Raw genomic sequence first — 144,179 nt, 5'->3', positions numbered from 1 at the left:
ACCATGACCAGACCACATAACCAATGACCGAATAATATCACATACAAGGAACAAATACCACCGCACCATGACCAGACACCATATTACCACCACATAGTGACCAAATAGCACATACAAGGAACAAATACCACCGCACCATGACTAGACCACATATTACCACCAGTGATCGAATAATATCACATACAAGGAACAAATACCACCACACCATGACCAGACCACATATTACCACCACAAAGTGACCAAATAGCACATTCAAGGGACAAATACAGCAACACCATGTCCAGACCACATATTACCACCACATAGTGACTGAATACTACATTACTGATCAGTAATAAAAAAAAATACAATACTATCACCATAAGTGCCATTATACACAGGAGATCTGTACTTAGTATGCAATGTCTGTGTACAGGTAATACAGTGATCACCGGTGGTATTATACACAGGAGCTCTGTATATAATGTATAGGTAATACAGTGATCACTGGTGACATTATACACAGGAGCTCTGTATATAGTATACAGTGTATAGATAACACACTGACTCACCAGTGACGTCTCTAGGTGAAGTCCTTCATCTTTCATCCAGCACAGACCGCCATCACTTCTTCCAGCCAGGACTTGTCTCTACAGGAAGTAACACAGTTATTTCGAGCTCCACTTGCAGAACACATTGCTTAATTTTTCCCAATTTCTACATTACACCACATGAAGAAAAAAAGGAGACATAGTGTCACTCTACACAGTAACAGGACCGCCCCCATTTAAAACAGTATCCTCAAAAAATAAAATAAATACATGACTGCAGTAATGTCCCTTAATTAGCCCCTATGGTAATAATATTCCTCATCCTGGCCCCCGTGTGTCTCATTCCTGGCATCAGCCATATGTTCTCCCATCCTGCAATCATGAGTATCCATCCTGCCCCATATGATCTCCCCATCCTGACCCATCTGTCTCCATTGTATCCATCCTGCTCCATGATCCAATCCTGCCCCCATGTCTTTCATTCTGCCCCGTGTTTCCAATCATGCCCCGTATCTCCATTCTTGCCCCACCTGTCTCCAGTCTTGCCCCCAGTGTGCCAGCATTCTGCCCCCAGTGTCTCCAGTCCTGCCCCCAGTGTGTCCAGCATTCTGCCTCAGTGTGTCCAGCATTCTGCCCCAGTGTCTCCAGCATTCTGCCCCCAGTGTATCCAGCATTCTGCCCCCAGTGTCTCCAGCATTCTGCCCCCAGTGTGTCCAGCATTGTGCCCCCAGTGTGTCCAGCATTCTGCCTCCAGTGCTCCAGCATTCTGCCCCCAGTGTGTCCAGCATTCTGCCCCAAGTGCTCCAGCATTCTGCCCCCAGTGTGTCCAGCATTCTGCCCCCGGTGCTCCAGCATTCTACCCCCAGTGTGTCCAGCATTCTGCCCCGAGCCCCCCGGATCACCGAAACTGAGGCGAAGACGAAGCTCCCTCCACTCAGCTGAAGTGCGCACTTGCCGGCAACTGACACTGACGTCAGACGCCGGCAACGTGCGCGCTGCTGCTGACGTCAGCTGCCAGCCTCCGGCTGTTAACTATTGACGTGCGGGCGCGGACCCGCACGTTTAAAACAACCTCTGTGTTTATTTCATTAAAATACTTTTTAATAATGTGTGTGTTTTTTTAACCCTTTCATACAATTGGATTAATAATGGATAGGTGTCAGAATTGACGCCTCTCCATTATTAATCTGGCTTAATGTCACCTTCCAATAGCAAGGTGACATTAACCCTTCATTACCCCATATCCCACCGCTACACGGGAATGGGAAGAGAGTGGCCAAGTGCCAGAATAGGCGCATCTTCCAGATGTGCCTTTTCTGGGGTGGCTGGGGGCAGATTTTTTTAGCCAGGGGGGGTGGGGCAATAACCATGGACCCTCTCCAGGCTATTAATATCTGCCCTCAGTCACTGGCTTTACTACTCTGGCGGAGAAAATTGCGCGGGAGCCCACGCCAATTTTTTCCGCCATTTAACCCTTTAATTTAATAGAGCGCCCAAATTTTGCACATACACACTACTAACATTAGTAGTGTGGAATATGAAAAAAAAAATGAGGATATGAGATGGTTTACTGTATGTACAGTCATGGCCAAAAGTATTGACACCCCTGCAATTCTGTCAGATAATACTCATTTTCTTCCTGAAAATGATTCCAAACACAAATTATTTGGTATTATTATCTTCATTTAATTTGTCTTAAATGAAAAAAAAAAAACCACAAAAAGAATTGCCCTAAAGCCAATTTGGATATAATTCCACACCAAACATAAAAAAGGGGGTGGACAAAAGTATTGGCACTGTTCGAAAAATCATGTGATGCTTCTCTAATTTGTGTAATTAACAGCACCTGTAACTTACCTGTGGCACCTAACAGGTGTTGGCAATAACTAATTCACACTTGCAGCCAGTTGACATGGATTAAAGTTGACTCAACCTCCGTCTTGTGTGTACCACACTGAGCATGGAGAAAAGAAAGAAGACCAAAGAACTGTCTGAGGACTTGAGAAACCAAATTGTGAGGAAGCATGAGCAATCTCAAGGCTACAAGTCCATCTCCAAAGACCTGAATGTTCCTGTGTCTACCGTGTGCAGTGTCATCAAGAAGTTTAAAGCCCATGGCACTGTGGCTAACCTCCCTAGATGTGGATGGAAAAGAAAAATTGACAAGAGATTTCAACGCAAGATTGTGCGGATGTTGGATAAAGAACCTCGACTAACATCCAAACAAGTTCAAGCTGCCCTGCAGTCCGAGGGTACAACAGTGTCAACCCGTACTATCCGTCGGCGTCTGAATGAAAAGTGACTGTATGGTAGGAGACCCAGGAAGACCCCACTTCTTACCCCGAGACATAAAAAAGCCAGGCTGGAGTTTGCTAAAACCTACCTGAAAAAGCCTAAAACGTTTTGGAAGAATGTTCTCTGGTCAGATGAGACAAAAGTAGAGCTTTTTGGGCAAAGGCATCAACATAGAGTTTACAGGAGAAAAAAAGAGGCATTCAAAGAAAAGAACACGGTCCCTACAGTCAAACATGGCGGAGGTTCCCTGATGTTTTGGGGTTGCTTTGCTGTCTCTGGCACTGGACTGCTTTACCGTGTGCATGGCATTATGAAGTCTGAAGACTACCAACAAATTTTGCAGCAAAATGTAGGGCCCAGTGTGAGAAAGCTGGGTCTCCCTCAGAGGTCATGGGTCTTCCAGCAGGACAATGACCCAAAATACATTTCAAAAAGCACTAGAAATGGTTTGAGAGAAAGCACTGGAGACTTCTAAGGTGGCCAGCAATGAGTCCAGACCTGAATCCCATAGAACACCTGTGGAGAGATCTAAAAATGGCAGTTTGGAGAAGGCACCCTTCAAATATCAGGGACCTGGAGCAGTTTGCCAAAGAAGATTGGTCTAAAATTCCAGCGGAGCATTGTAAGAAACTCATTGATGGTTACCGGAAGCGCTTGGTCGCAGTTATTTTGGCTAAAGGTTGTGCAACCAAGTATTAGGCTGAGGGTGCCAATACTTTTGTCTGGCCCATTTTTGGAGTTTTGTATGAAATGATCAATGTTTTGCTTTTTGCTTTATTCTCTTTTGTGTTTTTTCATTTAAGACAAATTAAATGAAGATAATAATACAAAATAATTTGTGTTTGCAATCATTTTCAGGAAGAAAATGAGTATTATCTGACAGAATTGCAGGGGTGTCAATACTTTCGGTCAGGACTGTAAACCATGTCTCATATCATGTCGGGTTTAGGAAGGAGATAGCAAAAGCCGGCGATTGAATTACCGGCTTTAAAGCTATCTCGCGCGGGATGAAATATTAATATATACATACAGTGGGGCAAAAAAGTATTTAGTCAGTCAGCAATAGTGCAAGTTCCACCACTTAAAAAGATGAGAGGCGTCTGTAATTTACATCATAGGTAGACCTCAACTATGGGAGACAAACTGAGAAAAAAAAATCCAGAAAATCACATTGTCTGTTTTTTTTTACATTTTATTTGCATATTATGGTGGAAAATAAGTATTTGGTCAGACACAAAATTTCATCTCAATACTTTGTAATATATCCTTTGTTGGCAATGACAGAGGTCAAACGTTTTCTGTAAGTCTTCACAAGGTTGCCACACACTGTTGTTGGTATGTTGGCCCATTCCTCCATGCAGATCTCCTCTAGAGCAGTGATGTATTTGGCTTTTCGCTTGGCAACACGGACTTTCAACTCCCTCCAAAGGTTTTCTATAGGGTTGAGATCTGGAGACTGGCTAGGCCACTCCAGGACCTTGAAATGCTTCTTACGAAGCCACTCCTTCGTTGCCCTGGCGGTGTGCTTTGGATCATTGTCATGTTGAAAGACCCAGCCACGTTTCATCTTCAATGCCCTTGCTGATGGAAGGAGGTTTGCACTCAAAATCTCACGATACATGGCCCCATTCATTCTTTCATGTACCCGGATCAGTCGTCCTGGCCCCTTTGCAGAGAAACAGCCCCAAAGCATGATGTTTCCACCACCATGCTTTACAGTAGGTATGGTGTTTGATGGATGCAACTCAGTATTCTTTTTCCTCCAAACACGACAAGTTGTGTTTCTACCAAACAGTTCCAGTTTGGTTTCATCAGACCATAGGACATTCTCCCAAAACTCCTCTGGATCATCCAAATGCTCTCTAGCAAACTTCAGACGGGCCCGGACATGTACTGGCTTAAGCAGTGGGACACGTCTGGCACTGAAGGATCTGAGTCCATGGTGGCGTAGTGTGTTACTTATGGTAGGCCTTGTTACATTGGTCCCAGCTCTCTGCAGTTCATTCACTAGGTTCCCCCGCGTGGTTCTGGGATTTTTGCTCACCGTTCTTGTGATCATTCTGACCCCACGGGGTGGGATTTTGCGTGGAGCCCCAGATCGAGGGAGATTATCAGTGGTCTTGTATGTCTTCCATTTTCTAATTATTGCTCCCACTGTTGATTTCTTCACTCCAAGCTGGTTGGCTATTGCAGATTCAGTCTTCCCAGCCTGGTGCAGGGCTACAATTTTGTTTCTGGTGTCCTTTGACAGCTCTTTGGTCTTCACCATAGTGGAGTTTGGAGTCAGACTGTTTGAGGGTGTGCACAGGTGTCTTTTTATACTGATAACAAGTTTAAACAGGTGCCATTACTACAGGTAATGAGTGGAGGAAAGAGGAGACTCTTAAAGAAGAAGTTACAGGTCTGTGAGAGCCAGAAATCTTGATTGTTTGTTTCTGACCAAATACTTATTTTCCACCATAATATGCAAATAAATTGTTAAAAAAACAGACAATGTGATTTTCTGGATTTTTTTTTTCTCAGTTTGTCTCCCATAATTGAAGTCTACCTATGATGTAAATTACAGACGCCTCTCATCTTTTTAAGTGGTGGAACTTGCACTATTGCTGACTGACTAAATACTTTTTTGCCCCACTGTATATGTGTTTCAATGACATTATATATATATATATATATATATACCTATTCTATGTGTACACATTTATTCTACCTATTCTACTGTAAGCTGTCAGTGTGATTTTACTGTACACCGCACTGAATTGCCGGCTTTTCTCTCTAACACCGCTGCGTATTTCTCGCAAGTCACACTGCTGGTCCGTGTATAATCCGTATTTTTCTGGCCCCCATAGACTTTCATTGGCGTATTTTTTGCGCAATACAGTGACAAACGCAGCATGCTGCGATTTTCTACGGCCGTAGAAGACCGTATAATACGGATCAGTAAAATACGGCTGATAGGAGCTTGGCCATAGAGAAGCATTGTACCGTATGCAATCCGTATTTTCAGCACCTCTCTTATGTCCGTAAAACACGCTAGTGTGAGGCCGGCCTAAAAGGCAAAATTTACATTAGTCTGCACCTGCAATATTGGAGGAGCTTTTGCTGAACCAAACAGATTTGGGTTTTGTTGCAAACTTTGACTATCCTATTGACCTCAATGGGGACCAGTTGCAGCAAATTTACAATAGTAATCGACATGCTGTGCTCTCCAAAATCCAAAACACAGGTCAGATCTTCGAGGTAAAATTTGCGCAGAGCGTGAATGGGTCTAAAAACCCATGGTCTTGAAAAAATAACTTTTAGGCTATGGTCTATGTGGCATAAACGCTGCCTTCTTTACAACAATGTAGTTTTTGAGTGGAAAACCCACAGGTTAGGGCAGTCCCACACGTCCAGATAATTCCCGTACCGGAAAAATCGGTACTGGAATTATCCGTGTCCGTGTGCCCGTGAGTTTCTGTGGCACATCAGTGTGGCACACGAGCGGCACACGTGTGCCGCCCGTGTGCCCACTGGGTACCACATGCACCGTGCAGGAGACATCGCTAAAGTTTAGCGCTGTCCCCTGCATCTGGTGCTGAAGCCGCGATTCATATGTTCTCTGCAGCAGCGTTTGCTGTAAAGAAGATATGAATAATCCTTTTTTTTTTGTTTCTCGTGTTTAAAATAAATATCCATGTCCCCGAGCCCCCTTCCACCTCCTGTGCGCACGCCCGCTGTTTTTAAAATACTCACCCGGCTCCCTCGCTGGCTGGCGCTGCTTCCTGTCCTGGCCGCACCTTCTACTGTATGAGCGGTCACGTGGGGCCGCTCATTTACAGTAATGAATATGCGGCTCCACCCTGTGGGAGGTGGAGCCGCATATTCATGACTGTAATCGGCGGCCCCACGTGACCGCTCATACTTTTCCCAGCCGCCAGAGCATTTAATTCTGGTATGCGTAACGATTTTTAGGGTTGATGTCAGCTGCGTAATGTCAGCTGCTATCAATTCCTGGTGTAAGTAATGGAGAGGTGTCTATCAGACACCCCCACTACTAGCCCAGACCTGGACTCTGAAGAGCGGTGACGGTAGTAACAATACCGCTCCTCACAGTCGCCGAGCTCAGCGCAAGACCCGGAATATCTGAGGAGCGGTGACGTTACTGATGTCACCACTCTTCAGAGTCACCGGGTCTTGTGCTGAGCGGATCCAAAAGTGGCTGTAGGCAAAGTTTATGGAGCATCAGAATGAGGTATATAACGAGATCCAGTTATATAGGTAAAGTAGCGGCTTTTCTTGGTACTGCAACTAAAAGCAATAAATAGGACAAAGCTGTAATGCTGGATACAGCTGTGATTATATGTTATATAGTCGTGTTACACTCCCCTCACTTCTTGTAACCTACAAGTGTACAAAGATATTATACAGTCACCATGTGACAAGTGGGCCTGTGTAACTTCAAATACCAGGGCTGAATTTTAGTCCCCGTCCGGCCCTGACTGTAATGTACAGGAGAAGCTACAGTGGGGAAAAAAAGTATTTAGTCAGTCAGCAATAGTGCAAGTTCCACCACTTAAAAAGATGAGAGGCGTCTGTAATTTACATCATAGGTAGACCTCAACTATGGGAGACAAACTGAGAAAAAAAATCCAGAAAATCACATTGTCTGTTTTTTTAACATTTTATTTGCATATTATGGTGGAAAATAAGTATTTGGTCAGAAACAAACAATCAAGATTTCTGGCTCTCACAGACCTGTAACTTCTTCTTTAAGAGTCTCCTCTTTCCTCCACTCATTACCTGTAGTAATGGCACCTGTTTAAACTTGTTATCAGTATAAAAAGACACCTGTGCACACCCTCAAACAGTCTGACTCCAAACTCCACTATGATGAAGACCAAAGAGCTGTCAAAGGACACCAGAAACAAAATTGTAGCCCTGCACCAGGCTGGGAAGACTGAATCTGCAATAGCCAACCAGCTTGGAATGAAGAAATCAACAGTGGGAGCAATAATTAGAAAATGGAAGACATACAAGACCACTGATAATCTCCCTCGATCTGGGGCTCCACGCAAAATCCCACCCCGTGGGGTCAGAATGATCACAAGAACGGTGAGCAAAAATCCCAGAACCACACGGGGGGACCCAGTGAATGAACTGCAGAGAGCTGGGACCAATGTAACAAGGCCTACCATAAGTAACACACTACGCCACCATGGACTCAGATCCTGCAGTGCCAGACGTGTCCCACTGCTTAAGCCAGTACATGTCCGAGCCCGTCTGAAGTTTGCTAGAGAGCATTTGGATGATCCAGAGGAGTTTTGGGAGAATGTCCTATGGTCTGATGAAACCAAACTGGAACTGTTTGGTAGAAACACAACTTGTCATGTTTGGAGGAAAAAGAATACTGAGTTGCATCCATCAAACACCATACCTACTGTAAAGCATGGTGGTGGAAACATCATGCTTTGGGGCTGTTTCTCTGCAAAGGGGCTAGGACGACTGATCCGGGTACATGAAAGAATGAATGGGGCCATGTATCGTGAGATTTTGAGTGCAAACCTCCTTCCATCAGCAAGGGCATTAAAGATGAAACGTGGCTGGGTCTTTCAACATGACAATGATCCAAAGCACACCGCCAGGGCAACGAAGGAGTGGCTTCGTAAGAAGCATTTCAAGGTCCTGGAGTGGCCTAGCCAGTCTCCAGATCTCAACCCTATAGAAAACCTTTGGAGGGAGTTGAAAGTCCGTGTTGCCAAGCGAAAAGCCAAAAACATCACTGCTCTAGAGGAGATCTGCATGGAGGAATGGGCCAACATACCAACAACAGTGTGTGGCAACCTTGTGAAGACTTGCAGAAAACGTTTGACCTCTGTCATTGCCAACAAAGGATATATTACAAAGTATTGAGATGAAATTTTGTTTCTGACCAAATACTTATTTTCCACCATAATATGCAAATAAAATGTTAAAAAAAAAACAGACAATGTGATTTTCTGGATTTTTTTTTCTCAGTGTGTCTCCCATAGTTGAGGTCTACCTATGATGTAAATTACAGACACCTCTCATCTTTTTAAGTGGTGGAACTTGCACTATTGCTGACTGACTAAATACTTTTTTGCCCCACTGTATGTACTGATGGTAAAAACTGGCCAAAACAGTGATGAAGCTCAGATCCAAAACACTAATAACACTCGGACTGTTTCTTTTGTGTACATGAAAAATCACGGCCGTCTGAATGAGGCCTAAGGCCACGTTCAGTATTTGGTGAGATTTTTTACCTCAGGATTCGTAAGCGAAAACCAGGAGTGGGTGAAAAATACAGAAGTGTTGACATGCTGCTATTATACTTTTCCTCTGATTGTTCCTCTACTGATTTTGGCAAATACTGAGGTAAAATACTGACCAAATACTGAACCTGTGACCATGCCCTTAAAGGAGCTGTACTGGAAAACAAATGAATAAGGAGCTGATCGGTGGGGATGCCAGTTGTTGGATTCCAACCAATCACATATTGATGATCTTTATTAATCCTGGACAAATCCATTAACTTATGTAAAAAAGAAAAAAAGGGTTTCTCATACCTTGCACCACATTTACTATGTGTTTAAGACAATTTTTTCTTATTAGGCCGGGATCACACACAGCGAGATACGGCCGAGTCTCGCAGGTGAAAACCCAGCTCTGGCGCCGACACTCCGGAACAGAGCGTGCAGCCGCACAGCAATACATGGAGCCGCACGCTCCGTTCCGGAGTGCCGGCGCCAGAGCTGGGTTTTCACCTGCGAGACTCGGCAGTATCTCGCGTATGTGTGATCCCGGCCTTATAATGCCCAACAAAGGGGCGTTGTCCATTTAGTCAATGGCTGAAGGAAGGGTGCAGACTAAACTACAATCCCGCGCACAACCATTTGAGCCAAAGAGGGACACAATTTGGTGAAGCTTAGTTGACCAAAGTAAGCCAATAGGTGGTGTGAAGTACAACTAGACCATGCATCAAAAAAATGAGCTACTCTAATAAATAAGGTGCATTTTAGTAATGTCTAGTCCGAGTTTCTATAATGTAAAAGTCAGTGATAAGAAATCTGCCCCACTGAGTGTATGATAAGAAAACAGATCACTAAGAAAATTAGCAAAGAAAATAAAAAGGTTTATAAAAAAAAATATCATTCAGTTACTGGATTTAGATATTAAATTTAAAAAAAAATTTCTCTGCCATCGATTTCAGAAAACAAGCCTATTGTCATCATATCTTATACACATCACTGAAATCTGGAGTGAAGGGTTAAGCCCTCTGGTACTATGGACAATTCTTCCGAATACTGAAGAGTAACTATATATTTGGCACATACAGTCACGCTGTCCGGTGTGCTCAGTTTGCCTCCTGCTGCCTCCTCCACAAGATGAGTGTTTCATTTCTCCAGCACCAAAATGGCCACTATGGTGACATGGGCTGCACAGATCTAAATCTGAACCATGTCTCCAGTCTTTTCTGTGCTGTGGAGAAGTGGTTTAGATTTATCACTGAAGCTGCCAGGATGAATGAGGCCCAAAAATGGTGTCAAACAGAGAAAACAGCAGAAGCAAACAACGGGCACCAGGTAGGGTGCATGAGTAACACAAGGTATCTTCAGGTGGATGCTCGTGCGGCGCCCCAGGGTCCTGGTCGTCGCAGTGGTATTGCTTTCCTCTCGGGCAGAGTGATGCTACCTTGGAGGCAAGAAAGGATAACTGCATCCAGGTATCACAAACATGCAACACATTCACACTCCAGGCCACCAGGGGGAGCTTCTGCTCCTATTTATTAGGTCACTTCCCATATATATATATAACTGGTAGTCTGTAGGGAAAGTTAGTTGCTGGCTGAGCTCAGCTCAGTTCACTTCCAGACCGGAGTCTGAGGAGGACAGAGGGTCAAAGGAGCTGTGCATGCCCTCAGAGCTGCAGCTCCCAGAAAGAGACATTAAAAGGCAGAATTGTGTTGCAGCGAGCGTGAAGGAAGTCGAAGCAAAGGAAAGGATACCAGAAGGGGACCAGCCCCGCTCAGGCTGCCTCTTTCTGGGGCGCAAAATCCCGGTAGCCGGAACACCAAGGGAGTAAGGACCTCTACGCCTTATTTCAGAGACCAGCAGGACAGCAAATTGCAGGTTACCTGTCAGCACTTACACCCAGGAGGCACGGTGACACCCACAGAGCCGGGTTATCTAAGAGACCCTATAAACAGGCTCAAGTCACCAGTCATACGGGTTTTGTCCTATCCTATATGGGACAGAGAGAACGAAACACCACATCTGTGAGACCCTTATGTGAAGTCATAGGCAGTAAGGCACTACACCACCGCAGCGCAAGGGAAGGCTACTGATTTCCACCTGGACAAGGGGACTCTGGACTTGCCTCCAAACCGGCCAGACTCTGCCTGCCCTGTGATCTGGTGCCCTGGACTGTGGATGCTGAAGTCTTCAGTAAAGGTAAAGAGACTGCAACCTTGTGTCCTCGTTCTTCTCTGCGCCTCTCACCATACCACCATCTACACACCGGGAAGCCCTAGGGACATACTTCACCTGTGGGAAGGTATACCATCTAGCTGCTATCACATCACCCTAGCGGACCCCTTAAAGCAGCGTTGGTCACCCTGACTGAATACCACAGGTGGCGTCACGAACATAAACTCTATCCCATTAAAGACCTTTCCCCTTTTACATGGGCGCCCTGGGCCCTGGACCAGGTCGTAGCCACTGTGACATCCCCTTGTGAACCGCAGGACCCGGTACCGAGTACCCCTAGCCTGCGGGGCGACTCACTCGCTTTAAGTGATCACTTTAGGAACAGATACAGAGTCTTATTCTGTGGATAGCAAACTTTAACCCAAACCTGACAAGCAAACCGCAGTACTAGTATGGCGCTGCTATTTCCGGTCACCACGCTGCATCGTGCGGTGACTGGGTGAGGATGGCTGCTGTTTCAGACAGCAGACCATCCTGGCACATCACTACGAGGGGCTAATCCGCGCCCCCGCGTCGGTGATTGCTGTGATTGGCTGGTGAATTGTCACCAGCCAATCACAGCAAAGCTGGCAATAAAGCTGTAGAAAAAAAAAGCATGTGACAGGCTGCGATTGGTGCTGTGTGACGTAGCACCAATCACAACAGTCACAGTAGGTGGGGTGATCACCACGTCACCTCACCTGATTAACCCCTATGGCGCTGATTGGCTGAACAATAGCTTCTAGTCAATCAGCGCCAAAGGGGTTAATTTAAAAAAGCGATCACCGCCCTGCACGCCATCTTTTCCTCAGATTTGGCATGCAGAGCGGTGGTCTAAGCCCCTCTGTGTCACCTGAGCAAAGGATTCCATTGGTGGCCAGTGCGATTGTCCCTGCGATCTCCTGCGATCTGTGCTGTGCTGTGTGCTGTGATCTGCCTGCTGTGTGACTCCTGTGATCACAGCAGCAGCCCCTTCCCCACCCCTTTGCCATCCCCCATCCTTGTTCCAGTACCCCCTCCACCTCCCTCCAATTGATTTTTTGCGCACTTTTTTGCGCTTTTTTCCCTGTGCGTGGCGTCCCGCGCAGAGCATTCGTGCTCTTCCTGTGTCCGCAGCGCTTTGATCAGTATCGCTGCTGATCAGAGACTGCGCCACGGGACTTTTTCTTTTTTTAGGTAGTTAGCGTAGCAGACTTCGCAGTCTAAGCGAAGTCCGATGTTTTTTTTTTTTAGAAAAAATAATAATTGTAGTTAGTACAGTGTAGTTTCAGGCTCAGCAAAGTACCGTAGCCAGCGTCAGTGTTTGACGTCTCCTTTCCCATCCCCCCTCCCTGTTCCAGTACCCCCTCTCTTCCCTCCAATTGATTTTTTGCCCACTTTTTGCACTTTTTTCCTGTGCGCGTCGTCCCACGCAGAGCATTCGTGCTCTTTCTGTGTCCGCAGCGCTTTGATCAGTATCGCTGCTGATCAGAGACTGCGCCACGGGAATTTTTCTTTTTTAGCTAGTTAGTGTAGCGGACTTCGCAGTCTAAACAACATCCAAGTTTTTTAGAAAAAATAATAATAGTTAGTAGTAGCGTGTTAGTACAGCCGGCATCACAGCGTTAGTGACGACAGATCTTGTTTTAGAAAAAAAGTACAGAGTAGTTGTATGGGTAGGGAAGTAGCTTATTTTTTTCTTGCATAAAAAGTGCATTAGGGGAGCGTAAGTCACATTGTTGGTGACGTCCGTTTTTCTTTTGTAGGAAAAAAGAATTAGTTGCGTTGATTAACTTTTTAGCGAGTGCGTTAGGGGAGCGTACGTCACATTGTTAGTGACATCCGTTTTTCTTTTGTAATAAAGAATTTGCGTCGGATAAATTTATAAGGAGGGCATTAGTGGAGTGCACGTCTGTTTTTTTTATACAAACCTTTTTTAAATCTGATTTTTCTTTACATTTTTTCTTCTACATTTTACCTTTCTACTTTTTTTTTCTCTGTTTTGTTATAATAAAGAGTACCCTTACACAAGCCCCACACATTACACGTGTAATAGCACCACTTCCATACACATCCCGGGGTTTGGGAAAAAAATATAAAAATGGCCCATTCGTCAACAAGGCGCTATTCACCAGAGGAGGCTTACGCCATCCTTGCGTCCGACATGGATTCAGCAAGAGAGGAAGATCCCACATTCCTCTATCCCTTCTCATCTGGTGAAGAAGGACCCCCAACAAGGCGCCCTAGGACCCAGGCAACTCCTTCAGCAATCGATCCCGTATGGATTGCACCCCCCGAAAATTTTCAGCCCGTCATTCCGGATTTCAGCAGCAGCTCAGGAATCCAGTTTGACACCACTGGCCTCACTGAAATTGACTTCTTCAAATTCTATTTCAGTGAGTGAATAATAAATCTTATGGTGGCCCAGACAAACTTGTATGCCCAGCAATTTTTCACCCAAAATCTCACGTCATCATGCGCCAGATGGACCCCCGTAAATGCAGCAGAGATGATGATGACATTTTGGGGAGTTGTGCTGCATATGGGCATAATAAAAAAAAACAGAGATTCGTCAGTACTAGAGTACTGATATTCTCTACAGTACACCAGTATTCCGCAAGAGATCCAAAGATTTTTGCATTATAGTGATAATGCGCAGTGTCCTCCCCGAGACAATCCTAACTTTGATCGTCTATCTAAAATTCGGCCAGTGGTTGAACACTTGAGCAGAAAATTTGCTGAGGCGTACATACCCCAGAGGGACATCGCTATTGATGAATCTCTCGTTCACTTCAAAGGGAGGCTAAAATTCTGACAATACCTGCCCAGTAAGAGGTCCAGGTACGGAATAAAGCTGTACAAACTGTGCGAGAGTTCCTCAGGGTACACCCACAGATTTAGGGTCTACGAGGGGAAGGAAACCCAAATTAACCCCCCCTGAATTCCCCCCCGTCCTGGGGGTGAGTGCGAAAATTGTGTGGGAATTGCTGAACCCACTGCTGGATAAAGGTTATCACCTCTACATTGATAACTTTTACACCAGCATCCCACTCTTCAAGGCCCTCTCTGCCAGAGGTACGGCTGCATATGGCACGGTGCGAAAAAATCAGCGAGGCCTCCCTAAGCTGTTAATTGGGCAAATGCTAAGAAAAGGGGAAAGCAGAGCCCAATGCAGCGACAACATGCTTGTGGTCAAGTATAAGGACAAAAGGGATGTCCTTATCCTGACCACCATACACCGTGACAACAGCACCCTTGTCACTGTTCGTGGGACCACAACACAAGTCACAAAGCCAGATTGTATCTTGGATTACAATCGGTACATGGGGGGTGTGGATCTTTCAGATCAGGTCCTCCAACCATACAGTGCCATGCGAAAAGCCAAAGTATGGTACAAAAAATTGGCCGTGCACATTGTACAGATGGCACTGTACAATGATATTGTGCTGTCCCGATCTGCAGGCAATATGGGGACCTTCCTTCAGTTTCAGGAGGAAGTCATGAAGGCCCTAATGTTTGCAACTCGGGGAGGTGAGGGCCCCAGTACTTCTGAATCTGATAGTGCCCGTATTGTCCCAGGTCAACATTTCCCAGGACAGGTTCCCCAAGCAGCGAGGACAGGTCGATCACAAAAACGGTGCAGAGTATGCTCCAAGAGGGGAATACGAAAGGACACAACTTACCATTGTGAAACCTGCCCTGAGAAACCTGGCCTTTGCATTAAGGATTGTTTCAAAGCGTACCACACGTCCACAAATTATCTATAATCTGATCTACCGAGCACATCTTACACATACCACCATATTATAAATTCATACACTAAAACCAAAAGCATTATAGTTATTACTATAAAACTATGCCTCTAGATAAATTCCTTCAGAGGTGTAGTTTCCAAAATGGGGTCAATTGTGGAGGATTTCCACTGTTAAGGCACAACAGGGGCTCTGCAAACGCAACATGATGTCCGCAGACCATTCCATCAAAGTCTGCAATCCAAAACGGCACTCCTTCCATTCTGAGCCCTGCCGTGCGCACAAACAGTAGTTTTACCCCACATATGGGGTATCGGCGTACTCAGGAGAAAATGTGCAACAACTTTAGTGGTATATTTTCTCCTATGACCTCTGTGAAAATAAAAAAAATTGAGGCTAAAAGATCATTTTTGTGGAAAAAATGTGATTTTTTTTATTTTCATGACTCAACGTTATAATTTTCTGTGAGGCACTTGGAGGTTTACAGTGCTCACCACATATCTAAATAAATTCCTTGGGAAGTCTAGTTTCCAAAATGGTGTCACTTTTGGGAGAATTCCACTGTTTAGGCACATCAGGGGCTCTGCAAATGCAAAATGATGCCCGCAGACCATTCCATCAAAGTCTGCAATCCAAAACGGCACTCCTTCCATTCTGAGCCCCGCCGTGCGCACAAACAGTGCTATCGGCGTATTCAGGAGAAAATGTGCAACTTTAGTGGTTTATTTTCTCTTTGTGAAAACAAAAAAATTGGGGCTAAAAGATCATCTTCGTGGAAAAAAATTAGATTTTTTTTTTCACGGCTTGACGTTGTAAATTTCTGTGAAGCACCTGGGGGTTCAAAGTGCTCACCACACAGCTACATAAGTTCGTTAAAGGGTCTAGTTTCCAAAATGGAGTCACTTGTGGGGGTTTTCCAATGTTTAGGCACATCAGAGTCTCTTCAAACGCGACATGGCGTCCACTCTCATTTCCAGCCAATTTTGCGTTCAAAAAGTCAAAAGGTGCTCCGTCCCTTCCGTGCCCTGCTGTGCGCCCAAACAGTGGTTTTCCCCCATATATGGGGTATTGGCGTATTCAGGAGAAATTGCTCACCAACTTTAGTGGATCATTTTCTTCTTTTACCCTTGTGAAAATAAACAAATTGTTGCCGAATGATCATTTTTGTGACTAAAAAGTTAAATGTTCATTTTTTCCTTCCACATTGCTTCAGCTCCTCTGAAGCACCCCAAGGGTTAATAAACTTCTTGAATGTGGTTTTGAGCACCTTGAGGGGTGCAGTTTTTGGAATGGTGTCACTTTTGGGTATTTTCTGCTATATAGACCCCTCAAAGTGACTTCAAGTGTGAGGTGGTCCCTAAAAAAATGGTTTCCTAAATTTTATTTAAAAAAATGAAAAATCGCAGGTCAACTTTTCACCCTTATAACTTCCTGACCCAAAAATATTTTGGTTCCAAAATTGTGCTGATGTATAGTAAACAAGTGGGAAATGTTATTTATTTATTTTTGTGACATACTGTATCTCTCTGATTTAAGGGCATAAAAATTCAAAGTTAAAAAATTGCTAAATTTTCAAAATTGTCTCCAAATTTCCATTTTTTTCACAAATAACCACAAGTCATATCGAAGAAATTTTACCACTATCATAAAGTACAATATGTCACAAGAAAACAACCTCAGAATCACTAGGATCTGTTGAAGCGTTTCAGAGTTATGACCTCATAAAGTGACAGTGGTTAGAATTGAAAAAAATGGCCTCGTCAGGAAGTCGAAAACAGGCTTCGGGGTGAAGGGGTTAAAGGACTTGTCCAAGAAACTAATTAACGTACCTGCAGGAAGTGACAAAGTAACATATCAACTATTACTCGCTTCTCAAATCTAGCACCGACGCTCTAGTGGTTCCCATCGGGATTCTTACTTTCTACAGCAGAGCCATGCCACGCATCCACGTGCTGTCTGCAGCCAAAATCCGGTCTCAGCGGTGGTGTTTGCAAGGATGGTATGAGGCACTGGGACCAGTGACCGGCTGTGATGTCACGTGGAAGCCTCTGACATCATTTATGTAGGAAAAATATAGAGAATGAGAACCACCAAAACTTCAACGCTGGATCTTGGGAAGTGAACAGATTAGTTATGGTTCAAACACTTTAATATCATTTTTTCCCCATTTCCTGTGCTCTCAGACAGCCCCATTAATGGTTTGGGTCACAACTCTATTTCTACTGAAGGAACCTAGTGCTCCGATGCAGATGATGACATTTAGAGAGAATTGAGGCATCCATTCAGCAATGATCCTCAGAGAACGGAGGTGACGACATCCTTCTCAGGACTCCATAATAAAGACCATGGGTGGTCAGGAGAGACACACAGATGTAATGGGCAAGACGAGAGATTGTAGAATCCTGGATGTCACTCATTAATGTAAAGTATATCCAACTTTGTGATAGAAATCTTACCCGTATCCATCCTGATAAGTGAAACAGGCCGGCCATCCCGGACATCCTGCAAAGGACAGAGTCCACATTACCACATTACAGACGTCCATAAAGGCACGGATGATTGACCTCGTGGAGGCCAAAACATCCAACACCGCGGAGACACCATCAAGTGTTTCTCAACGCAGTGATCCAGAACACTGCCCCCAATATGCAAATGCATGTAGAGGAGCTGTCTCCGCAGCTCCTCTACATGCATTTGCATATTTGGGGGCAGTGTTCTGGATCACTGCGTTGAGAAACACGTGATGGTGTCTCCGCGGTGTTGGATGTTTTGGTCTCCAAGAGGTCAATCATCCGTGCCTTTATTGACTTTCTACTAGGCACTGCTCCTGATAGCCAGTTTCCTACTCCACACTGATGAGGGGCAAAAACCCCGAAACAGCTGTCTGTGGATGGATACCATGCTTGGCATAGGTGGTTTTCCTTTATTGGATGTTTTCCTTTATTGGATGCTGCCCTTCCCTTGGTTGTTCCTTCCAGGGGAAAGGTCTGGCTATTCATTGCCTGCGTTGAGAAACACGTGATGGTGTCTCCGCAGCTCCTGTACATGCATTTGCATATTTGGGGGCAGTGTTCTGGATCACTGCGTTGAGAAACACGTGATGGTGTCTCCGCGGTGTTGGATATTTTGGTCTCCACGAGGTCAATCATCCGTGCCTTTATAGACTTTCTACTAGGCACTGCTCCTGATAGCCAGTTTCCTACTCCACACTGATGAGGGGCAAAAACCCTGAAACAGCTGTCTGTGGATGGATGCCATGCTTGGCATAGGTGGTTTTCCTTTATTGGATGTTTTCCTTTATTGGATGCTGCCCTTCCCTTGGTTGTTCCTTCCCGGGGAAAGGCCTGGCTATTCACTGCCTGCATTGAGAAACACGTGATGGTGTCTCCGCAGCTCCTCTACATGCATTTGCATATTTGGGGGCAGTGTTCTGGATCACTGCGTTGAGAAACACGTGATGTTGTCTGTTATGATACGGTGGTCCAGGAGCAACATGGGACGAGCTTTGAAGGAAGTTGTAACTGTACTGACCGCAGTCCCTAAGCTCAACACAACACTAGAAGTAGCCGTGGGATACTCCTAACTCTCCCTATGCACCTCGGCACAGCCTAAGAGCTAACTACCCCTAAAGATAGAAGCAGGAAAGCTATCTTGCCTCAGAGAAAATCCCCAAAGGATAGATTAGCTCCCACAAATAATGACTGTGAGTGGAGAGGGAAAAGAAATAAACAGAATGAAACCAGGATGAGCACAGGAGGCCAGTCTAGCTAAATAGATAGGACAGGATGGAATACTGTGCGGTCAGTATGAAACACTACAAAAAATCCATGCAGAGTTTACAAAAATCTCCACACCTGACTAAAGGTGTGGAGGGTAAATCTGCTTCCCAGAGCTTCCAGCAAGACAGAATTAATTCATACTGATAAGCTGGACAAACATAGAAAGCACAGAACGGATAAGTCCACAATCTATGGACAGAAAAGAGCAAGCAAAAACTTAGCTTAGCTGAACTGGTCAGGATAACAGGGAAATCCAAAGAGATGTGAATCCAACCAGGAACCATTTACAAGTGGCACTGGCTAAGGAAAGAGCCAGGCCTAAATAGCCGAGCAGAAGAGACGATAAGTGGAGGCAGCTGAAGACAGCTAACTCCAAGGAGCAGCCATACCACTTGAAACCACAAGAGGGAGCCCAAGAGCAGAACTCACAAAAGTGCCACTTACAACCACCGGAGGGAGCCCAAGAGCGGAATTCACAACAGTATCCCCCCCTTGAGGAGGGGTCACCGAACCCTCACCAGAGCCCCCAGGCCGATCAGGACGAGCCAAATGAAAAGCACGAACCAAATCGGTGGCATGGACATCGGAGGCAACAACCCAAGAATTATCCTCCTGGCCATAACCCTTCCACTTGACAAGATACTGAAGCCTCAGCCTCGAAAAACGAGAATCCAAAATCTTCTCAACCTCATATTCGAACTCTCCCTCAACCAACACCGGGGCAGGAGGGTCAACCGAGGGAACAACGGGCAACACATATCTCCGCAACAAAGATCTATGGAAAACATTATGAATGGCAAAAGAGGCTGGAAGAGCCAAACGAAAAGACACCGGATTAATAATTTCAGAAATTTTATAAGGACCAATAAACCGAGGCTTAAACTTAGGGGAAGAAACCTTCATAGGAACATGACGAGAAGACAACGAAACCAAATCCCCCACACGAAGCCGGGGACCAACACACCGACGGCGGTTAGCAAAACGTTGAGCCCTTTCCTGAGACAACGTCAAATTGTCCACCACATGAGTCCAAATCTGCTGCAGCCTGTCCACCACAGAATCAACACCAGAACAATCAGAAGGCTCAAACTGCCCAGAAGAAAAACGAGGATGAAAACCAAAATTACAAAAGAAAGGTGAAACCAAAGTAGCCGAACTAGCCCGATTATTAAGGGCAAACTCGGCCAACGGCAAGAAAGACACCCAATCATCCTGATCAGCAGAACAAAGCATCTCAAATAGGTCTCCAAGGTCTGATTAGTTCGCTCAGTTTGGCCATTAGTCTGAGGATGAAACGCCGAAGAAAAAGACAAATCAATGCCCATCCTAGCACAAAAGGCCCGCCAAAATCTAGAGACAAACTGAGAACCTCTGTCAGACACAATATTCTCCGGAATGCCATGCAAACGAACCACATGCTGAAAAAATAATGGAACCAGATCTGAGGAGGAAGGCAACTTAGGCAAAGGTACCAGATGGACCATTTTAGAGAACCGGTCACAAACAACCCAGATAACAGACATCTTCTGAGAAACAGGAAGATCCGAAATAAAATCCATGGAAATATGCGTCCAGGGCCTCTCAGGGACCGGCAAAGGCAAAAGCAACCCACTAGCGCGGGAACAGCAAGGCTTGGCCTGGGCGCAAGTCCCACAGAACTGCACAAAAGCACGCACATCGCGCGACAAGGAAGGCCACCAAAAGGACCTAGCAACCAAATCTCTGGTACCAAAAATCCCAGGATGACCAGCCAACACTGAACAATGAACCTCAGAAATTACCTTACTTATCCATCTATCAGGAACAAACAGCTTCCCCACTGGACAGCGGTCAGGCCTATCAGCCTGAAATTCCTGAAGCACCCGCCGCAAATCAGGGGAGATAGCAGAAAGAATCACCCCCTCCTTAAGAATGCCAACCGGCTCAAGGACTCCAGGAGAATCAGGCGAAAAACTCCTAGAGAGGGCATCAGCCTTAACATTCTTAGATCCCGGAAGATACGAGACCACAAAATCAAAACGGGAGAAAAACAGGGACCATCGAGCCTGTCTAGGATTCAGCCACTTGGCCGACTCGAGGTAAATCAGATTCTTATGATCGGTCAGGATCACAACGCGGTGTTTAGCTCCCTCAAGCCAATGTCGCCACTCCTCAAACGCCCACTTCATAGCCAACAACTCCCGATTGCCGACATCATAATTGCGTTCCGCAAGCGAAAACTTTCTGGAAAAAAAGCACACGGTTTCATCAAAGAACCATCAGACTCCCTCTGAGACAAAACGGCCCCTGCCCCAATCTCAGAAGCGTCGACCTCAACCTGAAAAGGAAGAGAAACATCCGGCTGACGCAACACAGGGGCAGAAGTAAATCGGCGTTTAAGCTCCTGAAAGGCCTCAACAGCCGCAGAGGACCAATTCGTCACATCAGCGCCTTTCTTTGTCAAATCAGTAAGGGGCTTAACCGCACTGGAAAAGTTGGCAATGAAACGGCGATAGAAATTAGCAAAGCCCAAAAATGTTTGAAGGCCCTTCACAGATGTGGGTTGGATCCAGTCATGAATAGCTTGGACCTTAACAGGATCCATTTCTATAGACGAGGGAGAAAAAATAAAACCCAAAAAAGAGACCTTCTGAACTCCGAATAGGCACTTAGACCCCTTCACAAACAAAGCATTATCACGAAGGATCTGGAACACCATCCTGACCTGCTTCACATGAGACTCCCAATCATCGGAAAAAATCAAAATATCATCCAAATATACGACCATGAATTTATCAAGATAATTGCGGAAAATATCATGCATGAAAGACTGGAACACAGATGGAGCATTAGAGAGCCCAAATGGCATCACAAGGTATTCAAAATGGCCTTGGGGCGTATTAAATGCAGTTTTCCATTCGTCACCCTGTTTAATACGAACAAGATTATATGCCCCTCGGAGGTCAATCTTAGTAAACCAACTAGCCCCCTTAATCTGAGCAAACAAATCAGTAAGCAAAGGCAAGGGGTATTGGAATTTGACCGTGATCTTATTAAGAAGACGATAATTAATACAGGGTCTCAAGGAGCCTAGCAACAAAAAAGAAACCCGCTCCCAATGGTGACGAAGAGGGCCGAATATGCCCCTTCTCCAAAGACTCCTTAACATAACTCCGCATGGCGGCATGCTGTGGCACAGACAGATTGAAAAGTCAGCCCTTAGGGAACTTGCAACCAGGAATCAAGTTAATAGCACAATCACAGTCCCTGTGCGGAGGAAGGGAACTGGACCTGGGCTCATCAAATACATCCTGGAAATCCGACAAAAACTCAGGGACCTCAGAAGAGGGGAAGAGGAAATTGACATCAAAGGAACTTCACTATGTACCCCTTGACAACCCCAACTAGTCACCGACATAGTTTTCCAATCCAGCACCGGATTATGTTCCTGTAACCATGGAAAACCCAGTACAACAACATCATGCAGGTTATGCAACACCAGAAAACGTCAATCTTCCTGATGTGCTGGAGCCATGTACATAGTCATCTGTGTCCAGTACTTAGGTTTATCCTTGGCCAAGGGTGTAGCATCAATACCCCTCAAAGGAATAGGGCTCTGCAAAGGCTGCAAGGTAAAACCACAGCGCCTGGCGAATTCTAAGTCCATTAAGTTCAGGGCAGCGCCTGAATCCACAAATGACATGACAGAAAAGGACGACAATGAGCAAATCAGGGTCACAGATAAGAGAAATTTAGGCTGTATAGTACTAATGGTAACAGACCTAGCGACTCTCTTAGTATGCTTAGGGCAATCAGAGATAACATGAGCAGAATCACCACAGTAAAAACACAGCCTATTCTGACGTCTGAATTCCTGCCGTTCTGTTCCAGTCAAAATCCTATCACATTGCATAGGTTCAGGACTCTGCTCAGAGGATACTGCCATATGGTGCACAGCTTTGCGCTCGCGCAGACGCCGATCGATCTGAATGGCTAAAGACATAGATTCGCTCAAACCGGCAGGCGTAGGAAAGCCCACCATAACATCTTTAAGGGCTTCAGAAAGACCATTTCTGAAAATAGCAGCCAGAGCCTCTTCATTCCACTTAGTGAGCACAGACCATTTTCTAAATTTCTGGCAGTATAACTCTGCCGCTTCCTGACCTTGACACAAGGCCAACAGGGTTTTTTCTGCATAATCCACAGAATTAGGTTCGTCATACAATAATCCGAGCGCTTGAAAAAATGCATCTACATTCAATAATGCCGGATCCCCTGTTTCAAGAGAAAAAGCCCAGTCTTGAGGGTCACCACGCAGCAAGGATATGATGATTTTTACTTGCTGAATGGGATCACCAGAAGAACGGGGTTTCAAAGCAAAAAACAATTTGCAGTTATTTTTAAAGTTCAAAAACTTGGATCTGTCCCCAAAAAACAAATCAGGAGTAGGAATTCTAGGCTCTAAAGCCGGAGTCTGGACAACATAGTCCTGGATACTCTGTACTCTTGCAGCAAGTTGATCCACACGAGAAAACAAACCCTGAACATCCATGCCAAAGCATATATCCTGCACCACCCAGATATCAAGAGGAAAAAAAAGACAAACCAGAGCACAGAAAAAAAAATGGTTCAGAACTTTATTTTCCTTCTTTTGAGATGCATTTAATTCATTTTTGGCCACTTGTACTGTTATGATACGGTTGTCCAGGAGCAACATGGGACGAGCTCTGAAGGAAGTGGTAACTGTACTGACCGCAGTCCCTAAGCTCAACACAACACTAGAAGTAGCCGTGGGATGCTCCTAACTCTCCCTATGCACCTCATCACAGCCTAAGAGCTAACTACCCCTAAAGATAGAAGCAGGAAAGCTATCTTGCCTCAGAGAAAATCCCCAAAGGATAGATTAGCCCCCCACAAATAATGACTGTGAGTGGAGAGGGAAAAGACATACACAGAATGAAACCAGGATGAGCACAGGAGGCCAGTCTAGCTAAATAGATAGGACAGGATGGAATACTGTGCGGTCAGTATAAAACACTACAAAAAATCCACGCAGAGTTTACAAAAATCTCCACACCTGACTAAAGGTGTGGAGGGTAAATCTGCTTCCCAGAGCTTCCAGCAAGACAGAATTAATTCATACTGATAAGCTGGACAAACATAGAAAGCACAGAACGGATAAGTCCACAATCTATGGACAGAAAAGAGCAAGCAAAAACTTAGCTTAGCTGAACTGGTCAGGATAACAGGGAAATCCAAAGAGATGTGAATCCAACCAGGAACCATTTACAAGTGGCACTGGCTAAGGAAAGAGCCAGGCCTAAATAGCCGAGCAGAAGAGACGATAAGTGGAGGCAGCTGAAGACAGCTAACTCCAAGGAGCAGCCATACCACTTGAAACCACAAGAGGGAGCCCAAGAGCAGAACTCACAAAAGTGCCACTTACAACCACCGGAGGGAGCCCAAGAGCGGAATTCACAACAGGTGTCTCCGCGGTGTTGGATGTTTTGGTCTCCACGAAGTCAATCATCCGTGCCTTTATTGACTTTCTACTAGGCACTGCTCCTAATAGCCAGTTTCCTACTCCACACTGATGAGGGGCAAAACCCCCGAAACAGCTGTCTGTGGATGGATACCATGCTTGGCATAGGTGGTTTTCCTTTATTGGATGTTTTCCTTTATTGGATGCTGCCCTTCCCTTGGTTGTTCCTTCCCGGGGAAAGGCCTGGCTATTCACTGCCTGCGTTGAGAAACACGTGATGGTGTCTCCGCAGCTCCTCTACATGCATGTGCATATTTGGGGGCAGTGTTCTGGATCACTGTGTTGAGAAACACGTGATGGTGTCTCCGCGGTGTTGGATGTTTTGGTCTCCACGAGGTCAATCATCCGTGCCTTTATAGACTTTCTACTAGGCACTGCTCCTGATAGCCAGTTTCCTACTCCACACTGATGAGGGGCAAAAACCCCGAAACAGCTGTCTGTGGATGGATACCATGCTTGGCATAGGTGGTTTTCCTTTATTGGATGTTTTCCTTTATTGGATGCTGCCCTTCCCTTGGTTGTTCCTTCCCGGGGAAAGGCCTGGCTATTCACTGCCTGCATTGAGAAACACGTGATGGTGTCTCCGCAGCTCCTCTACATGCATTTGCACATCACAGACGTGACACACAATCAATAGCCACAATTTACAGCTAGTCTGGATGTGGCCGGGGGCAGGGGCTAATGTGACGTCCTGGGCCCAGCAGACATGGATGACAACAACTCCCACAGCTGCCATCTGACTTAGAAACACACAGTATGGGCGTCTTCGTTAATTCACAGGACTGGACATGAAGGGAAGTTCCATCAGGATATAACCTAATGTTTAATTTCTGGCATTTATGTTACAAGGATTTTCTCTAACATTTTATCTAAAGCTTGCTTGGCCCAAAAGGGCATTTTCAAAGAATAAGGCCTGCACTCCCTGAGGATCACCGCTTCTCTGCTCTTACAGGTTAGGGTCACTTGAGCGGTTGCAGCCTTTTCATCCTGTCAATCTTGGCTCAGATGGAATGAGAAGACAGCAGGTGCTGATTGTCTGCAGCCACCTCGTACCGCCCGTATTGGGTGTTGATGCCAGCAGATCAACAGGGGACACGGTTGCGAGTTAGAGCACAAGAGCAGCGATAGAGAGAGAGGTCATTTCACATGTCAGTTTCATCCGTTTATTGCTGGGACTGTCGCTTGGCGTTTTCACCGGACAGAAAAAAGGTTCCTATGACCGTTTTCTCCGGCCACCGGAAAACTAATTTTAGATGGATCCGGCAAACAACGGATGAAACGTGTGGCCATCAGGCACAATCCGGTGCTAATACAACTCTATGACAAAAAAACAGATCCGGCGGGAAAAAAACAGATCCGTTTTTTCAAAACTCGCTGGATTGTGCCTGATGGCAAAAACCTGATGTGTGAAAGTAGCCTAACTTCATTACACCCCTTAGCCCAATGATATTTAGACAAAATGTAATGGAGAACCCTTTAAAAATGTTTCTTTTCAGTTTTCACATCTGTCACCAGTAGACTTCATGCGAATTGATTCTCTGGACACGACTCATCAGCCACGACAGTTACCAGAGGCCACTGGATGTGAACCCTGCGAACCACTTATGTTGAACAGAGCGCCAAGCAGGCTACCAAAAAAGAGCCGCAGATGCGGTCAGCTAGACGGAGGCTCTCGGGGTCCAGTCCAGATTAGTGACGTGGCTGATGAACCAGGTCCGGCACATCAGTAGGCACTAGGACTAATACCAGACTTATACTTCCTGTTCTGTAAAGAAGACTTTTCAGCAGTCTTAATATCATCACAGACAGGATTACAATGAATGGTAACATCTCTATATAAAGCGCATAACACAGGATCCACTATTCACAGTAGGGGACGTGACAGATCACCTACACCCCCTGCTTGTATGATGACTTCTGCCTAGATTAGATCATGCTCAGATAATGCATGTATACAAACAAATAGGGTCTCTCATCCTATTGCTGCTAATGCTCACATTAAAAAGAAAAAAAAAACAAGATGTAGGAGTCTAATATTATACCTAGTGTCAGTGGGAATATTGCAAGATTTTTCTTTATAAAAAAAAACCATAAAAACCTTTACCCCCAAGGGTGGTTTGCACGTTAATGACCGGGCCAATTTTTACAATTCTGACCACTGTCCCTTTATGAGGTTATAACTCTGAAACGCTTCAACGGATCCTGATGATTCTGACATTATTTTCTGGTGACATATTGTACTTCATGATAGTGGTAAAATTTATTTGATATTACCTGCGTTTATTTGTGGAAAAAACGTAAATTTGGCGAAAATTTCGCAATTTTCCAACTTAGAATTTTTATGCCCTTAAATCACAGACATATGTCACACAAAATACTTAATAAGTAACAATTCCCACACGTCTACTTTACATCAGCACAATTTTGGAACAAAATTTTTTTTTGTTAGGGAGTTATAAGGGTTAAAAGTTGACCAGCAATTTCTCATTTTTACAACACCATTTTTTTAAGGGACCACATCACATTTGAAGTTACTTTGAGGGGTCTATATGATAGAAAATACCCAAGTGTGACACTGTTCTAAAAACTGCACCCCTCAAGGTGCTCCAAACCACATTAAAGAAGTTTATTAACCCTTCAGGTGTTTCACAGGAATTTTTGGAATGTTTAAAAAAATGAACATTTAACTTTTTTTCACAAAAAATTTACTTCAGCTCCAATTTGTTTTACCAAGGGTAACAGGAGAAAATGGACCCCAAAAATTGTTGTCCAATTTGTCCTGAGTACACTGATACCCCATATGTTGGGGTAAACCCCTGTTTGGGCGCACGGGAGAGCTCGGAAGGGAAGGAGCACTGTTTTACTTTTTCAAAGCAGAATTGGCTGGAATTGAGATCGGACGACATGTCGCGTTTGGAGAGCCCCTGATGTGCCTAAACAGTGGAAACCCCACAATTATAACTGAAACCCTAATCCAAACACACCCCTAACCCTAATCCCAACAGTAACCCTAACCACACCTCTAACCCTGACACACCCCTAATCCTAATCCCAACCGCAAATGTAATCCAAACCCTAACCGTAACTTTAGCCCCACCCCTAACTGTAGCCTTAACCCTAACCCTAGCCCTAACCCTAATGGGAAAATGGAAATAAATACATTTTTTTAATTTTTCCCTAACTAAGGGGGTGATGAAGGGGGGTTTGATTTACTTTTATAGCGGGTTTTTTAGCGGATTTTTATGATTGGCAGCCGTCACACACTGAAAGACGCTTTTTATTGCAAAAAATATTTTTTGCGTTACCACATTTTGAGAGCCATAATTTTTCCATATTTGAGTCTACAGAGTCATGTGAGGTCTTGTTTTTTGCGGGACAAGTTGACGTTTTTATTGGTAACATTTTCGGGCACGTGACATGTTTTGATCGCTTTTTATTCCGATTTTTGTGAGGCAGAGTGACCAAAAACCAGCTATTCATGAATTTCTTTTGGGTGAGGCGTTGATACCGTTCTGTGTTTGGTAAAATTGATAAAGCAGTTTTATTCTTCAGGTCAGTACGATTACAGCGATACCTCATTTATATCATTTTTTTATGTTTTGGAGCTTTTATGCGATGAAAACTTTTATAGAAAAAATAATTATTTTTGCATCACTTTATTCTGAGGACTATAACTTTTTATTTTTTTGCTGATGATGCTGTATGGTGGCTCGTTTTTTGCGGGACAAGATGACGTTTTCAGCGGTACCATGGTTATGTATATCTGTCTTTTTGATCGCGTGTTATTCCACTTCTTGTTCGGCGGTATGATAATAAAGTGTTGTTTTTAGCCTCGTTTTTTTCTTTTCTTACGGTGTTTACCGAAGGGGTTAACTAATGGGACAGTTTTATAGGTTGGGTCGTTACGGACGTGGCGATACTACATATGTCTACTTTTATTGTTTCGTTTTTTTTTATTTAAAGAAATATATTTATGGGAATAATATATATATATATTTTTCTTTATTTAGGAATTTTTTTTTTTTTTTACACATGTGGACATTTTTTTAAAAACTTTTTTACTTTGTCCCAGGGGGGGACATCACAGATCGCTGATCTGTCAGTTTGCACAGCATTCTGTCAGATCAGCAATCTGACTTAGAGCACTGCAGGCTTACCAAGCGCCTGCTCTGAGCAGGCGCTTGGTAAGCCACCTCCCTCCCTGCAGGACCCGGATGCCGTGGCCATCTTGGATCCGGGGCCTGCAGCAAGGAATGAGGTAGGAGACCCTCGGAGCAATACGATCACATCGCGTTGCTCCGGTGGTCTCAGGGAAGCCCGCAGGGAGCCCCCTCCCTGCGCGATGCTTCCCTATACCGCCGGCACACCGCGATCATGTTTGATCGCGGTGTGCCGGGGGTTAATGTGTCGGGGGCGGTCCGTGACCGCTCCTGGCACATAGTGCCGGATGTCAGCTGCGATAGGCAGCTGACACCCGGCTGCGATTGGCCGCGCTCCCCCCGTGAGCACGGCCGATCGCGTTGGATGTACTATTCCATCCTTGGGAAGTAAGGCCCACCCCACATGGACGAAATAGTACGTCCAATGGCAGAAAGGGGTTAAAGAGATGGAAACAAGATACCAGGGAGGATGGAGCATTATAATGATGGCAGACTACTGTTGGACGCTTCAGAGAGACATTCCAGATGCTACTCACAAGCGTAAATGTACCAAGAGCAGCCTCACAGGGAAGAATCGATTTTAGTGTGTGTTAGTGAGCTCATTGCAGTTAAAAAACGATTTTCATGAAACATTTGTAATAAAAAATAAATTTTATGAGTCTATTTTCATTTATTTTTAGGTATTGTCTTATTTAACATAGTTACTTAAATTGTCAGAAAACGTGATGTCCTATGACAAAACAGAGGTCATTTTCGGATTCAGCGCGCTTAAAAACATAAAGATTACATGGAATAACCAAAGCAGCTCTTGAAACATTTTTTTTTTGCAGACCTGTGTTATACATGTCTGGAGTGCAGACCCTATATATATATATATATATATATATATATATATTTGTCCAAGGGTCACTTCCTTCTTTCTGTCACGGACATTCATTGGTCGCGGCCTCTGTCTGTCATGGAAATCCAAGTCGCTGATTGGTCATGGCAAAACGCCCATGACCATTGCCACGACCAATCAGCGACGGGCACAGTCCGGCAGCAACATGGCCGATCCTTCCTCCCCGCAGTCAGTGCCCGCTCCGTAGTCCCCTCCAGTCAGCCCTCACACAGGGTTAATGGCAGCGCTAATGGACCGTGTTATGCCGTGGTGTAACGCACTCCATTAATGCTATTAACCCTGTGTGACCAACTTTTTTACTATTGAGGCTGCCTATGCAGCCTCAATAGTAAAAAGATCTAATGTTAAAAATAATAAAATAATAATAATAAAAATTAAAAATCATCATATACTCACATTGCGGCGCCTTTCCCGCTCCTCGCGACGCTCCGGTGACCACTCCATACAAGCGGCAGGTTCCGGTGGCAAGGATGGTATGCGACAAGAACCTGCCATGACGTCACGATCATGTGACCGCGACGTCATCACAGGTCCTGCGAGAAAGACCTGCCATGCGCCCATACCAACCCTGGGACCGGAAGCTACTGCGTGCACCTCACACAGGGCCAGGACTTCAATGGAGGGTGAGTATATGTTTATTTTTTATTTTAAGTCTGTATACTACATGGCTCTGCGCTGTATACTCCGTCGCTGTGCAATATACTACATGGCTGGGCAATATACTACGTGGCTGGGCAATATACTACAGAGCAGGACAATATACTACGTGGCTGGGCAATATACTATAGAGCTGGGCAATATACTACGTGACTGGGCAATATACTACGTGGACATGCATATTCTAGAATACCCGATGCGTCAGAATCGGGCCACCATCTAGTGTATATATATATTTATATATATGTATATATATATAAATATATACTGCTCAAAAAACTAAAGGGAATACCAAAATCCCACATCCTAGATATCACTGAATGAAATATTCCAGTTGTAAATCCTTAGGCTATGTGCACACGTTGCAGATTTGACTGTGGAATTTTCTGTGGAGATTCTGCAGAAAACACAGGTCAGAATCTGCTCCTTTTTTTGGTCTGTGCACACGTTGTATATATTTGTGCAGATTTCTTCCTTTTTTTTACCCCTGCAGATTTCTATTATGGAATGGGTGCAGAAATGCAGCAGATCTGCAAAAAGAAGTGACATGATCCTTTTTTGAATCTGCTGAATTTTCTGTGCCATTAGCACATTATTATTTTTTTTGCCATTGATTTACATTGTACTGTAAGTTACTTGCAGATCTGCAGCGTTTCTGCATCGAAAAAAAAGCTGCAGATCTGCAGGAAATCTGCAATGTGTGCACATACCCTATAGTAGAATGCGTTGAGAACAGTAAAACCTAAAAATGAACAATGTAAACCACAATTAATATCCCACGGAGGTCTGGAGTTGTAATGATGCTCAAAATCAAAGTGGAAAATCAAATTGCAGGCTGATCCAACTTCAGTGGAAATGCCTCAAGACAAGGAAATGATGCTCAGTAGTGTGTGTGCCCCCCATGTGCCTGTATGACCTCCCTACAACGCCTGGGCATGCTCCTGATGAGGCGGCAGATGGTCTCCCGAGGGATCTCCTCCCAGATCTGGACTAAAGCATCCGCCAACTCCTGGACAGTCTGTGGTGCAACGTGATGTTGGTGGATGGAGCGAGACATGATGTCCCAGATGTGTTCAATCGGATTCAGGTCTGGGGAACGGGCGGGCCAATCCATTGCTTCAATGCCTTCATCTTGCAGGAACTGCTGACACACTCCAGCCACATGAGGTCTGACATTGTCCTGCATTAGGAGGAACTCCGTGCCAACAGCACCAGCATTTGGTGTCACAAGGGGTCTGAGGATCTTATCTCGGTACCTAATGGCAGTCAGGCTACCTCTAGCGAGCACATGGAGGGCTGTGTGGCCCTCCAAAATGCCACCCTACACCATTACTGACCAACTGCCAAACCAGTGATGCCGAAGAGCACAGGGGGCCAGTGGCGAATTTGACAAGCGTAGTGCATGATGTTGTGCTGTGAGCACAACCCCCATCTGTGGAATTCGGGCAGTCAGACCATCCTCATGGAGTCGGTTTCTGACAGTTTGTGCAAACATGCACAATTGTGGCCTGCTGGAGGTCATTTTGCAGGGCTCTGGCAGTGCTCCTCCTTGCACAAAGGCAGAGGTAGCGGTCCTGCTGCTGGGTTGTTGCCCACTCCACATCTCCTGGCCTGTCTCCTGGTAGCACCTCCAGCCTCTGGACACTACGCTGACAAGACACACTTCTTGCCACAACTCGCATTGATGTGCCATCCTGGATGAGCTGCACTACCTGAGCCACTTGTGTGGGTTGCAGAGTCCGTCTCATGCTACAAGTGTGAAAGCACAACCAACTTTCAAAAGTGACCAAAACATCAGGCAGAAAGCATTGGTACAGAGATGTGGCCTGTGGTCCCCACCTTCAGAACCACTCCTTTATTGAGTGTCTTGATAATTGCCGATAATTTCCATCTGTTGTCTATTCCATTTGAACAACAACATGTGAAATTGATTGTCAAACAGTGTTGCTTCCTAAGTGGACAGTTTTATTTCACAGAAGTTTGATTTACTTGGAGTTATATTCTGATGTTTAAGTGTTCCCTTTATTTTATTGAGCAGTGTATATTGCATACACTCCTCAACACCAAAGTTACAACACTAAGAAGGAAAAGTCATGCAAATGAAGGATGGAAACAAAATATCTTGATTTATTCAGTATTGTTTAAGAACGTCAAGTACAGAAATACACGTTACCATGTAATCAGTAAGATTATTAAATGTCTGACTGAGGAATGTTCTGCCCCGCTGAATGCACTAGGTCACAGAAATCATCAAGATCCACCACTGCTGGCAGAGCCCTTTGCAATTGTTGACTAAAGACATCAAGATGTGCTAGATGGTAGACAAGTTCAGAGACACTGCTGGCCATGGTAGCACATTTAGGCTGCGCAGAATAAAGTAGCAAGAACATGCGGCCTGACGTTGTGTTAAACAATTGCTACTGGAACACATTTACATTCCCTCGTTCCTGAAGACCTCTTCGTAGCATTGCCGACGTGGTCTCCATACCAATCTTCAGCTATCAATGCATTAAATTCAGTAGTGGTACGCATCGCTGAAGAGAATAGACCAGGGGTGTCAAACTGCATTCCTCGAGGGCCGCAAACCATGCGTGTTTTCAAGATTTCCTTAGCTTTGCACAAGGTGCTGTAATCATTATGTGTTTAGGTGATTAAATTATCACCTGTGCAGTACAAGGAAATCCTGAAAACATGACCTGTTTGCAGCCCTTGAGGAATGCAGTTTGACACCCCTGGAATAGACCTCCACGCCAAGCTACATCTCAGTCTTGCTCTGCACCATGATAACCTTTGTAAGTGTTGACATGATGCCAGTGGAACATCTGGAGCTGGATGACTGGCTCGTAAATCAATGCTCTGCAAACACCTAATGGTTCATGTAGATACTGTTTGAGGTCTTAGGCCTGGTATGTCCAATTTCACTTACAGCGGATAATGGCTCACCATGTGCCATTGCTTGAATCTCCCATCGAGCACATCATAAATCAGCAATTGCAACAAAAGCAGCAGATCTTGAAGATTTGCGTGCCCAAGTGAATTCAGTATATTAGAATATTCATCAAACAACCATGAAATGGGGTTGTCCAGCCTCGGCGTGACTGCAGACTTCTGAATCCTCACATCACACACACTGCTTGCTGTGAGGAGTGGGCAGGCATGTGAGCACAAGTATAGGATATGAACACTTCCAACTAGATTTGTCTGGCCTACCCCAATATGCACTGTGTGAGGCTGCATATATCTGGTCGGCACGTGACTGCATGTATGCAAATCGTATACTTAATGTCATGCACCCTGCAACGCAGAATCCTCAGTGTGCGCAATGTGAGGATTCACAACTCTGCAGTCATATAGAGTGACTTCCGATTTCCAGCCTAAGGCCAGACAATTATAGCCTAAATGGTAGCATGCCAAGGCGTGTAAGTATTTGCGTGCTCATTCAATAATGATTAAATAGAGATGTTTTTTGAAATTTTGATTCAAATTTGTTATGATTTGCATATCATTAACATGTCTATCAATCAAGCTTTTTTCACAATTCCATAACTTTTCCTTCATGTTGTTGCAATTTCCATGTTGGAGGAGTGTGTGTGTGTGTGTGATAATGTAATATATATTTAACAAGCCACTACCTCCCCAGATTGTTTCCCTGCTCATCAGCAGCCTCTTTACCTTGACTGATAGCTCATTGTCTGTGTGAGGTTAGGCACCAGGCAAGGAAATCAGACTGGGATAATAAAACTAGAAACTGGTGCTAGACGGGTTAAGAAGTTGGGGAGGCAGTGGCTAATTAAGTGCTCTGACACACCTAGAGTGCCTAAAACCTCTTTTGCATATGAGATTGCTAATTATTTGGGAATGCAGCAACAGATAGATGTAAAGATGTTGAATGAACTATTAAGACAAGTCCTGCAATGCCCACTTATGCGGCTTGGAGGACGAGGTTCATCTTATATTAGTCAACTAATGTGTATGGCAGCTTATATTCTGCCATATCTTAAATATATACATATATTGTGTTACGGATACTTTATTCCTCCTTCAGTGTTTCTGAAACTTCTTTTCTTAAGGTCCACCAACAAATCAGGATTTCTGGATTTACTTTGCGTTGCAACACTTGCGCAATACTAAGTAAATCCCAAAAACATGATTTGTTGGTGGGCCTCGAGGACTGGTGCTGTCCTACATGCTTGAACTTTAGAAACATAATGCCAGTACTCATTTCATGTTGCTTTACATGGCAAACATTCAAAACAAAAGGTGTATAAAGTGACATTATTCATATTAAAAATCTTTATTTTGGTTTGGTCAGAACAGGCAAGGTAATATCGGAGTCACAGGATCATATGCATAAACAAGGTACAACGATCTGGTAACTGAATAACTAGTGTCAAACATTCAGCCATCTAAAAGGAGGAAAAGTTGTATGTACAGTTTTGCAGAAGGAGAAAATAAGATGGATTTCAACAAAAACTACCAAAGAACTTTTTGTGATAAATCTATGTTACTGGGCATAATTTGGCAGTCATACCCACACAGTACTATGAAAACATGGTAAGGAAAAGACTAGATATCCCACTACACGGCAAAGGTTTAAGATATTAGCAATTGTACAGACATCATTAATGTGAAGATTTTACAAAGTTATTTTTTCCAATGTATAATTATCTTACATAAAAATAACTGTCCACATAAATGTCAAATTTTAATTTGCAACTCTCAATGCAAATAACCAAGTTGGCAGAGGTACTGTATTAAACAAAGAAAAACAAAACCTGGAAAGGCAAAGTTATGACAAAATATACACTATTCTTGGACAGTTTGAACTGTGAAATTATATGACTTGGGATTTATAGAAAACAAAAATTAACACTTTATTTCTTTTACAAAACTGATCCCTGTACATTTGCTCCAGAGTCCAAGCCGTTCTGAATGTGGCGGGAGCTCACAGTTCTGTTGCCTTTCACACTCCTGGGTTTCTCCTCCTGAGAGTCGTGATTGGAGTCTGTATCATTGGAGTGGTGAGTGAGAGAGTTCTCACTTCCAGTAGGAGAGTCTACACTTTCGTACCCAGTACTAAGCTGGTTTAGGTAGCTGGACCCCCCCCTACCAGTTCTCTCCTCTGAGTGGTTGGACAGCTTGCCCTCATTTACAGGTGACCCAGGGAAGTCTTCATCTGCACTACTACCCTCCCTATAAAGCGCTGCAGAGCTGTGGCTTCTCTGATGGGCAGAACCACCGTTGCTTGGTCCATTGACCACACGACTGCAGTCTTTGCTTAGGGCCTCTCCATCATCTTTGGTATCTGCTGGGGTCCTGTTAGCAGAAGCTTGAGACTGTTGCTGAAGTGTAGAGAGTTGTTGGCGGGATTCTTTGAGTTGCTGTTGAAGAACTAGGATAGTACTTTGCATGCCTTCCACCTCCTCATCCAACTGAATGATGAAATCGTTTAACTCTGTTGAATGAAATAACCAACACAAGACAAATTGAACATAAAAGTATCATGGAAACATCAAAGACCCTACTGATTCCTGATTGTTATATTTTGCTCAAAGTAAAAATAAGCATTATATAAGCAACCATTGGAGGGGTGCTCTCAACCCAAAAATTATTATAGTCCCTATGTAGACTATTCTTTCCAATACATAGTTATGTGAAAACAGTTTACATTCGTAATTTTTCACTATACTCTCAGTGGTCCAATTAACTTTTCTAATTGCAGTGTTTCTACCCCATTAGATTATAATTTAAAGATACATATAAAGAGCAACTGTGGAAATTTCACAGACATCAACAATTAAATCAACTGTGCAATATTTTAAAAAAAAAAATCCGGAATACATGACCTGTTTTGAGTACCTGGAACAGAGATGAGAATGACAAACACCAAACAGCACTAATATATATAATATATGAATTATGGCTTCCTGCTGGTCCTCTGCCTTTACTTTAGCGCATGCACAGACCAGACAAACTATGGCCATGCAGGGTGCTATAAAAGCTACTGAGAACACGACGTAGACAAAAAAGAATAACTGGTCTCTGCACTTTTCACCCAATATCTTACCCTCAGCTGTCTCACTGGCCTAGTCAATCTTTTGCTGAGGCTAATAACTACCAGAAGAAAGTTATTACAGGCATACCAAGCATTGGAAATCCATGCACAGCCTTGCACTCGTAAACATAACAAAATTGTTCCACTTACATAAAAACTAGTACAAGCTTCAAGTGGTTAGCCACTATTGTTTTGGAGATGGCCTAATCCATAGAACAGGCCATGAATCACGATTATGGCCCCCTGCTTACTTGTTACCGATGCTGGTCAGGAGGTTTTGGATGTTGCTGCCAGAACACAGCAGCTGCGTCAAAGCTTTAATGGCCAGGTACGGCAAATTCTTCCCAATAAAAGGAAAGATCTGCAGTATCCGGCCATGGCCACTATAGAAAGGACGGAACGCTGTGTTTCAGCAGCATCTCAGAACGTCCAGACAGCGCTGGGAACAGCTGATTGACATGGGGCTGAGGGTGTCACATCCCCACTGATCAGATATTGATAAGGATAAGACATCAATACACTAATGACCAACCTCAATAACAGATACAGGAGTGGTGTAAAAGTATATAAGACGAGAAACCAGAACAATATTTGGTGGGAATAGACAAGTTAGCTATCAAAGAAATATAAAAGTGACCAATTACCGTACCTTCGAAAATGGCACCAGACCATGCCTTAAAGTACCCTCTAAAGAGTCATTTGAAACCTTTAGGCTGTATGAACATGTTGCAGATTTGGTGCATTTGTCGTTATGATAAACCCTGATGCCAGCAAAGTGAATGAGAAACCTGACGTGTCATGCACATGTTGAGCATTTTTGACTTGCAGATTTGGTGCAGAAAATAATGTGCAGCATATCAATTCTCTGTGCTTTTTTCTCATTGACTTCACTGAAACCAATCAAAAACACACAAAAAAGCAGCAAAAACGTGCGTTTTTGCAGCTGCAGTTTTCCTGCTAAGAGATGCAGAAATTTTCCTCCACGTGGTCACATCCCCTTAATGTGCAGCCAGTGAGAGCAGCTACAAAGGGCATTTCTATGTGAAGGACACTTGGAGCATGTCTGTACATTACATGGTAACACACTGATCACAATGTGCACTGTGTTTTATCGCCCCCCCCACTGACTCTGGCAGGGAATTAGCCCGTTGATTATAGCAAATCTGTAGTTAGATTTATTTTTGGTGTAGACCGTTAGGCCCCCAAGACTATGGATCATGGTTCCCCAACTATAATCACAACTCGCCAACAGATCATGTTTTCTGGATTTCCTTAGCATTGCCCAGGAGATAATACCAAGAAAATCGTGAAACTTGAGTTTATCAATGCTTGTTCATGATTTTCTTGCAGTGCAAATGCAGCCTAAGGCAGTTCCCAGGTATTTATTTTTTCATATCAGCAGAGTTAAACAGATAAAATATTAGTTATATATCCCCTACTTGTGGCCAAACCCTTACCATCCTGACTGCTCTTAAGTTCCTCACTATACTTCTTCTGCAAAGCCAGCTCTGCCTCCAGCTGAGCAATACGACCCTGGGACAGCTGTCTTCCCAGCTCTTGATTCTCCTGGATAAGCATTCGACACTTCGCCATTAGTTTTTTGCCTGTTTGGCTGAAAATGCAAAAAGGGTTTTATTTCATCAAAAGAATATATTAACATTACAAATGAGATTTTAAAACGAGTCAAGATTCGCCCCAACAATACGAAAACCTGGGAGAACGTTTGCTGCTTATAATTACCCAAGTGCTTCACTAGAGTTTGGAGGTCTTCTTGTTTACTGGCACATTAGAAAAACAAATGGGTCGCACTGGCACCTCCCAACTAAAAGAACCAACTGGTCACATGTGTACAAGCATGGAAGTAATAAAGTGGAAATGTGCAGTTAACGACAAAACATTCCTTGTGATGGAGAATAGAGAAGGCCAAGGAGATAAATGCCACATCATTACCATAATAAAATATTAGCAACCCGCTTTATTGTTGTTTAGGCAACACTGATCTTCCGCCATCCAATCCAAAAAATTTTTTAATTTTATTATTCAATATCTACAGTTTCTCTGTAAATACCTGGGTATATAAACACGTAAAATGGAATCTATCGCTCTTTAAAAGACAAATCCAGAAATCCCTTCACCTAGGCAGTCCGTCCCTGAGGGTTCAGCATTTGAATGGATATGTAAATAAGGCTGAAGTGCTATTTGGGTGTGGAAGCTCTTTACTAAGCGGGCCACTCTGGCTCTTCTCCCCGCCCTTCGCTGCCGCCTTCTGCTTTACTGACCACTAGTGATGAGCGAGTGTGCTCGTTACTCGAGTTTTCCAAGCATGCTCGGGTGGTCTCAAAGTATCTTGGGTGTGCTCGGAGATTATGTTTGAGTCCCTGCGGCTGTTAGACAGCCTGAACACATGTGGGGGTTCCCTAATAGACAGGCAATCCCTGCTTGTGTTCGGGTTGTCTAAGAGTCGCAAATTATGCAGCTGCAGAGACAAAAACCATCTACGAGCACGCCCAAGATACTCGGAGAACACCCGAGCATGCTTGGAAAACTTGAGTAACGAGCACACTCACTCATCACTACTGACAACCTCTATTCTGTCTGACTTCCAGCAAAGGAGCTTCTGCCTGAGTGACGGAGGCTTGGGAAGAGCTTCCACTTGCCAAAAGCACTTCAACCTTATTTGCTTATTAGTGATGAACGAGCGTGCTTGGATGTTATCAGGGCATGCTCAGGTGCTAACCAAATCAAAGGACTGAAAAACATGTCCAAGTCTCCGTGCATGCATACCTTACGGCTTTTCAACAGCCGCAACACATGCAGGGATTGCCTAACTAAGAAGCAATCCCTTTCATGTGTTGCAGCTGTCAAACAGCCAGAAGACATACAGGCAGCGGTACTTGGACATGAGAGCACGCCGAAGACACTCAGCACATGTCAGCCGAGCACGTTCGCTCACCACTATTGCTTATCCTGGTAAATGCTGAAGTCTCAATAACGGAGTGGCGCACTAGCCATGTAAAGGCCTTGTAGCTTTCTCAAAGCCAAACGCAGCATGTGCATCGTATATAGCTTGAGGGGTGAAATCCTGCAGCCAAATTCCCCTAACACCCTGGTGGCCAATGTGCCAGAAGCTCTTTTAAATCAATTGTCACACCCCAATTCAACCCATTTTGGCGAAGCCAAGCAAAGCTAATGTGAAAATGCCAATAGTTGGAAAATGGTTGCACAGCCGTAATTTGCACAAAACAATTGCAACTTAAAGTTTTTTTTACAGAAGAATCCAAGTGTTTAAAGGGGATCGGGCACCGTGTTTTGTTACCCCATCTGAGAGCAGCATGATACAGGGCAGAGACAATTGATTCCAGCGATGTATCGCTTATTGGACTGCATGTTTTACCTACTGCAGATGTACCAGTTCTCTAAATACGGAGCTCTGTACAGCCTCGCCCACAGCACAGATTGGCAGATTTCTGCCTATGCATAGTGTACACAGAAAGCTGTCACAGTGGGGGAGAGGTTATACAGAGCTCATGAATATGTAGGACTACATGAGCAGGTTTAATAGTCATCCATAGATAATCCGCTGCTGATACAAGTATGATTTTACCAAAACTACAGTAAGCAGCCCAGTATGACATCACAAACCATGGTCGCCATTTGTACATTATACTGCCTACAATTAGACCACAAAAACCTGTTGAAAGATTTTCCTTTAAGGGTTTTTAAACTTTCTTTAGAACAAGAGTCTAAATATTTGTAATAAAAGTAAAACCAGAATAAATACAGCGAGTACTTTCCTTCCCCGACCAGCGCAGGCGCTCGGTCCATGCTCCGGTCTGTTCACATTGTGAGTATAGATAAGCACTGCAGCCAATCACTAAGCCTGGCCGATGTAGATGGCGCTCAGGGATTGGCGACATTGGTAGGGTGTACTGTAGTGACAACTTCACTGCTGCAGACAGAAACAGGGGTCGGGGATCATTTAAGTTTTTTGACCAGAAATAATTGAAAAGTAGCAACAATTTTACACAGCACAAAGTTATGCAAAGGATTTGCAACTTTAATCTGCGCAGAGCATGGGCAGGACAGTGCAGCACCTGACAGCCAGATTCCCAAATGTCAGGTTATTAATTACACCAGAAATATTACTCTAATGTTCAGGAATCGGCCCCATAAACTGAAGCGACAGGGAAAGACAGTACCAGCCGTGCTTATTATTCCACACGTATTCAAGTGTGCGAAAACATAGAAGTGTGAAAAACACTTTCAAAAGATCAAAGGCGGATTGACAAGCAACTGGCCAAGAAAATTACTGCTTTATCATAATTTTGGGCTGCTTAAATGTTGCCATGAAAAAAATAATTAAAAAAAACGCATCCTTTCTGTGCAGTTTCTGTGCAGTACAATGTAAATCAATGTGGAAAAAAAAAAGCTGTGCACATGGTGCAGAAAAATCTGCGCAGAAACGCTGCAGAACTGCACAAAAGAAGCGATGTGCACTTTGAAATCTGCGTTTCTGCGCAGATTTTTCTGCACCATGTGCACAGCTTTTTTTTTTTCACATTGATTTACATTGTACTGTAATCACAGTGCAGTTCTGCACTAAATCTGCATTGCGTGCACATACCCTAAAGGTACCGTCACATTTAGCGACGCTGCAGCAATATAGACAACGATGCCGATCGCTGCAGTGTCGCTGTTTAGTCGTTGTGTGGTAGCTGGAGAGCTGTCACACAGACAGCTCTCCAGCGACCAACGATGCCGAAGTCCCCGGGTAACCAGGGTAAACATCGGGTTACTAAGCGCGGCCCTTTAAAAAAAACAAACACTACATACTTACATTCCGGTGTCTGTCACGTCCCCCGGCGTCAGCTTCCCTGCACTGTGTAAGCGCCGGCCGTAAAGCAGAGCGGTGACGTCACCGCTGTGCTCTGCTTTACGGCCGGCCGGCGCTGACAGTGCAGGGAAGCTGACACCGGAATGCAAGTATGTACTGTTTGTTTTTTTTAAACTTTTACAACGGTAACCAGGGTAAACATCGGGTTACTAAGCGCGGCCCTGCGCTTAGTAACCGGATGTTTACCTTGGTTACCAGTGAACACATCGCTGGATCGGCGTCACACATGCCGATTCAGCGATGACAGCGGGTGATCAGCAACCAAATAAAGGTCCTGATCATTCCCCAACGACCAACGATCTCCCAGCAGGGGCCTGATCGTTGGTCGCTGTCATGCATAACGATTTCGTTAACGATATCGTTGCTACGTCACAAAAAAGTAACGATATCGTTAACGAAATCGTTATGTGTGACGGTACCTTAAGAGTCTCTTTTAGGCCTCCTTCAGTCTCACACAGGTCAGAGGCATCCTGGGTGTGGGGGAGGGTGGTAAGGCAAAATTCTCCATTTATGCATCTGATAGAACAGCTCAAGCAGCAACCGGAGAAAACCATCAGATTGTTTTCAAGTTCTTCATTCACAGAAGATTTCTTCACCTGGGTAAATGCCGTCTAACATTAGTAAGAGAGCAGGACTAGCTGTGCAATGGGTTTACTTGAAATGTAACCAAGAGTTCCCCATTACCGACAGCAAACACCAGGAAAATATTAAGGAAATGAAAAACAACAATTAGAAAGCTGTCAAACATTTCATTTATAGTTGGAAATGGCTGTGAAAACCACTTTTGAATGTGTAGAATAATTAAAGGAAGCAAACCTGTCCTCCCCCACTCTGCGCACTGTGTCCACCAGAAATCACGTCACGGGAGCGCTGCAGCCCATCAGCAGCTACTGATCGCCGACAACATTTACTGTCAAGAGTACTATCCTTTGTCTGTTTTTATCTTAATCAGCATTTTGGGACATTCAAAAATGGTCAACTAAGCATTTATTTCCAGTATGGTAGAATCCAGGAATTTAAAAAAAAAAGTAAATTGTATCAAAAACACCCAATGTTTCTTTTCAATATTCTTAAAAATCTGCAGAATACCGTATATCCCTTTAAATAAAATTATGCCAAGTCCTTTGTGTTTAAATTACATAAAATACCTTAAATGTTTTTTCCATTTACTCTTTAAGAATGGAGTGATGCAACATTTCGCGCTGTTCTCCCTCATCAGATTTTATCAAAACATACAGCAAGTGACATAGCTGGAATCAGGGTCTCTGCCCCTAAATCATGTTGCGCTCAGATTAGGTGGCAAAAACCTCTTGACAGATCCCCTTTAAATAAAAATGCATAAAACATTTGAAAGACAGTAAAATCACAGTAATAAAAAAAAAACAAAAACCTTTGGTATGATCTAGTGTCTGTAAAGTTAAAACTTTATCAAATTTGGAAAATGCAGTAATTTAGTTAGTACAGACCTCCATAACAACAAGTGTGAAGAATCAGGGTGGATTCTCATGCTGAAGATTTGGTTGCTACATTTTCAGTAACTGACATTTGCATTCATCCGAGTTGGCTAGCTAGGGATGCAAGCACATGCCATTTCATAAACTAAAGCTTCAGCATGCGAATTCACCCCTCATGTAGAATACTAAATATTCATAAAACAATTCCTTACATTTTTTTTATAATGTTCATAAATGGTTCAATTGCAAGAGTTTGGGCGTGTGAGAACTCTACAACTAATCTAGCAAAGAGAAAATGAAAGGGGTAGCTCAGGCTAAACAAATTACCCCCCACCAGATAGGTGTTAGCGGCTAGACTGCTGTGCCCTACTACTGGGACCCCAATGATCGCTGTCAGGTCACACACACTATGCTGCTCTCATCACGGCAATACCTGAGCAGAGTGATTGCTGGAGCGCTGCAGCTACTAGTCCACTATTGCAGCCTGCGGATGTATTTTTATGCATTGCTTATATAGCGCTATCATATTTCGCAGCACTTTACATAGAATATCATTGCTGCCTCCATTGGGGCTCACAATCTAGATTCCCTATCAGTATGTCTTTGGAATGTGGGAGGAAACCGGAGAACCCGGAGGAAACCCACGCAAACACGGGGAGAACATACACAGACTCCTTGCAGATGTTGTCCTTGGTGGGATTTAGCAAGTTAGCAACAGTGCTAACCACTGAGCCACTGTGCTGCCCTTAGCGGCGGAAAGGAAACACTGGATGAGTAAATATGAGTGTTATTTTTAACAATGGCGATTCTTAGGGTTAAAAAATATATATTTTTCGTGGAAAAAACTCTTAACCAGAATAGCATTAAATTTAGATAAATGTATTAAATGTTCATGAAAATCTGGTCCCCTCGATTCATGTATTTAACAGTTAGGCTACGTTCACATTTGCGTTGTTGGGCGCAGCATCGGCGACGCATACGTCATGCGCCCCTATCTTTAACATGGGGGGGCGCATGGACATGCGGCGGTTATGCGCTGTACTGCGTTTTACGACGCATGCTTCATAGACGCAGACAGGGCGCAGAGGACGCTACTTGTAGCGTTTTCCCTGCGCCGAAATTCCTGCTCTGTGCTTTCTTATGACAACGCATGCGTCGCAAAACACTGCGTTGTGCACATGCGTTGTTGGTTGCGTCGCCGATGCTGCGCCCAACAACGCAAATGTGAACGTAGCCTTAGTTGGAAAATTACTATTTTTATTTACTATTATTAATTAAGGTGTTATCCGGGACCATTTTATTCTATGGGCCCAAGAACTTGCAGGAAAGTAGTTTAACTACCTGCCTGTTGCCGATTACTGCCAGCTCAGAGCAGTTAGAGACGGCTTCTGCAGCTTCCGCTGACGTCACATCGACAGAGCAGCTGCTTCTCTTCTGGACTGCTCTGTTGATGGGGCGTCTGTCGTCATCATGCTGATTGACAGCCGGCTCCCTGCTGCGTAACGTGAAGAGCTGTTCTGTGATCATTTTGAGTCGGGTAGAACAAGTAAGTTCTGTTTGCTTTTAGGCCCTTCGTAGTGATGAGCGAACGTTCTCAGATAAGGTGTATTCAGAGCATGCTCATGTGCCAACAGTGTCTTCGGTGTGCTTGAATAATATGCTGGAGTCCCTGCAAGTCTGCAGCTGTACGACAGCCGTAACACATACAGGGATTGCCTAACAGACAGATAATCCCTGCATGTGCTGCGGCTGTCGAACAGCCACGAGACTGGAGCGACAGGATATTATTTAAGCACGCCGAAGACACTTTGTTAGCACATGAGCTATCTTGGTTAACAACTTATCTGAGCATGAGGGTATGTGTACACGTTGCGGATTTATCAGCACGGATTCTGCAGAATCTGAAGGTAAAATGACCTGTGTTTTACCTGCGGATTTCCGTGGATTTCACCTGCGGATTCCTATTATGGAGCAGGTGTAAATACGCTGCGGATTCCGCACAAAGAATTGACATGCTGAGGAAAACAAACCGCTGCGTTTCTGCTAGGAATTTTCCGCAGCATGTGCACTGCGGATTTGGTTTTCCATAGGTTTACATGGTACTGTACACTGCATGGAAAACTTCTGCGGATCGTAGGGCCAGTCCGCAACGTGTGCACATAGCCTTGGATAGAAGCTTAGGTCAATATCACTTTCTTTGGAGATTACCACCTCCCCAATACCAGAGATACACAATGGCATAGAAACCAGAGGATTTAACCTCTTTCTCACCTGCTCTCTTCACTTTTATTTTAAGGTCACAGTCACACTACCATATAGCATGGCCAAGCGCTAGGCAATAAAAAATCACACATCACTCTGCCCAATGTTATTCTATGGGGTACCTCTGATCTGTGATTATTTTCTCATGCCAATACGTCATAAGTTAGCAATGACAGCATGCTGCAATTTGCAGCAAAACTCGGCTCACACACTCATACATGCAAGGGTGCAAGTGAAACATTCGGACTGCACTCGGATGTCATCCCAGTGCAGTTCGATATACGGCAAGTCAGGTAATGGAGGAGATCTCTGCCCCGATCCTATCACATGAAAGAGTTGCTGCACAGTAGCCTGACGCTCGGCTCCTCACAGCAGAGCCAAGGGTCATTAGCATATCACATCTGATGCCACATGCTGCTGTGATTCCTGCCCAACTCCATTTTTTGGACTACTTGGGGATTTTTGACTCGTACCGCTATGCATTCCTTTAGTGTCTCCATAATCCTGACCTCATTTACCTTTTGTTTTGGGGACATTTCTCATTTTAAACACCCATCAACATAATCCATTACAGCATAATTATGTACAGCCATATCTCTTGGGAAATCGATAACATCCCAAACAAACCAGATTATGGTTAATCAAAAACACAATATTACAAGTTTTTATACTCCGCTTGTGTTTAACATTATGCTCATACATCAATTTTTGCACAATACCACGACGTAGCTGTAAAACCATATTTAACGCTTTTCCACATGCCAGTAGGGGCGCAGAGCCCCGCTATATTAGAGAGAGCAATCACAGGGAAAACATGCACTACTGCATTAAGCCATTAGAAAGTGCAGTCAATAGTGACCTCAGCATCTCAGTGGTTAGATACACACTATGGCAGCCAGGGGCTTAAAGGGAATGTATTGGCGGGATCACCCCTCCTAAGCTGCCTATATGGGCATGCAGGTCATAGGAAGCTGAATAAAATGATACATTGATAGCTGCAATCAGATGTCTTGTTCCATCCTTACGTTCCCCCCCACCCCCCAGTAAAAACAAACATGTTCTTACACACCCCTCTACTGAGGGATCCGTCCCACCGGTGTCAGCAATGGCTCCCCTCGAGGCTTGCGCGACAATGTCTGTAGCCAATCAGCATGAGCTTCACGCTCCACATCTGGAGGGAGAGCTGCGTGTTAATCCCTTAGTGGGACTTAACCCCATAGTGACCACCAAGTGTTTTTACTGACCTCACATATCAAGACAATGGCATCCCCTGCCAGGTAGAAATGCATCAGCCCTTGACTGTACACTATAGCCCACACCTTGCTGCATCAGCCTCGATTGGTGTTGGCACCAACCATTGCTTTTTAACCCCTTAGATGCTACTGTCAATAGTGACTACAGCATCTGAATGGTTAACAGTGTGGGTGCTCCCTCTTTAACCCTATTGACACCCTGAGATCATGATGGTGTGGTCCTGATGTTAGCCATGGCAATTTCTGCATAAATAATGGCCTATAGTGACCTGTTCAGAAGTTAGCGACATTTAGGTGATAGAAATAAAAATTTTCCTTCCTGTTATGCCACTTTGTATAAATTCCTGAAAAGCAGCTGAATGGTTAATAAACTACCTGACTGCACTTTTGAATACGTTGAAGGGTGCGGTTTTTAGAATTATCTCACTTTTGGGGATTTTACAACATCTAGGTCCACCAAAGTCACATCAAAACTTAATCGGTCCCTAAAAAAAGTAAGCTTTGTAAATTTCATTGAAAAAAATGAAAAATTACTGCTACAATTATAAACCTTCTAACAGCATCTATATACATAATTGTCTAAGGAGTACTTCCGTCTGTCTGTCCTTCTGTCACAGTTATTCATTCGCCGATTGGTCTCGGCAGCTGCCTGTCATGGCTGCCGCGACCAATCAGCGGCGGCCACAGTCCGATTAGTCCCTCCCCTACTCCCCTGCACTCACTGCCCGTCACCCGCTCCGTAATCCCCTCCACTCACACAGGGTTAATGGCAGCGGTAACGACCCGCGGTGTAACGCGCTCCATTACCGCTGCTATTAACCCTGTGTGTCCCCAACTATTTACTATTGATGCTGCCTATGCGGCATCAATAGTAAAAATATGTCATGTTGATAATAATAATAAAAAAAACCCTGCTATACTCACCCTCCGCCGTCTTTCCCGCTCCTCGCCACGCTCCCAGGACCGCTCCATTGCAAGCGGCAGCTTCCGGTGAGGTCCCGTCCCAGGGCTGGTGTGCGACAAGGACCTGCCGTGACATCACGGTCATGTGACCGCGATGTCATCATAGGTCCTGCTCACACCAGCCCTGGGACCGCAAGCTGCCGCTTGCAATGGAGCGATCCCGGGAGCGTGGCGAGGAGTGGCAAAGGCGGCAGATGGTGAGTATAGCAGGACTTCAAGGGCCTTCGGAAGGTGAGTATATGTTTATTTGTTTTTTAAAGTCTCTATACTACGTGGCTCTGTGCTGGGCAATATACTACGTGGCTGTGCAATATACTACGGGGACATGCATATTCTAGAATACCCGATGCGTTAGAATCGGGCCACCATCTAGTAACAAAATAAAAGGATATTTTAAAAATGATGCTGATATAAAGCAGACATGAGGGAAATGTTATTTAATGACTTTTATGTGGCATGACTGTCTGGTTTAAATGGATAATCATGTAAAGTTTGAAAATTGCTAATTTTGAGAATTTTCGGACAAATTTCTGATATTTTTATAAACAGAAAATATCGATACAAATTTACTATTAACATAAACGACAATGTGTCACGAAAAAAACAACCTAAAAATCAATTAGATCTGTTGAAACGTTCCAGAGTGATTACCCCATAAAGTGACACTGGTCAGATTTCAAAAATTTGGCTCGGTCACTAAGGCTATGTGCACACGTTGCGGATCCGCAGCGGATTTGACGCTGCGGATTTGCAGCTGTTTTCCATGCGTTGTACAGTACCATGTAAATGTATGGAAAACAAAATCCGCAGTGCACATGCTGTGGAAAAAAATGCACGGAAACGCAGCAGTGTTTATTCCGCAGCATGTCAATTCTTTGTGCGGATTCCGCAGCGGTTTACACCTGCTCCTCAATAGGAATCCGCAGGTGTAAAACCGCAGTTGGAATCCGCACAAAAAAGTGCGGTAAATCCACGGGTAATCCGCAGTGCTGTTTACCTGGGGATTTTACAAAAACAGTGTGGAAAAATCCGCACACCAATCTGCAACGTGTGCACATAGCCTAAGGGGTTAAAGGAAATCTGACAGCAAATACATATGTAGCAGACACTGGCTGCATGATTTCAGCCATATTTGTTTAACACTGAAATACTGGGCACTTCAGAGAAAAACAATTTAAAGGTCGCCGCTGACCTGGACTGACAGGTCTCTACACACAGGCAGGGAGAAACCTTTCACTCAATGGGAACAGGCATGTGTAATAAAATTTAAAAAAAAGAGTTCTCAGGTTTTTTTTTTTATGAAAAAAAAAAACCCCCCTACAAAATAAAACTACAAAAAGGGCTTCTGAAAAGGTGTTGACAAAACACACATACGGTATAAATGCCTTCGTTATAAACCATATAAAGTTAATATTTGAACAGCATAAAAAAATAAGTGGTAAAGACAAATGGCAGATTTTTTCCGAATTCCTAGCGTCAAAAAGAAAAAAAAAGTGAGAGAATATGTTTTCCTCCTTTAAATGTGCCATTTTACAATATCAGTAAAGCACAAACATACATATTCGGCATTTCTGTAACTTTATATACCAAGAAAGTGGAATGGGATTTATCCTGCATCACAATAACAGAATTTTTAATTTGGGCCCACTAAAAAGGAGTTGTGCCCTTTCAGAAAGCTCCTGATATGTACGACACCAGTATCTTTTGTCCTCAAGGGCCTTTTTGAGAATTTCTTTGCTGTTTTCGCCAGTGGCTTTTTTTTAAACCTTTTGATTAAATTCTTGAGTGGCTTCCAAGTAAAAGCCGTCGGAAAAATTGTCAGGTCACTTAATGGCTTCACGATTTTCAAAGCATTGATCAGTTAAAATAAGCTCAAACACAATGAACATATAAACAGCGTCATTTTGACAATACCGTGCATATGTTCATTCTTTTTATCATTTTCTTAAACACTTTCAGGAGCCTTACTGTATCGAAACCCAACTGATTTGTCATGTGCACGTACCCTAAAATTGGTTGTAAAAAAGAAAAACAACCTGTGCTTTCTTTACCCTCCTAGGTACTTTGTCTCTGTCCTGGTTTCCATTATTTGGTTGTAGCCAATCACTGAGCGCAGCAGTGCTGAGCAGCTTCCTCAGTCTACACGGGCAGAACTGGAGAGGTCAGTGACTAGCAGCAGTTATGTTGATGTGACGTCACCAATGTTGGAAAATAAGACTGGGGGAGAGCCATAGAGAAAAGGAGAACCCAGGAGAACAGTTTCTTACAACCACCTGTACTCATTAAGGCTACGTTCACATTTGCGTTGTGCGCCGCTGCGTCGGCGACACAACGCACAACGCAAATGAAAACGCACCAAAACGCACGCAAAAACGCTGCGTTTTGCGACGCATGCGTCATTTTTTGCCGAAATTTGGACGCAAGAAAAATGCAACTTGTTGCGTTTTCTTGGCCCGACGCTTGCGGCAAAAAAAAACGCATGCGTCGCACAACGCATCACACAAAAACGCATGCGTCCCCCCATGTTAAATATAGGGGCGCATGACGCATGCGTCGCCCGACGCAAACCCGATGCAAACACGCAAAACGCTAATGTGAACGTAGCCTAAGCCACGTTCACACGGCAGTATTTGGTCAGTATTTTACATCAGTATTTATAAGCCAAAGCCAGGAGTGGGTGATAAATGCAGAAGTGGTGACGTGTTTCTATTATACTTTTTCAGTTGTCCCACTCCTGGTTGTCTTACAAGTAAAGAAGCAAAATACTGACCAAAATACTGTCATGTGAATGTAGCAAAAAGTTATCTGATAGAAGACAACCCCTTTAAATGTCCATGCCAATATAAAAAGTTAATCAATTAGTCGTATGCACCCCAAACTAAGGAAGTTGAAAAATATCATTCAATTTGCAAGTCCTCATACAGACAGGACAGCACAGGGCCACAGCTGCTGCTTTTTGTGAAGAAAAACATTTCTTTGAGTGTTTGAAAACATACAGGAAAGTAATGTTTTACCTCACAGAATGAATCGGCTGTGATCCCATGCTGTAATGTCTGTATAGTCTTTTGCTTCCTCCCCTGCCCAGGAGATGTGATATGATCAGACAATGTCCCTGTACGGTCAGACACAGCCATTACACAGAAGACCCACCTCTTCCGGCAAGCCTACAACCTGCAGTAACCACCGATCGACCAAACCGCTGCACGACCAGCTCTATCCTCGCCTACTGTATCCTCACCCATCCCTTGTAGATTGTGAGCCCTCGCGGGCAGGGTCCTCTCTCCTCCTGTACCAGTTATGACTTGTACTGTTTAAGATTACTGTACTTGTTTTTATTATGTATACCCCTCCTCACATGTAAAGCGCCATGGAATAAATGGCTCTATAACAATAAATAATAATAATTACACAGTACACAGCAGGGGCACATTTATAGAATTATCTCCGCACTGGAACATTTTTTTTAGCATTTCCAATTATGGAACCTAATATTCTGAATTCTGACAATTAAAATTAAACTATGTTTAACCCCTCCAAGACACGGCCCTTTTTTGTTTTTGCGTTTTTCGCTCCCCTCCTTCCCAGAGCCATAACTTTTTTATTTTTCAATCAATATGGCCATGTGAGGACTTATTTTTTGCGGGACGAGTTGTACTTTTGAACGACATTACATTGCTTTTTACCATGTCTTGTACTAGAAAACGGGAAAAAAATTCCAGGTGTGGTGAAATTGCAAAAAAAGTGCAATCCCGCACGTGTTTTTTGTTTGGCTTTTTGCTAGGTTCACTAATTGCTAAACTGACCTGACATTATGATTCTCCAGGTCATTACGAGTTCATAGACACCAAACATGTCTATGTTATTTTTGTATCTAAGTGGTGAAAAAAAATTCAAAACTTTGCTAAAAAAAAAAAAAAGAAAGAAAAAATTGCGTCATTTTCCGATACCTGTAGCGTCTCCATTTTTCGTGATCTGGGGTCGGATGAGGGCTTATTTTTTGCGTGCCGAGCTGACGTTTTAATGATACCACTTTTGTGCAGATATTTTCTTTTGATCGCCCGTTGTTGCACTTTAATGCAATGTCTCGGCGACCAAAATGTAATTCTGGCGTTTCGAATTTTTTCTCGCTACGCTGTTTAGCAATCAGGTTAATCCTTTTTTTTTATTGATAGATCGGGCAATTCTGAACGTGGCAATACCAAATATGCGTATGGTTTTATTTTTTTATTTTGGATGGGGCGAAAGGAGGGTGATTTCAACTTTCATATTTTTTTCATATTTTTTAAAACTTTTTTTTTTTTTTTACTTTTGCCATGCTTCAATAGCCTCCATGGGAGGCTAGAAGCTAGCACAACTGGATCGGCTCTGCTATATAGCTGAATTACAGGCTTGCTATGAGCGCCGACCACAGGGTGGCGCTCACATCAAGCCAGCATCAGTAACCATAGAGGTCTCAAGGACCTCTATGGTTACTACCCTGACACATCGCTGACCCCCAATCATGTGACGGAGGTTGGCGATGCATGCATTTCCAGCCGCGTGGCCGGAAGCGGTCGTTAAATGCCGCTGTCAGTGTTTGACAGCGGCATTTAACTGGTTAATAGCGGCAGGTGGATTGCGATTCCACCTGCCGCTATTGCGCGCACATGTCAGCTGTACAAAACAGCTGACATGTCGCGACTGATGTGAGCGCAGCGCTGGAGTCCACATCAAAGGGGGAGACACGACATGCACTGTACTAGTACGGGGCATGTCGTGAAGGGGTTATTAAAGGAGTCCAAATAAATAAAGTCTGCAGTCACTCTGCACGCACTTTGTGCTGCAGGGATTCACCAATTTCAGACCCAGGACTGGAGGGTGTGTATGAGTTATGCATGCTCCCGGTTAGTGGGCATGGCCTCGCTCCATACACTGGCGCTGAGCGGTATAATTCAAAGTTGTCAAATAATTTTTTATAGGAGAAAGCAATAGTATGTACTGGGCAAATGTGGCTGTAACGTGCGCAGAGCCTATGCACAAAGGGACACTGTGCTTGAGATCATGGTTGACACTCAAACAAAATAGCTTCACATTAAAGCCCTAAATGTAATTAGCTTGTGCTGGTGAAATATTAAAATACCAGCACAGGTGGCAATTGATAGCTTTTTTGTACAGCATTCAGATTTAAAAAAAAATTATCTGTCCTCTTGATTAAAGCGTATAGCCAGGACTTTACAAAAAATGTATCTAAGTACCAACAGGCAGGTGCCCGATGCAGTTTTTCCCTGCTTCACTCCCGCCGAGGATTCAGAAGCCTCTGCTGATATAAGGTCTACAGAGAGCAGGCTTTCTCTCCAGTCCACTCTGTCGACACGGCGGGACTTCAGAGGTCATTCTGATTGACAGCTGGATCACCATTGCCTAACTGGGGGAGGTCACTATCAAAATGATCTCAGATGTCCTGTCAGCAAAGGAAGCTGAATCCCGGGCAGGAGCAGTCTGTGGCCAGTCTGTGCTGGCGAAGAACGTTAGCAGGCAAGTTGCAATTACCTGCCTGTTTGAGCTTAGATACATGTTTGGTAAACTCCTGGATACCCCCTTTAATCATCACCACATAAAAAGGTTAAAATACAATACAGTTATTTTTGTATTTTAGGTGGAAACTTTCTTTGGAAATCCGCAATTTGCACAACCAGTAATCATGCATGTTTTCTCTGACTTGCCAGAGAAAATACATACTGTGTATTAACATGCAAGTGTGATCTGTAGCAACTACCAAGAAACTAAAGCTATATACGTGTAAAGCAAAAATGGCAGCTTAGTCTTAGTATGCTGGTCTAGATGAGATGGCTTGGTGGAGTAAACACTCTTGATTCATTAAGGCCCCTTTCACACATCTGTTTTTTAGAATCAGTCACAATCCGTCAAAGTCTTGAAAAGACGGATCCTCTGCCGATTGTAAAAAACAAGAGATTGATTTTTTTTTGAGGAAATTCTTCCAGGCATGCTCGGTTTCAAAAAACACTTAATTCGTCGCTGGATATCGTTTTTTGATGGTCAGCGACGGATCCTGCGTCCATAGGCTTCCATTATAGACAACGACGGGCAGCGCAAGATCCGTAGCTGGGCGATTTTACGACGTACACAAAAAACGTTTCTATGTGCATCTCTTAGGCCTCTTTCACACTTCCGTTTTTTACAATCAGTCACAATCCGTCAAAATGTTGAAAAGACGGATCCTGTGCAAATTGTAAAAACCAGATGCACTGGATCCGTTCTGACGGATCCGTAGCGTTTTCCAAGCTATCTGTAGCATCGCTTGGATAAACTGATTGACAGATTGGTCACACTTGTCAAACATAGTGTTTGACAAGTGTGACCAACTTTTTACTATTGATGTTGCCTATACAGCATCAATAGTAAAAAAAACAATGTAAAAAATAAAAAAAATCTTGATATTCTCACCTTCCGTCGTCCCTTCCAGCGTTCCCGATGGTCGTAAAAAGATATAATGTTAAAAAAACACCTTGCTATTCTCACCTTCCGGCATCCCCCGCAGCGTTCCCGATGGTCGTAATGCTCCCGTTCCCAGTAATGCCTTGCGAAATGACCCGATGACGTACTGGTCTCGCGAGACCGCTACGTCATCACAGGTCATTCTCGCAAAGCATTACTGGGAACGGGAGCATCGCGATGCATAGGCATCAATAGCAAAAAGAGATAATTTCCCTGACTGGAAATTCTTCCACGCATACTCAGACGGAACCAGTCGCTGGATTCCTGCTTTTGACACACACACAGTGACCCTGCATCCATAGGTTTCCATTATAGCCAACAACGGATGGTGCAGGTCGCTGGGTGATTTTCCAACGTGCACAAAAAAAAAACGTTTCTATGTGCGTTGTCTCTGCCCGAAGGACAGGGATTTTACGACGGATCCAGTGCATGACGGATGAAACTGAAAGCCATCCGTCACAATCCGTTGCTAATACAAGTCTATAAAAAAAAAAACGGATCCATCAGAAACATTTTTTCACAAAACGACGCATTGTGACGGAAAAAGAAAGACGGAAATGTGAAAGAGGCATTAACGAATCAGAAGCCTCTGACCAGTGGCGTACACCTCAATGCGACTCAACACAAATCTTACTCCAGTCACAGACAAACCAGAAGAGCAGTGGTGTCACAACCCAATCCCATTTTGCGACTTTTCAAAGCTTTTTATGCCAGTTTTCCAGCATAAAAGCATTTGGTTAATCAGGGCCTTGGAGCATTTGCGGGAATGATCCTGGCATATACATTAAATGTGGGATTACATTAACTAGATTGAGGCCCCCCCAAAAAAAAAAGAGAGTGTCCTTTTTGTTCGCCTTGTAAATATATATATTTATATATTTGCATACTAAACTATGCCAAGTCATACCATGGTAATTAAATGGTTAAAAAAAATAAAATACACAACACTTTCTTTTTACCGTCATGCTTTTTGTACTTGGTGTAAATGTTAAACAGCAACAATAACAATGTGAAAAAATCCAGAGAAATAGAACACATAGTAACATAAAATAGGGTTAAGTACTTAATACTTACATTCACCTCTTTCATATGTAAAGATGAAGTAGGAGCTACTGGTGCTTCTCACAAAATTAGAGTATCATCAAAAAGTTAATTTATTTCAGCTCTTAGTAACATAGTTAGCAAGGCCGAAAAAATACATTTGTCCATCCGTCAGAATAATTCCCCAGATCTACGCCCTTCTAAAGAACCTAATAACTGTAAGATACAATATTGTTACGCTCCAGGAAGACATCCAGGAAGGCCTCTCTCGAACCCCTCGACTGAGTTCGCCATCACCATCCCTCAAGGCAAGGAATTCCAGATTCTTCAATACAAAAAGTGAAACTCATTATACAGTCATTACAAACAAAGTGATTTATTTCAAGTATTTATTTCTGTTAATGTTGATGATTATGGCTTACAGCCAATGAAAACCCAAAAGACATTATCTTGGTAAATTAGAATAATTAACAAAAAACATCTGCAAAGGCTTTTTAAGTCTTTAAAAAGGTCCATTGGTCTGTTTCAGTAGGTTCCACAATCATGTGGAAGACAGCTGACATAACAGGTGTCCAGAAGGCAGTCATTGACACACTCCACATGGAGGGTAAGCCACAAAAGGTCATTACTAAAGAAGCTGGCTGTTCAGAGTGCTGTATCCAAGCATATTAATGGAAAGTTGAGTGGAAGGAAAAAGTGTGGTAGAAAAAGGTGCACAAGCAACTGGGACATCTGAAGCCTTGAAAGAACTGTTGAGAAAAGGCCATTCAAGAGCCACACACAGATGTATCCAGGACATGGGCTACAAGTGTCACATTCCTTGTGTCAAGTCACTCATGAACAATAGACAATGCCAGAAGCGTCTCACCTGGGCCAAGGAGAAAAAGAACTGGACTGTTGCTCAGTGGTCCAAGGTGTTTTCAGATTAAAGTAAATTTTGCATTTCATTTGGAAATCAAGGTCCCAGAGTCTGGAGGAAGAGTGGAGAGGCACACAATCCAAGTTACTTTAGGTCTAGTGTGAAGTTTCCACAATCAGTGATGGTTTGGGGAGCCATGTCATCTTCTGGTGTTGGTCCACTGTATTTTATCAAAGTCAGCGCAGCCGTCTACCAGGAAATTTTAGAGCACTTCATGCTTCCCTCTGCCGATAAGCTTTTTGGAGATGGAAATTTCATTCTCCAGCAGGACTTGGCACCTGTTCACACTGCCAAAAGTACCAATACCTGGTTTAAAAATAACAGTATCATTGTGCTTGAGCAAACTCACCTGACCTTAACCCCATAGAGAATCTATGGGGTATTGTCAATAGGAAGACGAGAGATACCAGATCCAACAATGCAGACAAGCTGAAGGCTGCTATCAAAGCAACCTGGGTTTCCATAACACCTCAGCAGTACCACAGGCTGATCGCCTCCATGCCACACCGCATTGATGCAGAAATTGATGCAAAAGGAGACCCGACCAAGTATTGAGTGCATTTATAGAACATACATTTCAGTAGGCCAACATTTCGGATTTTAAAATAATTTTTCAAGCTGGTGTTATAATTTACTGAGATAATTACTTTTGCGTTTTCATTGGCTGTAAGCCATAATCATCAACATTCACAGAAATAAACATTTGAAATAGATCACTCTGTTTGTAATGACTAATAAATGAGGTTGACTTTTTGTACTGAATAAGTACTGAATTAACTTTTTGATGATAATCCAATTTTATAGAAGCACTTTTATGTACATAGGACAATCTAAACAGTTTTAATACAAATGTAATCTATTATTCAGGCTTGCGACATTAAAGACTTACTGGATTTGGCAGCACAATTTTTCGTCTTTTAGGTAACGCATGAAGTATCTCATGAACCACCATAGACAAGTTAATTTGTGAATGCTTTTAAGGTTCTGTTCACAGGTCTGTTAATATTTTCTGATTGCATCCTGTACATATTTCAAATGGAACCAGAGGTGTTACACTGATATATTTGGGGTCCGTATGGTCACCATTTATTGTTTTCCATAACATAAGAAAAAATAAATAGAAGCCAGATGGATCCCATATAAATCAATGGTGCCCCTCTGCTTCCAGTTCAAACTAGATCTGTTTTGTTTCATTATAGCAAATAGAAAAAATAAACGAACACGTGAACAGAGTCCAACAAGTAACATTTGCCTTTAGAAGGGTAAGGCTATGTTCACACGTTGCGGATTCATGTGCGGATTTTTCCGCACAGTTTTTGCAAAATACACAGATAAAACGCACTGTGTTTTACCTGCGGATTTCCTGCAGTTTTACGCCTGCGGATTCCTATTGAGGAACTTTTATATTTTTTTCATATTTTTAAAAACTTTTTTTTTTTTTAACTTTTACAATGGGAGGCTAGAAGTTGCCACAACTTGATCGACTGCTACATAGAGGCGATGCTCAGGTCAGTTAATAGGTGCGGGAGCCCACATCAAAATGGGGGTTCTGCCATCAGATGTACTATTCCCTCCGATAGCAGAAAGGGGTTAAAGCTAGACCGCTCTAACTCCCATGTCCCTTTCATACAGTCGTCTGCATACTTTGAAAACGATGGAATCTGTTCTTTTGCATTTTCTTTTTAAGTTCTGAAGACAATTAAGCTCAGAAAGTGATATTCGGCACACAGGCATATCAGAAAACGAAATATATTTGTTTTTAGCACACCAGACTAGCTCTCAGTGCACGGCTTATCAGCCAACACGTTTCTATAGTTCACACTTAGAGGTTTCCAGGGAATTGCTCTAAGGTAACAAACAGAGCAGGCACGTGCCATCAACGGTTTAGCACCTGCTCTAGCCACTGCTCAGATATTAGTGTTTTGGCTGTAGCGGTGACATCACGTCGACAGCATGCATCACCACTGCAGCCAATCACGGAGCTCCGCGGCTGTAGACTGCACAAGTCAGTAATTGGCAGCAGCATTGAAAGAGAAATTGACATGTCGCAGTCTGGAGAGATGCACCGCATGTCGGTCTGCACCGCATGTCGGTCTGCACCGCATGTCGGTCTGCACCGCATGTCGGTCTCCGTGAGCGTCTCTGGATACATGGTGGGCATGGGATTTCTTAAAATCCTATCCTGTAACATCTGGACGCTGCACATGTACACAGAGTCCAACACGCAGCGTTTACCGATTATGGGAGCATACCCTAACTGCTGCAATACCGAAGACTTCCTCTGATTCACGTGGCCCCTAGTTTGGGCAGAATTAATTGGCTATTAAGTTCACTCTACGAATTCGAACAGCAGTCAGACAATTCAGTGCATAAAACCACTAAAATATATATATTTTTTTCTATGAACAAACTTTCTTTGGCTGAGCAAATTGAAGTTAAAGGGAACCTGTCACCCCGAAATTCGCGGGTAAGGTAAGCCCACCGGCATCAGTGGCTTATCTACAGCATTCTGTAATGCTGTAGATAAGCCCCCGATGTTACCTGAAAGAGGAGAAAAAGGCGTTACATTATACTCACCCAGGGGCGGTCCCGCTGCTGGTCAGGTCAAACGGGCGTCTCCGGTCCGCTGCGGCGCCTCCCATCTTCATTACAAGACGTCCTCTCCTGATCTTCAGCCACGGCTCCGGCGCAGGCGTACTTTGCTCTGCCCTGTTGAGGGCAGACAAAGTACTGCAGTGAGCAGGCGCCGGGACTCTGACCTTTCCGGCGCCTGCGCACTGCAGTACTATCCTCTGCCCTCAACAGGGCAGAGCAAAGTATGCCTGCGCCGTAGCTGAAGATCAGAAGAGGACGTCTTGTAATGAAGATAGGAGGCGCCGCAGCGGACCAGAGACGCCCATCCGACCTGACCAGCAGCGGGACCGCCCCTGGGTGAGTATAATCTAACGTCTTTTTCTCCTCTTTCAGGTAACATTGGGGGCTTATCTACAGCATTACATAATGCTGTAGATAAGTCCCTGATGCCGGTGGGCTTACCTCACCCGCGATTTTCGGGGTGACAGGTTCCCTTTAATGGAAAAAAAAAAACATTCCTGCTGAGCTCAAGATGAATAAAGGGAACTTTAACGCCTGACAATCAGCAGTGACTGAGCGCACCTTGTTAATTTATTCATACATTTCCAGGAGGACTATAACAAAAAACGCATTAAATTGCTGCAGCACTGTTAATTTAATGGGGCATATACCCATTTACTTGATGTATAGTGAATACTATAATATCTAATTAGCGAAATTTAAGCTGATTAACTCCTTATTTAGTAACTTGGTGTGGGGGAAGCAGCATCCCCGTATTAGGTTGGAGACGTTTCAGAGACCTAAGGATGAAGGAGGGTTGGCTTTGCCTAACCCTGAAATATACTTCCCGGCGGCTCAGTGCCAGTGGGAGCGTGAGGCGTCTTCCAGCATGGTACAACAGCTGACAGAGGGTGACGACAAGATGGCCTGCGGTACAGTGCTTGGAAGATGGGTCTCTGGGGGCACTTGGGAAAATCTATCCTGCGCTATTCCTGATATATAAATTATGGGGAAGAGTCAGACAAATTCGTGGAGTTACCCGTCTTACCAGGATCTCCCCGCTGTGGTTTAATAACAATTCACCGGAGTGTCTGGCAATGGGATGTTTACCAGAATGGCAGGCCAGGAAGATACAATATGTCTGTCAGATTCTAGGGCGGCGAGAGCTGAAATCCTTTTCCCAGCTATAATCGGAGCTTGGTATTAGGGCTTCTGGGGGATATCAATATGCACAGGTGAGACATGCGTTTAATGCCCAGAACAGGGGGAGACCGTTTTAAAATTCAAGGCTATTTAGTGTTGGAGTATGTGTGTGGAGAGGGGGCAACGAGAGGGGTTATTTCCACCTTGTACAGAGACCTACTACATACTCATTTACTGGCCTTCCCAATTGGCGCTAGAACTAAATGGAAGAGAGAATTGGGCCATTTAGAGGATGAAACATGGATGTCTGTGTTAGAATGGATACCAAAACTGTCACTGAATGAACCGTACAGACTGTCTCCGCTTTATCCTACATAGAGTGTATAGATCTCCAGATGTCTTGCATAAGGCCGGATTGCGGTCTGACTCGGAGTGCCCTAGGTGCAGGAATGACGATGCTGGACTGCTTCACATGCTCTGGACGTGTCCGAGGTTGGCTGCTTTCTGGTTGGTGATTTTCAGTCGAATAGAGGGGGCTTATAGATGCGTGGTCCCAAGGGAACCGGTGGTGTGTTTGTTGGGATATGTAGAGAAGGCAAGAGTAGATAACAATTTGAAGACAGCAATTGCTAGACTATTGTACATGGCTCGGAAGGTCATAGCAAGAAACTGGATAAAAGAGAATCCACCTTTGAGAGGAGAATACCTTCAATATGTGAAATATGTTATTACTCTAGAAAAGGGGGAAAGTGGAGTTTTATGATCAACTGTGGACGCCTTGGCTGGAATTAGGGTAGGGGAGGGATAAGGGAAGAACGTTCTGTGAAGTTTTTCCCTGTTGGAATGTTTGTTTATAAGGGACAGTAGGAGTCATCAAATAATACTAAAGTATATGCCGGTATACGATATGCTAAGGGAAGAGCAGGAGCTGTCTAAATGGGGAGAAGGGGGGTTGGTAATGTTGGGATATTTTGCGGGGGGATCTTTTGAAAATCCCTGTACTGTTGTAAAATGTTTATTGTGATTTTAGACTTCTAAAATCTAATTAGCAAATTATATCTATTTACCTCCTATAGGCTACAGGAATTCATCTGGCAGGGAATAAGTCAGCAAGATTAAAATGGGAAAATGCTTTCAGTTATTAAACAGGTGGATGTATTATGAATTCAAAATTTGAATGAGAAAAAAAATCCAGTTCAGGTCCTGTCTAAACTTAGCTTCTATAATTTAAGTACTCAATCTGTGATGTTTTTCCTGAAAAGATCAAGGACATAGCAGTAAATGTATATAACCACATATTCTAAAAGTACAAGGGGTAAGTTTAAATAGACAAAACCTTATTTACAAAAGCGGTATTTCAATCTTGTGGCATATCCACTGGATATCCACAAATGTATGAGATACGGGTGCCACATCTGGGACCTGCAACTACTTAAAGGAATTGGCCACCACTATTTATTTTACTTTTTTTTTTTATTGCTGGCCTATGCAAATAGGGAAACTGCTGTAATTCACAGTTTTAGCCTATCCCAAAGGAACAGCATAGAAAACTTGATTGCTAGTAACTATGGTTCTGCCCACTGCAACAATTTGTGCCAAATGACTAATAGGAACACAAATAATACAGGTGGCTCACATTTATAGCTCCAATGTAATCATGAGAGCAGTTCCCTTCCTCTTTGGGAGGCTGCTAAGAATATATGTAAAAACAGGAGCTTCTAAAGGTGCCGTCACATTAAGCGACGCTGCAGCGATATAGACAACGATGCCGATCGCTGCAGCGTTGCTGGAGAGCTGTCACACAGACAGCTCTCCAGCGACCAACGATCCCGAAGTCCCCGGTAACCAGGGTAAACATCGGGTTACTAAGCGCAGGGCCGCGCTTAGTAACCCGATGTTTACCCTGGTTACCATTGTAAAAGTAAAAAAAACACTACATACTTGCATTCCTGTCGCGTCCCCCGGCCTTAGCTTCCCTGCACTGTGTAAGCGCTGGCCGGAAAGCAGAGAGGTGACATCACCGCTGTGCTTTGCTTTACGGCTGGCCGGCGCTGACACTGGGAGACGCAGGGAAGCGGACGCTGAGGAACGTGACAGGAATGTAAGTATGTAGTGTTTTTTTAAGCGGCCCTGCGCTTAGTAAGCCGATGTTTACCCTGGTTACCAGTGAAGACATCGCTGAATCGGCGTCACACGCCGATTCAGTGATGTCAGCGGGTGATCCAGCGACGAAATAAAGTCCTGGACTTTCCCCAGTGACCAACGATCTCCCAGCAGGGGCCTGATCGTTGGTCGCTGTCACGCATAACGATTTAGTTAACGATATCGTTGCTACATCACAAAAAGCAACGATATCGTTAACGATATCGTTATGTGTGACGGTACCTTAAGTCGCCACAGAAAGGAAGTAATTGACCAAAATTGAACAATTTAATTATTTTGTGCCATTTTGATAAATTTGTTTGTTAGTACCTTACATAGACAAGTGACACAATCGCTCTGTGACATTTGTAAGGTAAACAGAAGTGCCAATCACACAAGCACAGCCAGTATAGGAACCACTTTTACTTGGAAATGTCAAATTAATGTCTCAAGACCCTCAGACTAGAATTATTTACACACGATTTGCAGAACTATTGAAACAAGTGTGAGATCAAGAATTACTGGAAAGCTTAGCAGCAAACGAGATCACCACAATCTCTCTTTATTCAGCCCTACTATTCTTAAAGAGTAACAGGGATTTATAGCGGCGCGACACGAAACTGTGCTACTGCGTGTAAACGTTGAGGAGTCACTACATTTTATACATACTTCTCCCACAATCTTCTATGTAATGTACGAAACACCCATAGATTGCACAGAGGCGCTTTACTTCTGCAGCCATGCCGCTAATGAGGGTTTACAGAATCTGCGACTACATAGTGAACTCTAGGCTTTGAGCAACTGCTAAGATACATTGAAACACCAGATAATATTAAAAGGTCCTGGTTGCATTCAACCACAAATCTTTCAAACAGGGCAAAAGAGCACAAAAATGATGAAAATCTGCTGAGTCTTGCAACATTCATGACTGTTTTCAGTGTGAATATGTACTTTTATGGTGAATACAAGATTTCAGTAGAAAACAATAGTACAAGCTTAAATTTTTGTTTTACTTATTATTCCATACATCAATAGTACACAGGAAAATAAGCAACTTTGTAATATATCTTATCAGAGAAACATTCTTCTTTCTCCACCAGGACTGATCGCAGATTCGCAATTCCTGGGTAAAATCTGTATCCGTTTGAGACAGATTACTACATTCACCTCTCCCAGCTACATAGAATAATTTTCAGTCCAGGTGGAAAAAGAAGCAGATTTCTCTGATAGTACCGAGTTTCTTATTTTCAAGTGTGCTATTTATTTATGAAATAAAACAATGGTTTCTCTTTAGTGTTCAGAAACTTTGTGGCAAAGCAGAACTTACCTGTTTTGGTAAAAGAACAAACCCCTCTATTCTCAAAAACAAGGTTTCACACACAAAAACATTGTTTTTGCATATTATATATCCATTTTTAAAAACGTCACTTAACTGCTATTTCATATAAAAGGGTTAAAAAAACCACCGTATCCAAAAATAAATAGTAGACAATATAACAAAGAAAATATTTGATTATTAGATGATCAAATGACAAACATTTCTAAAATTGGAAAAGAAAGGTTTGTGTCATCCAAGGGAAAAAAAAATTAAAGTCTAAATATGCAAATCCTTAGTGGCAAACAAACTCAAAAGTGCATTTTTGCCAATAGTCTTTCTTGGCCGCACCTGAAGTAAAAAAAAAAAAAGCACACAAGATACAAAGAGCAGTATTAAAACATGTAAAGAAAGTGCATATGATAGTAATACCAGCAAGCTTAATAATATCAGAAATGCATGTCTTAATATTTCAGGTGATCTAATTGACTCTTTTTGCTACAGTCTTGCTAACTCTAGCAACAACAGTCTGGTAACATTATTATTTGTAAACCAAGCTCATTTCATGTGGAGGTGCATAAAAATACCTCTATGTTATGAATCCCAAAAGTAATACCATACAAAAGAGAAGCGTGCTTAAAACAAACGCCAACCTTCTGATACATGCACAAAAAGCTGGGTGTTAAAAAGCAAACACTACTCTGGTGTCAGGATAAAGTGTCAAAAGCTATCGACAACGCCTTAAAAACAAAAATCACCTTATGGTTTGACATTGGGCCCAGAAGTTCATTGAACAATCATGAAGTCCAGAGTCTTATTTGAATATGCGGACTTAGAATGTCTATAAGTCACTAGGCTCAATGAACATTCCACCTTTACCGGGAAATTTACATGTTCAAATACATGCTTTATGGCAAAAGAAAAACAAAACAAAACGAAAAACTAAGTTCTCTCCTCCATACATGGACACTGGCACAATGTGCCACACTTCTTTTTCTGCCTGAATTTTCTTCAATCAGAACCATTTTTGCAAGTGTCTAAGTGTTCTAGAAAATGGGGACACTGTTGGTTGCGGCCTCTTCTTCGGATTAGTCCGATGCTCTCAGGCCTCTGAAGCAAATGAAGGGAGGAAAATAAAAAGCTGAAATACAAGGTTCATCTGATAAGTTTTACATTAAGCATTACAAGCTGGACAATGTAAGTAAGAGGCTTTTTGGCTCACAGAGTCTGAGTCTTGGTGTGCAAAACGAGTACTTGGCCATCCCACCATAGCACTCTCGCAGTGGGATTGTCAGGGAAGTCTTGACTGGGGAGTATGTGGATTGTTTACCTATCAGGCGTAAATTTCCAGGCACTCAGTTCATTTTGGGCTTGTTCCAGTTTGTCTTTAGTCTGTTCCAGTTCGCCTTTCATTTTGAGGAAAAACAAGTTGATGGCTGGGTCAACCATAGTTGTTCTCAGCTGGGCAACACTTGGCTGCTGGACTTGCTTGAGATGCTGAATTTGGTTCTGGATAAAGGAGCCAATAAAAAACAATTATCAGCTTATTAGGCAACAGAGATAACATACCTAAGTGCCACCAAGGATTAGACAAACATCGGTTCATAACCAGTTGGAAAATTATAATTTTCTAAGTCTTGCATGAGAGAAGGCCCATATTTTTTTCTTAAAAATAACATTTTATCAATCATTTTTGTTTTAGTGTGCCAAAACTAGAAACTTTTTAAGTCCTTGAATGTTCTTGGGGCATGTCCACAGATGAGGCAACAATTTGACACAAAACGCTACTATGGGAATAATTTCAAAATTATCAAAGGCTTCCTAGAGTGGGCTAGCCTGCAAGTTTACGTGAAAACCTCGAGATCACATCTACCAAACCAGACAAGGCAATCTTTACTACATATTAAGAAAGCATGGAAAACAAATAGGGGAATTTACCAGCATCATTCATTACCTGATACTATTAGAAGATATTTGCACAACTCAGTAGTAAATGTCAATTTGTAAAACCTTTTTAATATCTCAAATGGCAAGGCCCTGCTTCTCCTGTACTTCCACTCTGCACTTGTGCTTTTAAACTTTACAAAACTTTGTCAGCCCTTACGCTAAAAAGAAAACTACTTACTTAAAGTAAAGTAGCAACAAGAGTAAAAAGAGGTTGAAGCTGCTGCTTTTTAACAATGGGAAAAGGAAAAATCTGAATGTAGAAGAGGGGACAGATCCAATTGACTCCAGCCCCATCTTGTGTGTGCAGCAAGAAAATCCACTAACAGGCCCAATCAAAATGCATGAAAAGAATAGATTTGTATAGCCATACAAAGGAAAAAAAACAAAAACAAACAAAACACTTAGCTGCACTATAATACACAAGTGCATCTGCCTGACGTTATTGGCACAGTGAGGATGCAGAATACAAGCAATTATGCTATTCCCAGCACGCTCTCAAAACTTATTTTGCATTTTCCAATTTTCATCTTTAAAGAAAACAAGCCATTTAAAACATGGAATCTCAGGCTAGAAAAAGATGACTAATCTGAGATAAAGCATTAAAAAGTCCACTAATAAAAAGCAGGGATTAGATTTTGTGTTGAACACAATGATGTTACTCTCAGTGTGAGGGGCCTTTACTATACACCCAAGTCTGCAAGTGTTTTTTTATTTATGAAACCAGACTGCATTGCAAAGGGATGTATAAAGAACAAATGACTGAACAGCCAGCCCCAATGGGCCACATACCTGCTAATGGTAGCTGTATACTAGGGATCAGTATGGCCTCCATGTATTGCTGCATGTCAGGTTAAAGGGAACCTGTCCGGTCCCCCATGCACTCTGACCCAGCAGCATTCACCTATGTATGGTCACACTCCCTGCCTAACCAGCCCTATATAACATAATTCAGCTAAGTGCTTTGAAAAAGTAATTATAATGCCCCTATGTCCTATGCTAATGACGTCTGTGACTAGTCCATGGGGCGTCAGTTTCCCCATACCAGTCAGTTATGTTTCGAAGTTATCACGCCCCTGTTATCAAATTTTGCACAAGCCGGTCTCGTTGCCAGCTCATGCAGATCTCGCGAATGCGTGCTGATCATTTCAGCAGTGTCACTGCGCCTCTGTAGCCGGGTATATGTGGGGGATTTGCATGAGCTGTTGATGAGGCCGGCTAGTGCAAATCATGTTATCACGTCTACAGGGGTGTGATAATATGGAAAAAGGGCTGACTAAAACACCCCATGGACGAGTCTAAACTCTTTAGCATAGCAAACGGACATTTTCAATATTTTTTTAAAGCATTTATGGAACTGAATTACATTATACAGGGCTGGTTAGCAGGGAATGTAAACATACATAGGTGAATGCTGTTTGGTTGGAGGGCATGGGGTGACAGCAGAAGTTCCCTTTAATATTTATTGCACTCATTTCCTATGCAAGCTCATCTCGCTGCACCTTCACCCAAGTCCTGAAGATCTTCTCGAGTGTCTCACACTATTTCACTTGTAGTTCTCCACCTATTCCTTGTGTCACAATCATCATCCCCTTTTTCTCTTTCCTAACTTACCACCATCTCCTCAGATTGCTCTCCTGACAAAATGATCTTTCTGGCTCCTATTCATAGGCTCATCCTGAATTCAAATCCACTTTCTCCTGTACTCCTATCATTTCACTCTTTTCTCTTCAACACTTTTTGTCGTTTTTCATCTATTATATGTATTAATTTCCCTTTTTCCTTTACAATGGTGCCTGTAACTCATCTCCCTAGGTGGCTCGTCTGTCTAATGTCCTCTTTCTGGCTCTCTCTTTCACAGGCTTATCCTGGGTTCTAATCCCATTTTCTTCTGCACTCATCTCATTTTACGACTTTCTTTTCATTCAACACTTTGTCCTTGAGGCCATGTTCACATGTTGCGTTTTTTTATGCAAAATGTTAAGCTGTGTTTTACAGTACTAGCAAAGTCTATGAGATTTGAGAAATCGCATGAGCTCACATTGGTTTTATTTTCCGGACTCATTTGGGAAACGGCTGCATTTTTGAAAACTGGAGCATTCATTTCAGCATTTATTCACCAATAGAAAGCAATGGGTAAGTGCAAAAACGCAGCCCAAAAGGCAGGTATCAGGTTTTTCTGTACTTTTGGTGCAAAAACTTTAGAAAGAAGTTGCATCATGATTTTTCTGCGGCACTGAACTTTATCAGCATACACAATAGACAACACTAAGGCAGCAAACACGCAGAACAAAATGTAGCAAACCTGCTTTTTTGTTGGAGCAGCTTTGAGCAGGTTTTGCCTGCAGAAAAGAAAACATTGCAAAAAAAAGCAACGTGCTAACAGATGAATAAGGCCATTTCTATTTTAGAATTAATATGTATAGCTCCCTTTCCTGTATCAGCTTTCCACCATCTGCCTAAGTGGCTCCTCTGTTAAATATTCCCTTTCTGGCTTCTATTCACTGGCCCATCCCAGGTTCTTATCCCATGTCTCCTATACTCCACAACCATTTCTCCTAAACATTGTCATCTATTCACATTTTATCATTAATAAGATTTTTTTTATTATCCAACTTTAATATCAATTTGATATTGCCAGTTGAACTTCTCTCCCTCCTAATTTTAATGGTTTCAGTGTTCCTGTGGGTGTGTTCATGTAATAGGCATCCATTTTGGGTCCTTTATACCCATCTGTTGTCAGGTTCTGCACATTTTTTTCCACTTGATAAAGACACCAGCACAGTTTTGAAATGCAATGTAAATTAAAAAAAAAAACCATATTCTCATCAATTTCTTAAAAATGTATTTACTCTAGCAGCGCAGGCCACCTACATGTTCATCCAACTGGACCTAGCATTTCCTGGAGGATTTCGCCACCAGCAGCTGCTGTTCTTCATGCCTACATAGTAGTTGTGCCCGTCACACTGGTGAGCGTATCCAGCACTCTCCCTCCGTAGGGTATCACTCTACCGTGCGTGGGTTTTCCACTTTTAGATCCATGTATTGCTGCATAGCATCTGTAACCACAGACTTGGTGTGTGCATTCGCCATTATGCCATGTGTTCCTTATTTTATTGCCATTTAGGAAAACCAAGTACCTGGGTATATTCAGATGGTGCAGCAGAGTAAGGGATCATTAAGACATCAGCGATTTTTCTCTGTCTTATTAAAAATTGGTCAGTGTTTACCATCCCCATTTGGTCAGCATTACAAATTTTTTGGAAGGATAAATTAATTGATGAAAGCCTCTCAAATCTAACAGACTGTGCAAAACAGCACACAAATGGCATCCAAGTAATGTAAAAAAAATTTCACAGACCCATAGACTTGTATTGGCGAGTTAGATCTGGGACTCCGATCAAAATCGGACATGTCTCCAAGATTTTGAGCGGACCACTCAGGTTGCAAAAAAATAGACATGTGAACATCTCTACAGACTATTACAGGTAAGGGTGCCATGAGTAAAACACAGAACGTATGTGAAAAACCTAAGTGTGAATGAGCCCTAAGGTAATATTCACACTGGCTTTGGGGCATTTACTTTGTCTGCTCCATTTTATGAACAAATGAAATGAAAGTGTAACAATCAGTCCCTACAAAAAAAACAAAACAAAATGAGAGTTGATGAAATTATAACACTTTACTCAAATCCATAGCTGCAGTCAGTTGATTTTTCCCTAAACAAGTTTTATTCTCACTTTGGCTAGTTTCACATTTGCGTTAAAAAACGCAGCGTTTTTAACGCAAACGCAGGTGGGGCAAAAAACGCATGTAAACGCGTGCAAACGCTGCGTTTTTTAGACGCATGCGTTTTTTGCATGTGGTAAAAAAACGTGTTTTGACGCGTTTATATGCGTTTTTTCCTGCGTTTGCGTTTTTGAAACGCATGATGAGAAGTGTGTGACAGCTGCCAATCATCAAAATCAACTAGAAAACCCACTATAAACAGAAATAGCTAGGGTTAGGATCCCTCTTAACCCTAGGGATCCTTAGTAACCCTAGGGATCCTAACACTAACCCTAGAGTTAGGATCCCTAGTAACCCTAGGGATCCTAACCCTAACCCTAGGGATCCTAACCCTTACCCTAAAGGTACCTTCACACATAACGATATTGTTAACGATATCGTTGCTATTTGTGACGTAGCAACGATATCGTTAATTAAATCGTTATGTGTGACAGCGACCAACGATCAGGCCCCTGCTGGGAGATCGTTGGTCGCTGAATAAAGTCCAGAACTTTATTTCGTCGCTGGACTCCCTGGAGACATCGCTGGATCGGCGTGTGTGACACCGATCCAGCGATGTCTTCACTGGTAACCAGGGTAAACATCGGGTAACTAAGCGCAGGGCCGCGCTTAGTAACCCGATGTTTACCCTGGTTACCATGCTAAAAGTAAAAAAAAACAAACACTAGATACTTACCTACAGCCGTCTGTCCTCCAGCGCTGTGCTCTGCACTCCTCCTGTACTGTGTGAGCCGGAAAGCAGAGCGGTGACGTCACCGCTCTGCTTTCCGGCTCACAGACAGTACAGGAGGAGAGCAGAGAAGCAGAGCGCAGCGCTGGAGGACAGACAGCGGTAGGTAAGTATCTAGTGTTTGTTTTTTTTAACTTTTAGCATGGTATCCAGGGTAAACATCGGGTTACTAAGCGTGGCCCTGCGCTTAGTTACCCGATGTTTACCCTGGTTACCGGCATCGTTGGTCGCTGGAGAGCGGTCTGTGTGACAGCTCTCCAGCGACCAAACAGCGACGCTGCAGCGATCCGGATCGTTGTCGGTATCGCTGCAGCGTCGCTTAATGTGAAGGGGCCTTTAGGGTTAGGATCCTAACCCTTAGGGTTAGGATCCCTAGGGTTAGGATCCCTAGGGTTAGGGTTAGGGTTGGGGGGTGGCTTATCAGTGTGTATTCTTGTGTTTTTCTATTGAAACGCATGCGTTTATATAGACAATACGCTTTTTTGCTGCAAAAAGCGCCGCTAGAAATTACTACAGGTTGCATTTCCGCAACAAAACGCAAGCATAGAAACGGCGCGTCGCCAAAATGCGGCAAAACGCAGGCGTTTTTAATGTTAAGTATAGAAAAAAAAAACACATGCTTTCTTTGCGCTAAAACGCAGCGGCAAAAAACGCAAATGTGAAACCAGCCTTAGTCAGTGAGAATCGGAATCTGGCGAGATTCTCCTCTCTAGGATGTACCACCTGCACAGGGGTGGGGGAGAGCAGATTCTATACAGAATCTAAATGGTTAATAGAGCCTTGTGCTTAGATCTGCAGGAATGAGGATGGAATCATACTGGGAGAAACAATTAACCCATCTCTTCAAATTGCTCAATAAAATTAATAAACTGCTTTACCCAAGCATCCCAATGAGAAGTGAATCAGTGACATGTAAATCAGGAGGTTTTTTTTACTTTCCCTTAACAAGGAGTGTGAATTTCACTTCATACTGAAAACTGTTATAAATCAATTATGTAATATAGAGGACATAGCCACTTCTAAAAAGTTAACCTGCTAAAAGGAGGACACAGCTGCTGGTAAAGTAGAGAGCCAGCAGCAGCCCAACCACAGAGAAGACTAGGATTTTTCTGTACAAATTTTTCCATCCTGCATGTCACAATGCCACATATACAACTACATTCAGCATGGCATAAGAGACTCTCCTGTGTTAACATGCAGCACTGACTCAGACCCCTAGAGCAGAGGTCCCCAACTCCAGTCCTCAAGGCCCACCAACAGGTCATGTTTTCAGGATTTCCTTTGCATTGCACAGGTGATGCAATTATTACCTGGGCAAGACTAAGGAAATCCTGAAAACATGACATGTTGGTGGGCCTTGAGGACTGGAGTTGGGGACCCCTGCCCTAGAGCACTTCCCAGCGCAAAACCAGGAAGCTTCACGAACAGGCAATCCCCCCGCAACAGCCGCAGCACATGCAGCCGCAGGGACTCAAACATTATTTGAGCACGCCCAAGATACTCGGACAAAACGTTATCCGAGCACGTTCGCTCATCACTAATAATAACCAATGCGGTCCTACTGCTTCAGTGTCCATCAGTTATGAAACCTACCTGTTGCGATCATATTGTTCTCTGAATTATTCCAGCATTTCAGAGAAAATCTACTTCAGAGATCTATCACTGGCCCATAGCCAGAGACTAGACTCGTATGGCTTGGCCCTGGCTGACTTTCTGGGTGAAATGGCACGTGATTGACAGATCTCTCGCTATAAGGACAGACCATAGTCAAATTAGTAGCCTATGGTCAGGCTCTGATTCATGTGGACTGCTTTTTAATCAGCAATAATGTGACAGGTTCCCCTTAAATACATTTGTGTGTTCCTAAAAATGGAACAAACTTAACGTAGCGTTACATGAATGACTGCAGGAAAAAGTTTATTACTTGGCTACAAAGCCATGTAGCTGACAGTCAAGTAGAGAAGGTTGGACTAGGCGGGGAGGCAGAGGCTTGGGAAGTGCTCTTAGGGTATGTGCACACATTGCGGATTTGCCTGTGGAATTTTCTGTGTGGATTCTGAATCTCTTGGCAGAAAATGCAGGTCAAAATCTTCACTTTTTTTTGCAGATTTTGTGCGTTTTTGTTGCGGATTTACTGAAGATTCTGTGTGGATTTCATGCGTTTTTACCCCTGCGGATTTCTATTATGGAATTGGTGCAGAAATGCTGCAGATCCGCACAAAGAATTGACATGGTCCTTTTAATCCACTGCGTTTTCCGTTTGGAATTTTCCATCCCATTAGCACAGCATTTTTTTTTCCTTTGATTTACATTGTACCGTAAATCACTTGCGGATCTGCAGCGTCTGTGTGGAAAAAAATGCTGCGGATCCGCAGGAAATCTGCAACGTGTGCACATAGCCTTAAGAACACTTAAAAACCAAGTTTCCATAATAATTAAGACTTTTTTTTTTATTTTTTAGTCAGGGAGCAACAGATTGCACAAGTCTGGATGACATTCTATAAGAAAGGAATATGACCATATAAACAGACAGAGGTGGGGAGGGGGTGCGACAGATTGCCCCTTAAAGTCCATAAACTGTTTTTTTTCCCCAACAAAATTCCTCATCTAGTAAAACACAACGTTAGGTGTAATTTTGCCTTGTGTTTATTTTAGATGCATTTAAGAAAAGCTTTGTTTCACACCAATTCACATTGTAAAATGGATTGAAAGGTATTGAATACCATTGATAATCTTGCTCCAGAAAAGTAACAACTGTCCATGGGACTCTAGTATTATAGAAGAAATACATATTGTGAATGGTACAGACCTGCAGTATCAGACAGCACATAAATAACTCAGTACAGTTTCGTAAAATAAAGTTTCTTTTTCAACGATTTGGCAAAACAAAAGAAATACTGTGGTAGTTGTATGGAAATACATTTGGAACTAACCGTGCATTCCTGCATCTCCTGCTCCTTAGTAGCCAATCTCATGACTAATATATTCTCTCTTCGGGCAGACTCTTGCTGTTGCTGTTTAAGCTTTTCTTCAGATTCTCTAAGTCCAGTTACATCATTAGCTGCAGATACAAGTTCAAAAAACATAAGACACTTTTTAAACATTTTTTTTTAAGCTAAAATATAAAATAATCCAGCAATTTGTGGAAAGCCAATTGATGCTCAAATATATTATAGTTGATGCATTGGAGCAATACAAAGATTTTTTTCAAACGTGTTTAAATATTACTAAAAGGTTAAAGGGAACCTGTCACCCCCATAATGGAAGGTGAGCTAAGCCCACTGGCATCAGGGGCTTATCTACAGCATTCTGGAATGGGCAGTCCCGGTTCTGTTCTGGTCCGATGGGTGTTGTGGTCCGGGGCCTCCCATCTTCATACGATGTCATCCTCTTCTGGTCTTCATGCCGCAGCGTGAAGACAAGAAGAGGACGACATCGTATGAAGATAGGAGGCCCCGGACCACAACACCCATCGGACCAGAACAGTACCGGGACACCCCCCCCCCCCAGGGGGGTATAATCTAACCTCTTTCTCATCTTTCAGGATACATCGGGGTCTTATGTACAGCATTCCAGAATGCTGTAGATAAGCCCCTGATGCCGGTGGACTTAGCTCATCTTCCATTTTGGGGGTGACAGGTTCCCTTTAACCCCTTAGTGACAGAGCCAATTTGGTACTTAATGACCGGGCCAATTTTTGCAATTCTGACCACTGTCACTTTATGAGGTTATAACTCTGGAACGCTTCAATGGATCCCGCTGATTTTGAGATAATGTTAGTGGTAACATTTCTTCGATATTACTTGCGATTATTTATGAAAAAACCGGAAATATGGCGAAAATTTTTAAAATGTTGCAATTTTCAAACTTTGTATTTTTATACCCTTAAATCAGAGAGATATGTCACGAAAAGTAGTTAATAAATAACATTTCCCACATGTCTACTTTACATCAGCACAATTTTGGAAACAAAATTTTTTTTTGTTAGGGAGTTATAAGGGTTAAAAGTTGACCAGCAATTTCTCATTTTTACAACACCATTTTTTTTTAGGGACCACCTCACATTTGAAGTCATTTTGAGGGGTCTATATGATAGAAAATAACGAAGTGTGACACCATTCTAAAAACTACACCCCTCAAGGTTCTCAAAACCACATTCAAGAAGTTTATTAACCCTTTACGTGCTTCACAGGAACTGAAACAATGTGGAAGGAAAAAATGAACATTTAACTTTTTTTTGCAAACATCTTAATTCAGAACCATTTTTTTTATTTTCACAAGTGTAAAAACAGAAATGTAACCATAAATTTTGTTATGCAATTTCTCCTGAATACGCCAATACCCCATATGTGGGGGTAAACTACTTTTTGGGCGCACCGCAGAACTTAGAAGTGAAGGAGCGCCGTTTGACTTTTTCAATGCAGAATTGGCTGGAATTGAGATTGGACGCCATGTCGCGTTTGGAGAGCCCCTAATGTGCCTAAACAGTAGAAAGGAAAAAAAAAAAAGAAAAAAAAAAAAAAAATCGCATTTTTTCTACAAAAATGATCTTTTTGCCCACAAATTTTTATTTTCACAATGGTAACAGGAGAAATTAGACCACAAAAGTTGTTGTGCAATTTCTCCTGAGTACGCTGATACCCAATATGTGGGGGTAAACCACTGTTTGGGCGCACCGCAGAGCTTGGAAGAGAAGGAGTGCCGTTTTACTTTTTCAATGTAGAATTGGCTGGAATTGAGATTGGACGCCATGTCGCGTTTGGAGAGCCCCTGATGTGCCTAAACAGTAGAAATCCCCCACAAGTGACCCCATTTTGGAAACTAGACCCCCCATGGAACTTATCTAGATGTGTGGTGAGAACTTTGAATGCCCAAGTGCTTCACATAAGTTTATAATGCAGAGTCGTGAAATTAAAAAATATTTTTTTTTTTCCACAAAAAAGATTTTTTAGCCCCCAAGTTTTTATTTTCACAAGGGTAACAAGAGAAATTGGACCCCAAAAGTTGTTGTCCAATTTGTCCTGAGTATGCTGGTACCCCATATGTGGGGGTAAACGACTGTTTGGGCGCACGGCAGAGCTCGGAAGGAAGGAGCGCCGTTTTGGAATGCAGACTTTGATAGAATGGTCTGCAGGCATTATGTTGCGTTTGCAGAGCCCCTGATGTACCTAACCAGTAGAAACCCTCCACAAGTGACCCCATTTTGGAAACTAGACCCACCCATGGAACTTATCTAGATGTGTGGTGAGAACTTTGAATGCCCAAGTGCTTCACAGAAGTTTAGAATGCAGAGTCGTGAAAATAAAAAATATTTTTTTTTCCACAAAAAAGATATTGTAGCCCCCAAGTTTTTATTTTCACAAGGGTAACAGGAGAAATTGGACCCCAGAAGTTGTTGTCCAATTTATCCCGAGTATGCTGATGCCAAATATGTGGGGGTAACCCACTGTTTGGGCGCACGGCAGAGCTCAGAAGGGAGGGAGCACCATTTGACTTTTTGAGCGCAAAATTGGCTGTCGTGTTTGGAGACCCCCTGATGTACCTAAACAGTGGAAACCCCCCAATTCTAGCTCCAACCCAACTCCAACACACCCCTAACCCTAATCCGATCCATAATCCTAATCACTAACCCTAACGATAATCCCAACCCTTACCCCAAAACAACCCTAATGTCAACCCTAACCATAACCCTAATCAAAACCCTAAATCCAACACACCCCTAATCCTAATCTCAACACTAACCTCAAACCTAACCCTAATCCCAATACACCCCCAATCACAACCCTAACCTTAACCCTAATCCCAAACCTAACCCTAATCCCAAGCGTAACCCTAATGCCAACCCTAACCCCAATACCAACCCTAATCCAAACCCTAACCCTAATCCCAACTCTAACCCTAACTTTAGCCCCAACCCTAACCCTAAGGCGACTTTCACACTTGCGTCGTTTGGCATCCGTCATTTTGGACAAGAAATGGATCCTGCAAATGTGCCCGCAGGATGCGTTTTTTGCCCATAGACTTGTATTGCCGACGGATCGTGACGGATGGCCACACGTCGCATCCGTAGTGCATTGGATCAGTGTTTTGGCGGACCGTCAGCACAAAAAAAGTTCAATGTAACGTTTTTTTGTACGTCGCATCCGCCATTTCTGACCGCGCATGCGTGGCCGTAACTCCGCCCCCTCCTCCCCAGGACATAGATTGGGCAGCAGATGCATTGAAAAACTACATCCGCTGCCCACGTTGTGCACAATTTTCACAACGTGCGTCGGTATGTCGGGCCGATGCATTGCGACGGCCCCGTACCGACGTAAGTGTGAAAGAAGCCTAACCCTAAATTTAGCGCCAACCCTAACTCTAAATTTAGCCCTAACCCTAACCCTACCCCTAATTTTAGCCCCAACTGCTCTTCTCCTGCCGGCCGGCAGATGGAGACAGATGGCGGGCGCACTGCACATGCACCCGCCATTTTCTTTTGCCCAGAAGATGCCGGCGGCCAGGAGGAGCAGCAGGAGGATCCAGGGACGCAGGTGAGTATTGTAGGGTCCCCGAATCCCCCTATTTCTCTGTCCTCTGATGTGCGATCACATCAGAGGACAGAGATTTACACTTAGCTTTTTTTTTTTTTTTTTTGCGGTTGCCGGTAAACAGTTAATTACCGGCGATCGCAAAACAGGGGTGGCTAAAACCGACCCCCGATCATGCTCTTTGGGGTCTCGGCTACCCCCGGCAGCTGAGACCCCAAAGATTCTCACGGGGCCGGCCGGCGGCATTTTCAAGATGGCGGCGCCCACGAGGAGCATCGGGGGAGATAGGTAAGTATTGGGGGGCTACCTGGGACCCCTTTTCTCTATCCTCCGATGTGCGATCACATCGGAGGATAGAGAAATTAAAAAGATTGCGTTTTGTTTTTTTTTGCGATCGCCGGTAAACGGTTAATTACCGGCGATCGCAAATGCGGGGTGGGTTAAAAAAAACCCGAATCATGTTCTCTGGGGTCTCGGCTACCCCCGGCAGCCGAGACCCCGGAGAAAATCCGACTCTGGGGGGCGCTATTTACTTTTTCCACAGCGCCGTTAATTAACGGCGCTGTGGTTTAAGTACCCTTAGCGGCCGCCGTTAAAAGGCGTATCGGCGGTCGCTAAGGGGTTAAGCTAGCAGGCAGGCCTGGACCTTTATCCACAAGACAGGCGTAAAAGCACATGCAAATTATTCCTTCTAGGTTAATCCTTGTTATGGCTAGTTTAAGACAGACAGATCAGTTATGACTTTTTTTTGCATTAACATTAGTGATGAGCAAACGTGATCGGTTAAGGCGTTCAACTTCTTCAACGTGCTCGAAAAATATGTTCGAGTCCCCGGGGCTGCATGTCTCGTGGCTGTTCGACAACTGCGACACATGCAGGGATTATCTGTTTGTTAGGCAATCCCTGCTTGTGCAGGTCGAACAACCACTGGGGCTTAAACTCATTATTCAAGAACGCTGAAGACACTTTGTTAGCACCAATCATGCTCAGATAACACCTTATCCAATCACGTTCGCTGATCACATGCTTTGACAGTAAACTTTTGACTGCACGACTCAAATGTAATATATTTTAACCCTATCATAACTGTAGGATATTTTATTTTTGCACTTTCGTTATTCCTCCCCACTTTCCAAGATCCATATCCTTTTTTACTTTTCCCATCGACATAGCTGTATGGAGGCTTTTTTTGCGGTAAGACTTGTACTTTTGAGTGACACCATCCATTGTATCATGTGATGTACTGGTAAGTAGGGGGATTAAAAAATGGCAAAAAAAAGTGTTATTTTGCCTTTTTTTTATTTACACTGTAAAAAAAAAAAGTGGCACAAGGATTTAACAGATTAATACGATTACAGCAATATTAAACATACGTTTGTGGTTTAAAAATAAATGCTTTTGCATGTGTCGCTTTTTCTCCGAGAGTCATAACATTTTTACTCTTCAGTAGTGATAAGCGAATATACTCGTTACTCGAGATTTCCAGAGCACGCTCGGGCATCCTCCGAGTATTTTTTTAGTGTTCAGAGTTATAGTTTTTTTTGCCGCAGCTAAATGATTTACATCTGTTAGCCAGCATAAGTACATGTGTGGATTCCCTAGCAACCCCCACATGTACTTATTCTGGCTATCAGATGCTCCGAGCACTAAAAAAATACTCGGAGGACCGAAGTATATTCGCTCATCACTACTTTTCAGACGATGAAGCTTATTTTTTGCGCCCGGAGCCGATGTTTTCTACTTATCTCGTTTTGGAGGTAGATAGTATTTTGATTGTATCTTGTTACTTTGCAATGTCTCAGCTGAAAAGCCACAATTCTGGGGTTTGGAATTTTTCTCATGAAGCCGTTTACTAATCTGATTAACCAATTTTACATTTTTATACATCAGACTTTTACGAACAAAGCAATAGCGCTAGTGTATTTTTTTTATATATATTTCTTAAGAGAAAGGGAAAAAGGATATGAATTTTTTTTCCATATTTAAATTTTCTTTTTATTGTATTTGTTAGTCCTCTTAAGGGACTTGGAACAGTTCGAGTGCTTATGCTATATTGTAGTATTTGCTGTATACAACAAAAATCACAGTCTCCAATTAACGCCAGCTACAGGATGCCCTTCACGGAAATAATGTCGTGACAGCCATCGGGGTCTTCATTAGACCCCCAGCAGTCATGATAACGCATCAGTGCCCCATAATGGTGCTGACGGACAGTTAGAACAGCGATACCCTCCGGACATGCACTATATATTGCTCTGTCACAGAATGGCAGCGGAATCCGACAGATTAACAGCAGTGTGTGGAGCTCAGCTACACGTGTGACTATTAAGAGGCAGATGATGGCTGAATAATACAGCCATTATCTGCCAAGAAAGAGGTGGGCTCAGTTCCTACATTTTCTGGCCACAGTTTTCCAAAAAGCGCATCTTCCCCAAGACTTAACTACTAGGATGCATTGTGGCTTTTGTAAAACCTGGTGGATGATAATAGGATTGGGCCAATTGTCATGGCTCAGTACAGCAGAATAGAAGAATGCTGCAGTATTGAACATAAGTGACTGATCACTGCGTTTTGTGCCTTTTTTCATCGAGATGTGTGTATTGTGAGGTTTATTTTACATCCAATTGTTCTTTTTTCCCCCTCAAATTTTTTCCCCCCTGTGTGGTGTGTTTAGCAATGCCATGTTTTCACCCCAATTCATCCATTTTGACAAGTTTAGGTGCAACTGGAGTTCCCCCATATATTTTTGATTACGCTAGCATTTTGTGCAATTCTTGAACCATTTTGAGGAATGTGTGACTTTTGGCAAAAGTTGCAAAAACAAGCTTAACCCCTTTACCCCCAAGGGTGGTTTGCACGTTAATGACCAGGCCAATTTTTACAATTCTGACCACTGTCCCTTTATGAGGTTATAACTCCGAAACGCTTCAACGGATCCTGGTGATTCTGACATTGTTTTCTCGTGACATATTGTACTTCATGATAGTGGTAAAATTTCTTTGATAGTACCTGCGTTTATTTGTGAAAAAAACGGAAATTTGGCGAAAATTTTGAAAATTTCGCAATTTTCAAACTTTGAATTTTTATGCAATTAAATCACAGAGATATGTCACACAAAATACTTAATAAGTAACATTTCCCACATGTCTCCTTTACATCAGCATAATTTTGGAACCAATTTTTTTTTTTGTTAGGGAGTTATAAGGGTTAAAAGTTGACCAGCAATTTCTCATTTTTACAACACCATTTTTTTTTAGGGACCACGTCTCATTTGAAGTCATTTTGAGGGGTCTATATGATAGAAAATGCCCAAGTGTGACACCATTCTAAAAACTGCACCCCTCAAGGTGCTCAAAACCACATTCAAGAAGTTTATTAACCCTTCAGGTGTTTAATAGGAATTTTTGGAATGTTTAAATAAAAATGAACATTTAACTTTTTTACACAAAAAATTTACTTCAGCTCCAATTTGTTTTATTTTACCAAGGGTAACAGGAGAAATTGGACCCAAAAAGTTGTTGTCCAATTTGTCCTGAGTACGCTGATACCCCATATGTGGCAGTAAACCACTGTTTGGGCGCATGGGAGAGCTCGGAAGGGAAGGAGCGCTATTTGACTTTTCAATGCAAACTTGACAGGAATTGAGATGGGACGCCATGTTGCGTTTGGAGAGCCACTGATGTGCCTAAACATTGAAACCCCCCACAAGTGACACCATTTTGGAAAGTAGACCCCCTAAGGAACTTATCTGGATGTGTGGTGAGCACTTTGACCCACCAAGTGCTTCACAGAAGTTTATAATGCAGAACCGTAAAAATAAAAAATCATATTTTTTCACAAAAATTATATTTTTGCCCCCAATTTTTTATTTTTCCAAGGGTAAGAGAAGAAATTGGACCTCAAAAGTTGTTGTCCAATTTGTCCTGAGTACGCTGATACCCCATATGTGGCAGTAAACCACTGTTTGGGCGCATGGGAGAGCTCGGAAGGGAAGGAGCGCAGTTTGACTTTTCAATGCAAAATTGACAGAAATTGAGATGGGACGCCATGTTGCGTTTGGAGAGCCACTGATGTGCCTAAACATTGAAACCCCCCACAAGTGACACCATTTTGGAAAGTAGACCCCCTAAGGAACTTATCTAGAGGTGTGGTGAGCACTTTGACCCACCAAGTGCTTCACAGAAGTTTATAATGCAGAACCGTAAAAATAAAAAATCATATTTTTTCACAAAAATTATATTTTTGCCCCCAATTTTTTATTTTTCCAAGGGTAAGAGAAGAAATTGGACCTCAAAAGTTGTTGTCCAATTTGTCCCGAGTACGCTGATACCCCATATGTGGCAGTAAACCACTGTTTGGGCGCATGGGAGAGCTCGGAAGGGAAGGAGCGCCGTTTGACTTTTCAATGCAAAATTGACAGGAATTGAGATGGGACGCCATGTTGCGTTTGGAGAGCCACTGATGTGCCTAAACATTGAAACCCCCCACAAGTGACACCATTTTGGAAAGTAGACCCCCTAAGGAACTTATCTGGATGTGTGGTGAGCACTTTGACCCACCAAGGGCTTCACAGAAGTTTATAATGCAGAGCCATAAAAATAAAACAAAATTTTTTTCCCACAAAAATTATTTTTTAGCCCCCAGTTTTGTATTTTCCCTAGGGTAAGAGGAGAAATTGGACCACAAAAGTTGTTGTCCAATTTGTCCTGAGTACGCTGATACCCCATATGTGGGGGGGAACCACCGTTTGGGCGCATGGGAGGGTTCGGAAGGGAAGGAGCGCCATTTGGAATGCAGACTTAGATGGAATGGTCTGCAGGCGTCACATTGCGTTTGCAGAGCCCCTAATGTACCTAAACAGTAGAAACCCCCCACAAGTGACACCATTTTGGAAAGTAGACCCCCTAAGGAACTCATCTTGATGTGTTGTGAGAGCTTTGAACCCCCAAGTATTTCACTACAGTTTATAACGCAGAGCCGTGAAAATAAAAAATCTTTTTGTTTTCCCACAAAAATTATTTTTTAGCCCCCAGTTTTGTATTTTCCCAAGGGTAACAGGAGAAATTGGTCCACAAAAGTTGTTGTCCAATTTGTCCTGAGTACGCTGATACCCGATATGTGGGGGGGAACCACCGTTTGGGCGCATGGGAGGGCTCGGAAGGGAAGGAGCATCATTTGGAATGCAGACTTAGATGGATTGGTCTGCAGGCGTCACATTGCGTTTGCAGAGCCCCTAATGTACCTAAACAGTAGAAACCCCCCACAAGTGACCCCATATTGGAAACTAGACCCCTCAATGGACTTATCTAGATGTGTTGTGAGAACTTTGAACCCCCAAGTGTTTCACTACAGTTTATAACGCAGAGCCGTGAAAATAAAAAATCTTTTTGTTTTCCCACAAAAATTATTTTTTAGCCCCCAGTTTTGTATTTTCCCAAGGGTAACAGGAGAAATTGGTCCACAAAAGTTGTTGTCCAATTTGTCCTGAGTACGCTGATACCCCATATGTTGGGGTAAACCCCTGTTTGGGCACACAGGAGAGCTCGGAAGGGAAGGAGCACTGTTTTACTTTTTCAACGCAGAATTGGCTGGAATTGAGATCGGACGCCATGTCGTGTTTGGAGAGCCCCTGATGTGCCGAAACAGTGGAAACCCCCCAATTATAACTGAAACCCTAATCTAAACACACCCCTAACCCTAATTCCAACGGTAACCCTGACACACCCCTAACCCTAATCCCAACCCTATTCCCAACTGTAAATGTAATCTAAACCCTAACCCTAACTTTAGCCCCAACCCTAACTGTAGCCCCAACCCTAACCCTAACCCTAATCCTAGCCCTAACCCTAGCCCTAACCCTAACCCTAGCCCTAACCCTAGCCCTAACCCTAGCCCTAACCCTAGCCCTAGCCCTAACCCTAGCCCTAACCCTAGCCCTAACCCTAGCCCTAACCCTAACCCTAGCCCTAACCCTAGCCCTAGCCCTAGCCCTAACCCTAGCCCTAACCCTAGCCCTAACCCTAGCCCTAGCCCTAACCCTAACCCTAGCCCTAATGGGAAAATGGAAATAAATACATTTTTTTTTATTTTTCCCTAACTAAGGGGGTGATGAAGGGGGGTTTGATTTACTTTTATAGCGAGTTTTTTAGCGGATTTTTATGATTGGCAGCCGTCACACACTGAAAGACCCTTTTTATTGCAAAAAATATTTTTTGCAATACCACATTTTGAGAGCTATAATTTTTCCATATTTTGGTCCACAGAGTCATGTGAGGTCTTGTTTTTTGCGGGACGAGTTGACGTTTTTATTGAAAACATTTTTGGGCACGTGACATTTTTTTATCGCTTTTTATTCCGATTTTTGTGAGGAAGAATGACCAAAAGCCAGCTATTCATGAATTTCTATTGGGGGAGGCGTTTATACCGTTCCGCGTTTGGTAAAATTGATAAATCAGTTTTATTCTTCGGGTCAGTACGATTACAGCGATACCTCATTTATATCATTTTTTTATGGTTTGGTGCTTTTATACGATAAAAACTATTTTACAGAAAAAATAATTATTTTTGCATCGCTTTATTCTCAGGACTATAACTTTTTTATTTTTTTGCTGATGATGCTGTATGGCGGCTCTTTTTTTGCGGGACAATATGACGCTTTCAGCGGTACCATGGTTATTTATATCTGTCCTTTTGATCGCGTGTTATTCCACTTTTTGTTCGGCGGTATGATAATAAAGCGTTGTTTTTTGCCTCGTTTTTTTTTTTTTTTTTTTCTTACGGTGTTTACTGAAGGGGTTAACTAGTGGGCCAGTTTTATAGGTCGGGCCGTTACGGACGCGGCGATACTAAATATGTGTACTTTTATTGGTTTTTTTTTTTTATTTAGATGAAGAAATGTATTTATGGGAATAATATTTTTTTTTTTTTCATTATTTTGGAATATTTTTTTTTATTTTTTTTACACATTTGGAAATTTTTTTTTTTACTTTTTTACTTTGTCCCAGGGGGGGACATCACAGATCAGTGATCTGACAGTTTGCACAGCACTCTGTCAGATCACTGATCTGATAGGAGTGCAGGCTGCTTCACAGTGCCTGCTCTGAGCAGGCTCTGTGAAGCCACCTCCCTCCCTGCAGGACCCGGATCCGCGGCCATCTTGGATCCGGGGCTCGAGCAGGGAGGGAGGTGATCGCGTTGCTGCGGGGGGCTCAGGGAAGCCCGCAGGGAGCCCCCTCCCTGCGCGGTGCTTCCCTGTACCGCCGGCACATCGCGATCATCTTTGATCGCGGTGTGCCAGGGGTTAATGTGCCGGGGGCGGTCCGTGACCGCTCCTGGCACATAGTGCCGGATGTCAGCTGCGATAAGCAGCTGACACCCGGCCGCGATCGGCCGCGCTCCCCCCGTGAGCGCGGCCGATCGGCTATGACGTACTATCCCGTCCAGGGTCAGATAAGCCCAGGGCACCTCGACGGGATAGTACGTCTAAGGTCACAGAGGGGTTAAATGAAGAATTTTTTTTTTTTTTTTTTTTTTTTACTTTGCATTAATTGCATACACCATCTTGAAGAATTTGGCACCAAAAACTATAACTAATAGCACAAAAAAAGGGAAAATTACGGTAAAAAACAAGACAAAACAAAATAAAATGCAATTATCACCACTGATATAGTGACAGCTAGTGGCTGGTGCCGCCAATGGGTTGGCATGACAACTGGGGGGTCTGCAGAAGACCCCAGTGCTTGTCATTGTAGATCTCCAATGGATGTCAGTGCTGCTATAGCACATGCAATCGCATTTTCGAGTCCTAAGGAGACTACTAAAGCGAGTAAAAAGAGAAAATAAGCTCTCGCCCAGCCCTTCTTGGAAAATGGCAATTTTTTTTTTTTTTTTTTAAACAAAACTTGGGATTTCTTTTTCATCACTCAAATAAAAAAAGAACTTGTACGTGTTTGTTATATGCAACCTTGTAATGACCAGGAGATGGCAGGTCGGTTTTAGCATTTCATGAACATGGTAAAATAATCCACAATATTGTGGAATTGCACTTTTTTTTTTGCCACAAATAGTCCTACAAAAAACAAGCCCTCGCATGGCCAAAGTAATATAAAAATAATAATAATTAAAAAAAAGTTATAGCTCTAGGAAGAAGGGGAGCAAAAAAACGAAAGCTCACTTAAAAAAAAAATTGTCGTGAAGGGATTACAGAAATCTTTTGCACTTTTATTTACGTTGCCCAGCACTGTCTTTCAAGCATTGCTCTGGTAATTGTGTATAGGATGCAGTGGTAATTGATAGCGCTGCAACCAATCAGTAAGCTCAGCTGATTAAGCTCAATCTATGCTTAAAACTAGAAAGCTTTATTATCAACATACAAAAACTTATAACGAAAAGGCTTAAGACAATTGAACACAAGGTGTACCCTGTATTGGGAACTCCAGTGCGATCCTGATCAATTAATAAAGTGATAAGAAAATTACAAATATACTATCAGTAACCCAGTCTTTAATTAAAAATCACATGCTGTTTTTAAATACCAAGTGACAAATCAATCAAATAAAAACAAGACTATAAGGAACACAATGAGGATATGGGTACTGTAAAGAATGGAACATACGAAGGAAAGGTGGCTCACTAGTAACATGTGTACAAGCCTAATAGAATGTAAAAGGGAATGCCGAATTGCAAAGTATCTGGGTCATATTACCTCATAACACTGGGGCCACAAGTGTTCATCTTCCCGTAAGAAGCTAAGGGCGAAACGAGCGTCGGGGTGACGGGGGAACGTCCGGCCTATCCTGCTCCACTTGTGGCCCCAGTGTCCTCATTACGTGTTCCTTAAAGTCTTGTATTTAATTGATTGATTTGTCATTTGGTATTTGATAACAGAGCATGTGATTTTTCATAGACTGGGTTACTGATAGTATATTTGTAATATTCTTATCACTTTATTCATTGATTAGGATAGCACTTGAGTTCCCCCTACAGAGTACACCTTCTTGTGTTCAATTGTCTTAAGCCTTTTCATTATTAGTTGATATGTTGATAATAAAGCTTTCTAGGTTTAAGCATAGTTTGGATCTCTTCCTCTGACCAGCTAATTTTGATGATCTTGGTTGTTGTGGTTGTATATTTATCTGAAGTGCCAGCTTGGTAATTTATGGACTTTTTTGAATTATATCTCAAAAAACGAGTCTGAGACAGGTCCTCAGGGGCTTCTCTACATTTAATACCCTTGAATGACAGGTTCTTCCATTATATGCACAAATACAAGAAAGTCCTAACAGACAAGGAGATTGGCCAACATAAATCAGATAGCAGGTTCCCTCTAACTGTGCAGACAAAAAGAGTCCCCTAATCCACCAAAGGCTAAGTTCACACACTGCGTTTTTGCGGCTTTTTTCTGCAGCAAAACCTGCACTCTTGGCAGAAAAGATGCAAAGTCAAAAACAGGGTTTTGGTGCATTTTTCAGGATCTGAAAGATCAGCTTTGCTTCCACCGTAGAAGCATGAACACAGGTCACCAATACAAGACATACTGTATGTTCATGAAAAAAATACACATACAAATGTAACAGCTGAGGGAGGTGAATTGGTCTAGAATAATTTACCCAAGACACTGGCAGTACATTGAGTTTGTAGGGCACTGTTTACTTTCACACTTTGGTCTGCCATTGGGTTGCTTACACACTGTGCACCATTACACCTTGGTCAGCTACAGGCACTGTTCAGTTGCACACCTTTGATGGCCAATGATTAATTTTTACGCATCATTAATTTAGACTGTACTAGTTCAAACTGCCATCTCAGGTGACCAAGACAAGATAAACCTGAAGAAAAAAAAAAAAAAAAAAAAAAAAAAAATCACAAAAATAAATGTGTTTCATATACTGCTGTGCTTGCTTTTTTTTAATTTGTCAGCATTTTTTCCATCACCCATCGCTTTCAATTTGTGAAAACCACTGAAAGAAGTGACAGGCTCTATGTCCAAAAAAAACATGCAAGGCACAAAATACTGATGACAAAAAACACAAAAAGGTGTGCTTGAGATTTCTGAAATCTCAAAGGCTTTGCTGGGACTGTGAAAAGCAGCTGAAAATTAGCATTAAAAAAAAACCTTTAAAAAAAATGAAGGAAAAAAATCTTAGTGTGAACTTAGCCCAATAATGTTGCAGCACCCAAGTAAAGAAATTGAGAAGTAGCTATTTTCGTATCTCCCATAGAAGCGAACTGGCATCAGAGGCAAGTATAAATATTATTTTACTTGGTAGAAACAGTGATTGAGAAGGGGTTGTCCGAGTAGTGGACAACCCCTTTAAGCTGTTATTCTAATGGTTTTTTTTTTTTTTTTTTTTTTTTTACAAAGTGGAAAAAAGTATTGATTTTTTTCATATTTTCACAATCAGTCTTCACATCATACCAGTAGAGTAACCTGAATAATGATTGCTGTAAATCTGGAAGGACATCTCCTTCTACGACTGCCTCAAGCCTCTTCTATGTAAGAGCAAATCTGTTTACCAGCTCTAGGCCCCGATGCCAGCTCTCATCACCACCATACAGCACAACACTGCTGCGTTGCCCAGAAGCTGCTGTGAGGATGTGGCACAACTGCAGCATAGATGATCTATGGATGGGCTCCACATACATTGTAATGGGCTGCCCCTAGTATTGCAAATGCTGTGAATTGTGCATGTCATAGCGCAAGCATGCACAGTTCACAATTGGGCTCCAGAATAGGAGTCAGACATCGTCCCTATACGCCTATGCTCTGTGTGTCATTCTGCAAGTCTTGTGCCCTCACACAATTAACAGGAGCAAATGTGTATAGTAGTCTCAATTAAAAAGGCAGATTAAAATTGTTGTTTATGGGGCAAGACACATCAAAGGAATCTTGTGCCAAAAAAACACCACTGAGTAACAATTACAAACTAGATTGTGAACACAGGTCATTAAATGTTTTAATATAAAGCTGTCTTTTATTAGAAAACAAAGTGAAAAAAGTAAAGAAGTCTGGATGGAGCGCTGATGACAGAGGCCACCGGAGCACAGGTTAGGGATTTTAGATCTTTAATCACAACACGTTTCAACAGCCAATCGCTGTCTTCTTCAGGTGACAAAAAACAACTCATTTTCAAACATGAAAAATGCTAACATTTACAGTGCAGGAATAATCGTAAGAGAAAAATGGATTTTTAATAATTTTACAGAGACTTACAATTCAGATCACTGTATTTGCTTTCGAGAGCTTGAACATAAGCTTCATATTGCTTCCACCTAAAACAGGATAAAAAGTTTAACAAAATTGCAAAAACCCTCGCACTAGTCTTATTTCTGCATATTAAAGTAGCCTGAGTATACAATAAATCCCAAGACAAAGGAAGTGAACACTAGAAAAATCAATAAAATAATATAGCAATATTTATTAGATACATATCGTACACAAAAAGGTGTCACACTAAGGCTATGTTCACACGTTGCGTTTTTGATGTGCTTTTCCCAGCAGGCAAAGCCTGCTCTCTTGGCAGTAAGAAACTTGCTTAACCCCTTTCCGGCATCGGGCGTAAATGTACGCCGATGTCGGACTCCGGCGCTGAGCCCACATTTTCTAGGGCACATATGAGAGGTTTTGAACGGCCTTAGAGGGGACCCAGACAGCAAGTCTGATAATAGTATATAATGCAGTAGACTAGGGATTATGCAACATACATCACCAGTGTCTTAATCCAATAACCAGTTTACCTAAGCAATAAAGGGTGGCTGTTTGTAAATACTAAGAAAAAGTAAAGGTACCGTCACACATAACGATATCGTTAACGATATCGTTGCTTTTTGTGACGTAGCAACGATATCGTTAACGAAATCGTTATGTGTGACAGCGACCAACGATCAGGCCCCTGCTGGGAGATCGTTGGTCACTGGGGAAAGTCTAGAACTTTATTTCGTCGCTGGATCTCCCACTGACATCGCTGGATCGGCGTGTGTGACGCCGATTCAGCGATGTCTTAACTGGTAACCAGGGTAAATATCGGGTTACTAAGCGCAGGGCCACGCTTAGTAACCTGATGTTTACCCTGGTTACCAGCGTAAAAGTAAAAAAACAAAAAAACAAAAAACACTTCATACTTACCTTCCGCTGTCTGTCCCCCGCTGTGCTTCTCTGCATTGTGAGTGCCGGCCAGCTGGAAAGCAGAGCGCAGCGGTGACGTCACCGCTCTGCTTTCCGGCCACTGCGCTTACACAGTGCAGAGAAGCAGAGCGCCGGGGACAGACAGCGGAAGGTAAGTATGAAGTGTTTTTTTTTTTTTTTACTTTATGCTGGTAACCAGGGTAAACATCGGGTTACTAAGCGCGGCCCTGCGCTTAGTAACCCAATGTTTACCCTGGTTACCCGGGGACTTCGGGATCGTTGGTCGCTGGAGAGCTGTCTGTGACAGCTCTCCAGCGACCAAACAGCGACGCTGCAGCGATCGGGATCGTTGTCTGGATCGCTGCAGCGTCGCTCAGTGTGAAGGTACCTTAAGAGCTATTACCTTTGAATTGATTACAGTCACTAAAGTTCCAAGTGCTAGGTCCCTCCACCCCGATGAGTGTTCCACCTTGCTTCTTCTGGTAGAAAGAAGAAAGAAAGCAAAGCGAAACGCTCATCGGAGTAATTCTGGCTCTCATTTTTTTTTCTTGTTATGCTGTTTACTGATGGGAATAGTTTACTTTATATTTTTGATAGATCAGACTTTTTAAATGGGGCAAAAAGGGGGTAATTTGAACGTGTTCTTTTTATTTTCATATTCTTGATATTTATTTGTTTTACTCTATTTAATAGTCCCCCTAGGGGACTTGAAGCTGCGATCATCTGATGGCTTGTGCTATACAAAGCTGTGCATCAGCACTGCTACGTGTAGGTAAAATCATAAAAATCATAATCTGTTAAGGCCTCCTACAGGCTGGCTATCACAGAATTGTCATGACAAGCATGGAGGTCTTCAGCAGACGTCCGGCTATTATGGCAACACATCAGTACCCCGCGATCACATCACTGGCACACCAATGGGCCATCAAATAACATGCACCCCCGCCTGTTAAATGATGCTATCAGAAATTGACAGAGGCATTTAACATCCACAAGAGGAGCTTTGCTTCACCTGCGGCTGCTAAAGGCTCATGATGGCTGATTGAATCAGCCATCACCTGCCTGCTCAGGATATGAGCCTACACCAAAGTCATAAACACAACATATGACATAAATGTACATTGTGTCATGAAGGGGTTAAGTCCAGCTAGGAACTCGTACATGGGAGACTAAGTATACAAGTATAAGTATTGAAAAGTGTATAATACGCTTGAACTTAAAAGGGGATATCCGGGACTTGGGGGGGGGGGGGGGGGGGGGGGGGAGGAGGAGGGGGGAAAGGCATGAAGTTGCTAACAGAGGCAACTACCTGCCTGTTGTAACCAGATCCGGACATTGCCCGCTCCTGCCAGAGATTCAGCTGCTCACTAACGGAGGAGCAGTTTCTCTTCCTATTGACAGGGCAGGATTACCTAGTATCATGCTGATTGACAGCCAGCATCCCTCAATTAGGTAGTTGAGAGCCAACTGGCAATCAGCATGACACCAAAAGTTCCCCCTGCCAAAAGGAAGAGAAACTGCTGCTCTGCTGACAGCGAGTTGCTGAATCTATGGAAGGAGTGATCACTGACCGCTGCTGGGTACAGGGGGCAGGTAGTTGTTAATGCTAGCAACTACATGCCCCCCCCCCCCCCCCCCCCTTTTTTTTTTTTTTTTTAAAGTCCCAGATATCCCCTTTCAAAAGCTAACTCGTTAGGTATCCAGTTCAACACAAAATCTTTAAAGAAATATCTAAACACAAGTTCATGACACTGGCAAGCAGATATTGAGTTAAACTATGTGGCAACACGTTTTTATTCGACAACCCCCAGAGCCCTTCCTCCCAACTACCCAGCCCTCCACCTCCAAAACCAACTTCTCCACTACAGAAGATCGACTCTCCATTCTACTCTCAAGATGACATCTCACCACCTGTGCACTTGACCCGATCCCTTCCCTTCCCACTTCATCCCAAACCTCGCCAGAGTCTTCATCCCAACTCTAAGTCATCTCTTCAACCTATCACTAACAACTGGTGTTTTCCCCTCAAGCTTTAAACATGCCTCAATCACACCTATCCCCAAAAAGCCCTCTCTTGACCCATCCTCTGTATCTAGCGATCGCCCTATATCACTTCTCCCATATGCCTCAAAACTACTGGAACAACACGTCCATCTTGAACTGTCCTCCCATCTATCTTCCTGCTCCCTTTTCGACCGCTTATAATCAGGCTTCCGGTCACACCACTTCACTGAAACTGCCCTAACTAAGGTCACCAATGACCTATTAACCGCCAAGAGCAAGCGACACTACTCTATCCTCCTCCTCCTGGACCTGTCCTCTGCCTTTGACACAGTGGACCATTCCCTATTACTACAGACCCTCTCATCCCTTGGCATCACAGACTTGGCCCTATCCTGGATCTCATCATACCTAACTGACCGAACATTCAGCGTCTCCCATTCACACACCACCTCCTCACCTCGCCCCCTATCTGTCGGAGTCCCACAAGGTTCAGTCCTTGGGCCCCAGCTCTTCTCCATTTACACTTTTGACCTGGGACAGCTCATAGAATCTCACGGTTTTCAGTATCATCTCTATGCTGATGACACACAGATCTACATCTCTGGACCAGATATCACCTCCCTACTAACCAGAATCCCTCAATGTCTATCCGCTATTTCATCCTTCTTATCCGCTAGATTTCTAAAACTTATCATGGACAAAACAGAATTCATCGTCTTTCCGCCATCTCACGTGACCCCCCCAACAAACCTATCCGTTACAGTAAACGGCTGCCCACTCTCCCCAGTCCCACAAGCTCGCTGTCTCGGGTAATCCTTGACACTGATCTCTCCTTCAAACCGCATATCCAAGCCCTTTCCACTTCCTGCCGCCTTCAACTCAAAAATATTTCACGGATCCGTACATTCCTAAACCAAGAATCTGCAAAAATCCTAGTCCATGCCGTCATCATCTCTCGCCTTGACTACTGTAACCTCCTGCTCTGTGGCCTCCCCTCGAACACTCTCGCACCCCTTCAATCTATTCTAAACTCAGCTGCCCGACTAATGCACCTGTCCCCCCGCTATTCCCCGGCCTATCCCCTCTGTCAATCCCTTAACTGGCTCCCCATTACCCAGAGACTCCAGTACAAAAGGCGAACCATGACATACAAAGCCATCCACAACCTGTCTCCTCCATAACATCTGTGACCTCGTCTCCCAAAACTTTCCTGCATGCAACCTCCGATCCTCACAATATCTCCTTCTCTACTCCCCTCTTATCTCCTCTTCCCACAATTGCATACAAGATTTCTCTCACGCATCACCCCTACTCTGGAACTCTCTACCACAACATATCAGACTCACCTACCACCGAAACCTTCAAAAAGAACCTGAAGACCTACCTCTTCCGGCAAGCCTACAACCTGCAGTAACCACCAATCGACCAAACCACTGCACGACCAGCTCTATCCTTACCTACAGTATCCTCACCCATCCCTTGTAGATTGTGAGCCCTCGCGGGCAGGGTCCTCTCTCCTCCTGTACCAGTTGTGACTTGTATTGTTCAAGATTATTGAACTTGTTTTTATTATGTATACCCCTCCTCACATGTAGAGCGCCATGGAATAAATGGCGCTATAATAATAATAATATTATAACACGCAAAACAATGTGTGCAAAATATGTATCTAATGTATTATACATGTCCTAGAACAAGGATAAAACTTAATACAGAGCAATGTTCTGTATAACCAGAGCAGTACATTTTATACCTTTGAAGAAGTTCTTCCCTTGGTAAGACTTTGAAATCTGCTTCGTTGAGGCGAACCTGCACAAGGCCAAATGTACAGTATTGAGCTCAATTGAAAAAAAAAAAGAAAGAAAAAAAAAAAAAAAAAAAAAACAGACAAGAAACCCTTCTAGAGCTAAAGTAAAACTGATAAAATGGCATATTACACCAACCTTTTTCAGAAGTGGTTCTTCGTTGGTCATTGTGACCTATGGAGAAAAAAACCACACACATTATAAGTTAATTTACCAGGAAATATTGACCTATGACACCAATAAGCAACAAAGCAAAAACAAAACAACTAGTGTCACATTTAGCACACAAATAACTATTAGGAGGGCAAAGACATGGAATTTCATGAACAAAATGGATTTTGAATTAATGAATCACAGCCTGTCCCCCTCACACTTAACCTTCGTCAGGCTGCATAATTTTACAATGTTAACAGGCTGCAGAGGTACAATTGTACCTTCATATGTATTTTATTGAAATTTGGCCATTATATTCTGGACAAAAACTGCAGAGATGTCACGAAATTTCAGCCCTCTACGGCTTTTCGAAAAAAAAAGTTATTGCAATTTTAAAACGGAATAGTTACAATTGTACCTACTCAGCCGGACGAAGGTTAAAAAACAAACAAAAAAACAGCCAAGGTAAATTGTATCCTCTCTGCTGTCTGATCAAGAAATTGCAGAAAGTAAAGGCCTCTGCTGTTTCCTAAATGGCAATAGATGTGAAAGGAGGAAGCTGTACACAGGCTTGGCCCCATCTCCATTCAGTCTTCACCTGCATGTGCCGGCAAGTGGCCAGTCACCACAATCACTGGGTCACCCCTTTCTGGAGACCGGTGCAGATCCCAGAGGAGAGATTTAGATATTCAGATATTTAAGGCATATTCTGTGGATAATTCAGAAACGTCTAAGGTTGGAACATCTTCAGTTGCATGGAATCTCTTTCAGCTCTCCCTCCTCCAATTGTACACTAGTTTTATCCCAGCCAGATCCTTGACTACGCTATCATAGCTGCACACCCCACAATGTGATGTACATTTGGTGAAGAACACAACAAAAGGGCATAAGCAGCACAAATCTCCTGAAGGGAAATAAAGATGGCTCAGCTAGTCAGATCCAATATACAGTAAAGCATTAAAAGGGATTTCCACTATTTTAAAATGATTGATAAATTATATAGTACTTTAACCTCTTAGTGACCGGGCCAATTTTTTAAAATCGGACATCTGTCACTTTAAGTAGTAATAACTCTGGAATGCTTCAACAGATCCCTCCGATTTTGAGATTGTTTTTTCGGGGACACATTATACTGGATAATGATAAATTTAAGTTGATATGTTTTACGTTTTGTTATAAAACTATAATAAATTTGTTCAAAGTTTTTTTTTTTAACCCCTTCACGACCCATGACGCCACGTAGGCGTCATGAAAGTCGGTGCCAATCCAACCCATGACGCCTATGTGGCGTCATGGAAATATCGCGTCCCAGCAGATCGGGTGAAAGGGTTAACTCCCATTTCACCCGATCTGCAGGGACAGGGGGAGTGGTAGTTTAGCCCAGGGGGGGTGGCTTCACCCCCCCATGGCTACGATCGCTCTGATTGGCTGTTGAAAGTGAAACTGCCAATCAGAGCGATTTGTAATATTTCACCTATTATAACTGGTGAAATATTACAATCCAGCCATGGCCGATGCTGCAATATCATCGGCCATGGCTGGAAACACTAATGTGCCCCCACCCCACCCATCGCCCCCCCAGCCCTCCGATCTGTCCGGTACACTGCTCCGGCTCCCCTCCTTCCTGTGCTCCGCTCCCCCCGTGCTCTTGTCCGCTCCCCCCGTGCTCCAATCACCCCCCCTGCACTCCGATCCACCCCCGTGCTCCGATCCACCCCCCGTGCTCCGATCCACCCCCCCGTGCTCCGTTCCACCCCCCCCCCCGTGCTCCGTTCCACCCCCCCCCCCCGTGCTCCGTTCCACCCCCCCCCCCGTGCTCCGTTCCACCCCCCCCCCCGTGCTCCGTTCCACCCCCACCCCACCCCCGTGCTCCGATCCACCCCCCCATGCTCCGATCCCCCCCCCCCCCCCCCCCCCATCATACTTACCGATCCTGCCGGGGTCCGTCCGTCTTCTCCCTGGGCGCCGCCATCTTCCAAAATGGCGGGCGCATGCGCAGTGCGCCCGCCGAATCTGCCGGCCGGCAGATTCGTTCCAAAGTGCATTTTGATCACTGAGATATAATCTATCACAGTGATCAAAATAAAAAAAATAATAAATGACCCCCCCCCCTTTGTCACCCCCATAGGTAGGGACAATAAAAAAATAAAGAATTTTTTTTTCCACTAATGTTAGAATAGGGGTAGGGTTAGGGGTAGGGTTAGGGTTTCGGTATGTGCACACGTATTCTGGTCCTCTGCGGATTTTTCCGCTGCGGATTTGATAAATCCGCAGTGCTAAACCACTGCGGATTTATGGCGGATTTACCGCGTTTTTTCTGCGCATTTCACTGAGGTTTTACAACTGCGATTTTCTATTTGAGCAGTTGTAAAACCACTGCGGAATCCGCAGAAACAAGTGACATGCTGCGGAATGTAAACCCCTGCGTTTCCGTGCAGTTTTTCCGCAGCATGTGTACAGCGATTTTTGTTTCCCATAGGTTTACATTGAACTGTAAACTCATGGGAAACTGCTGCGGATCCGCAGCGTTTTCCGCAGCGTGTGCACATACCTTTAGAATTAGGCTATGTGCACACGGTGCGGATTTGGCTGCGGATCCGCAGCGGATTTGCCGCTGCGGATTCGCAGCAGTGTTCCATCAGGCTTACAGTACCAAGTAAACTTATGGAAAACCAAATCCGCTGTGCCCATGGTCCGGAAAATACAGCGCGGAAACACTGCGTTGTATTTTCCGCAGCATGTCAATTCTTTGTGCGGATTCCGCAGCGTTTTACACCTGTTCCTCAATAGGAATGCGCAGGTGAAATCCGCACAAAAAACACTGGAAATCCGCGGAAAATCCGCAGGTAAAACGCAGTGCCTTTTACCCGCGGATTTTTCAAAAATGATGCTGAAAAATCTCACACGAATCCGCAACGTGGGCACATAGCCTTAGGGTTAGGGTTGGAATTAGGGTTGTGGTTAGGGGTGTGATTAGGGTTATGGCTACAGTTTGGATTAGAGTTAGGGGTGTGTTGGGGTTAGGCACATCAAGGGTCTCCAAACGCAACATGGCGCCACCATTGATTCCAGCCAAACTTGCATTCAAAAAGTCAAATGGTGCTCCCTCACTTCCGAGCCCCGACGTGTGCCCAAACAGTGGTTTACCCCCACATATGGGGTATCCGTGTACTCAGGACAAACTGCGCAACAATTACTGGGGTCCAATTTCTCCTGTTACCCTTGTGAAAATAAAAAAATGCTTGCTAAAACATTTTTGAGGAAAGAAAAATTATTTTTTATTTTCACGGCTCTGCGTTGTTAACGTCTGTGAAGCACTTGGGGGATCAAAGTGCTCATCACATATCTAGATAAGTTCCTTTCGGGGTCTAGTTTCTAAAATGGGGTCACTTGTGGGGGGGTTTCTACTGTTTAGGCACACCAGGGGCTCTGCAAACGCAACGTGACGCCCGCAGACCATTCCATCAAAGTCTGCATTTCAAAACGTCACTACTTCAATTCCGAGCCCCGGCATGTGCCCAAACAGTAGTTTACCCCCACATATGGGGTATCACCGTACTCAGGAGAAACTGGACAACAAATATTGGGGTCAAATTTCTCCTGTTACCCTTGGGAAAATTAAAAAATTCTGGGCTAAATAATTATTTTTGAGGAAAGAAAACGTATTTATTATTTTCACGGCTCTGCATTATTAACTTCTGTGAAGCACTTGGGGGTTCAAAGTGCTCACCACACATCTAGATAAGTTCCTTTTGGGGTCTAGTTTCCAAAATGGGGTCACTTGTGGGGGGTTTCTACTGTTAAGCCACATCAGGGGCTCTGCAAACGCAACGTGACGCCACAGAGCATTCCATCAAAGTCTGCATTTCAAAACGTCACTACTTCACTTCCGAGCCCCGGCATGTGCCCAAACAGTGGTTTACCCCCACATATGGGGTATCAGCGTACTCAGGAGAAACTGGACAAAAACTTTTGGGGTCAAATTTCTCCTGTTACCCTTGGGAAAATAAAAAATTGCAGGCTAAAAATCATTTTTGAGAAAAAAAATTGTATTTTATTTTCATGGCTCTGCGTTATAAACTTCTGTGAAACACGTGGGGGTTCAAAATCCTCACCACACATCTAGATTAGTTCCTTTGGGGGTCTAGTTTCCAAAATGGGGTCATTTCTGGGGGATCTCCAATGTTTAGGCACACAGGGGCTCTCCAAACGTGTCATGGTGTCCGCTAATGATTGGAGCCAACTTTCCATTTAAAAAGCCAAATGGCGTGCCTTCCCTTCCGCGCCCAAACAGTGGTTTACCCCCACATATCGGGTATCAGCGTACTCAGGACAAACTGGACAACAACATTTGGGGTCCAATTTCTCCTATTACCCTTGGCAAAATAGGAAATTCCAGGCTAAAAAAATCATTTTTGAGGAAAGATAAATTATTTTTTATTTTCATGGCTCTGAATTATAAACTTCTGTGAAGCACCTGGGGGTTTAAAGTGCTCAATATGCATCTAGATAAGTTCCTTGGGGGGCCTAGTTTCCAAAATGGGGTCACTTGTGGGGGAGCTCCAATGTTTAGGCACAAAGGGGCTCTCCAAACGCGACATGGTGTCCGCTAACAATTGGAGCTAATTTTCCATTCAAAAAGTCAAATGGCGCGCCTTCCCTTCCGAGCCTTACCATGTGCCCAAACAGTGGTTTACCCCCACATGTGAGGTATTGGTGTACTCAGGAGAAATTGCCCAACAAATTTTAGGATCCATTTTATCCTGTTGCCCATGTGAAAATGAAAAAATTGAGGCTAAAATAATTTTTTTGTTAAAAAAAAGTACTTTTTCATTTTTACGGATCAATTTGTGAAGCACCTGGGGGTTTAAAGTGCTCACTATGCATCTAGATAAGTTCCTTGGGGGCTCTAGTTTCCAAAATGTGGTCACTTGTGGGGGAGCTCCAATTTTTAGGCACACGGGGGCTCTCCAAACGTGACCTGGTGTCCGCTAAATAGTGGAGCCAATTTTTCATTCAAAAAGTCAAATGGCGCTCCTTCCCTTCCAAGCCCTGCCATGCACCCAAACAGTGGTTTACCCCCACATATGAGGTATCAGCGTACTCAGGACAAATTGGACAACAACTTTCGTGGTTCAGTTTCTCCTTTTACCATTGGGAAAATAAAAAAATTGTTGCTAAAAGATAATTTTTGTGACTAAAAAGTTAAATGTTCATTTTTTCCTTCCATGTTGCTTCTGCTGCTGTGAAGCACCTGAAGGGTTAATAAACTTCTTGAATGTGGTTTTGAGTACCTTGAGGGGTGCAGTTTTTAGAATGGTGTCACTTTTGGGTATTTTCAGCCATATAGACCCCTCAAACTAAATTCAAATGTGAGGTGTTCCCTAAAAAAAATGGTTTTGTAAATTTCGTTGTAAAAATGAGAAATCGCTGGTCAAATTTTAACCCTTATAATTTCCTAGCAAAAAAAAAAATTTGTTTCCAAAATTGTGCTGATGTAAAGTATACATGTGGGAAATGTTATTTATTAACTATTTTGTGTCACTTAACTCTCTGGTTTAACAGAATAAAAATTCAAAATGTGAAAATTGCGAAATTTTCAACATTTTCGCCAAATTTCCGTTTTTTATCACAAATAAACGCAGAATTTATTGACCTAAATTTACCACTAACATGAAGCCCAATATGTCACGAAAAAACAATCTCAGAACCGCTAGGATCCGTTGAAGCGTTCCTGAGTTATTACCTCATAAAGGGACACTGGTCAGAATTGCAAAAAACGGCAAGGTCTTTAACCCTTTCTGACATGGGACGTACTATCCCGTCGAGGTGGGGTGGGCCCCCATGACCACGGACGGGATAGTACGTCCAGCGCGATCGGCGGCGCTCACGGGGGGAGCGCCGCCGATCGCGGCTGGGTGTCAGCTGTTTATCGCAGCTGACATCCGGCACTATGTGCCAGGAGCGGTCACGGACCGCCCCCGGCACATTAACCCCTGGCACACCGCGATCAAAGATGATTGCGATGTGCCGGCGGTATAGGGAAGCTTCCCGCAGGGAGGGGGCTCCCTGCGGGCTTCCCTGAGCCCCCCGCAGCAACGCGATGTGATCGCGTTGCTGCGAGGGTCTCACCTCCCTCCCTGCTTCCTCCAGCCCCGGATCCAAGATGGCCACAGATCCGGGTCCTGCAGGGAGGGAGGTGGCTTCACAGCCTGCTCAGAGCAGGCACTGTGAAGGCTGCAGCGCTGCATGTCAGATCAGTGATCTGACAGAGTGCTGTGCACACTGTCAGATCACTGATCTGATGTCCCCCTCCTGGGACAATGTAAAAAAGTTAAAAAAAAAATTTTCAAAATGTGTAAAAAAAAAAAAAAAAATTCCTAAATAATGAAAAAAAATATATATATATTATTCCCCTAAATACATTTCTTTATCTAAATAAAAAAAAAAAAACAATAAAAGTACACATATTTAGTATCGTCGCGTCCGTAACGACCCGACCTATAAAACTGGCCCACTAGTTAACCCCTTCAGTAAACACCGTAAGAAAAGAAAAAAAAACAAAAAAAAAACAACGCTTTATTATCATACCGTCGAACAAAAAGTGGAATAACACGCGATCAAAAAGACAGATATAAATAACCATGATACCGCTGAAAGCGTCATCTTGTCCCGCAAAAAACGAGCCGCCATACAGCATCATCAGCAAAAAAAAAAGTTATAGTCCTGAGAATAAAGCGATGCAAAAATGATTATTTTTTCTATAAAATAGTTTTTATCATATAAAAGCGCCAAAACATAAAAAAATGATATAAATGAGGTGTCGCTGTAATCGTACTGACCCGAAGAATAAAACTGCTTTATCAATTTTACCAAACACGGAACGGTATAAACGCCTCCCCCAAAAGAAATTCATGAATAGCTGTTTTTTGGTCATTCTGCCTCGCAAAAATCGGAATAAAAAGCGATCAAAAAATGTAACGTGCCCGAAAATGTTACCAATAAAAACGTCAACTCGTCCCGCAAAAAACAAGACCTCACATGACTCTGTGGACCAAAATATGGGAAAATTATAGCTCTCAAAATGTGGTAACGCAAAAAATATTTTTTGCAATAAAAAGCGTCTTTCAGTGTGTGACGGCTGCCAATCATAAAAATCCGCTAAAAAACCCGCTATAAAAGTAAATCAAACCCCCCTTCATCACCCCCTTAGTTAGGGAAAAATTAAAAAAATGTATTTATTTCCATTTTTCCATTAGGGTTAGGGTTAGGGCTTGGGCTAGGGTTAGGGTTAGGGCTAGGGTTAGGGTTGGGGCTACATTTAGGGTTGGGGCTAAAGTTAGGGTTAGGGCTAAGGTTAGGGCTAGGGTTACAGTTTGGGTTGGGGCTAAAGTTAGGGTTGGGGCTAGGGTTAAGGCTACAGTTAGGGTTGGGGCTAAAGTTACGATTAGGGTTTAGATTACATTTACAGTTGGGAATAGGGTTGGGATTAGGGTTAGGTGTGTGTCAGGGTTAGAGGTGTGGTTAGGGTTACTGTTGGGATTAGGGTTAGGGGTGTGTTTGGATTAGGGTTTCAGTTATAATTGGGGGGTTTCCACTGTTTAGGCACATCAGGGGCTCTTTAAACGCGACATGGCGTCCGATCTCAATTCCAGCCAATTCTGCGTTGAAAAAGTAAAACAGTGCTCCTTCCCTTCCGAGCTCTCCCGTGTGCCCAAACAGGGGTTTACCCCAACATATGGGGTATCAGCGTACTCAGGACAAATAGGACAACAACTTTTGCAGTCCAATTTCTCCTGTTACCCTTGGGAAAATACAAAACTGGGGGCTAAAAAATAATTTTTGTGGGAAAAAAAAGATTTTTTATTTTCACGGCTCTGCGTTATAAACTGTAGTGAAACACTTGGGGGTTCAAAGTTCTCACAACACATCTAGATAAGTTCCATGGGGGTCTAGTTTCCAATATGGCGTCACTTGTGGGGGATTTCTACTGTTTAGGTACATTAGGGGTTCTGCAAACGCAATGTGACGCCTGCAGACAATTCCATCTAAGTCCTCATTCCAAATGGCACTCCTTCCCTTCCGAGCCCTCCCATGCGCTCAAACGGTGGTTCCCCCCAACATATGGGGTATCAGCGTACTCAGGACAAATTGGACAACAACTTTTGGGGTCAAATTTCTCCTCTTACCCTCGGCAAAATACAAAACTGGGGGCTAAAAAATAATTTTGGGGGGAAATATTTTTTTTTTCAATTTTCACGGCTCTGCATTATAAACTGCTGTGAAGCACTTGGTGGGTCAAAGTGCTCACCACACATCTAGATAAGTTCCTTAGGGGGTCTACTTTCCAAAATGGTGTCACTTGTGGGGGGTTTCAATGTTTAGGCACATCAGTGGCTCTCCAAACGCAACATGGCGTCCCATATCAATTCCTGTCAATTTTGCATTGAAAAGTCAAACGGCGCTCCTTCCCTTCCGAGCTCTCCCATCCGCCCAAACAGTGGTTTACCCCCACATATGGGGTATCAGCATACTCAGGACAAATTGTACAACAACTTTTGGGGTCCAATTTCTTCTCTTACCCTTGGGAAAATAAAAAATTGGGGGCGGAAAGTTAATTTTTGTGAAAAAATATGATTTTTTATTTTTACGGTTCTACATTATAAACTTCTGTGAAGCACTTGGTGGGTCAAAGTGCTCACCACACATCTAGATAAGTTCCTTAAGGGGTCTACTTTCCAAAATGGTGTCATTTGTGGGGGGGTTTCAATGTTTAGGCACATCAGGGGCTCTCCAAACGAAACATGGCGTCCCATCTCAATTCCAGTCAAGTTTGCATTGAAAAGTCAAATGGCGCTCCTTCGCTTCCGAGCTCTGCCATGCGCCCAAACAGTGGTTTACCCCCACATGTGGGGTATTGTCGTGCTCAGGACAAAATGTACAACAAGGTTTGGGGTCTATTTTCTCCTGTTATCCTTGGTAAAATTAAACAAATTGGAGCTGAATTAAATTTTTTGTGAAAAAAAGTTAAATGTTCATTTTTATTTAAACATTCAAAAAATTCCTGTGAAGCTCCAGAAGGGTTAATAAACTTCTTGAATATGGTTTTGAGCACCTTGAGGGGTGTAGTTTTTAGAATGGTGCAACACTTGGGTATTTTCTATCATATAGACCCCTCAAAATGACTTCAAATGAGATGTGGTCCCTAAAATAAAATGGTGTCGTAGAAATGAGAAATTGCTGGTCAACTTTTAACCCTTATAACTCCCTAAGAAAAAAAATTTTTGGTTCCAAAATTGTGCTGATGTAAAGTAGACATGTGGGAAATGTTACTTATTGTGAACACTTACCGAAGGCTAATGTCTGCATGCTTGGGTGAATATGGACACCTCTCTCAGCAAAGCCTACATATGGGTTGGCCGGAACCAAGTGTGATTAGATGTAATTAAAAACCAGATGGTAGTGTGTTCACATTTGGACAGGGAGGTCAGGTACCCATCAGTTTAATGAGACCACCTTGACAATGGTTGATGGGCTCACACTATTTGGCCAAATTCTGTGCTAAGCGTATTAAAAAAAAAAATCCTAATTTTCAAAAAGCCATTTTGCTATTCATATTTCATGTATTTCATATTTGACGTGTTTTGGCAAGATAGAGTGCAACCTTTTTTTGTATATCCCTTTAATCCAGTCATACCACACAAAAATATTAATAAACAACATTTCCCTCATGTCTGCTTAACTCAGCACCATTTTTGAAGTTTTATTTTGCTAGCAATTTAGGAGGTTTAATAATGTAGCAGTCATTTTTCTTTAGGGACCTGTTCAGTTTCGAAGTGACTTTGGGGGTCCTATATATTTGAAACCCCCAAAAGTGATACCATAAAAAAACCCTTTAATGTTTTTAAAATTGCTTTCAGATGGTTTATTAAACCTTCAGGTGCTTTTCAGGAATTAATGCAAAGTGGCATAACTGGAAAAAAAAAAAAAAGTTGATTTTCACCACCTAAATGGCGCTAACTTCTGAACAGGCCACTATAGCTTGCAGACTCTGGCCACTATTTGGCTATGAACTAGTATGACAAGCATCAAGACCACATGATCAAGGTCTCAGGGTGCCAATGGAGTCGAAGAGGGCCCCCCCACACTATTAACCATTTAGATGCTGTAGTCATTATTGACAGCAGCATCAAACGGCCGTGATCGGTGCCAACACTGATTGTGGCTGATGCAGCAAGCTGTCAGCTACAGTGTACAGCCGACAGCTGCTGGATTGTCACCTGTCAGATAAGGCTATTTCTCTTATATTACAGGTCAGTGTATTGGTAGTCATTAAGGGGTTAAGGCTTGAGCATCTGAACCTGCCATATTTCCATTTCTCAAGCTGAAGGCCTTTGGTATAATAATATTAGAAGAGGACTTTTCACCAGTTTGTGCATGTTCTGGTCACATCATGGAAATAGTTTGTATTTACCAGGTCCGTGGAGGCTGCTATTTTTTAAAGGGAACCAGTCAGCAGAATTGTGCATAGTAACCTACAATTAGTGTCAGGTGGTCGGCGCTGTTATTCTGAATAAAAATTATACCTTGGCTGCTGAAATCCGTCTTGTGGTTGTTTAATCTTTATTTTTTTCAGTTTTCTGTTAATGACATGCTCGTGCCCTAAGGGGGGGTTGGTGTTGGTGTATGTGGTGCTCTGATCATGTATTCATAATGCAGACTGTTGACAGGTCACTGATCCCTCACTGACCCGCCCCTTAGTTTGCATATTAATTACAATCACATACAACACAACCCCCCCCCCCCCCACACACACACACACACACACACACACCCCCTGAAAGCTGGTGCCAGCCGTGGTACCTGAGCTACAGCATAATCACATGTTTACTGTGCAAGTATTCCATTTTGCAGATGAGCGGGGTAAAAAAAAAAAAAAAATAAATAAAAGTTTGAAAATGGTGACTGCACAATAGCAGCTATCGGTTTGCATGGAGATCCGATAGCTGCTGTTGCGCAGGTGCTGTGGGCGCTATTTTCAAAATTACTCTTTTTTTTTTTTATGTCGCTCAAGTAAATCTGCAAAAGGGAATTTAGTGCAGAGTAACCATGTGATTATGCTGCAGCGCAGGGTCCTAGGCTGGCACCTGCCCGCAGAAGGTTTTTTTCTCTGCAGCATATACAGGTATTCAATATGTAAGGGATCAGTGACCTATCAGCAGCCTGCATTATGAATATATAATCAGAGGACCACATACATGAACCCTGTCTTAGGGCACGAGAATCTCTAACACAAAACTGATAATAAAGATTTAAGGGAACCTGTCACCGCCGCCTGCACTGAGCTACTGAACCCAATATCTATATACATAATTGTCTAAGGAGTACTTCCGTCTGTCTGTCCTTCTGTCACGGTTATTCATTCGCTGATTGGTCTCGGCAGCTGCCTGTCATGGCTGCCGCGACCAATCAGCGACGGCCACAGTCCGATTAGTTCCTCCCCTGCACTCACTGCCCGGCGCTCCGTAATCCCCTCCACTCACCGCTCACACAGGGTTAATGGCAGCGGTAATGGCCCGCGGTGTAACGCACTCAGTTACCGCTGCTATTAACCCTGTGTGTCCCCAACTATTTACTCTTGATGCTGCCTATGCAGCATCAAGAGTAAAAATATGTCATGTTAAAAATAATAATAATAAAAATAAAAAAAAAACCTGCTATACTCACCCTCCGCCGTCTTTCCCGCTCCTCACCACGTTCCCGGGACCGCTCCATTGCAAGCGGCAGCTTCCGGTCCCATCCCAGGGCTGGTGTGCGACAAGGACCTGCCGTGACGTCACGGTCATGTGACTGCGACATCATCATAGGTCCTGCTCACACCAGCCCTGGGACCACCTGAAGCTGCCACTTGCCATGGAGTGGTCCCGGGAACGTGGCAAGGAGCAGGAAAGGCGGCGGATAGTAAGTATAGCAGGACTTCAACGGGATATAGGTGAGTATATGTTTATTTTATTTTTTTTTAAGTCTCTATTGCTGGGCAATACACTACGTGACTGGGCAATATACTATGTGGCTGGGCAATACACTACGTGGCTGGGCAATACACTACATGGCTGGGCAATATACTACATGGACATGCATATTCTAGAATACCCGATACGTTAGAATCGGGCCACCATCTAGTATATACATAATTGTTTAAGGGGTACTTCCGTCTGTCCTTCTGTCTGTCTGCCTGTCACGGATATTCATTGGTCGTGGCCTCTGTCTATCATGGAAATCCAAGTCGCTGATTGGTCGCCGCAAAACAGCCACGACCAATCAGCGACGGGCACAGTCCGGAAGAAAATGGCCGCTCCATACTCCCCGCAGTGTCCCTGCGCTCCGCTCCATACTCCCCGGTGTTCCCGGCGCTATGCTCCATACTCCCCGCAGTGTTCCCGGCGCTCCGCTTCATACTCCCCGCAGTGTCCCCGGCGCTCCGCTCCATACTCCCCGCAGTGTCCCCGGCGCTCCGCTCCATACTCCCCGCAGTGTCCCCGGCGCTCCGCTCCATACTCCCCGCAGTGTCCCCGGCGCTCCGCTCCATACTCCCCGCAGTGTCCCCGGCGCTCCGCTCCATACTCCCCGCAGTGTCCCCGGCGTTCCGCTATATACTCCCCGCAGTGACCCCGGCGCTCCGCTCCATACTCCCCGCAGTCAGTGTCCCCGGCGCTCCGCTCCATACTCCCCTTCGGTCACCGCTAACACAGGGTTAATGCCGGCGGTAACGGACCGCGTTATGCTGTGGGTAACGCACTCCGTTACCGCCGCTATTAACCCTGTGTGTCCCCAACCTTTTACTACTAATGCTGCCTATGCCCTCCGTTCTACAAATGGCCTAAGACCAACATCCCCCGTAATCCGAACCTCGCACCACCGTCTCCAAGACTTCTCTCGTGCTACACCAGCTCTCTGGAATGCACTTCCCCAGACGCTCAGACTGATACCTAGCCCCGACCTATTCAAGCACGCTTTAAAAAACCCATCTCTTCAAACAAGCCTACCACATCAACTACTCAGTAAACTAACTTTGCCCTGTTCCCTCCTTCCAAATATTATTCTGTATCTGTACCCTACTATTCATCTGTCTCCACACCCTCCATGCACATGATAACTGCACTTGATACTTGACTCTTGCACTTAAACACACAACTTTTTGAAACAATTTTTCTAACGAAGTTATAAGGGTTAAAAGTTAACCAGCGATTTTTCATTTTTTTAACAAATAAAAAACCTTTTTTTTTTTTTTTTTTTTTTTTTTTAGGGACCACATCATATTTGAAGAACCACATTCAAGAAGTCTATTAACCCTTCAGGTGAACAGGAATGAATGGAAGGAAAAAAAATAAACATTTACTTTTCTTTCACAAAAATTTTCGTTCAGACCTAATTTTTTTTTTTTTTTTACTTTCGCAAGGGTAACAGGAGAAAATGGACTATACCTTTTGTTTTGCAGTTACTCCTGAGCATGCCGATAACCCTTATGTGGGTGAAATCTACTGTTTGAGCTCACGGCAGGGCTTGGAAGGAAAGAAGAGCCATTTGACTTTCTGAATGTAAAATTTGCTGGAATAATTAGCGGTTGCCATGTTGCGTTTGGAGAGCCCCTGATGTGTCTAAATAGTGGAAACCCCCAACAGGTGACACCATTTTGGAAATTAGACCCCTTATGGAACTTATCTAGATGTCTATTGAGCACCTGTAACCCACAGGTGCTTCACAGAACTTTATAATGTAGAGCTGTGGAAATAATAAAAAAAAAAAAAAACATTTTTCCCAAATAAATCTATTTTAGCTCCATATTTTGCATTTTCATAAGGGTAAAAGGTGAAATTGCTCCATACAATTTGTTGTGCAATTTCTCCTGAGTACGCGGATACCCCATATGTGGGGGAATACTACTGTTTGGAAGCACGGCAGGGCTCGGAAGAGAAGGAGCACCATTTGACTTTTGGAATGCAAAATTGGCTGGAATCGATAGCGGACGCAGTGTTGTGTTTCGAGAGCCCCTGATGTACCTAAAGAGTGGAAACCCCCAACAAGTGACCCCATTTTGGAAACTAGATCCCTCGAAGAATTTATCTAGATGTCTGATGAGCACCTTGAACCTCCCTCCAGGGGTTTCACAATTTTATAATATTGAGCCATCAAATTAAAAAAAAAATTATTACCACAAAAATTCTATTTTAGCCCCAATTTTTTATTTTCACAAGGGTAGCAAGAAAAAAATGGACCCCAAAGTTAGTTGTGCAATTTCTCCTGAGTATGCCAATACTATATACCAGTATATGGCGGAAATCTACTGAGCACGGCAGGGCATGAAAGGGAAGGAGCGCCATATTACGGTGCAGGTTTTGCTGCATTGGTTTGAGGGGGCCATGTCACATTGGCAGAGCCCCTGAGGTGCCAGAACAGCAGAAACCCCCATAAGTGACCCCACTTTACAAACTACACCTCTCAATGAGTTAATCTAGGGTTGCAGTGATCATACTGACACCACATGTGTGTCACAGAATTTGATACCATTGGGCAGTGAAGAAAAAATAATTACATTTTTACCACAAAAAAAATGTTTTAACCCTAGATTTTACATTGCAACACTGGGAAATGGGTAAAAATGGTGCCAAAATGCGTTACACAATTTCTTCTGAACTTGGCAATACCCCATATGTGGCGGTACAGTACTGCTTAGCCACACAGCAAGAGTCTAAAGGGATGGAGCGCTGCTTGACTCTTTGAGAACAAAAGATTAGAATGGTTTCCAGACTCTATATAAAGAGCCGCTAAATGCCAGAAAAGCAGAATCCCCCCTCAAGTGACTCCAGTTAGGAAATTATACCCCTTTAGGAATTTATCTACAAGTATAGTGAGGATTTTAATTTTATGGTTTTTTTTTCCAGAAACAGGCAGCAGTGGATGTTGCTGAGTGAAAAATGCAAACTGCCGTTGTAGTGACCAGTACGCTGTAATGACCAGTATGTTGCAGTCACCAGTATATTAACCCCTTACTGACGGAGCCAAATTTTTAAAATCTGATCAATGTCACAATATGTGGTAATAACTCTGGAATGATTCAACATATCCCAGTGATTTCGAGATTGTTTTTTCATGACATTATACTTTATGATAATGGTAAATTTAGGTTGATATGTTTTGTGTTTATTTATAAAAAAAAATCAGAAGTTTGAGAAAAATGTAAAAAAAAATTGCAATTTTCTAACTTTGAATGATTATCCCTTTAATCCAGATGGTCATACCATAGCAAAACATTAATAAATAACATTTCCCACATGTCTGCTTTACATCTGCACCGTTTGTAAAGTGTTCTTTTATTTTGTTAGTATTTTAGGAGGTTTAACAATGTAGCAGTAATTTTTCATTTTTTCAAGGACATGTCCAAAATAAATTTTTTTAGGGACCTATCCATGTTTGAAGTGACTTTAGGGGTCCTATATATTGGAAACCCCCAAAAGAGATACCATTTTAAAAACAGCACCCCCTGACATATTGAAAACTACTGTCAGGTAGTTTATTAACCCTTCAGGTGCTTTTCAGGAATTAATGCAAAGTGGCATAACAGAAATGAAAATGTCTATTTTTACCACCTAAATATCTCTAACTTCTGAACAGGTTACAACAGCCGTCAGACTCTAAAGCCGCTATTTGGTCATGAATTGCCACGGCAAACATCAGGACCACACAATCATGATCCGGGAGCACCAATTGGGAAAAAGAGGAAGCCCCCACACTCTGTTTACCATATAGAATGATGTAGTCAATATTGACAGCATTTTCTGCCAGAAATCCGCATGTTTTTTTTCTCGCATTTTTGACGTGTTTTTGGTGCGTTTTTTCCAAGTGCATAGAATAGCGGAAAAAACTCAGAAAATCCGCAAAATTAATGAACATGCTGCTTTTTTTTTTACCGCAATGCGTTTTTTTTTCCGGAAAAAAACGCATCATGTGCACAAAAATTGCAGAATGCATTCTAAATGATTGGATGCATATGTCTGCATTTTGTAATGCGTTTTTATCGCGCTTTTATGAAAAAAAAATGCGAAAAAAAACTGAACGTGTGCACATACCCTAAGGGGTTAAACAGATTTTGACGGTGCAAACACTGATTGTGGCTGTCCAAAAACAAACAAAAAGGGGACCGCACAACCAGCTGGTTCTATCACCTGACTATATCAAGTGTGACTTAGATACCAAGAAGCAAAAAACGGATTTCGGGTGCTCACGCTGAAACAAGTCCAAATCACCGCTGCATGAAAGTTAAAGAAAAAGCCGGCACTCAACATCCAGATAAAATCCAAACTTTATTCTGACATCATGTCAAATGCAAAACAGGCAGGGAAACACGGATTTCCAAAGACGAAGGCCGTTTCGCGCAATTGCACTTCCACGGGTCTTGACACTAACTGAAGGTGGGTGGAACCATTATAACAATATCCGCCACTAGGTTACCTCCCCAACCTTCAGCGTTATAACATCCTACTTTTCAATTAAAGCATTTAAAACATGAAATGACTTAAAATTAATTAAAGCAACATCAATTACAGAAAAACATATCGCCAAAAGTTCCATAATCTCAAAATTACGGGATAATGAACAGAAGAAAAGGGGGAAAAAATGAAAAGTAAAAAAATACATATATACACACACGAATTTACCGGGAGACAGACATTCACAGAAACACCGACATATCCAGTTTTTCATTTAACCCCAAAGGGCCCATGGCGTTAACACGCATAATCCATTTACCCTCTCTTCTCAACAGCAACCTATTATGGTTACCCCCCTGTTCTGGTAAAGTCACTCTTTCTAAACCAATGAACAGCAGCAAGGACGCATTGCCCCCATGTTGATTGCGCATATGAGAAATTAAACGGGGGCACACCCTTCCCTGTACTAATGGATTTAAAGTGCTCTCTCTAAATCTAATATACAGGGGTCTGATCATTTTCCAAATATAAAAAAAAGCCACAAGGGCAAAAAAAAGTGCATATACTGTATATGTAGTCTTGCATGTTATGAAATCACGGACCCGATGTGTGTGGGAGCCAATCCTAACAATTTGATCTGTCATATCGTATCTGCAGAAATTGCAGCTGCCACACCTAAAGTTACCTTGCGGTGTCCCTGCTTCTAGCCAATGGGTCTGCATCGTAGTAACGACATTATGCACCAAGATATCCTTCAAATTTCTCCCTCTGCGAACCGCAAACAGGGGACACCAACTGGCCGTCTGTTAAAACAGGATTTTTTTCTAAAATGTGCCAGCTCCTTCTAACTGCTGCTCTAAAGGTACCGTCACACATAACGATATCGTTAACGATATCGTTGCTTTTTGTGACGTAGCAACGATATCGTTAACGAAATCATTATGTGTGACAGAAACCAACGATCAGGCCCCTGCTGGGAGATCGTTGGTCGCTGGGGAAAGTCCAGGACTTTATTTTGTTGCTGGATCTCCCGCTGACATCGCTGAATCGGCGTGTGACGCCGATTCAGCGATGTCTTCACTGGTAACCAGGGTAAACATCGGGTTACTAAGCGCAGGGCCACGCTTATTAACCCGATGTTTACCTTGGTTACCGTTGTAAATGTAAAAAAAACAAACACTACATACTTACATTTCGGTGTCTGGTCAGGTCCCTCGCCGTCAGCTTCCCGCACTGACTGGTGAGCGCCGGCCAGCCGTAAAGCACAGATATTTACCCTGGTTACCCGGGGACTTCGGGATTGTTGGTCGCTGGAGAGCTGTCTGTGTGACAGCTCTCCAGCGACCAAACAGCGACGCTGCAGCGATCGACATCGTTGTTGGTATCGCTGCAGCGTCGCTTAGTGTGACGGTACCTTAAGGCTACGTTCACATTTGCGGTGCGTCGGGCGCAACTGCGGCGACGCATGCGCCCCTATATTTAACATGGGGGGCGCATGGACATGCGTTTTGTGACGCATGCGTTTTTTGGGCGCAAGTATCAGGGCGCAGAGGACGCCGCTTGTTGCATTTTTTTTGCGCTATAAAAATGAACGCATGCGTCACAAAACGCAGCGGTTTACTGCGTTTTGCATGCGTTTTTGCATGCGTTGCGTCGCCGACAGCACACAACGCAAATGTGAACGTAGCCTTATTACGGAGTCCGGGGGCCCATAGTCAAAACGAACCTTTTTTTTTTTGCGCTATGTCAACTTTTCTACCCCCTCCAATTCGACAAGCTTGATCACTGGATTTATCTGCTCTTTCCAAAGCCTTATCCAACACAGAGCTGGGATAACCCCTAGCTCTAAATTTGTTATAGAGCTCCGCCGTCTGTCTCTGGTAACCCTCCTGGCTACTATTCACCCGTTTAACCCTTAGAAACTGACTATATGGAAGAGAATTCTTAGTATACTGGGGATGTGCGCTGTCATAGTGCAATAGAGAGTTTGAAGCGGAGGATTTTCTGAAAAATCTCAGTATGTAAGGAACCACAACCGGCACTTACTCTGACGTCTAGAAACTCTAATGTTAGCCCACCAAACACTGAAGTGAATTTCATATTCATAGTATTGACTCTACACAAATACTCAACAAATTGATGAAAGATCTGCTCACCGCCATCCCAGATTATGAACACATCGTCTACAAATCTAAGATATAACTTAATGTGCTTCAAATATGGGTTGTAATCCGTATAAATGTATCTGCTCTCAAACACAGCCAGAAACAAGTTTGCTAGCGTACACGCAACAGGCGTACCCATCGCGGTTCCTTCTAACTGAAGGAACCACTTGGAATTAAAACGGAAAGGATTATGGGTCAATACAAAGTGCAAACCATGACAGATAAACCTGATGGTAACCTCATCAGTGCTTGTATGAGAAAGGACTTTTACCGCAGCCACGGCCGCCTGATGCGGTATCAGAGTATATAAACTCTCCACGTCTATTGAAGCTAGTGAAAAAGTCTCCTGCCAGTCAAAACCTTTTAATGCCTCTAAGAAATGTTTTGTATCTCATATATGATGGAATGTCAGGTAGCAATGGGTGAAGTAGCCAGTCTGGATACCGTGAAAGGGGTTCTGTTAATGAGCCTATACCTGACACGATTGGATGGCCAGGTGGCTCTGTTAGTGACTTATGGACTTTTGGGATGTGGTACCAGTACGGTTTTTTGGGGAATTCAGGAAACAATTTTTCCGCTTGTCTTTGTGATAATACTCCACTCTCAACCGGAACACGTAACAATGATTGTAGTTTATTTTTGTATTTGGTAGTAGGATCAGAATTCAAACCCAAGTAAATTTCCGTTCTGGACAGATGCCTATTTGCTTCCAACATATACATATCTTTAGAAAGGAGAACATTTTCAATAACATTTGGGATCACAATTATCCGGCGCTCTACACTGAGCACTTACTTTTAGGTTTCTATCTAAATCTCTAAGTGACGTGACAGATGAAACCCCAGATCAATTCACTATAATGAGGATGCAGAGTTACTCTGGATTCAGTCTAGCCTCAGCGGTATCCTCCTTTTCAGAGGTGCGCAAAACTGGCTGACTGAGCTTTTATGTATGACTAAAGACAGACACCGCCAGATCACAGGTCTTATGGCGTCCACAGTGTCTCCATCTGGCTCATTATAGGGAATCTTCCGCCGGGAGTTCCGTCTGAATCACGCATTTCAGAGATTTACATGGAAACCCCGATGTAAGCGCTCAGCGCAGTACACGGGATAAATGTGCGTCGAGCCTTACTGCGATCTTTGGGAAGTAGACTGAAAAAAAAAAAAATCACAGCATGTGAAGAATTGGTTTTATTTTTTTTTTTTACGCCGTTTGTCATGTGGTATAAGTGATTTGGTGACTATTCTTCAGGTCAGTGCGATTACAGCGATACCCGATTTATAGTGGGTTTTTATGTTTGGCTGCCGTCACACACTAAGACTTTTTTTCCGCAAAAAATTTTTGGCATCACCATATTTTGAGAGCTATAATTCTCCCATATTTCAGTCAATAGAGTCATGTGGCCGCTTGTTTTTTTGCGGGACAAGCTGACGCTTTTATTGATACCATTTTCGGGCACATGAAATGTTTTGATCGCTTTCTATTCTGATTTTTGACAGACAGAATGATCAAACACCAGGAGCTGCCGGGGCCTCCGGGCTTTGAGGAAATGCCGGAGGAGCCCCGACTCTGCACTAAGATACGCCACCCCACAGCACAGAGCCCCGACGCTGCATGAAGAGGAGTCGCCGCCCCACAGTACAGCACCCACGCGGCACAAAGAGGAGCAGCCGCCGCCGCTCCCCAGCACAGAGACCCCACGCTGCAGCTACAATGAGGAAATAGGGGATACTCCACACACTTTCCTGTGACACGCCCCCTCTTCGTCATCGGGACCACTCCCCCCCAAAAGGCACATTAGTCACCGGCCCTATAAGACGACACATGGCATATAAGACGACCCCCGACTTTTAAGAAGATTTTATATTTTAACTGGAAAAGTTGGGGGGTCGTCTTATACGCCGGAAAATACGTTAGTTGTTTTTGCATCGCTTTATTCTGAAAGCTATAACTTATTTTTCTGCTGTTGAAGCTGTATAAAAGCTTGTTTTTTGCGGGACAAGACAACGTTTTCAGCGGTACCATTTTTATTTTGATATAACTTTTTGATCTCGTTTTATTCTACTTTTTGTTTGGCGGCATTATAAAAAAAGAAAAGGTTTTTGCTCCATTTTGTGTTTTTTTTTTTTTTTTTTACAGTGTGCACTGAAGGAGTGAACAAGCGTGACCGTCTTACAAGTTGGCTCGCTCCGGACGTGGTGTACCAAATGTACGTGTGTGTGTGTGTGTGTGTGTGTGTGTACGTGTGTGTGTGTGTGTACGTACGTGTGTGTGTGTGTACGTGTGTGTGTGTGTGTGTACGTACGTGTGTGTGTACGTGTGTGTACGTGTGTGTGTACGTGTGTGTGTGCATACATACATATTACACACACACACTAGATGGTGGCTCGATTCTAACGCATCGGGTATTCTAGAATATGTATGCAGTTTATTTATGCAATTTATACAGGATTCGGGCGGCCGGGCGTGACCAATTAGCGAAGCGTGGTTCAAACTCCGCGCCAATACGCGGACGGACTGCGACTGTCGCTGATCGTTCGTGGCCGGGCGTGACCAATCAGTGAAGCCATGGCCGGCTCCATGTTTTTGAGGGGCCGGGCGAAAGAGTCACAGTGGGCCCCCCTCTAACACATACCACGATTCATGATGCAGATACAGCCCACGTAGTATATAGCACAGCCCACGTAGTATATAGCACAGCCCACGTAGTATATAGCACAGAGATGGCTGTGTTTATGTAGTATATAGCACAGAGATGTAGTATATAACACAGCCCAAGTAGTATATAGCAACTAGATGGTGGCCCGATTCTAACACATAGGGTATTCTAGAATATGCATGTCCACGTAGTATATTGCCCAGCCACATAGCATACTGCCCAGCCACATAGCATACTGCCCAGCCACATAGCATACTGCCCAGCCACATAGCATACTGCCCAGCCACATAGCATACTGCCCAGCCACATAGCATACTGCCCAGCCACATAGTATATTGCCCAGCACAGAGCCACGTAGTATAGAGACTTAAAAAAAAAAAAAAAAAAAACATATACTCACCTTCCGAAAGCCCGTTGGAAGTCCTGCTATACTCACCATCCGCCGCCTTTGCGCTCCTCGCCACGCTCCCGGGACTGCTCCATTGCAAGCGGCAGCTTCCGGTGGTCCCAGGGCTGGTGTGTGCAGGACCTATGATGATGTCGCGGTCACATGACCGTGACGTCACGGCAGGTCCTTGTCGCACACCAGCCCTGGGACCGGAAGCTGCCGCTTGCAATGGAGCAGTCCCGGGAGCGTGGCGAGGAGGGTGAGTATAGCAGGTTTTTTTTTTTTTTAAATTATTATTATTTTTAACATGACATTTTTACTATTGATGCTGCATAGGCAGCATCAATAGCAAATAGTTGGGGACACACAGGGTTAATAGCAGCGGTAACGGAGTGCGTTACACCGCGGGCCGTTACCATTAACCCTGTGTGAGCGGTGAGTGGAGGGGATTACGGAGCGGGCACCGGGCAGTGAGTGCAGGGGAGTACGGGAGGGACTAATCGGACTGTGCCCGTCGCTGATTGGTCGCGGCAGCCATGATAGGCAGTTGCCGAGACCAATCAGCGAATGAATAACCGTGACAGAAGGACAGACAGACGGAAGTGACCCTTACATAATTATATATATACCGTATTTTTCGGACTACAAGACGCACTTCCCCCCCCCCCCCCAAAAAAAAAGGGGGGAAAATGGGGGGTGCGTCTAATAGTCGAAATGCAGGCTTACCGTGGGGGCAGAGGTGCGGTGGCAGAGGTGCGGTGGCAGAGGAGGCGCAGTAAGCGGGGTCCCTTTCTCCGGTGAGGTGATGCAGCAGCCCGGTAAGCAGGAGAGCCGGGTGAATCCTGTTAGCGGTGGTGGCGGCCATTTTCCTGAGGCCGCGCGTGCGCAGATGGAGCGCTCTGCTTCCCGGGGCTTCAGGAAAATGGCCGCCGCGATCTGCGCACGCGCGGCCTCCCGCGGCCATTTTCCTGAAGCCCCGGGAACCAGAGCGCTCCATCTGCGCACGCGCGGCCTCAGGAAAATGGCCGCCACCACCGCTAACAACAGGATTCACCCGGCTCTCCTGCTTACCGGGCTGCTGCATCACCTCACCGGAGAAAGGGACCCCGCTTACTGCGCCTCCTCTGCCGCTGCACCTCTGCCACCGCACCTCTTCTGCCACCGGAAGCCTGCATGGTAAGCCTGGGACCCCTCTCACGCCATACCTCTCACTGCACCTTCTCATCCCAGCACCTTCTCATCCCAGCACCTTCTCATCCCAGCACCTTCTCATCCCAGCACCTTCTCATCCCAGCACCTTCTCATCCCAGCACCTTCTCATCCCAGCACCTTCTCATCCCAGCACCTTCTCATCCCAGCACCTTCTCATCCCAGCACCTTCTCATCCCAGCACCTTCTCATCCCAGCACCTTCTCATCCCAGCACCTTCTCATCCCAGCACCTCCTCATCCCAGCACCTCCTCATCCCAGCACCTCCTCATCCCAGCACCTCCTCATCCCAGCACCTCCTCATCCCAGCACCTCCTCATCCCAGCACCTCCTCATCCCAGCACCTCCTCATCCCAGCACCTCCTCATCCCAGCACCTCCTCATCCCAGCACCTCCTCATCCCAGCACCTCCTCATCCCAGCACCTCCTCATCCCAGCACCTCCTCATCCCAGCATCACCTCTGCCGACACCTTGCCTCCTGTGACCCTGCTCTGCCACCACCAGCCCTCAGGTAAGATACTGTAAATTCGGACAATAAGACAGACCCCCATCTTATAAAAAATCTTTTTTTCTGCAATTTTCACCCCAAATTTGGGGTGCGCCTTATGGTCCGGTGCGTCTTATAGTCCGAAAAATACGGTAGATGTGGGCACCACATCTCTGTTAAAAAAAGAATTAAAATAAAAAGTAGTTATATACTCACCCTCCGTCGGCCCCCGAATCCAGCCGAGGCATTTACCTATGCTCCTCTCCCAAAGAGTGCATTGCGGTCTCGCGAGATGATGACGTAACGGTCTCGCGAGACCGCTACGTCATCATCTCGCAAGACCGCAATGCATGGACCGGTCACCAGAGCGTCGCGAGGAGCGGGAAAGGCCTGGGCTGGATCCAGAAGGTGAGTATATAATGATTTTTTTTTCCTTATTTTTAACATTAGATCCTGCGCCAATGTCGCTGATTGGTCACGACCAGCCGGCGCGACCAATCAGCGATGCGGTGGGACCAGAGCATCGCGAGCTGCAGGAAAAGCTGCTTCGGAGGCGACGGAAGGTGAGAATATCACAATTTTATTATTATTATTATTTTTAACATTTTTTTCACTATTGATGCTGCATAGGCAGCATCAATAGTAAAAAGTTCGTCACATAGGGTTAATAGCAGCGTTAACAGACTGCGTTACACCGCAGTGTAATGCAGTCGGTTTAATGGACTGCTACAACACTATGTGGGCAGCGGGGGGAGTATGGAGGGGGCACTGACTGCAGGGGAGTAGGGAGCGGCCGGACTGTGCTCGTCGCTCCCAAGAGTGCATTGCGGTCTCACGAGATGATGATGTGCGATCTCGCGAGACCGCAATGCATGGACCGGTCACCGGAGCATCGCGAGGAGCGGAAAAGGCCTCGGCTGGATCCAGGGGGCCAACGGAGGGTGAGTATATAATGATTTTTTATTTTTTTAAATTATTTTTAACATTAGATCTTTTTACTATTGATGTGTGAGCGCTGACTGGAGGGGAGTATGGAGCGGGCACTAACTGCGGAAAGTAAGGAGGGGCCATTTTGCCGCCAGACTGTGCCCGTCGCTGATTGGTCGTGGCTGTTTTGCTGCGACCAATCAGCGACTTGAGATTTCCGTTACAGACAGAAAGATGGAAGTGACCCTTAGACAATTATATAGTAGATGTATTTATTGGTTTAATATTCTTTTTATTTATTTTGTGATTTTTTTTTAATAGTTTTAAAACCTGTATGGGACATCAATTTGTATTTGTCTGATCACAGGTCTCTTACAATGCAATACACATATATTGCATTGCAGAAACCTGTTACTGTTACATTGTGAAATCGCTTGTTAGACTCAGCTGCAGGCTGAGCCTAACAAGCCACCATAGCTGGAAGTCATCGTGCAACTTCCAGCTGCCATTGCATTGCGGGATCCCCCGTGATGTGATCAGACCTCATCACCGGTTGGGAGTCAGAGAGGTGAGTATAGCAGCAGCGAATGTGGCATCTAGAAGATAGCAAAGGGTTAACATCATTGGGACCTGACCTAATCAGGTCCCGATGAGGTCACCTGGCAGAGCAACAGCTCTGCACAGGAATAGCAGCACTTGCTGGACCTTGAGGGTCCTGATCGCTGCTAGACCACCCACCAAACGTCAGTTAGCGCCGACATTTATATACAGTGGGCGGTCCTGAAGCAGTTAAAGTCTAAAAGAGCCCTAGTGGCCAGTGTGAAAGGTTTCTAAATACAAGTACCGATAATTTGGTTTTCCTAAGCACACCATGGCAGCACACAGTTATGTCCACTTGTGCCAACATGAACAGGAAAAAACCTTAGCCCCCACCATTTCCCCAGTGTTTTTCTAAATAAAGACCAAGTGCCCACGTTCCAGAACTAGAAGCTCTTTGGACGCAGCGCATGTTAGCTGTGCTCAGAGCGCTGCCTTCTATTGAACACAGGTAAATCCGCATGTGTTCACTGAACCGTGCAAATTCACCGCATCCAATACATTATCATACCTCCCAACCGTCCCGGATCCAGCGGGACTGTCCTGATTTTGACAGTCAGCCCCGCGATCCCGGGCGGGACATTAATTGTCCTGCACTGGTTGGGAGGTATGTGAATCACCCGGTCGGTCAGCTGAGAGCTCCCTGCACCCGGCCAGCACAGCAGCACATAATGGCTGCTCTGTGCACAGGACCTGTGATGAGGTCACAGGATGGGAGGAGTCAGGGGTCACATGATCGGATTCGGGAGGAGGACCTCCTGTACAGGACTTTGCTGGTTGCCATGGCGCTGGAGGAGGGTAAGGCAGCGTATGTGTGAGGTCAGGAGGTGTTTACAGGGTGGATGTAGCAGAGCCGTGTGTGTACGAGGTGTACGGAGCTGTGTGCATGAGGTGTACGGAGCGCAGCCGAGTGTGTACGAGGTGTACGGAGCAGAGCAGCATGTGAAAGGTGTACGGAGCGGAGCCGTGTGTGTAAGGGGTGTACGGAGCACAGCCGCGTGTGTACGAGGTGTACGGAGCACAGCCGCGTGTGTACGAGGTGTACGGAGCACAGCCGCGTGTGTACGAGGTGTACGGAGCACAGCCGCGTGTGTACGAGGTGTACGGAGCACAGCCGCGTGTGTACGAGGTGTACGGAGCACAGCCGCGTGTGTACGAGGTGTACGGAGCACAGCCGCGTGTGTACGAGGTGTACGGAGCGGAGCAGCATGTGAAAGGTGTACGGAGCGGAGTCGTGTGTAAGAGGTGTATGGAGCACAGCCGTGTGTGTTACGAGGTGTACGGAGCACAGCCGCGTGTGTACGGAGCACAGCCGCGTGTGTACGAGGTGTACGGAGCACAGCCGCGTGTGTACGAGGTGTGCGGAGCAGCGTATGAAAGGTGTACGGAGCGGAGTCGTGTGTAAGAGGTGTACGGAGCCATGTGTACGAGGTGTACGGAGCACAGCCGCGTGTGTACAAGGTGTACGGAGCGGAGCAGCATGTGAAAGGTGTACTGAGCGGAGTCGTGTGTACGAGGTGTACGGAGCACAGCCACGTGTGTACGAGGTGTATGGAGCGGAGTCATGTAAGAGGTGTTCGGATGAGAGCAGAGTGTGAAAGGTGTATGGAGTGGAGCAGTGTGTGCAATGTGTATAGAGCGGAGCCGTGTGTGTACGAGGTGTACGGAGTAGTGCCGTGTGTGTACGAGATGTATGGAGAGGAGCCGTATGTGTATGAGGTGTACGCAGCGGAGCCGTGTGTGTGCAAGGTATACGGAGCGGAGTAGCTTCTGCAATGTGTATGGAGCAGAGCGGTGTGTGTATGAGGTGTACGTAGTGCCGTGTGTACGAGATGTATGGAGCGGAGCCGTGTGTGTATGAGGTGTATGGAGCGGAGCTGAATGTGTACGAGGTGAACGGAACGGAGCCGTGTGTTTGAGATGTATGGAGTGGAGCCGTGTATGCAAAGTGTACGGAGCGCAGCCGCGTGTGTAGGAGTAGCTATGTGTGGCCATTATACGGTACGAAGTATCATGTGCGGCCAATATACAGTATGGAGCATCATGTGCGGCTGTTACAGTATTGAGCATCATGTGGGGTCATTATACAGTATGGAGCATCATGTGTGGCCATTATACAGTATTGAGCATCATGTGGGGCCATTATACAGTATGGAGCATCATGTGGGGCCATTATACAGTATGGAGCATCATGTGTGGCCGTTATACAGTATGTAGCATCATGTGTGGCCGTTATACAGTATGGAGCATCATGTGTGACCATTATACAGTATGGAGCATCATGTGTGGCTATTACAGTATGGAGCACCATGTGTGGCCGTTATACAGTATGTAGCATCATGTGTGGCCGTTATACAGTATGGAGCATCATGTGTGGCTATTATACAGTATGGAGCATCATGTGGGGTCATTATACAGTATTGAGCATCATGTGGGGTCATTATACAGTATTGAGCATCATGTGCGGCAATTATACAGTATGGAGCATTATGTGTGGCCGTAATACAGTATTGAGCATTATGTGTGGCCGTTATACAGTATTGAGCATCATGTGCGGCCATTATACAGTATGGAGCATCATGTGTGGCCATTATACAGTATTGAGCATCATGTGTGGCCATTATACAGTATTGAGCATCATGTGTGGCCATTATACAGTATGGAGCATCATGTGCAGTCATTATACAGTATGGAGCGCTGTGTGGCCATTATACAGTATGGAGCACTGTGTGGCCGTTATACAGTATTGAGCATCATGTGCGGCCATTATACAGTATTGAGCATCATGTGTGGCCATTATACAGTATGGGGCATCATGTGTGGCCATTATACAGTATGGAGCACTGTGTGGCCATATTTTTTTGTTTATAATTATTCTTTATGAACAGTGTGATCAGCAGTGCTAAATGGGTGTGGTTGAGACGTGGATATGGGTGTGACTAGTGAATGGGTGTGGTCAGAGGCGTGGCCTAAAATTTGCCACGGCGCGCGTTGCGCGCCGCTAACTTTGTCCCTCTTTCCCAGCTTCAAAAGTTGGGAGGTATGCATTATATTGATGTAATTGACATTATGAAATTGACATGCTGCAGTCTGGATAGACGTGTCGCATGTCAGTAGTGTCGGCAGGTGAGCCGCAAGCGTCTGTGGACGCATAGTGGACATGGAGTTTCTTGAAATCCCATCCACTATGCTGTAACATCTGGACACTGTGGGTATGACAAGGCATAAATACGCAGTGTCAAACCGGTAGCAACTCCGGATCATGGGCAGGTACCCTTAGAGACACTAGCGAATAAATATTTACCGTATTTTCCCGACTATAAGACGCACTTTTCCCCCCCCCCCAAAAAAAGGGGGGAAAATGGGGGGTGCGTCTTATAGTCGTAATGCAGGCTTACCGGCAGTGGTGTGGCGGCAGCAGAGGTGCGGGGATGAGGAGGCGGTATGGCGTGAGCGGGGTGGCCATTTTCCTGAAGCAGAGTTCGCAGATTTAGATCTCGGCTTCAAGAAAATGGCCGCCGCGATCTCCATCTGCGCATGTGCGGCCTCCCGCGGTCATTTTCCTGAAGCCCCGGGAAGCAGAGCACTCCATCTGCGCACGCGCGGCCTCAGGAAGATGGCCGCCGCCACCGATAAACCAGTAATTAACCAGCCTCTGCTGCTCACATTGGAATGGATACCGGGCCGCTGCGTTATCTCACCTGTGGAAGGGAGCCTGCTCACGCCATACCGCTCATTATCCCCGCACCTCTGCCGTCGCCACACCACTGCTGCAACCCCCCATGGACACCAGGCCATGGCGTCGCCCACCTAAGCAGGAAGGGACCCTGCTCAGGTGCACGCCGTGCCGCATCACCGCACCTCTGCTGACACCATGCCTCCTGTGACCCTGCTCTGCCACCGCCAGCCCTCAGGTAAGATACTGTAAATTCGGACAATAAGACGGACCCCCATCTTATAAAAAATCTTTTTTTCTGCAATTTTCACCCCAAATTTGTGGTGCGTCTTATGGTCCGGTGCGTCTTATAGTCCGAAAAATACGGTAATTGCAATTAGATGGTAACAAGGAACTTTATTCCTCCTGACATCATGTCTGTTTGCTAACATGTTGAATACCGCTGTCAACCCTGCATGTGGGCAGAGCTTCAGACGAGAACACGATTTCTGCTGAGGCACTAGCGATCAAAGAATTACATCATCAAGTCACTTAAGGGGACAAACAATAACAGTATTTAAAAACAAAAAAAAAAGTAAACGTTCAATTCACCCCCCTTTTCTCACTGAAAATAAAGATATAAAAAAAAAATATGCACATGTGGTATTGCTGTGTTTAGAAAATTCAGATCAAAATATAACAAGTAACTCAATCAGTAACACAGTAAAAGGAAAAAACTTGAACGCCAAAATTATGGTTTTTGGTAGCTGCAATTGCACAAAAAAAAAAACATAGCAAGAGATCAAAAGAGTCACATTATTACAGAATGGTATCAAAAACGTTGTCTTGCCCCCCCTCAAAAAAGGCATCACACACTGGTTTCAGGGCAATATAATTCTTCAGCAATGCCATAAAAAGGCAGCAGAAGATGTAGCGTTAAAGGGCCCGTTAGCACAGAATGACTGTTCAAACAAAGTTCCGCTTGGTGCTCCCGCCATGATGCACCAAGCACCTGTACAGTGGGTACGGAAAGCATTCAGACCCCTTTAAATTTTTCACTCTTTCATTGCAGCTATTTATTAAATTCAAAAAAGTAATTTTTTTCCCTCATTAATGTACATTCTGCACCCCATCTTGACTGAAAAAAAAAAAAAAAGAAAAAGGAAATGTAGATTTTTTTTTTGCAGATGTATTAAAAAAGAAACTAAAATATCACATGGTCATAAGTATTCAGACCCTTTGCCCAAAAACTCATATTTAAGTCACATGCTGTCCATTTCCTTGTGATCCTCCTTGAGATGGTTCTACTCCTTCATTGGAGTCCAGCTGTGTTAAATTAAACTGATAGGACTTGATTTGTAAAGGCACACACCTGTCTATATAAGGCTATGTGCATACGTTACAGATTTGCCTCTGGAATTTTTTGTGCGGATTCTGCATCTCTTGGTAGAAAACGCAGGTGCGGTTTTATGCATATTTTGTACGGATTTCATGCATTTTTACCCCTACGGATTTCTATAATGGAATGGGTACAAAAACACTGCAGATCTGCACAAATAAATTACATGCTCCTTTTAATCCGCAGCATTTTCCGTGCGGAATTTTCCACACCATTAGCACAGCATTTTTTCCCCCATTGATTTACATTGTACTGTAAATCACTTGCGGATCTGCAGCGTTTCTTTGCGGAAAAAAACGCTGTGGATCCGCAGTAAATCCGCAATGTGTGCACATAGCCTAAGACCTCACAGCTCACAGTGCATGTAAGATCAAATAAGAATCATGAGGTCAAAAGGAACAGGACAAGGAGCTCCGAGACAACTGTGCAAGGCACAGATCTGGCCAAGGTTACAAAAGAATTTATGCAGTACTCAAGGTTCCTAAGAGCAGAGTGGCATCCATAATCCTTAAATGGCAGACGTTTGGGACCACCAGAAGTCTTCCTAGACCTGGCCAAACTGAGCACTTGTGAGAGAAGAGCCTTGGTGAGAGAGGTAAAGGAGAACCCCAAGATCACTGTGGCTGAGCTCCAGAGATGCAGTAGGGAGATGGTAGAAAGTTCCACAAAGTCAACTATCACTTCAGCCCTCCACCAGTCGAGCCTTTTTTGATTAAAAAAAAAACAAAACACACGAAGGACTCCCAGACAATGAGAAATAAAGTTTCTCTGGTCAGACGAGAGGAAGATTGACCTTTTTGGTGATAATTCTAAGCGGTGTGGAGAAAACCAGGCACTGCTTATCACCTGACCAATACAATTCCAACAGTGAAACATGGTGGTGGCAGCATCATGCTATGGGGGTGTTTTTCAGCTGCAGGGACAGGATGACTGGTTGTCATTGAAGGAAACATGAATGTGGCCAAGTACAGAGATATCCTGGATGAAAACCTCTTCCCGAGTGCTCTGGACCTTAGACTTCACCTTTCAACAATACAATGACACTAAGCACGCAGCTAAAATAACAAAGGAGTGGCTTCAGAACAACTCTGTGACCATTCTTGACTGGCCCAGCCAGGGCCCTGACCTAAACCCAATTGAACATCTCTGGAGAGACCTGAAAATGGCTGTCCACCAATGTTCACCATCCAACCTGACAGAACTGGAGAGGATCTGCAAGGAAGAATGGAAGAGGATCCCCAAATCCAGGTGTGAAAAACTTTTTGCATCATTCCTAAGAAGACTCATGGCTGTACTAGCTCAAAAGGGTGCTCCTACTCAATACTGAGCAAAGGGTCTGAATACTTGTGACCATGTGATATTTCAGTTTTTCTTTTTTAATAAAGTTGCAAAATTTAATACATTTGTTTTTTTTTGTCAAGATGGGGTGCAGAGTGTACATTAAAGGGAACCCGTCACCCCGTTTTTTGAGATTGAGCTATAAATACTGTTAAATAGGGCCTGCGCTGTGTGTTCCTATAGTGTATGTAGTGTACCCCGATTCCCCATGTATGCTGAGAAATAACTTACCAAAGTCGCCGTTTTCGCCTGTCAATCAGGCTGGTCAGGTCGGGAGGGCGTGGTGACATCGCTGGTTCTTCCTCAGCTTTACGTTGGTGGCGTAGTGGCGTAGTGGTGAACAAGCAGCGCGCGATCTGCGCTGTAATCCCTTGCATCGGTGGGGGCGGCCATCTTCCTGGGGCCGCGCGTGCGCAGATCGAGTGCTCTGCTGCACGGGGCTTCAGGAAAATGGCCGCGGGATGCCGCGCGTGCGCATTAGAGATCGCGGCGGCCATTTTCCCAAAGCCGAGATGCAAACTCGGCTTTGGGAAAATGGCCGCCGCGATCTCTAATGCGCACGCGCGGCATCCCGCGGCCATTTTCCTGAAGCCCCGTGCAGCAGAGCACTACATCTGCGCACGCGCGGCCACAGGAAGATGGCCGCCCGCACCGATGAAAGGAATGACAGCGCAGATCGCGCGCTGTGTCTTCACGTGGGCACAGGGAATCCGGACCTTGGACATGCGCACACCACTACGCCACCAACGGAAACCTGGGGAAGAAAAGAACGCTGTGAACACGCCCACCTGACCAGACCAGCCTGATTGACAGGCGAAAACGCCGACTTTGGTAATGTATTTCTCGGCATACATGGGGAATCAGGGTACACTACATACACCATAGTAACGCACAGCACAGGCCCTATTTAACAGTATTTATATCTCAATCTCAAAAAACGGGGTGACAGGTTCCCTTTAAACCACCTTGTCCCAAATTAAAATTACATATTGAAAAATACATGCGGCATCACTAAATCAAAATATTAAATTAAATAACTTGATCGGTAAAAGTAGTAATGGGAAAAAAAAATACAAATGCAACTTGTTCTGTAAAAAAAACAAGCTGCCATACAGCTATGCTGACAGAAAACAGAAAAAGTTGTGGCTCTTGGAAGGGAAGGAAACCGCTATAGTCAGCACCACAGGGGCCGGCACAGGCTCTACTCTCACCTCCTTTGGACACAACTGACATCCGGAGGCAGTCAGAGCTGTGGCTGTTCTCACTTCAGATGTTTGATTTGTCCTTAGGAGACAAGAGTGAATGGTCACTGATTGGCCACAGGGATCGTGACAATGTCACCAGAGCAACAGGAGAGCCAGTGCCAACTCTGAAAGAGCGTTAGGGTATGTTTCCACGGTCAGTATTTGCAGCGTCCAAATGTTACAGCATAGTGGAGGGCACTGTATGAAATCCCATCTCCACTACGCGTGTCGGGACGCCTCCGGCATCCCTTCGTATACGCACAGGACGCGTCATTCTAGACCGGAGCATGTCTATTTATCTTGCGGAGATGCTCCATCTCTGCAAAATAAATATCACAGTCTATGCATAGGTCGCGGTGATTCCACACGGTTCAATGAACACATGCGGAATCACCGCGCCTAAAAAAGCCGGCAGCGCTTTGGATGGAGCGCGTCCAAAGCGCTGCCGGTTTGTGCCCATGGAAACATACCCTGATTATTCTACTTAGGGGGATCAGCGATTTAGAAGAGGTTGTCAAAGTAGTGTACGACCCCTTTAGTTATTGAAAGCATTTGCTACAGTCATTTGTAAATAGCGGCCAACTAGATGGTGGCACAACACTACCAATACAGACCACCGGTGGGCGGCACAGCACTACCAATACGGACCACCGGTGGGCAGCACATCACTACCAATACGGACCACCGGTGGGCGGCACAGCACTACCAATACGGACCACCGGTGGGCGGCACAGCACTACCAATACAGACCACCGATGGGCGGCACAGCACTACCAATACGGACCACCGATGGGCGGCACAGCACTACCAATACGGACCACCGATGGGCGGCACAGCACTACCAATACGGACCACCGGTGGCCGGCACAGCACTACGAATACGGACCACCGGTGGGCGGCACAGCACTACCAATACGGACCACCGGTGGCCGGCACAGCACTACCAATACGGACCACCGGTGGGCGGCACAGCACTACCAATACAGACCACTGGTAGATGGTCACTGATAACTGTCCATAACATGTAAATCAGAAGAGCGGCAGAGTTTTAATTCAACACAACAGAGATAATGTAAACCAAGAACCTCACATCTCTGACCAGAGGTTTACGTAATGATAATGAACACAAAAGCAGCCAAAGTATGGGGATGCCCGCCACCCGTCCTCCCTCTATAACACGGGGATGCCCGCCACCCGTCCTCCCTCTATAACACGGGGATGCCCGCCCCTCCCTCTATAACACGGGGATGCCCGCCACCCGTCCTCCCTCTATAACACGGGGATGCCCGCCACCCGTCCTCCCTCTATAACACGGGGATGCCCGCCACCCGTCCTCCCTCTATAACACGGGGATGCCCGCCCCTCCCTCTATAACACGGGGATGCCCGCCACCCGTCCTCCCTCTATAACACGGGGATGCCCGCCACCCGTCCTCCCTCTATAACACGGGGAAGCCCGCCACCCATCCTCCCTCTATAACACGGGGATGCCCACCACCCATCGCCCCTCTAGAACACGGGGATGCCCGCCACCCATCGCCCCTCTAGAACACGGGGAAACCCACCACCCATCCCTCTAGAACACGGGGATGCCCGCCACCCATCATCCCTCTAGAACACGGGGATGCCCACCACCCATCATCCCTCTAGAACACGGGGATGCCCACCACCCATCGCCCCTCTAGAACACGGGGATGCCCACCACCCATCCCTCTAGAACACGGGGATGCCCACCACCCATCCCTCTAGAACACGGGGATGCCCACCACCCATCCCTCTAGAACACGGGGATGCCCACCACCCATCCCTCTAGAACACGGGGATGCCCACCACCCATCCCTCTAGAACACGGGGATGCCCGCCACCCATCCCTCTAGAACACGGGGATGCCCGCCACCCATCCCTCTAGAACACGGGGATGCCCGCCACCCATCCCTCTAGAACACGGGGATGCCCGCCACCCATCCCTCTAGAACACGGGGATGCCCGCCACCCATCCCTCTAGAACACGGGGATGCCCGCCACCCGTCCTCCCTCTGTAACACGGGGATGCCCGCCACCCGTCCTCCCTCTGTAACACGGGGATGCCCGCCACCCGTCCTCCCTCTGTAACACGGGGATGCCCGCCACCCGTCCTCCCTCTGTAACACGGGGATGCCCGCCACCCGTCCTCCCTCTGTAACACGGGGATGCCCGCCACCCGTCCTCCCTCTGTAACACGGGGATGCCCGCCACCCGTCCTCCCTCTGTAACACGGGGATGCCCGCCACCCGTCCTCCCTCTGTAACACGGGGATGCCCGCCACCCGTCCTCCCTCTGTAACACGGGGATGCCCGCCATCCGTCCTCCCTCTGTAACACGGGGATGCCCGCCATCCGTCCTCCCTCTAACACGGGGATGCCCACCACCCATCCTCCCTCTAGAACACGGTGATGCCCACCACCCCTCTAGAACACGGGGATGCCCACCACCCATCCTCCCTCTATAACATGGGGATGCCCACCACCCATCCTCCCTCTATAACACGGGGATGCCCACCACCCATCCTCCCTCTATAACACGGGGATGCCCGCCACCCGTCCTCCCTCTATAACACGGGGATGCCCACCACCCATCCTCCCTCTAGAACACGGGGATGCCCACCACCCATCCCTCTAGAACACGGGGATGCCCACCACCCATCCCTCTAGAACACGGGGATGCCCACCACCCATCCCTCTAGAACACGGGGATGCCCATCACCCATCCCTCTAGAACACGGGGAAGCCCACTACCCATCCTCCCTCTATAACACGGGGATGCCCACCACCCATCGCCCCTCTAGAACACGGGGATGCCCACCACCCATCCCTCTAGAACACGGGGATGCCCACCACCCATCCCTCTAGAACACGGGGATGCCCACCACCCGTCCTCCCTCTATAACACGGGGAAGCCCACTACCCATCCTCCCTCTATAACACGGGGATGCCCACCACCCATCGCCCCTCTAGAACACGGGGATGCCCACCACCCATCGCCCCTCTAGAACACGGGGATGCCCACCACCCATCGCCCCTCTAGAACACGGGGAAGCCCACCACCCATCCTCCCTCTATAACACGGGGATGCCCACCACCCATCGCCCCTCTAGAACACGGGGATGCCCACCACCCATCGCCCCTCTAGAACACGGGGATGCCCACCACCCATCGCCCCTCTAGAACACGGGGATGCCCACCACCCGTCCTCCCTCTATAACACGGGGAAGCCCACCACCCATCCTCCCTCTATAACACGGGGATGCCCACCACCCATCGCCCCTCTAGAACACGGGGATGCCCACCACCCATCGCCCCTCTAGAACACGGGGAAGCCCACTACCCATCTTCCCTCTATAACACGGGGATGCCCACCACCCATCGCCCCTCTAGAACACTGGGATGCCCACCACCCATCGCCCCTCTAGAACACGGGGATGCCCACCACCCATCGCCCCTCTAGAACACGGGGATGCCCACCACCCATCGCCCCTCTAGAACACGGGGATGCCCACCACCCGTCCTCCCTCTATAACACGGGGAAGCCCACTACCCATCCTCCCTCTATAACACGGGGATGCCCACCACCCATCGCCCCTCTAGAACACGGGGATGCCCACCACCCATCGCCCCTCTAGAACACGGGGATGCCCACCACCCGTCCTCCCTCTAGAACACGGGGATGCCCACCACCCATCGCCCCTCTAGAACACTGGGATGCCCACCACCCATCGCCCCTCTAGAACACGGGGATGCCCACCACCCGTCCTCCCTCTATAACACGGGGAAGCCCACTACCCGTCCTCCCTCTAGAACACGGGGATGCCCACCACCCATCCCTCTAGAACACGGGGATGCCCACCACCCATCGCCCCTCTAGAACACGAGGAAGCCCACTACCCATCCTCCCTCTATAACACGGGGATGCCCACCACCCATCGCCCCTCTAGAACACGGGGAAGCCCACTACCCGTCCTCCCTCTAGAACACGGGGAAGCCCACCACCCATCGCCCCTCTAGAACACGGGGATGCCCACCACCCATCGCCCCTCTATAACACGGGGAAGCCCACTACCCGTCCTCCCTCTAGAACACGGGGATGCCCACCACCCATCGCCCCTCTAGAACACGGGGAAGCCCACTACCCGTCCTCCCTCTAGAACACGGGGATGCCCACCACCCATCGCCCCTCTAGAACACGGGGAAGCCTCCTCGCTCTGTAATGTGCAGCTCTGACTATCACGCACAGACCTGACGACACTAATCTATGGCGTATTAATGGTGTTCACAAGCTATCCGCACCCGGACTATAGAGCCTGCTCCCGGGGTCTCCTCCGGCTCGCTCCCCCTCAGTAAGTCGCTCATTACACATTTCCTGTCCCTCTTGCAGACGCCATGCTGAGTGGAAACGACTTCTAAACGAGGTCAGGACCGTGAAGGCCGCAGAGTCTTCCGCTCCGCCATCTTTGAACACGGAGACGTGACAAACAACAAATTCCCAGGTCTCAGAGGAAGCGTCGCCTCCATGCAGCGACCAGTGCAGCAGCCGTGTCTTACCTGCAGCGGGAGCTCCTCAGCCCGGGCGGCCCCTGCTGTCCTCACCGCCCGCTCAGGAACGTAACGAGGACTCCTATGGAGCGGCTGCTTCTGTGACGGACACGCAGCTTGTGCTGTCGTCTCCGCGGCTTCTGCTGGCGTCTCACACGCTCGGCTTCCCGCTCTTCACGAATTCTTCTCCCAGTTTTCCAACGCGCTCTTGCTTCCCTGTAGCGCAATGCATCCGACACAAAATGGCGGCGGAGGAGGAAATGATACTCCAGCCAGCCTCCATGTTACACACAGACCCTCCCCCAGCCCCGCACGTAGTAAAGCCTGGACACGAGCCAAGGCTTCAGGGCTGAAAATGGCCACATACATTGTGTGCTCTGTCAGCAGACATGTCACCGAGGCAGGCCTCCTGCTGCAGGGCTGTGCTGGCCCTCACTAGTGGACTGTGCTGGCCCTCACTAGTGGACTGTGCTGGCCCTCAGTAGTGGACTGTGCTGGCCCTCAGTAGTGGGCTGTGCTGGCCCTCACTAGCGGACTATGCTGGCCCTCACTAGCGGACTGTGCTGGCCCTCAGTAGTGGACTGTACTGGCCCTCACTAGTGGACTGTGCTGGCCCTCAGTAGGGGACTGTGCTGGCCCTCACTAGCGGACTGTGCTGGCCCTCACTAGCGGACTGTGCTGGCCCTCACTAGCGGACTGTGCTGGCCCTCACTAGCGGACTGTGCTGGCCCTCACTAGCGGACTGTGCTGGCCCTCACTAGCGGACTGTGCTGGCCCTCACTAGCGGACTGTGCTGGCCCTCACTAGCGGACTGTGCTGGCCCTCACTAGCGGACTGTGCTGGCCCTCACTAGCGGACTGTGCTGGCCCTCACTAGCGGACTGTGCTGGCCCTCACTAGCGGACTGTGCTGGCCCTCACTAGCGGACTGTGCTGGCCCTCACTAGCGGACTGTGCTGGCCCTCACTAGCGGACTGTGCTGGCCCTCACTAGCGGACTGTGCTGGCCCTCACTAGCGGACTGTGCTGGCCATCACTAGCGGACTGTGCTGGCCCTCACTAGCGGACTGTGCTGGCCCTCACTAGCGGACTGTGCTGGCCCTCACTAGCGGACTGTGCTGGCCCTCACTAGCGGACTGTGCTGGCCCTCACTAGCGGACTGTGCTGGCCCTCACTAGCGGACTGTGCTGGCCCTCACTAGCGGACTGTGCTGGCCCTCACTAGCGGACTGTGCTGGCCCTCACTAGCGGACTGTGCTGGCCCTCACTAGCGGACTGTGCTGGCCCTCACTAGCGGACTGTGCTGGCCCTCACTAGCGGACTGTGCTGGCCCTCACTAGCGGACTGTGCTGGCCCTCACTAGTGGGCTGTGCTGACCCTCAGTAGCGGACAGTGCTGGCCCTCACTAGTGGGCTGTGCTGGCCCTCACTAGTGGGCTGTGCTGGCCCTCACTAGCGGGCTGTGCTGGCCCTCACTAGCGGACTGTGCTGGCCCTCACTAGCGGACTGTGCTGTCCCTCACCAGTGGACTGTGCTGGCCCTCACCAGCGGTCTGTGCTGTCCCTCACCAGTGGACTGTGCTGGTCCTCACTAGTGGACTGTGCTGGCCCTCACTAGTGGACTCGCTGGCCAAGCGGGCTACCAGCTCTCTTTACGTTTTGACATATCTGCCTGCAGACATTTGGGCTGTCTCTGACTCTTGTCTCTGGGATTTGAACGTTTTACACTAATAAGAGATGAGCAGATCTATGTGCAGGACTTGGGTCCCGGTTAGTGGTCCCTGGCGGCTCACAGGTTTCCCGCAACTCTCTTACCTCCAGACGACCCTGAAGTGACGTTATCTGTGCAATATGACCCATCTAGCCACCAAGTACCACTGACCTGGACTGGAGTCCCACAAATCCGTCCACTCGCCTCTAAGAGTATGTTCCCACAGTCCGTAAACACTGTGGGTTGGATGCTGTCTATTTGTGCTGCTGCAAACCAGCAGTGTCCAGCTGTTACAGCATAGTGGATGTGATTTCAAGAAACCCCATGCCCACTATGGATGCACCAATGCCCTCGGCTCCCCCACGGAGACAGACATGCAGTGCGTATTTCCAGACTGCAGCATGTCTATTTATCTTGCAGAGATGCGAGTCTCCACAAGAGAAAGTTCACCAATAGAATGTATGGGACGCGGTGAATCCGACGGTTCAGTGAACACATGGGGAATTACCTGCGTTCAGTAGCCGGCAGCGTTTTGTATGCAGCGAACATGCTCTACATCTAAAGGTACCTTCACACATAACGATATCGTTAACGATATCGTTGCTTTTTGTGACGTAGCAACGATATCGTTAAGGAAATCGTTCTGTGTGACAGCGACCAACGATCAGGCCCCTGCTGGGAGATCGTTGGTCGCTGAGGAAAGTCCAGAACTTTATTTCGTCGCTGGACTCCCTGCAGACATCGCTGAATCGGCGTGTGTGACACCGATCCAGCGATGTCTTCACTGGTAACCAGGGTAAACATCGGGTTACTAAGCGCAGGGCCGCGCTTAGTAACCCGATGTTTACCCTGGTTACCAGCGTAAAAGTAAAAAAAAAAAAAACACTACATACTTACCTACCGCTGTCGGTCCCCGGCGCTCAGCTTCTCTGCACTCCTCCTACACTGGCTGTGAGCGTCGGTCAGCCGGAAAGCAGAGCGGTGACGTCACCGCTCTGCTTTCCGGCCGCTGTGCTCAGTCAGTGCAGGAGGAGTGCAGAGAAGCTGAGCGCCGGGGACAGACAGCGGTAGGTAAGTATGTAGTGTTTGTTATTTTTTACTTTTACGCTGGTAACCAGGGTAAACATCGGGTTACTAAGCGCGGCCCTGCGCTTAGTAACCCGATGTTTACCCTGGTTACCCGGGGACCTCGGGATCGTTGGTCGCTGGAGAGCTGTCTGTGTGACAGCTCTCCAGCGACCAAACAGCGACGCTGCAGCGATCGACATCGTTGTCGGTATCGCTGCAGCGTCGCTGAGTGTGAAGGTACCTTAAAGCGCTGCTACTTTCAGATCGTTGGCACGCGGCCAAAGGCTGTGTGCACACGTGGCAGATTTGATCCGTTTTTGTTGCGGATTTGTGACACCCTGATGCCAGCAAAGTGAGTGAGGAACCTGACGTGTCGTGCACATGTTGAGTATTTTTGACTTGCAGATTTGGTGCAGAAAATAATGTGCAGAAAATCAATTCTCTGTGCATTTTTTTCCTGCTTTCTTCACCATTGACTTCACTCAATTCAATCAAAAACGCAGTGCAGAGATTTTACTGAACATGTGCTCATAGCGTAATACAAGTCTCCACAAATGCTTGTGTGTCAGTGAGAATGAATCTTTTTGTGCAGATTCTGCATCTCTTGGCAGGAAATGCAGGTGCGGATTTGATGCGTGTTTTTTTTTTTGCGGATTTCTATAATGAAATGGGTACAAAAACGCTGCAGATCTGCACAAAAGAAGTGACATGCTACTTCTTTTAATCTGCAGCGTTTCCGCGTGGAATTTTCCGCACCATTAGCACAGCATTTTTTTTTACATTGTACTGTAAATCACTTGCAGCGTTTCTGCACGGTAAAGAACGCTGCGGATCCGCAGGAAATCCGCAACGTGTGCACATAGCCTAATTCTAAACTTTGGGATTTATACCAGAAAATGGTCAAATCCTACCTATTAAAAAAAAATAAGACCTACACCAAAATGCTATACAAGCACAGAAACACACATACAGAGATTGGAGAGAATCTCTCCAAATCCTCTCTTAGGCTATGTTCATACGTTGCGTTTTTGCTGCGTTTTTTTTCCGTCAGGCAAACCTGCTCTCTTGAAGACACAAAAGAGCACAGTGAGGTCAAAAATACTCTGTTGTAAAGAAAATCACAGTAATAAGTGCTAGTCAAAAGATGGAAAAAACAGGGTATTTAGTTGATACTTTTTTTGCAAAAAAAAGTATACTAGGCTGCTCCACCAATCGTCAAGGTATACGCATATAGAGCAGTCCTAACTAATGTATATAATCCCTATCTGATGTATTTAAAAACCTGATCATCTGTATAGTACCTGTATAAGCAGGGTTCAGAGAGGGAATATCCATGTGGACATGCTGGATGGAACAGCTTTGATGCAAATGACCCATAAGGAGTGGTGAACTCCCCAGTCTTGTAGAAACAAGAGAACAATTAAGGTACCGTCACATAGTGCCATTTTGATCGCTACGACGGTACGATTCGTGACGTTCCAGCGATATCCATACGATATCGCTGTGTCTGACACGCAGCAGCGATCAGGGATCCTGCTGAGAATCGTACGTCGTAGCAGATCGTTTGGAACATTCTTTCGTCGCTGGATCTCCCGCTGTCATCGCTAGATCGGTGTGTGTGACACCGATCTAGCGATGCGTTCGCTTGTAACCAGGGTAAACATCGGGTTGCTAAGCGCAGGGACGCGCTTAGTAACCCGATGTTTACCCTGGTTACCAGCGTAAATGTAAAAAAAAAACAAACAGTACATACTTACATTCCGGTGTCCGTCAGGTCCCTTGCCGTCTGCTTCCCGCACTCACTGACTGCCGGCCGTAAAGTGAAAGCAGAGCACAGCGGTGACGTCACTGCTGTGCTGTGCTTTCACTTTACGGCCGGCAGTCAGTGAGTGCGGGAAGCAGACGGCAAGGGACAGACACCGGAATGTAAGTATGTACTGTTTGTTTTTTTTTACGCTGGTAACCAGGGTAAACATCGGGTTACTAAGCGCGGCCCTGCGCTTAGTAACCCGATGTTTACCCTGGTTACCCGGGGACCTCGGCATCGTTGGTCGCTGGAGAGCTGTCTGTGTGACAGCTCTCCAGCGACCACACTACGACTTACCAACGATCACGGCCAGGTCGTATCGCTGGTCGTGATCGTTGCTAAATCATATATTGTGACGGTACCCGTATAGAACCAGAAACACATGGGCTACTTGCACATTGAACAAGTCTGTAGGAACCTGTTCACACACTACCAAGAAACTTGAAGACACAAAAGCGCACAGTGAGGTCAAAAATACTCTGTTTGTAAAAAAAAAAAAAAAAATCGCAGGGTATTTAGTTGATACTTTTTTTTGCAAAAAAATGTATACTAAGCTGCTCCACTAATCGTCAAGGTATACCTATATAGAGCAAACCTGCTCTCTTGGCAGTAAATAAGCTGCTTACAAAAAGCAAGTTTTTCAGGATCCCAAAATTTTAGCTTTGCTTCCACCACAGAAGCATGAACACAGGTCACCAATGCAATTATTTGGGGGAAAAAAAGATTTTTATGTCTGAAAAAAATAGTGACTATTCTGGACAAAAAAGTTGACATGAGTTCATGAAAAAATACACAATTACAAATGTAACAGCAGGGGTAGGTGAATTGGTCAGGAATAGTGATGAGCGAGTGTGCTCATTACTCGAGATGCCCGAGCATGATCAATGTAAATAAAAGTGGTACCACTAAAAACATTATCTTGTCCCGCCAAAAAAATAAGCCATAAAGCTCCGTCAGTGTACAAATAAAAAAGTTATAGCTCTCAGAATAAAGCGATGCAAAATTAATTATTCTTTTTCTAGAATAGTTTTTATTGCGTAAAAGCGCCAAAACATAAAAAAAACTACCGTATATACTCGAGTATAAGCCAACCCCCTAATTTTGCCACAAAAAACTGGGAAAACTTAATGACTCGAGTATAAGCCTAGGGTGGAAAACGCAGCAGCTACCGGTAAATTTCGAAAGTAAAAATAGATACCAATAAAAGTAAAATTAATTGAGACATCAGTAGGTTAAGTGTTTTTGAATATCCATATTGAATCAGGAGCCCCATATAATGCTCCATAAAGTTTGATGGGCCCCATTAGATGCTCCATTTTAAAATATGCCCCATATAATCCTGCATAAAGGGTAATAATGGCCCCATAAGATGCTCCATAGAGATATTTTCCCTATATAGTGCTGCACAAACGTTATGGCCCCATAAGATCATCCATACAGTCACTTGCTCCATATAGTGCTGCACAAGCGTTATGGCCCCATAAGATGCTCCATACAGTCACTTGCCCCATATAATGCTGCACAAATGTTATGGCCCCATAAGATGCTCCGCACAGTCACTTGCCCCATTATAATGCTGCACAAGCGTTATGGCCCCATATATGCTCCGCACAGTCACTTGCCCCTTACAGTGCTGCACAAGCGTTATGGCCCCATATATGCTCTGCACAGTCACTTGCCCCTTATAGTGCTGCACAAGCGTTATGGCCCCATATATGCTCCACACAGTCACTTGCCCCATTATAATGCTGCACAAGCGTTCTGGCCCCATATATGCTCCGCACAGTCACTTGCCCCTTATAGTGCTGCACAAGCGTTATGGCCCCATATATGCGCCACACAGTCACTTGCCCCATTATAATGCTGCACCAGCGTTCTGGCCCCATATATGCTCTGCACAGTCACTTGCCCCTTATAGTGCTGCACAAGTGTTCTGGCCCCATATATGCTCTGCACAGTCACTTGCCCCTTATAGTGCTGCACAAGCGTTATGGCCCCATATATGCTCCGCACAGTCACTTGCCCCTTATAGTGCTGCACAAGCGTTATGGCCCCATATATGCTCTGCACAGTCACTTGCCCCTTATAGTGCTGCACAAGCGTTATGGCCCCATATATGCTCTGCACTGTCACTTGCCCCTTATAGTGCTGCACAAGCGTTATGGCCCCATATATGCTCCGCACAGTCACTTGCCCCATTATAATGCTGCACCAGTGTTCTGGCCCCATATATGCTCTGCACAGTCACTTGCCCCTTATAGTGCTGCACAAGTGTTCTGGCCCCATATATGCTCTGCACAGTCACTTGCCCCTTATAGTGCTTCACAAGCGTTATGGCCCCATATATGCTCCGCACAGTCACTTGCCCCTTATAGTGCTGCACAAGCGTTATGGCCCCATATATGCTCCGCACAGTCACTTGCCCCTTATAGTGCTGCACAAGCGTTATGGCCCCATATATGCTCCTGTGAAGAGCAGAACAAAAATGATTACCTCAATGAACAAAAATAAAAAAAAAGAATTTGTGATAAATATTGACCTGTCCATTCAAGGACATTTTAGCTATAGTATGAAATCCTGTTTTTCTTGTCTGTGGAATTGCCTTTGTACTGTTTGTTGTGAAACTGCCGCCCACGAAACTGTTTTCTTTTCTTTTCTTTCTTTCCTGTTTTGTCTCTTTGTTTAAACATGCAAAACTTGTATAACCACTAAACCTACTGAAACAACTATATAAAGAAGGGGTAGCACCTTGAAGGCAGGCGTGCTTCAGAGACTTCCCAGTGATACACTATACAAGACGTGTCTTGTGTATTATTTCTGGTGATTCCCCACTTCCAAAGGCTGCTCCGACTGAGTGTGATCCCGGCATTCCCTGGCGCCTGAACAGGGACCCGAGGTCTGTGTATTCCTTCAAGAACACCGGCAGAATACGAACGAAAAGAGAATCTGGGATAATGGACGGCAGATGAACAAAAACCTAGCCAGGTAAGAGACACTGTTAGATCTCTTATATCTGCCCTGCACTGTCCGTAAGATTTTCTGTGTCGTGTTCTTTAGCGGGTAGTTCTAGTAGAGGAGGATACCTATAGCTCGGGTTCTTGAACTATTTAGGAATTGATCACCTCACGGAGTACGGCATTGAATGAGAGTGAATGTGAATAGAAGGTGTGTGGAAGTTGGGAATAGCCCTATAAGCCGCCCAGGGGGTTGAAACAGAAGAAGTGACTGTCCCACTGGGCAACGTGGTTGCGTCCTTTCGGGGAGACCTCCGCGCCTATGTTCAATCTCTGATCCTGTCTTTGACAAAAACCTGGTGACGGATAAGTGTATGATAGTATGAGCCCAGGACAGATAAATTAGCCTGGGACAAGAATACGTTGTATGTGATAGTATAAGCCCAGGACAGATAAATTAGCCTGGGACAAGATACGTTGTATGTTCTTTTTCTTTTTCTGTCTGGTTGCATTTGTGTTGTTTGCTATAGGTGTAGGAATCAGGATTTTCTTACATCAACACAGTTTAAACATCCTAGCTCCTTAGGAAGAAGGTAACGAGGTATTCTCATACCCAAACGCCACCTAGGGCAAGAATAAGACATCCTAGCTCCTTAGGAAGAAGGTAACGAGGTATTCTCATACCCAAACGCCACCTAGGGCAAGAAAGCTCAGGATAAGAAAATGGGGAATAAGCAAACAAAGTCAGAACCAGAAGAATTAGATATCTATACTATCATAAAGGAGAGAAGTGGTGAAGATGCCACTAAGGGGCTGAAAAAGATTTTTAGTAAGTTTGGAGTTACTAGGGCAGAAGCTTTTAGTAGAAAACTATGGGAAGGAATTCAGGAAAGGAAAAAAGGCATAATCAGAGACAAGAAATGGATAGATCAGATCCAAGCATTGATTGATGTCTCTAGGGTAGCAGAAAATGAGGGATGGACATATAATCAACAGAGTAAAAAGTGGTGTATTAGACCCACAGGCTGTGGAGAAAAACAAAATGTGGAATCTAAAAATACCCCACCCCCATACCTTAACCCACATGCCCCATCTTTTCTCCAAACACCACCTCAAAGTTTAGCCGGACCAGGAGGATGGGTATGTCCGCACTGTGGACAACAAAATCCAGACTGGAGAAATGATTGCCTAGCCTGTGGTACACCTAGACATGGCGCTGTACTTGCCCCTGTTAGGGTAGTACCAAGACCCTTTAGGGAACCTGGTGCTGACGGAGTAATGGGAACTAGATATCACCAACCTCGACAATATTTCCCTTGGTCCCCCGCTGAAGGCATGTCTCTCTTGCATAACGCACCAGATCCCACCCAGTGTCCAGTTAGATTTGCACAATATATACAGCAAATTATGCAGACTCACGCTGGAGTTTGGGCAGATGGAGAAGAATTATGTAGAATGAAAATGACTCCTGGACTCTTCCAGGAGCTATTAGCAAATCTACAGGTACATAGGCCCCAAGCAGGAGATGGTGCCTTACAAACGATAGTATCAGGTACACAATTTGTAGATCACTTAATGGTTTTCATGAGGGAGAGACAGAGGCAGAGAGGAACAACGGGAGTGGTGGCTCAGAAATCTGGACAATCAGTAGACGAATATTATCTAAGTGTAGAAAATAATTTCAGAGATGAAGGCATGGATCTAACCGCTCCAGGAATGATGAGGTTAGTTACAAAAACCTTTATAGATGGATTGTCTCCAAAAGTGAAGGAAAAGCTTAAAGGGAACCTGTCACCTGAATTTGGCGGGACTGGTTTTGGGTCATATGGGCGGAGTTTTCGGGTGTTTGATTCACCCTTTCCTTACCCGCTGTCTGCATGCTGGCTGCAATATTGGATTGAAGTTCATTCTCTGTCCTCCATAGTACACGCCTGCACAAGGCAAGATTGCTTTGCACAGGCGTGTACTATGGAGGACAGAGAATGAACTTCAATTCAATATTGCAGCCAGCATGCAAGAAAAGGGTGAATCAAACACCCGAAAACTCCGCCCATATGACCCAAAACCAGTCCCGCCAAATTCAGGTGACAGAGTCCCTTTAAGGCCGCAACCCCTGATTGGAGAACCTTGGAAGACCCACACCTGGCTAGACAGAAAGCTGTAGGGATAGAAATGGACTTAAGAGAAAATTCTAAGCCAGTAAGAATTGCACAGGCTAATACTGGCTCTGCTAATCAAAAGTTTACTTGTCATTACTGTAAGAAGCCAGGACATTTCCAAAGGGAATGTAGGAAGAGAAAAGCAGATATAGATTCAGGAACCTTTGTACCCAAAAATAGGATAAATAACCCAGTGCCTGATCAAACAGACAGCTCAGAATGACTGAAAGTTATGCAGGTCTCTCTTCCTTCTAGAAGACCAATAATACAAGTTGAAGTTGAGGGTAAAAATGTACCTTTTCTGATAGATACGGGAGCAACATCCTCCATTTTAAATCAGGACTTTTTACCATATCCTGACAATATATCCTCAAAGGTTACATATGCAGAAGGGTATAATGGTAAAATTCAGGCGTTGCCCTTTACAAAACCTTTAAATGTGAGCTTTGGCCCTAAAACTTTTGTATCCAAATTTTTATTTGCTAAAGGTGCACCTACCTGCTTGTTGGGTACTGATGTCTTAAGTAAAATGCATGCAAACATCCATTTTAGAGAAGATGGCACAGTTATGCTGACCATCCCTGAAGATGCAGAAACTCTGGAACCATATGTTAGAATACAGGCAATGGAGGATTTTCCCGAAAGTTACACTCAACAAGCAAAAATTGACTTGTCTCGGGTTCCTGACAGCCTATGGGCAAAAGGAGACACTGATGTAGGATTTTTATCAGTAGCTCCTATACTGTTAGAAACTGCCCCGGGAACCATATTATCTCAGCTTAGGCAATACCCCATCAGCGCCCAGCAAGAACAGGCGATTTCTCAACAAATTCAGGATTATGTGTTACAAGGTGTTTTGGTAGAAATCAGGTCACCCGCCAATACACCCTTATATCCTGTTAAAAAGAAAGTGTCCTCCAAAGAAACTATGGTGAAATATCACATGGTGCACGACTTACGGGAAATCAATAAGGTTTTGGCACCGGTCACCCCTGTGGTACCGAATCCTCATACCTTACTGTCTCAAATTCCCAGCACTGCTGCATATTTTACGGTAATTGACTTATCAAACGCATTTTTTTCTGTGCCACTACATAAGAACTGTTGGCATTTGTTTGCCTTTACATTCAAGGGTAAACAATTAGCATGGACAAGATTGCCACAAGGTATGGTACACTCACCAACTTTGTACTCTGAAGCAATGCAGACCGTGCTAAAAAATTTCATCCCAGAACCAGGAGTAGTCATTTTACAGTATGTAGATGACTTAAGGCCCCTTCACATTAAGCGACGCTGCAGCGATACCGACAACGATCCGGATCGCTGCAGCGTCGCTGTTTGGTCGCTGGAGAGATGTCACACAGACCGCTCTCCAGCGACCAACGATGCCGGTAACCAGGGTAAACATCGGGTAACTAAGCGCAGGGCCGCGCTTAGTAACCCGATGTTTACCCTTTTTACCATGCTAAAAGTAAAAAAAAACAAACACTAGATACTTACCTACAGCCGTCTGTCCTCCAGCGCTGCGCTCTGCTTCTCTGCTCTCCTCCTGTACTGTCTGGGAGCCAGAAAGCAGAGCGGTGACGTCACCGCTGTGCTTTCCGGCTCACAGCCAGTACAGGAGGAGTGCAGAGCACAGCGCTGGAGGACAGACAGCGTTAGGTAAGTATCTAGTGTTTGTTTTTTTTTACTTTTAGCATGGTAACCAGGGTAAACATCGGGTTACTAAGCGCGGCCCTGCGCTTAGTTACCCGATGTTTACCCTGGTTACCAGTGAAGACATCGCTGGATCGGTGTCACACACGCCGATCCAGCGATGTCCACGGGAGATCCAGCGACGAAATAAAGTTCTGGACTTTATTCAGCGACCAACGATCTCCCAGCAGGGGCCTGATCGTTGGTCGCTGTCACACATAACGATTTCATTAACGATATCGTTGCTACGTCACAAATAGCAACGATATCGTTAACAATATCGTTATGTGTGAAGGTGCTGTTACTTATTTGTTGCCCTGATGAGCAGACGGCAGTTACCTCAACTGTTAATTTCTTAATTTTCCTAGCGCAAGAAGGCTGTAAAGTAAATAGACAGAAACTCCAGGCTTGTCAACAAACAGTCGTGTTTTTAGGTCACTGCATATCACAGGGCATCAGACACCTCACACCTCAACGTACGGAAGCCATACGTAACATGCTTGAACCCAGGAATCACAAACAGCTGCGTGCTTTCCTAGGTATTGTTTCACACTGTAGACAGTGGATCATACATGCAAGTCAACTCATGCAGCCTTTATATGACTGTATTGCCAACACACCATATTCACTCAGTGAAGAGGCTAAACAGTCATTTTCCTCTTTGAAAACAGCACTGGTATCAGCTCCGGCTTTGGGACTCCCAGACTACACTAAACCTTTTCAATTGATGGCAGCTGAGATATCCTCACATGCTACAGGGGTGTTCACACAAAAACATGGAAACAAACAGAGACCTATGGCATACATATCAGCTCATCTGGACCCTGTAGCTAGAGCCGCACCTTCTTGTGTAAGAGTAGTAGCCGCAATTTCACTGTTACCAGTGAACCAGGGATTCAAGCTTCAGGAGGCTAATTTGCATATTCCAGGTGCCTTCTGGGAGAAGCGAAGTCTCCCTAAGCTAGAAGATCGTTGGGTACAGCCGGGACCAGCTGCTTCGAAAGCATCACCAAACCAGGGATTCAAGCTTCAGGAGGCTAATTTGCATATTCCAGGTGCCTTCTGGGAGAAGCGAAGTCTCCCTAAGCTAGAAGATCGTTGGGTACAGCCGGGACCAGCTGCTTCGAAAGCATCACCAAACCAGGGATTCAAGCTTCAGGAGGCTAATTTGCATATTCCAGGTGCCTTCTGGGAGAAGCGAAGTCTCCCTAAGCTAGAAGATCGTTGGGTACAGCCGGGACCAGCTGCTTCGAAAGCATCACCAAACCAGGGATTCAAGCTTCAGGAGGCTAATTTGCATATTCCAGGTGCCTTCTGGGAGAAGCGAAGTCTCCCTAAGCTAGAAGATCGTTGGGTACAGCCGGGACCAGCTGCTTCGAAAGCATCACCAAACCAGGGATTCAAGCTTCAGGAGGCTAATTTGCATATTCCAGGTGCCTTCTGGGAGAAGCGAAGTCTCCCTAAGCTAGAAGATCGTTGGGTACAGCCGGGACCAGCTGCTTCGAAAGCATCACCAAACCAGGGATTCAAGCTTCAGGAGGCTAATTTGCATATTCCAGGTGCCTTCTGGGAGAAGCGAAGTCTCCCTAAGCTAGAAGATCGTTGGGTACAGCCGGGACCAGCTGCTTCGAAAGCATCACCAAACCAGGGATTCAAGCTTCAGGAGGCTAATTTGCATATTCCAGGTGCCTTCTGGGAGAAGCGAAGTCTCCCTAAGCTAGAAGATCGTTGGGTACAGCCGGGACCAGCTGCTTCGAAAGCATCACCAAACCAGGGATTCAAGCTTCAGGAGGCTAATTTGCATATTCCAGGTGCCTTCTGGGAGAAGCGAAGTCTCCCTAAGCTAGAAGATCGTTGGGTACAGCCGGGACCAGCTGCTTCGAAAGCATCACCAAACCAGGGATTCAAGCTTCAGGAGGCTAATTTGCATATTCCAGGTGCCTTCTGGGAGAAGCGAAGTCTCCCTAAGCTAGAAGATCGTTGGGTACAGCCGGGACCAGCTGCTTCGAAAGCATCACCAAACCAGGGATTCAAGCTTCAGGAGGCTAATTTGCATATTCCAGGTGCCTTCTGGGAGAAGCGAAGTCTCCCTAAGCTAGAAGATCGTTGGGTACAGCCGGGACCAGCTGCTTCGAAAGCATCACCAAACCAGGGATTCAAGCTTCAGGAGGCTAATTTGCATATTCCAGGTGCCTTCTGGGAGAAGCGAAGTCTCCCTAAGCTAGAAGATCGTTGGGTACAGCCGGGACCAGCTGCTTCGAAAGCATCACCAAACCAGGGATTCAAGCTTCAGGAGGCTAATTTGCATATTCCAGGTGCCTTCTGGGAGAAGCGAAGTCTCCCTAAGCTAGAAGATCGTTGGGTACAGCCGGGACCAGCTGCTTCGAAAGCATCACCAAACCAGGGATTCAAGCTTCAGGAGGCTAATTTGCATATTCCAGGTGCCTTCTGGGAGAAGCGAAGTCTCCCTAAGCTAGAAGATCGTTGGGTACAGCCGGGACCAGCTGCTTCGAAAGCATCACCAAACCAGGGATTCAAGCTTCAGGAGGCTAATTTGCATATTCCAGGTGCCTTCTGGGAGAAGCGAAGTCTCCCTAAGCTAGAAGATCGTTGGGTACAGCCGGGACCAGCTGCTTCGAAAGCATCACCAAACCAGGGATTCAAGCTTCAGGAGGCTAATTTGCATATTCCAGGTGCCTTCTGGGAGAAGCGAAGTCTCCCTAAGCTAGAAGATCGTTGGGTACAGCCGGGACCAGCTGCTTCGAAAGCATCACCAAACCAGGGATTCAAGCTTCAGGAGGCTAATTTGCATATTCCAGGTGCCTTCTGGGAGAAGCGAAGTCTCCCTAAGCTAGAAGATCGTTGGGTACAGCCGGGACCAGCTGCTTCGAAAGCATCACCAAACCAGGGATTCAAGCTTCAGGAGGCTAATTTGCATATTCCAGGTGCCTTCTGGGAGAAGCGAAGTCTCCCTAAGCTAGAAGATCGTTGGGTACAGCCGGGACCAGCTGCTTCGAAAGCATCACCAAACCAGGGATTCAAGCTTCAGGAGGCTAATTTGCATATTCCAGGTGCCTTCTGGGAGAAGCGAAGTCTCCCTAAGCTAGAAGATCGTTGGGTACAGCCGGGACCAGCTGCTTCGAAAGCATCACCAAACCAGGGATTCAAGCTTCAGGAGGCTAATTTGCATATTCCAGGTGCCTTCTGGGAGAAGCGAAGTCTCCCTAAGCTAGAAGATCGTTGGGTACAGCCGGGACCAGCTGCTTCGAAAGCATCACCAAACCAGGGATTCAAGCTTCAGGAGGCTAATTTGCATATTCCAGGTGCCTTCTGGGAGAAGCGAAGTCTCCCTAAGCTAGAAGATCGTTGGGTACAGCCGGGACCAGCTGCTTCGAAAGCATCACCAAACCAGGGATTCAAGCTTCAGGAGGCTAATTTGCATATTCCAGGTGCCTTCTGGGAGAAGCGAAGTCTCCCTAAGCTAGAAGATCGTTGGGTACAGCCGGGACCAGCTGCTTCGAAAGCATCACCAAACCAGGGATTCAAGCTTCAGGAGGCTAATTTGCATATTCCAGGTGCCTTCTGGGAGAAGCGAAGTCTCCCTAAGCTAGAAGATCGTTGGGTACAGCCGGGACCAGCTGCTTCGAAAGCATCACCAAACCAGGGATTCAAGCTTCAGGAGGCTAATTTGCATATTCCAGGTGCCTTCTGGGAGAAGCGAAGTCTCCCTAAGCTAGAAGATCGTTGGGTACAGCCGGGACCAGCTGCTTCGAAAGCATCACCAAACCAGGGATTCAAGCTTCAGGAGGCTAATTTGCATATTCCAGGTGCCTTCTGGGAGAAGCGAAGTCTCCCTAAGCTAGAAGATCGTTGGGTACAGCCGGGACCAGCTGCTTCGAAAGCATCACCAAACCAGGGATTCAAGCTTCAGGAGGCTAATTTGCATATTCCAGGTGCCTTCTGGGAGAAGCGAAGTCTCCCTAAGCTAGAAGATCGTTGGGTACAGCCGGGACCAGCTGCTTCGAAAGCATCACCAA

The 144,179-nt window shown here is 44.9% G+C and overlaps 1 protein-coding gene across 2 annotated transcripts; it reads right to left on the bottom strand.

Moving 5' to 3' along the window:
- Positions 1–34,314: 34,314 nt before the first annotated feature.
- Positions 34,315–129,214, bottom strand: WTAP (WT1 associated protein). Of its 2 annotated transcripts, none has more exons than XR_011321928.1 (8): positions 128,764–129,214; positions 91,614–91,649; positions 91,424–91,479; positions 86,755–86,813; positions 71,946–72,073; positions 63,308–64,058; positions 37,552–37,706; positions 34,315–35,494 (listed from the first exon to the last, which is right to left on the bottom strand). XR_011321928.1 is itself a non-coding variant. In XM_069769197.1 (8 exons), exons 2-8 carry the CDS (start codon positions 91,641–91,643, stop codon positions 34,923–34,925), a joined length of 1,179 nt encoding a protein of 392 aa, XP_069625298.1. In that variant the 5' UTR covers positions 91,644–91,649; positions 128,764–129,051; the 3' UTR covers positions 34,315–34,922. The 2 variants fall into 2 exon arrangements, 1 of the variants encoding a protein (XP_069625298.1); XM_069769197.1 differs by having other exon boundaries at positions 63,880–64,058; positions 128,764–129,051.
- Positions 129,215–144,179: the final 14,965 nt, after the last annotated feature.

This window comes from Ranitomeya imitator, chromosome 5, assembly GCF_032444005.1.
Source record: "Ranitomeya imitator isolate aRanImi1 chromosome 5, aRanImi1.pri, whole genome shotgun sequence".
Taxonomy (NCBI): domain Eukaryota; kingdom Metazoa; phylum Chordata; class Amphibia; order Anura; family Dendrobatidae; genus Ranitomeya; species Ranitomeya imitator.
The sequence above is the reverse complement of the archived record's forward strand: the minus strand, read 5'-3'. Positions and strand labels throughout refer to the sequence as shown.

Bases quoted from the DNA above. Each gene is read 5' to 3' on its own strand.
- WTAP (XM_069769197.1), bottom strand. From the start codon at position 91,643: ATGACCAACGAAGAACCACTTCTGAAAAAG. The intron at 72,074-86,754 runs GTAAGTCTCTGT...TTGTATCTGCAG, and splicing joins CAAATACAGTGATCTGAATT to CTAATGATGTAACTGGACTT. The intron at 37,707-63,879 runs GTAAACAATCCA...TTGCATTTTCAG, and splicing joins TGGAAATTTACGCCTGATAG to CCAAACAGGCAAAAAACTAA.